Source organism: Mesoplodon mirus (assembly GCF_964341445.2).
Source record: "Mesoplodon mirus genome assembly, chromosome: 2".
NCBI classification, from domain to species: Eukaryota; Metazoa; Chordata; class Mammalia; order Artiodactyla; family Ziphiidae; genus Mesoplodon; species Mesoplodon mirus.
This window is the reverse complement of record NC_138977.1, coordinates 202,360,160-202,504,338: the sequence shown is the minus strand read 5'-3', so window position 1 is coordinate 202,504,338 and position 144,179 is coordinate 202,360,160. Positions and strand designations below refer to the sequence as shown.

The 144,179-nt window shown below is 43.9% G+C and overlaps 4 protein-coding genes across 5 annotated transcripts; 2 read left to right on the top strand and 2 right to left on the bottom strand.

Moving 5' to 3' along the window:
- Positions 1-43,683: 43,683 nt before the first annotated feature.
- Positions 43,684-54,086, bottom strand: HIF1AN (hypoxia inducible factor 1 subunit alpha inhibitor). Its single transcript, XM_082611570.1, has 8 exons — positions 53,867-54,086; positions 53,333-53,583; positions 50,551-50,699; positions 48,116-48,261; positions 47,214-47,320; positions 46,727-46,790; positions 46,390-46,500; positions 43,684-45,537 (listed from the first exon to the last, which is right to left on the bottom strand). Exons 1-8 carry the CDS (start codon positions 54,041-54,043, stop codon positions 45,493-45,495), a joined length of 1,050 nt encoding a protein of 349 aa, XP_082467696.1. The 5' UTR covers positions 54,044-54,086; the 3' UTR covers positions 43,684-45,492.
- A 1,631-nt stretch (positions 54,087-55,717) lies between these two features.
- NDUFB8 (NADH:ubiquinone oxidoreductase subunit B8) lies at positions 55,718-60,893 on the top strand. Of its 2 annotated transcripts, none has more exons than XM_082607064.1 (5): positions 55,718-55,853; positions 56,117-56,243; positions 57,723-57,822; positions 58,259-58,414; positions 60,710-60,893. In XM_082607064.1, exons 1-5 carry the CDS (start codon positions 55,769-55,771, stop codon positions 60,800-60,802), a joined length of 561 nt encoding a protein of 186 aa, XP_082463190.1. In that variant the 5' UTR covers positions 55,718-55,768; the 3' UTR covers positions 60,803-60,893. The 2 variants fall into 2 exon arrangements, with proteins under 2 accessions (XP_082463190.1, XP_082463191.1); XM_082607065.1 differs by lacking the exon at positions 60,710-60,893 and adding an exon at positions 60,007-60,687.
- A 3,462-nt stretch (positions 60,894-64,355) lies between these two features.
- On the top strand, positions 64,356-96,646 carry SEC31B (SEC31 homolog B, COPII coat complex component). The gene is given in 31 exon segments (XM_082641457.1): positions 64,356-64,428; positions 66,944-67,030; positions 67,385-67,508; positions 73,432-73,627; positions 73,830-73,925; position 74,889; positions 74,892-75,035; positions 75,390-75,516; positions 76,372-76,471; positions 76,591-76,752; positions 77,301-77,339; positions 77,345-77,396; positions 77,399-77,433; positions 80,312-80,542; positions 82,479-82,553; positions 82,808-82,906; positions 84,780-84,879; positions 85,396-85,574; positions 85,845-85,971; positions 86,330-86,352; positions 86,356-86,475; positions 87,186-87,359; positions 87,870-88,031; positions 92,727-92,894; positions 93,339-93,636; positions 93,865-93,923; positions 94,212-94,262; positions 94,265-94,359; positions 94,617-94,770; positions 95,225-95,296; positions 95,525-96,646. Coding segments are annotated over 30 exon segments (3,522 nt in total). The 5' UTR covers positions 64,356-64,428; positions 66,944-66,951; the 3' UTR covers positions 95,705-96,646.
- A 3,985-nt stretch (positions 96,647-100,631) lies between these two features.
- WNT8B (Wnt family member 8B) lies at positions 100,632-128,004 on the bottom strand (the record flags this gene model as incomplete). Its single annotated transcript, XM_082641442.1, is given in 7 exon segments — positions 100,632-100,750; positions 100,753-101,242; positions 101,454-101,596; positions 102,354-102,479; positions 103,289-103,427; positions 104,178-104,211; positions 127,937-128,004. Coding segments are annotated over 7 exon segments (1,041 nt in total). The 3' UTR covers positions 100,632-100,709.
- Positions 128,005-144,179: the final 16,175 nt, after the last annotated feature.

The following is a 144,179-nucleotide window of genomic DNA, read 5'->3' as shown; positions in this document are numbered from 1 at the left end:
TGGGCCCTAGAGCACGTGGGTTTTGGTAGTTGCAATGCATGGGCTCAGTAGTTGTGGCTTGTGGGCTCTAGAGCACAGGCCCAGTAGTTGTGGCGCACAGGCTTAGTTGCTCTGCGGTATGTGGGATCTTCCTGGACCAGGGCTCGAACCCATGTCCCGTGCATTGGCAGGCAGATTCTTGCCACCAGGGAAGCCCCTGACAGGAGGATTCTTGACCAGTGCACCACCAGGGAAGTCCTGGGATTTTCATAATAATTGTGTTAAACTTTATATCAATTTGAGGAGAACTGACACCTTTAGTATACTAAGTCTTAGTCTTCCAACTTGTGAATATGACATGCCTCTCCATTTTTCAAAAAGATCTTCTTTGATTTCTTTAATTAGCATTTTGTAGTTTTCAGCATACAAGTTCTGCCCATGTTTTGTTAGATTTACACTTGAGTATTTCACTTTATTTCTGAGCAACTATGAATGATATTTTAAATTTGTGTCCATATATTCATTGCTAGTATATAAAAATACAATTGAGTTTTGTATATTTATCTTGTATCCTGCAACCTTGCTAAATTCACTCATTAATTCTAGGAGATTAAAAAAATTTTTTTATATTCCTACTTAGGGATTTCTTAAGTAGACATAATGTCTTCCTTTGTCATCTATATAGCTTTTCTTTTCTTCTCTTGCCTTACCATCCTGGCTAGAACTTTAAGCACTATGTTGAATTGGAGTGGGGAGACTGGACATCCTTGCTTTGTTCCTGGTCTTAGGCAGAAAATATTCAGTCTTTCACCATTAAGTATAATGTTAGCTCTAGGACTTTTATGGATGCTCTTTATCAAATTGAGGAAGTTCCTCTCTATTCCTATTTTTCAGAGAGTTTTTATCATAAACAGGTATTGAATTTTGTCAAATGATATTTCTGCATCAACTAATATGTTCATGTGATTGTTCTTCTTTAGCCTGTAAATAGGGTAGAATACATTGACTGATTTTTAAATACTGAACCAGCCTTTCATGCCTGGAATAAACTCCAATTGGTTATGGCATATAATTCTTTTTATATATTGCTGGATTTGCTTTGCTAGTATTTTGTTGAAGATTTTTGCATATATTCATGAGGGATATTGGTTTGTTGTTTTCTCTTTTTTGGATACTGTCTTTGGTGATATCCAGGTAATATTAGCTTCATAAAATTAATTGGGAAGTCTTCCTTCCTCTTCTATTTTCTAGAAGAGATTGTGTGGCACTACTTTTCTTCTTTAAACATTTGGTAGAATTCTACAGTAAAACTGTCTGGGCTTAGAGATTTCCTTTATAGAAATTTTAAAATTATTAATCCAATTTCCTTAATAGTTAGAATGCTATTAAAATGATCTATTTCATATTGGATGAGTTGTGGTAGTTTGTGTTTTTCAATGTGTGTAGAATTGTTCATACTATTCCCTTATCCATTTGATGTCTGCAGGGTCTGTAGTAATATCTCCTGTTCATTCCTGATACTGGTAATTTGTGTCTTCTCTCATTTTCTTTGTTGGTCTTGCTAAAGTCTTGTCAATTTTATTGATCTTTTCCAAGAACCAGATCTCTGTTTCACTGATTTCCTCAATTTTACTGTCTTCAATTTCATTGATTTCTGCTCTTGTCTTTATTATTTCCTTCTCTTGCTTATGTTTATTTTGCTTTTCTTCCTCTAGATTCTTGAAGTGGGAGCTTGTAATATTGATTTGAGACTTTTACTCCTTTCTAATGCATGACTTTAGTGTATAAATTTTCCTGTCAGCACTGCTTTAGCTGTGGCCCATAAATTTTTTTATATTGTATTTTCATGTTCATTCAGTTCAATGTATTTTTCAAGTTTCCTTTGAGACTTCCTCTTTGACCAATGGATTATATACAAGTGTGTTGCTTTGTTTCTAAGTGTTTGAAGAGCTTCTTGTTATCTTTATGTTATCATTCCATTCTTTAAAAATTTCACTTGTGGTCAGTGAACACATCATAAATGATTTCAATTCTTTTAAGTCTGTTGAGGTTTGTTTTATGGCCCAGGATATGGTTTGTCTTTGTGTTAAGTCCCACATACACTTGAAAATAATGTGTATTCTGCTGTTGTTGGATAGAGTGTTCTGTAAATGTCAATCAGATTCTGTTGGTTGATGCTGGTGTTGAGTTCTGATTTTCTTCCTAGTTGTTCCATCAGTTATTGAGAGGAGATGTTTATGTTTTCAACCATCATTTTGTATTTGTCTGTTTCTCCTTTCAGTTCTATCAGTTTTTGCCTTAACACATCTTGCAGCTCTATTGCTTGGTGCATATACACTTAGGATTGTACATCTTCTTGATGGATTGACCCTTTTATCACTATATTACATCCCTGTCTCTGGTAATTTTATTTGCTCTGTAATCTACTTTATCTGATATTAATATGGCATATGGACTGATATACATATGAACTCATGTTTTTATTTTTATTATTATTATTATTATTATTATTATTATTTTTGCAGTACACAGGCCTCTCACTGTTGTGGCCTCTCCCGTTGCGGAGCACAGGCTCCAGACGTGCAGGCCCAGCAGCCGTGGCTCACGGGCCCAGCCGCTCTGTGGCACGTGGGATCTTCCCAGACCGGGGCACAAACCCGTATCCCCTGCATCGGCAGGTGGACTCTCAACCACTGCGCCACCAGGGAAGCCCTGATTAATGTTTTTATGATATATCTTTTCCATCCTTCTGCTTTCAATCTACCTCTATACGTAGGAGATACATTTGAAGAGTGGTCCTTGTAGGCAGCATATAATTAGGTCATATTTTTAACCATTCTGCCAATCTGCCTTTTTTTAAAAAAAATATTTATTTATTTATTCGGTTGTGTGGGGTCTTAGTTGCTGCAGGCGGTCTCCCTAGTTGCAACTCGCCAGCTCCTTAGTTGTGGCATTCCAACTCTTAGTTGCGGCATGTGGGATCTAGTTCCCTGACCAGGGATCAAACCCGGGCCCCCCGCATTGGGAGCGCAAAGTCCTATCCACTGCGCCACCAGGGAAGTCCCCAATCTGCCTTTTAATTTGTATATTTATACCATTTACATCTAATGCAATTATTGATATATTAGAGCCCAAGTCTGCCTTTTTATTTTCTGTTTTTTTGTTTGTTCTGTTTTTCTTCTCTGTTTTCATTTCCCTGTCTTTCTGCAGTTCACTTGGACATTTTTTAGAATTGTGCTCTTATTTTTCCATGACATTTTTGAGGATATCTCTTTCTATAGCTTTTTAAAAAAATTTTGTGCCTTTAGGTATTACGTTATAAATGCATAACTTATCACAGTCTACTGGTGTCATCATTTTACTGGTTCAAATGAACTGTAGAAGCTTTACCTCATTTTACATCCCTTTATCCTCTCATTTATAATATCATTGGCTTAAATATTTCCTTTATGTACATCAGTGTTGTAATTTTTTCTTTCTTTTCTTTTCTTTTATTTTTTTTGTGGTATGCGGGCCTCTCACTGTTGTGGCTTCTCCCATTGTGGAGCAGAGGCTCCGGACGCACAGGCTCAGCGGCCATGGCTCATGGGCCCAGCTGCCCCACAGCATGTGGGATCTTCCCAGACCGGGGCACGAACCCATGTCCCCTGCATCGGCAGGCGGACTCTCAACCACTGCGCCACCAGGGAAGCCCAGTGTTGTAATTTTTGCTTCAAAAAACATAATTTAGATAACTCAAGTGGAAAAGCAAAGTCTATTATATCTACCCATATTTTTTGCTTAGCATGTTCTTTCTTCCTTCCTGATGTTCCAAAGTCCCTTCTTTTATCAATTCCTTTTTTTTGGAGAATTTTCTTTAGCCATTTTCTTAGGATAAGTCTGCTAGTGACACATTCTCTTCGTTTTCCTTCATCTGAGAATACCTTGATTTCCCCGTCATTTCTAAAGGATATTTTCACTGGATATTCTAGGTTGACAGTTATTTTCTTTCAGCACTTGAAAAAAATGTTGTGCCACTTCTTTCTCACCTGTATGGTTTCTGATGAGAAATCCACTGCATTTGAATTGGTTTTCCTCTATTAAAGTGTAATTTCTCTCTCCTTTCAAGAGTTTTGTCTTCAGTGTTTAAAAGTTTGACTATGATGTGTCTTGGTGTGGGTTTCTTTAGGTTTATCCTGTTTGGAATTCACTCAGCTTCTTGAATCTGTGGGTTTATATCTTTTGCCAAATTTCAGGGAGTTTCTGCCATTTTTGAGTACTTTTCCAGCCCTGTTCTCTTTCTTTTCTCCTTCCGAAACTCCAATGACAAATATGTTAGAACTTTTGTTATAGTTCTGCAGTCTGTTTTCAGTGTTTTTTCTTTTTGTTGTTCAGATTGGGTAATTTCTACTGTTCTATCTTCCAGTTCATGGATTCTTTCCTCTGTTCTCTCCATTCTGCTTTTGAGCCCATCCACTGAGGTCTTTGGTTCTGTTACTGTATTTTTGAATTCTAAAATTTCCATTTAGTTCTTTATATTTTCTATTTCTTTGCTAAGACTTTCTATACTTTTGCCAAAACTTTCTATTTTTTCATTTGTTTCAAGTGTGTTCATAATTGTCCACTGAGGCATTTTTGTGATGGTTGCTTTAAAATTTTTGTCAAATAATTCAGACATTTTTGTCATCTCAGTGTTGGCATCTAATGTCTTTTTTTCATTGAGTTTGGGATCTTCCTTTTTCTTGGTATTATGAGTGATTTTTTAAAATTGAAACTTGAACATTTTGGGTATTATAAGACTTGATTTTATTTAAATCTTCTGTTTTTGCTGGCTTCCTCTGACGGTCCTCTTGCTGAAGAAGGGGGAGAGCACTGCTTTGTAACTGCAAGGTGGAATAGAAGTCAGGTTCCCCACTTGGCTTGTCTTCTTGTTACTACTGGATGGAGGTGAAGGTTCCAGCTCTCCACTAGGCCTCCTCTGATACCTTCCTGGCTGCAAGGGGGTATGAGTACTTTGTTACTGTTACCCACATGGCTTTCATTGACACCATGGAGGCATGAAAGTCCTAACTCTCTACTAAGCCTCCTCTGATACCACCCCAATGTGGAGGGGAAGGGTTGCTTCATTGCTGCTGGGTGTGGATAAAAGTCCAGGCTCCTCATGTGGTCTCCACTGACACTGTGCAATGGGGGTGTGTTACCACTGGCAGGTATGAACATCCAGGCTCCCTTCTTAGCCTTCTCTGACACCATCCTACAGAGGGCTGGGATGCCTCCTTATGGACTGGTGAGAGTAGAAGTCTAGGCTTAGCACTTGCCCTTCCTGGCATGGGTGGGAGTGGGGTCACAGGTTTTTCTGTGGCATTTGGCTAGAGTTGAGCAGTTGTCTAAAAGCTGTCTTGCTAGGCTGCCCCTTTCCCAGTTCTTTGACTAGAGAGCAGGCTTTCACTGGAACTTTTTTTTGATCTGTACTTATTGGTGTTTCTGGGTTGCTAGCCTCTTTAGCTCTAGGTCTGAGATACATGAGGTGAGACAAAAAGAAAACTTAGGCAACTCACCACTATGTTGTTCCTTGGGTTTCAAGTTCCCTAGCTGCCTTCTTCTCTCCACTTTTCAGAGTTTTCTGATGTTTGCTTTATGTATTATGTCCAGGAGTTTTAGTTGTAATTAATGGAAGAAATTAGGAAAGTATGTCTACTCTACCTTTCTAGGATAGGAACCTCTTTTTGATCATTTTGATACCCATCAGTTGGCTGAGCCTTCTGACATATCAGGCACTGTGTAGTCACTGCAGCGTGGTAAAGATATATAAATTATGGCTCCTATATACCAGGACCTCACCACCTAGTGGAATAGACAGCCATGTCTTGTTTAGTCTGGCACATAGTTAGGAGCATGGTTTGGACTCAGATAGGACTGGGTCTCAATTCCAGCTCTGCCACTTGCAAGTTCTGTGACCCTGAATAGGTGAGTTAACCTCTCTGAACCTCAGTCTCCTCACTTGTAAAATATGGGATAGATTAGGACCAATCTCATAGGCTGTTGGTGGCTTAAAGTAAATGAAATAGTGCATGTAAATCACTTTGCATGGTGTCAGCACATAGCAAGTACTTAGTAAATATTAGTTGGTGTTGTTTTCATTGTTACAAGGCAGGCTGGGCCAAGTGTAATTATTCTCCCTCAGTCTGTCCTCTCCAGACAGAGGAGGTCTTTTGGCTTACTTTGTGTCCACTGCCTCTCTCCCCTCCTTGATCAACTGTGGGAACCTTTTCAACCTTGTGAAGGGATTGAGATGGATGTTGCACAGGATGAGGAGGGAACATAATGTTTACTATCTGTTTTCAGTCACTCATTCCTTTATTTGTTCCTTTTTTAAAAATTTTGATTCAGCCTCAGTTTCTTAATTAATTAATTAATTAATTAATTATTTGGCTGCACCAGGTCTTAGTTGCGGCATGCGGGCTCTTAGCTGCGGCATGCAGACTCTTAGTTGCGGCATGTGGGATCTACTTCCCTGACCAGGGATTGAGCCCGGGCCCCCAGCATTGGGAGTGTGGAGTCTTAACCACTGGACCACCAGGGAAGTCCCACTCATTCCTTTACTCGTTCATGAATTCCTTCAGCAAATCTTTGTTGAACAATAACCCCGTGCTTGGCACCATGCGGGGAGCTTATAATCTAGCAGGATAGGCATCTAAGTAATGATAATATGAGGCAAACTCTAAGTGCCAAGAAGGATACAGTTAGAATACTCTTGAGAGTTCAGAAGAGAGAGAAATCACATTTGGATAGAAGAATCAGGGAGGGATTCATGGAGGAGGGCACATCTGAGCTAGATTTCAATAGGTAGACATGGAGGAAGAGCATGAGATGAGCAAGGAAACAGAGAAAGTAAGGTATAAATTATCCTTAGGAAAAAGAAAATAGTATGGTTTGACTAGAACATGGTGTATTTGTAGGGGGGTAGAATGAGAGGTGACTGGATAGTATGTTGGGGCTAATATTTGGAGAGATTTGAATATCAGGTGTGTCAGTCAGGGTGAGGGTTGACTGCAAGCAGCCAAATTACAGTAGTTTAAACACAGAAGGGTTTATTTTTCTCTAAGTTAAATATAACCTCAGAGTTTGGTGATCTGAGATTGATATGGTAGCTCTACTGCCACCAGCGACCCAGGCTCCTTATATCCTACACAAGTGCTTCCATCTTTAAAGTTGCCTCATGGTCCAAGATGGCTGCTGGAGCTCCAGCATTCCAGAAATGGAGGAAAAAGTAAGGGAAGACAGGGAATCTGTCCAGCTATCTGCCCTCTTTATGGAACCTTCCAGGAAGTGGCACCCAACAATTTGCATTCACATCATATGGTCAGAACTTAGTCACATGACCATTTATTTGCAAGAATACCAAGAAATATAATTTTTAAAACTCTGGGCATATTGCTCTCCTGGATAAGATATGATTTCTATTGCTAAAGGTAAAATGAGAATGAATACCAAGTAGGCAACTGGAAGTCTCTGCAACATCAGAGTAAGGGGGGGTTAGGCTTAATTCATCTGGCAGTGGGAGTCCTGTGGGGGATTATTTAGCAGGAGACTGGCACAGTTCAAGTTGCTGACTACAAAGATTAGTCTGGGAGTGTGGAGAAAAGACTGTAGTAGAAAGAGACTAGAGGCAGAGAGATCATTTAGGAGGTGATTTCACCAGTCAAGGAGGGAAGTGATGAAGATATGAAATGTAAAGTGAAGGGGACAGAGGGGAGACATATTTCAGGAGTTTATTATTAAGGTGGCAGTTGATTGGATGTGAGGGTTAAAATAAGCCACAGATTGATTTTGCAATGGGAACCTCAGACAATTGACCAATGGATATGGAATTGGATGTGGGGCCATTTCTGGAAAGAGGGAAATCAGAAGAAGAACTTAATTGGGGCCAGGTGATGAGCTTGGTTTGGAACAAGAAAGAGGTTCAGGCGGAACACTTATGTCAATGGTTCTCAAAGTGTGGTCCCCAAACAGCATCAACATCATCTGGGAACTTGTTAGAAATGCAAATTCAGACCTACTGAATCAGAAACTGTGGGGTTGAGGCCTAACAATCTGCTTTAACAAACACATACTGTATTTCTATAAACTAGCAATAAAACAATAGGAATAGAAAAATTTAAAACATACCATTTACAATAGCATCAAAAGTATTACTTAGGGATTAAGTTGACCACAGATATGCAAGACCTATACTCTGAAAACTACAAAACATTGCTGAGAGATATTAAAGAAAACCCAAATAAATGGAGAAATATTATGTCCATGAATTGGAAGACTCAATATTGTTAAGATGTCAATACTCACCAAATTGATCTATAGACACAATGCAATCTCAAAATCCCAGCAGGTTTTTTATTTGCAGATATTGACAAATGGATTCTGAAATGCATACGGAAGTACAACGGTCCTAGAATAGCCAAAACAACTATGAAAAGGAACAAAGTTGGAAGGCTTACATTACCTGATTTCAAGGCCTATAAAGATACAGCAATACAGAGTGGTACTAGTATAAAGACAGACAAACAGATCAATGGAGCTGAAGAGTCCAGAAATAAACCCACGCATAAATGCGTAATTGATTTTTGACAAAAGTACCAAGGCAATTCAATGGGGAAAGGAGAATCTTTTCAACAAATGATGCTGGAATATTGGATAGCCATACGCCAAAAAAAAAAAAAAAAAAAAATTAACCTTGACCCTTACCTCACACCACATACAAAAATTAACCTGAAAAGGATCAAAGACCTAATAAAAGAGCTAAAACCATAAACTTCTATAAGAAAATGTAGGAGAAAAACTTAGTGACTCTCGGTTTGGCAAAGATTTCTTAAATATGTCCAAAAAAGGGCAAATAATTTAAAAAATCAGTAAATCAGACTGCATAAAATTAAAAATGTTTGTTCTTCAAAAGATATTGTTTAAAGAATTAAAATGTAAGACATATACTGAGAGAAATTATTTGCAAAATACATATCTAACAAAGCCCGTGTGTTCTAGAATATATAAAGAACACTTACGGCTCAATAGTAAGAAGATAACAATTCAATTTTTTAAATAAGCAAAAGATTTGAACAGACATTTAACCCAAGAAGATAAATGGATAGAAAATAAGCACCTGAAAAGCTGCTCAACATCATTAGTTATTAAGGAAATGAACATTAAAACCACAATGAGATACCACTACATACCACTACATACCACTACATACCTACTGGAATGATTACGATTAAAAAGACTGATCACACCAGACAATGGTAAAGATGTGGAGCAAGTGGAATTCTCATACCCTGCTGATGTCTGTGTAATATGGTGCAACCAACTTGAAAAACAGTCTGGCAGTTCCTTAAAAAGTTAAACATACTCTTACCATCATGACCCAGCCATTTCACTTCCAAGAGAAATAAAAGTACAAAGTTTTTACACAAATGTTCTCAGCAGCTTTATTTGTAATTGCCCCAAACTGGAAAACCAAATGTCCATAAACTAGTGAATGGAGAAACAAACTGCTATATATTCATATAATGGACTACTACTCAGTAATAAAAAGGAATGAGCTCTTGATACATGCAGCAAAATAATTATGCTGAATGAAATAAGCCAGAAACAAGAAAGAGGTACATATTTTATGATTCCATTTACACGAAACTCTAGAAAATGCAAACTCATCTATAGTGACACAAATAGGTTAATGGTTACCTGAGAATGGGAGTGGAGGTTGAGGAGAGAAAAAAGAGGGATTATAACGAGAAACTAGGAGCTTTTTGGGGATATGGATATGTTCATTATCTCGATTGTGGTGCTGGTTTCGTGAGTGTATTCATATGTCAAAACTTATCCAATTATTCACTTTGGATATGTGCAGTTTATTGCATGTCAAGTATACCTTGTATAATGCTGTAAAAAATATTTTCAGGCCCTCCCTAGGCCTACTGAATCAGAAACTGTGGGACTAAGCCCAGCAATCTCTGTTTTAACAAACACTCCAGGTGATCCAGATGCACAGCAAAGTCTGAGACCAATGAGCTAGGTGATAAACTTCCAACAGGTGGCTGAAATAAGGCTCTGGACTGGAGTACAGATTTGAGAGTCACCTGCTTGGAGGTCACAGCTGAAGTTACAGGATGACAGAATTTAGAAAGTAAAGAACAGAAAGCAAGAGGTGGGGACTAAAGAAAACCTATCCTCAGGAAATGGGAGGAACAGGTGACAGAAGCAAGGAAGAAGCCACCTGAGGTTGGGGGAAGAACTAACAGATGCCAAGGAAGTGATATTAAGATAAGGGATGATCAATAATGAGGATATCAATGTGGTATCTTATATTTGCATAAGTGCTATCCAGTTTCCAAATCGTTTTCATGTATGTTAGTGCATTAACCATGCCAGGGCTGGGCAGACAGACATCAATAATATTATACCTGGTAGGTAGCACAGTTTAGATTCTACCTAGGTCTGTCCAACTCCAAATCCTGGGTTCTTCCCAGAATTTGGAATTGGACAGACCTCGGTAGAATCTAGCTCCTTCACTCACTCATTTGACAAGTTTCTTGAACTGAGTCTCCATTGCCCTGTTTTCAAAATGGAGATAATTTTACCCACTAACAGGGTAGAATATTTGTGCTCTGTAAAATACCTGCACCAAATGACTTGCAAAGTTGTTAGTTTCTTTATGGTCTCCACCTACACCTCATGGTTCCTCATCTTACAGATAAAGAAATTGAAGCCCAGAGTGGGTGAGTGATGTACCCCAGGTCATAGGACTCCACATTCTTGACTTGAAACCTATGGGACCACTGGACAGGTCCATAGATGGGCCTCAGTGGGTATGGAACTCTTAAAATCATATGCAGACTGGATATGAGTGTGTGATGTGTGTTTTTCCTGGAGCAAGTGTTCATTATTTACATTGGCATCTCCAAGGGATCCAGGATCTAAAAAGGTTAAGAACTTCTGCTCAAAGGTCAGTTGTACTTATTTTTCCCTAAGTGCCTTGATTCATGCCTCCCCATATTCTTAGCCATCCGTCTTCCCATCACACACCTTCTTCCAGGACATAGTTTCACTATTTCTTTGCTGACTAACCAGTCTGAAAACCAGGAAACTTGCTTCATGGTCTCACCTCAGATCATTCATTCACTCCACAAGCAACTGCTTATTACCTGCAGGTCCAGTCCACACCACATATCTGGTACAGGAAAGGACCCAAACATGGATGAGGATCCCAGCTTGAAGGAGCTTATGGTCAGGTAAAGGAGTAGGCAGGAACAGAGATAACTATGATAGATACAGTCTATGATAGGAAACATGAGAGAAGGGGCGCAAGCAAAGGTCATCTGGAAAGACTGCATTTGGACTGCCTCAGCGTGGACCTTGGTGAAATCTCTCCATCCATATGTCTGTTCATTCAGAGAAGTACAACCCTCAGCTTCATCTTTATTCTTCAAACCACCACAACTTGCCTTCCACCCACCACTTTGATGAAATGCTTTCCTCCAGGTAAACCACCAGGAACCCCTTGCCCTCTTTTACAGACTCTGCCATTTTTATCTTTGATGCTCTGTGACACTGAGCTGTGTTGGCTGGTACTCTGGGGGTCTCCTTCCTCCCTTGGCTTTCCTGACAGCAGCATCTCCTTTTTTCTCCTGCTTCTCTGGGATCTCTTCTCTCTCACTCCCAAGCTCCCGTTAACGATGGTATTTGCCACAGTTCCATCCACAGCCCACAACTCTTCCCTTTCCACATACTCACCCCGATGACCTCATCCAGGCCCATGGCTCCCCTGACCAAATTCACACAGACAATCCCCATACCATTTTTTTTCCATCCAGCCTTTCTCAGAGCTTAGCTCTGAACAACTGACCAGCATCTCCAGCTGGATTCCTTAAGAATCTCAATTTCAACTCATCTACAATGAACTTACCACCCTCCCCGTGAATCCATTTGTGTTCCCAGAATCAGTCACCCAACCAGAAACCTGGGAGTCATTGTGAATGCCATCTTTTTTATCACCTCTTTTCATCCAAGCAATCACTAAGTCCTGTGAATTTTACCTTTCAGAAGCTTTTAAACTGGCTTCTCCTTTTCCATCTCTGCTGCCGTTGTCCTAGTTGTGTCCTTACCACATCTTTCTTGAATACCTGCAGTAGTCATCTCACTGCTCTTTCTACTAGTCTCTGCCCATCCCAATCCAGCCTATAATAGCTATAACAAGTTAATCTTCACCAAGGATTGCTACATGCCAGTTTTACCCATACTATCTCACTGAATTCTTACAACAACTCCAAGAGGCAGGCACTATCATTAACCCCATTCTACAGATGAGGGAATTGAGGCACAGAGAGGTTAGGTCACTTTTTAGTAACACAGCTAGGAAGTGGCATGCCAAGATTATTCTATCCCCTTAATACAAAAACTCAAATTCTTTAGCACAGCAGTGCAGACCTTCAGATCTGAGCCCTGCCTACCTCTCCTGTGTCAACTTTGCCTCTGGGTTTTAGTACATGCTGTTCCTTTTTTAAAAAAATTTTTTTTAATTTATTTTTAAAATTTTTTGATGTGGACCATTTCTAAAGTCTTTATTGAATTTGTTACAATATTGCTTCTGTTTAATGGTTTGTTTTTTTGGCCACGAGGCATGTGGGATCCTAGCTCCCGGACCAGGTATCAAACCCACACCTCCTGCATTGAAAGGTGAAGTCTTGACCACTGGACTTCCAGGGAAGTCCCCATGCTGTTCTTTCAACCAGAAACTCCCCTTTCCCTACATGTTCCCCTTCCTGATTTTTTTTTTTTTTTTTTTTTTTTTTGCCTTGTAACCCCTACTCATTCTTCTCAAAGCTCAGGCATTGTCTCATACACAGAAGCCTTACTTCACTGTGAGTGCCCCGCCCTCCCCAGCTCAGGTAGGTGCCTTGGTGGACACTATAATGTTCTGTCCGATTCCCTTCAATGAAGGACTTACCCCAGTTGCTGGGAGTGCTAGCAGACAGTCTTCAGCTTTCAGCTCCCGTGGGGGAATGGCCTCAGTTGAAGAGAGCTGCCCAGCCTAAGGTCACACCCACTTCTGAGGCTACTTGCATTCCATGACCCACCAACACAGGGGTATGAAACCTCTGGCCCCAACTTGGGGAAAAACTGAAGGGCCATTCTAGCCTCAAGAGTGACCCAAAGAGCTGGGCTCTGCCCAATCCTGATTCCTTCCTCTCCTTCCACAGGTTTTGATCCCAAGAGCTTCCTGATAACACTCTGAGCATTAATTTCTATCTCAGAATCTGCTTCCTGGGGAAGCCCTCAGTACTTATGTCTCCCCAGCTAGGCTCCCTGAGGACTCAGTGATCCAGGGCTAGGGAACTACTGAAGAAAAGCAACAGTCTTCATGAGCCCCAGCCCAAGGGGTGCAGCTCTTTAAATGCAGGGCAATAAGTGACAAAACCCTCTCTCTCCATTGATCCACCTGGTCATGGCTTCTTAACCAGATAATTCACCTCCAGGTGGCCCTGGGCTTCCTGACCCCAGGCAAGTCATTAATTTGGTGACTCTTACTGTCCTCCAGTACTCACCTGACCTTCACCCCCCGGAAACCCCCAAACCATAGTGTGAGTCCAGAGCATGGATTTCAGAAGGCAGAGGGTGGGGATGTATGGCAGTGAGGTTGCACTCCCCTGTCACACACTATAATCACTCTGAAAACAAGTTACTTATACTCCAACTGCTCTCAGTCAAGGTAATGTGGACCCCCAAAGTACCAGCACCCTGAGACCTCATATCCTTGAATTGCTAATTCCAAAGCCTAAACTCTTGATCCTCAAATTAAAGAAACAGCTCAGTGTCGGAAAAGGCACAGCTTTGGAATCAACTAAATCTGAGTTCACCTCCTGAATCTTCCCTGTCTTGGTTGTGAAGCCTCTCGCAAGTCACTTCAGCTACCTAGACCCTCATTTCCTTGTTCGTTAAACAGATGTGGTGACAATCCCATCTCACAAGGTTTTTTTGTTTGTTTTAATTGAGACACCACATGTAAGACACTCAGCACAGAGGGGCTGCTCAGTAGTTTACAGTTCTCTTCCTCTATACTTGAGAATTCTGAATCCCTAGAGTCAGAAGCAGAATAAAATGAGAAGCAGAACTCTCACTGTTATAGTACTATGTGTCAGGAACTGTTCTAAGCACTCTACTCATACCAAATCAATCCTCTCAACAATCCTGTGAGGCAGGTACCATTATTAATCTCATCTTGCAGATGAGGAAATGTGGCACAGAGAAGTTAAGTAATTTGCCTGAGGTCACACAGCTAGGAAGAGGTGGAGGCAGAATTACAACCCAGGCAGTCTGGCTCCAGATCTACACCCTGGGGGGTGGTGGTGGAATGAGCTCACACAGTAGGCTCTCAAGGAAGCTTGTTGATGTGGAGAAGGAAGAGGAGGAGGAAGGGCAGTGGAGGGGAGGAGGAAGAAAGGTCACTCTGGGCAGATAATGAGGAAGGCTGAGGGAACAGGTCAAGGGCCATAACCCAAAAAACATATCAGGGCCTGTCTGGCAAGAGTGGGACCAAGAATATGAAAGGTCTTGGGGGTGGGCCATCCATGAGCCTGGAGGAGCCTGGACTTTGACCAGAGCAGGGTAGAAAGCACAAGACATGGTGGTGAAACGTCTTGATGATGTTGTCAACATTTGTAGTTGGAGGTCAGTGTGCGTGTATACAAGGGTGTATTTGGTGCCTGTGGTCTGAGCTGGAGCCTCTTGCAGGGGGCGATCAGGGAAGGTTTCCTCGAATAGGTGACATCTGAGTGTGGCTTTAAAAGATGTGGAATGTGGCTGGTGGAGAAGCAGGAAACTGCGGGCCTGTCAAGGAAGGTGGCCAGTCCTGAAGGGCTTATGGGGGGTGGGAGTGAGGGTGTTGGAAGGGGTAGGTTGGGGCCCATTGTGAAGAGCTCTGAATGCCGTGCTGAATCGTCTTGGTCAATGGAGCACTTGCTCAGAGTAATGCTTCAGAAAAAATAATTAGGCAGCAGGAGATGAAGGGCAAAGATGAGGAGAAGGAATACCCTGGGGGCCACCCACCCTCTGCATCCCTGTGAAGTCATCTCCCCCCCTCCCCTGGTCCTCTGACAGACTGGTTATCCTGGGAGAAAGGAGAAGCGGGCCACCACAGAGTCATTAATCCCCTGTGTCTTCTGTTTTTGGAAAATGCCTGCTCCACTTGCTGTAGCCAAAGTGGGCACTGGACCCCGAGAGTGCAGGTGGGTGTGGTGTGGAAAGAGGGCAGAGCTAGAGGAGAGAGAGATGGAATGCATGCCAGATAGTGGCTCCTTTATGATTATTTCTTGATCCACTGACTAAGAGAAAGAGACAGACACCCAAAGAGAGATACACATAAAGGGAAGAAGAAAAACAGAAGATGTCTCCAGTAGAGGGACTTACCTTCTTTCCCATTTGTCTCCCACAGCACCGGGCAGCACCTTGTACGCCACAGGAGCTCAAGAATTATTTGTTGAAATAAGAGACTCAAAGGATATTCAGAAAGTGGCCAATGACTGAGATGGACACAAAAGGTGGAGAGAACTGAGGTTTGGATTGAGGAGCTTGGTGGACCTCCCTTCCCTTGTTGCATCTATATTTGCCACCGTTTCCTTGCCCCTTAACAAAAAAGCAAGTCCTGAGTCTGCTCCCTTCCCTCGAGCCTTCAAAGTGAACAGATCTCAGAGGAAGGCTTCAAAGGCCTAACCCCAGGTTCTTGGAATTTCTGGCAGGGAGCAGGGAGGAAGAGGGGAGTGGCGGTCAGGAAAAGAACCCTAGGCCAGGATTTAGCTGCTGCCTGGGGCTGCCGAGGATAGGGTGGGAGTAAAAGGAGGTTCTCTGCCTTCCATGGTTCCCATGCTCCTTCACTGTCCCCAATCCAAGCCTTTCTCAGAGGCAGCCTCTGTCACACAGGTAACATGCCTTCTCATGAGAGGCAGAGAGTCAGCTGTGAGTATGGGGACACTTAAAGACAGAAGCAAGTAAGGCACAGGAAGAAAGCAGAGGGGGAGGACATGGGAAAAAGGGAAGGAGAAGACAGGAAAAGAGGGAGAGAGGGAGAGAAAGAGAGACAGAGGGGAGAGGGAAGAGATGGGAGAGAAGGTCGAGGGAGAGGGAAGGAGGGAGGGGACGGAGAGACAGAGAGAATTTTTACCCAAAATGAATATTACATAGATAATAGAAGCAAGTAGTCATCTAACAGGTGATAAACATAAACACTGGGGTCAGAGTCTGATTGTCTTTCCAACTGTCTGCTGCCCAGTTTGTCTGTTTATCTCTCTGTCCGTCTCTATCTATCCATCTATTCACGTACCCATTTCTTTTTGCTTTTAAATTTGTCTAACTAGCCAGATATCCACATGTCCTAGGTTTGACTACCTGTCTGTCTTTGTCCATCTGCCTATTTGTTTTTCTACCTGTTTTTGATCTGTTTGTCTGCCAATTTGTCAGTTGATTTGGGTAGAATTAGGATGCTTTTGGCTGCAAGTGACAGATGATCCTACCAAAAGTGGCTTAGATACAGAACTGGAACAAAAAATTTCACAATTTGTATGGAAACACAAAAGACCCCAAATAGCCAAAGCAACCTTGAGAATGAAAAATGGAGCTGGAGGCATCAGGCTCCCTGACTTCAGACAATACTACAAAGCTACAGTAATCAAGACAGTATGGTACTGGCACAAAAACAGAAATATAGATCAGTGGAACAGGATAGAAAGCCCAGAGGTAAACCCACGCACATATGGTCACCTTATCTTTGATAAAGGAGGCAAGAATATACAGTGGAGAAAAGACATCCTCTTCAATAAGTGGTGCTGGGGAAACTGGACAGGTACATGTAAAAGTATGAGATTAGAACACTCCCTAACACCATACACAAAAATAAGCTCAAAATGGATTAAAGACCTAAATGTAAGGCCAGACACTATCAAACTCTTAGAGGAAAACATAGGCAGAATACTCTATGACATAAATCACAGCAAGATCCTTTTTGACCCACCTCCTAGAGAAATGGAAATAAAAACAAAAATAAACAAATGGGACCTAATGAAACTTAAAACCTTTTGCACAGCAAAGCAAACCATAAACAAGACCAAAAGACAACCCTCAGAATGGGAGAAAATATTTGCAAATGAAGCAAATGACAAAGGATTAATCTCCAAAATTTACAAGCAGCTCATGCAGCTCAATAACAAAAAAACCAACAACCTAATCCAAAAATGGGCAGAACACCTAAATAGACACTTCTCCAAAGAAGATATACAGACTGCCAACAAACACATGAAAGAATGCTCAACATCATTAATCATTAGAGAAATGCAAATCAAAACTACAATGAAATATCATCTCACACCGGTCAGAATGGCCATCATCAAAAAATCTAGAAACAATAAATGCTGGAGAGGGTGTGGAGAAAAGGGAACACTCTTGCACTGTTGGTGGGAATGTAAATTGATACAGCCTCTATGGAGAACAGTATGGAGGTTCCTTAAAAAACTACAAATAGAACTACCATACGACCCAGGAATCCCACTACTGGGCATATACCCTGAAAAACCATAATTCAAAAAGAGTCATGTACCAAAATATTCATTGCAGCTCTATTTACAATAGCCAGGACATGGAAGCAACCTAAGTGTCCATCGTCGGATGAATGGATAAAGAAGATGTGGCACATATTTACAATGGAATATTACTCAGTCATAAAAAGAAATGAAACTGAGTTATTTGTAGTGAGGTGGATGGACCTAGAGTCTGTCATACAGAGTGAAGTAAGTCAGAAAGAGAGAAACAAATACCATATGCTAACACATATATATGGAATTTAAGAAAAAAAAAAAGGTCATGAAGAACCTAGGGGTAAGATGGGAATAAAGACACAGACCTACTAGAGAATGGACTTGAGGATATGGGTGGGGGGAAGGGTAAGCTGTGACAAAGTGAGAGAGTGGCATGGACATATATACACTACCAAACGTAAAATAGATAGCTAGTGGGAAGTAGCCACATAGCACAGGGAGATCAGCTTGGTGCTTTGTGACCACCTAGAGGGGTGGGATAGGGAGGGTGGGAGGGAGGGAGATGCAAGAGGGAAGAGATATGGGAACATATGTATATGTATAACTGATTCACTTTGTTATAAAGCAGAATCTAACACACCACTGTAAAGCAATTATACTCCAATAAAGATGGAAAAAAAAAGCAATATTGAGAAAGAATAACGGAGCTGGAGGAATCAGGCTCTGGGACTTCAGACTATCCTACAAAGCTACAGTAATAAAGACAGTATGGTACTGGCACAAAAACAGAAATATAGATCAATAGAATAGGATAGAAAGCCCAGAGATAAACCCACACACATATAGTCACCTTATCTTTGATAAAGGAGGCAAGAATATACAATGGAGAAAAGACAGCCTCTTCAATAAGCTGTGCTGGGAAAACTGAACAGCTACATGTAAAAGAATGAAGTTAGAACATTCCTTAACACCATACACAAAAATAAACTCAAAATGGATTAAAGATCTAAATGTAAGGCCAGACTCTATAAAACTCTTAGAGGAAAACATAGGCAGAATACTCTATGACATAAATCACAGCAAGATCATTTGGATCCACCTCCTAGAGAAATGGAAATAAAAACAAAAATAAACAAATGGGACCTAATGAAACTTAAAAGCTCTCGCACAGCAAAGGAAACCATAACAAGACGAAAAGACAACCTTCAGAATGGGAGAAAATATTTGCAGACGAAGCAACTGAATAAAGTTTAATCTCTAAAATTTACATGCAGCTCATGCAGCTCAATATCAAAAAAACAAACAACCCAATCCAAAAATGGGCAGAAGACCTCTATAGACATTTCTCCAAAGAAGATATACAGACTGCCAACAAACGCATGAAAGGATGCTCAACATCACCAATCATTAGAGAAATGCAAATCAAAACTACAAAGAGGGGCTTCCCTGGTGGCACAGTGGTTAAGAGTCTGCCTGCCAATGCAGGGGACACGGGTTCGTGCCCCGGTCTGGGAGGATCCCACATGCTGCGGAGCGGCTGGGCCTGTGAGCCATGGCCACTGAGCCTGTGCGTCCAGAGCCTGTGCTCTGCAACGGGAGGGGCCACATCAGTGAGAGGCCTGTGTACCACAAAAAAAACAAAAACAAAACAAACAAACAAACAAACAAAAACTACAATGAGGTATCACCTCACACCAGTCAGAATGGCCATCATCAAAAAATCTAGAAACAATAAATGCTGGAGAGGGTGTGGAGAAAAGGGAACCCTCTTGCACTGTTGGTGGGAATGTAAATTGATACAGCCACTATGGAGAACAGTATGGAGGTTCCTTAAAAAACTAAAAATAGAACTACCATACAACCCAGGAATCCCACTACTGGGCATATACAGTGAGAAAACCATAATTCAAAAAGAGTCATGTACCACAATGTTCACTGCAGCTCTATTTACAATAGCCAGGACATGGAAGAAATCTAAGTGTCCATCAACAGATGAATGGATAAAGAAGATGTGGCACATATACACAATGGAATAGTACTCAGCCATAAAAAGAAATGAAATTGAGTTATTTGTAGTGAGGTGGATGGACCTAGAGACTGTCATACAGAGTGAAGTCAGAAAGAGAGAAACAAATACCGTATGCTAACACATATATATGGAATCTAAGAAAAAAAAAAAGGTTCTGAAGAACCGAGGAACAGGACACGAATAACGACACAGATGTAGAGAATGGACTTGAGGACACAGGGAGGGGGAAGGGTAAGCTGGGACGAACTGAGAGAGTGGCATGGACGTGTATATACTACCAAATGTAAAACAGATAGTTAGTGGGAGGCAGCCGCATAACACAGGGAGATCAGCTCGGTGCTTTGTGTCTACCTAGAGGGGTGGAATAGGGAAGGTGGGAGGGAGATGCAAGAGCGAGGAGATATGGGGATATAGGTAGATGTGTAGCTGATTCACTTTGTTATATAGTAGAAACTAACACACCACTGTAAAGCAATTATACTACAATAAAGATGTTAAAAAAAAGAATATTGGGACAAATCAAGGTCATGTGCCTCTTGATATAATGCACTGAGAAGAACACAGCATCATTCCTGCCAAAAAATGCATAACATGAGGAAACATCAGATAAACCCCAATTGAGAGATACTCCTAAAAAAAAAACCTGTTCTGTATTCTTGCAGATTAGCCAGGACATGAAAGACAAAGAAAGACTGAAGACCTGTTCCAGATGGGAGGCAACTACAGAAACATGTCAATTAAATGCAACTGTGACTCTGGAGGGGATGCTGAACCAGAAGGGGAAAAAAGGTATCAAGGATATTATAGTACCAATGGGCGAGGTTTGAATGGATCTGTGGATTATGTGGTAGAATTATATCTATGTTAATTTTCTGATCTAGATGATTGCATATGACTATGTAAGACAGCATCCTTATTTTTTTAGGAAATACACATTGAAGTATTTAAACTGGAAAAGAAAAAGTGGCTTAGGTGATAAGAAAAATATTATCTCACATAACAAGAAGTTTGGGGACAGAGAGATTCCTAAATTGGTCAGTGTGGCCCAGGGGCATCATTTGGCACCCAGATTTTCACAGCTATCCTCTACCATCCCTGGCATGTCAGCTTTTGACTCAGGAGGAACCTCAGGGTTTCCAAAAAGCTGCAGCAACTCAGCACATTACATCTTCACATAGGAAAGTTAGAAATCCAGAAGGAGAGAAGAGGGCACATCTCTTCCATCGGTCCTTTTATAAATTTGAGGTAAAATTTCCCCAAAGTCTCCTTAAGAGACTTCCTCCCACATTTCAGTGGTCAGAATTGTACCATATATCCATTTGTAAATCAATCTCCAGCGAGGGGAATGGAATTACCATGATTTTCCTGGACCAACTAAGATTCACCTCTGGGGCAAGGGAGAGGTTCAACCTTCCCCAAAGCACTTGGTCTCCAAACACCAAACAAAAGAATGCGTTCCGCTAGCATGAAGGGAGGACAGAATGTGGGGCGTGGCTATTGGGTAGGCCTATTCTACATGCTGAGCTCTGTGCAATCAGCTGTCCATCTAGCTGTCTATCGATTGGTCTGCCTGTCTGTTGGTCTGTTAGTCACTCCTGGAGACTGTCTGCCTACCTGACTATCCATGTCAGTCTGCGTGTCTATCTGTACACCTATTAATCTGTGTCTCTATTTGTCTTTTGGTCTGTCTATAAATAAATCTATTAATGAGTTTGTGTGTTTACTCAATATGTCTGTCTCTGTCCATCATCCATCTTGAACTTCTGTCCACTTCTGCCCGTCTCTTCCTCACCTATCCCATATTTTTTAAATGGATAGCTCATTTCTTTTTCTTTTTTTTTTTTTTTTTTACCACAGAATAGTCTGAAATAACTCTTGAAACTCATCACTCTGGACAAAGCGCTGACCACAGGGCCCACATCTCCTAACAAGAGAGAGAGCAGCAGGGAGAGACTGCCAGAGTTCCCACCCCACCATCTCATGGTGCACCATCTTCCCTCTTCCCAGGTCCTGCCCAGAGGCTGGCTTGCTCATGGTCTCTACCTGTGACGATCAGGCCGTTCCTAAGCTATCTGAGCTCTCAGAGTGACTTTGTTCATTCATTCGTTCTTGAACAAATATTTACTGAGTACCTACTATGAGCCAGGCCCTTTCTTAGGTGATGGAGATACAGAGAGGATACACGGTTCCTGCTCCTATGGGATTTACAGTCTATGCATAGACACGGCCACACATAGCCACACTTACACAGGCTTATACACCACAATGGATGCTCCCATGTGTGTGCACACACAGGTTCTCAAATATACATTTAAAGACACACACAGCTACATCTGGGCCCTGCCAGCCTCTGTAAACATTTGTTGAGCCTAATATGTATGTGGCACTTAAGTTAATCCTGTACAAAAGCACATCTTACACACACACACACACACACACATGTACACACAGTTATACATTTTACTGCCCTGGGACCCTGATAGTAGGGCACAGGGAAGTGGCACAGGATTCTTATTTCTGTCCCCACATCTAGGCTTGACTCCCTTCATGACCTTGAGTAATTACTTCTTGACCATACAGTATCCCCTTGTACAAAAGAGGCAATGCCTGGCCCAGGGATGATCAACCCCCTCTCATTTCCTTGAACTACTCTACTCATGTTCCTTTATGGCATAAAAGTTGCTTCTGACCTGTCACTGGGAACATGTCTCTTTCTTTCCTCCCGCCTCTGCCTGTCTGTTTCTCTCCATGTCTCCACAGGGTCTCCCCCAACTGTGCTCCTGCTTTTGTGTTTCCTGTCAGAGTGTGACTGTGTCTGGGTCTCTGTCTTTGTGTGGTGTTTGAGTATTAGGATAGTGTTTGAATTCATGTCTGAGTATATGTTTGAGCTGCTGTGTATTCCTATGTGTGTCTGCCGTGGGTCTCTGTGTGTTTTTATCCAAGAGTGTGTGTATGCATACACACACACAGGCACGCGTGCGCGCGAGCACGCGCTCGGCTCCCCTAATATGCTGAATGGGCCATTACGCCTCTTGTATGTGGGGCTGGGGGTGGATGGGGAGGGGGAACAGAGGGAGGCAGCAGGATTCTGTAAGAACATTAAATCCCAAATAAAGTAGAAAATATTTTTTAAAATCACCGACTTCCCGTTTTCTCCGAAATGGAGTGAAACGAGGCTGGTCCCGAGGCAGGGGCTCTGCGGGGCCAGCCACTGGAAAGGGGCAACGCTTTATTTTTTATTTTTGTAATAAGAGGAACTGAATTAGAAAAAACGGGGAAGGAAGAGCAGAGTCAGATTGTTAAAGGATTCAATGAGCTGTGGCCAATGTATTCGAAAGGTGCTTAAGGCAGCAGAGCCGCTCACCAAACACACACTCACATGCACACACGCACGCACACACACTGTCATACACAGCCACACCAAGGCACCACATACCGCCATCACACTCACACAACCGAGACAAAGGCACATTCAACCACACTGGCATTGGGACACACACCCAGAGAAACACAGACACACAAACCCATCCCCACACATCCCCCACATGGCCAGTATACACTCCAAGATGCACGCGTCCATCTCAGGTGCCAGGGCAACTAACTCAGATACACCCTGAGACACAAAATCATCTACTGCAAACAGATATACGCAATGACGCAGACACCCAAAGACAAAAACACACATTCACAGTCACACACAGACACTCACACTCCCCACACTTGGATCCACACAGATATTTTCGTATATTTTATGACAACTACCAAATTCACTTCCAACACCTGTATACTCACTCCCACAACAAACTTATTGCAAATAAACTTCACACATACTATGACGCTTGTTCTCTCACCCATGCACCCACTGTGGCTGATACACAAAGACACTCAGGCCTCCGGACACACCCACATCTTCACACACAGTCACCCAACACACCCCATGTGTAGTTATTAACAATACCAAACGTTTATAGGGAGATTTACAGTTGAACATGTATTTTGGTCTATTTAAGCCCCATAATCATCCTGTGAAACAGATGCCCTTATCCTTACTTTAGAGATGAAGCAACAGAGCTCAGGGAGGTTAAATGACCTGCCCAATACCACACACCAGCAACAGGCCAAGCCAGGACGAGAGCCCCCTGTTTAAAAATTTAAATTGCCAACTGCAGAGAGCTGAACAAACACAAACACATAGGGTCTTGGTCTTGCTCACACGTTCTCATGAACACAGCCTCACGCTCATTTACATAGGCAGGTTCAATTTCACACACACCCCCGACCCTTGCCTGGCCTGACAGTAACCTGCATGTGCTGTGCCCACATTCTCACACACAGTGACCCCCTTCTACCTCCCTTTCTCATTTTCTGTTTCTCCAGCTGCTTCCTAATCCTGCCACCCCTGGATAGCCTGAGCTAAGGTAAGTTTTCAGGGGACAGGGATGGGGCATGAGCCAGGCTCTTCCTCTCAGCTACACCTATGACCGCATTCCTCCCACCCCACCAAAAGCAACCCCACCTCGTGGCTGCCCCAGCCCCCTCCCCCAGGGCCTGGGAAAGGTGAGCTCCAGCTTCCCTCACCCTACTCCTCCCACACACTCTAACCAAGGGGACATTAAAAAGTGCTGACAGGGCAGGGGAGAGGCCACCTGCCTGCTCGCCAGTCGGGCCACTTTCATCTCAGCTGCCTCCTGCTGCAGCCGCCGCCGCCCTGGCCTTCCCTCCCCCGGGTCCCTCTTTATTAATCTGGCCAGTCTGGCTAGCCCAGACCCGCCTAGTCGCCCCCATCACCCCTTTCCCCTCCAGCGCCAGCGGGGGCGGCTCCAGCTCCCCAACATCCCAGGGCCGTGCCAGGTGGAGGCTCCATTCCCTGCATCGATCATCCCAGGGGCCACGGAGAGTGCCTCCAACAGTCCGGGGAAGCTCGTTCTCCTCCAGATTTACAGCAGGAGATGGGGGTCTCCCATGCCCCCTACTGACACACAGACACATCACACACCGAGCCTCACCTGCACAGGACATGCATGCCATACACTGACAGTCCTACATTCACACTGCACAGCAACACACCCACACCCACAACCTCAGCCACACCCACTGTTGTTACACTGAGTTACACATAACACCCACAATGACAGTCACACACAAGGACCCCAAGGGGAGACATACACCAACAGCCATACAATAACATAGCCACCCGTAGTAACCATCATTTAGAGCACACGGTCAACACAATCACACACAAGCACCCACACATGACACAACATCACACACTAGGACACGCTATCACCCAGCTTGTTGTTGCCCATAACGATAATCAAATGGTACCTGGCTCTTAGTGGCACTCAATAACTTAACATTTATTGAATGAATAAATGATACAGTCGCAGTACATTCACACACTACACTGCACACATATACCTTAGAGCCAAAATGCATATGCCATAGAGAGTGGAAACAAGCCCTGCTAAGAACACCCCAAGCAGCATGTGACTGATGTCAGAAAAGCAGACAGAAGAAGGTGATGGAATGAAAGCAACCCAGCTGGGACAGGGTTGGGGACAAGGCGTTCAGTTACCTTTTGCAACTGGAGAATCTTTCTGAAACACAAATCTAATACCAGAATAAAGCCCCAGCACTCCTCAACGGTCTGCACAGCCCCATCTTGTACACACCCGCTGCGTGCCTGCCTGGCCATGGTCCTGCTTCCTATGCTCCAGCCATACTGGCCTCCTCTCATTCCTCATCCCACTCTGCTCCCTCCTGCCGCAGGGCTTTGCATATGCTGCTTCCTCCACCTGCAACACTTTTCTCTCCTCTGTTCTCCCAGTTTACCTTTAGCCCTTGGCTCCAGGTCACTTCCTAACTAGGTTAAATCCCTCATGCTATAGACCGAATGTTTGTGCCCGCCCCCATTCATGTGTTGAAACTTAATCCCCAACGTGATAGTATTTGGAGATGGGGCCTTTGGGAGGCGATTAGTGCCCTTATGAGGGACTCCAGTGAGCTCCCTTGTCTCTTCTGCCGTGTGAGGACCCAGTGAGAAGATGGTGATCTATGAACAAGGAAGCAGGCCCTCACCAGATACTAAATCTGCTGGTGCCTTGATCTTGGACTCGCCAGCCTCTGAAACTATGAGAAATAAATTTCTGTTGTTTATAAGCTACTCAGTCTATGTGTTTTGTTCTAACAGCCCAGAAGGACTTACATCCCACTTATAAGCCCACCTTATCAAACCGCTGATCTCTCCTTTATGGCACTTTTCACGGATGCAGTTTTTCTGTCCCCACGACTATACTGAAGGCCCTATGAGGGCAGACAGTGTCTGCTTTTGCTTCCACCAACTCACAGGACTGCTACCTAATAGTCCTGAGGGCCTACTCTGTACACATCGCATAGTAGGTGCTCAATAAACATCTAAAGGAATGAATGACAGACACGAGGTACATAAAAGAACACTAGAGGGACAGCTTGGCTAGAAGTTAACAAGTCCTAGAATGCTAGAACTGGGAGGGATATGGGGAAACCCTGAGTTTTTGCCCTTGCTGTGTGACTCTGGGCAAGTCTCTTCATCTCTCTGGGCCTCATTTTCCTCACCTGTAACTGAAGGCATCAGAATGTGCTCTGTGGAGCTCTAGGGGCTCAGGAGCATCCAAGTTGCTGTGGGCAATGATAGGAGCAAAGGAGAGCAAGCTTCAGCCACAGCACTTCTGCTTTTATCTCTGTGTGTGTGTATGTGTGTGTGTGTGTGTGTGTGTTCAGAATTGAAGGTTCTAAAGTTTAAAATATTCTTTGAAATCCCTGAACTAGGTGATCTCTAGTTGTCTTCTGGAATGTTACAATGCAACAGAAGCAGAATAGTTCCAAAACAGTAAGATGCCAGAGCATGTGCTACTTTTTATCTGTGAAGTTATCTAAGTGGGCCCTCAAAATCGACAGAGGAAAGGAGCAATAAGAATTGAATGAGCCCAATTGGAGGAGGATTCCTCGAGGAGAGGAGTTTTCAACATCCTCTGCTGATTCCTAACTCTGGTGACAGACTCAAAGAGACCAGGGAGCTGGTGGGGGAGGGATCAGGGAACCACTTCCCAGAAGGGATTGTGATCAAAGCAACAGACTAAAAAAGGTAAGTCCTGCCTGACTATGAGTAGGAGAAGACAATGGGTGGGTGGGGTGGTGGGGGAGAAGGGCACAGGGTGGTCCACAAGCTTTCTGAAAAGCCCACATGCACTGAGGATGGCAAACAGGAAAAAACTCTACAGTCAAGTCACCCTACAGGAACTGAACTTTATCCTGGGAAAGGGAAGGCTGAAGGCACAGGAGTTGACAATCACTGAGTATGGAGGGCAGGGTAGGAAAGCCAGATAAATCAGGATAGTTACAGGACACGGGCTATCTGTTTTTCTCTGTGTTCCTTGATGGGGGCAGAGGAAACAATAGCCTAAACTGGGGGTTAAGAAGGCGGGTGGGGCAGAGAAAGGTCAGAGAATGGAGCCTGGAGAAATCTACTACTTTGTACCTAAGGTGGGGATGGTTCCTTGGGAACCCCTTAGCTAAGAGAAGAACTTCTTCTACTCTATCCCCTCCATCAGCCTCAATGTTTCCTCTCTCTCATATACACCCTTTTCAACCTGCCTTGGGAACCTCAATTGTCTCCCTCTTTCCTAGAACTCCCAAGTTTCTCCAACCCACAAGCCATCTTCACCCACTGCCTCCTTCCTGCAGTGGCTCCCCTGCCTGTCTCTGGCCTCCACCCTGCTGCTGTCCTGAAGTCACTTGTTCTGGAAGCAGCCAACCCCTAGGCCTATTCTCTGGGGTACCTGGCACTGGTGATGCTCTTCTGGAAGCTCTCTGCCCTCTCCTAGTTCTCCAACCTCTCTGATTCTCTCCCAGCAACTCTTCTTATCTGCAGAAGGGGCCCAGGCTCAGTCTGAAGGTTTTCAGTGCTTTCCCCTCCACACTCTCTCCCATGACCAACTTATCTACAAGCAGGACTTCAAATTCAACTAGCAACCCCATAGGAAAGACCCTCAAAGGGGCCCTCTTTTATATGTGTATTGAGTGTACTCAATAGATGTGGATTAATGACTCCCAAATCGGTACTTCAGTCCAACTTCCAACTGGCATCCCCAATTCCTCACCAGATATCTCCTCCCAGATTCCCCATCACTACATTAAATTCACTGTGATCACCTTGAGTCCCAAACCAGCCCACATCTCCCAGAATTTCCTCAGGTCATGTGCCTGCTAGATCAGGCCCAGCCCACTCTCAATTCATGAATCTTCACACTGGGAATTTCCCTTCAAATGTCCCTTAGTATTGCCGCTTATCTGCACATTTTAACCCCAAACCCAGTCCAATTCATGTGCCTTCCCTCCAGGGTTTGGTCCAGATTCTCCCCCTCACCCAATGTCTTCCCTGACTGCATGAGTGGTCTTCCTAAATATGCCATGCCCTCATCCAGAACCCCACAGGTCTCCATTTCTCTGCCCAGTGTCCAGAGCCCTCAGTCTGACCTTCTGGGATGTGCTCCCAGCCTTCTCTGCAGCCCTAAGCCTGCCCTTCCCTCCAGGAACACTTGCTTCCAACAGAGTCTAATTCTTCTCAGCCAGACAGGTCTGCAAGCTCCTCCCGACACTTGCTCAAGCTGCTCCAATCTCTGGGATTGCTACTCTTCTGAGGAGTTAAATCCCAAGCATCCTTTCTAGCTGAGTTTCTCCTGCACATTCTCAACTGGGACATGACTGACCACTGATACCACTCCTGACTCCTGCCGGCCACATCAACAAAAATGTCCCTGGTTGAGAACCACTGGTTGTATACTGTTCTCTCACCTTCCTCCCAACTACTTGATCGTCTCTAAATTACCAGTATGTTCCAAGACCTTCTTTCAACTTCCTCAAAGTCCTTAGCTTCTGGCTGGAGGCAATGAGGATCAATGAGAAATAATAATAATAATAATAATAATAATAATAATAATAATAATAATGGCAGCATCCCCTAAGCAGAACTTTCTATGTACTAGACACTGTTTTAGGTCCTTTACATATATTTATTTAATCCTCACAAAAACCTATGAGCTAGCATTACTATTATCCCCACTTTTCAGATGAGGAAAGTGAGGAAGAAATTAAGTAATTTTTTCAAGGTTACTTACCTAGTAAGTAGTGATAAAAAGGCATAGCAGAAAGCATACGCTTTGGAAACAGAAAAAACATTCAAATACTTAACTCTGATACCAACTGGCTGTGTGACCTCAGCTAAGTTACTTCCCCTCTCTGAACCTTGATCTCATATGTAAAATAATAATAATAGCACCTACGTAACTCACGGACGGTCCTGTGAGGATCAAATCAGTTTATCTAGAACAGTGTTTGGCACAAAGCAATGCTCCCTTTCTGCATCTCCTTATGTTCTTTTCTCCACTCAAATCCTACCTCAGATACTTAAAAAGAGTAACAATGATAACCCCTCACAGTTAAACTCAGGCTCTTGGCCCCCCTACACTGCATGGCCCCGCACTGTTCAATCAAGCCTTCCCAGGCCTGCTCTGGCAGCTGTTCCTCTCTTCCCCAGCAAAGCCCCTCCCTGCCTTCATAGTGTTCTGACCTCTAGGCTCCTGAGACTGTTGTAATCTGGTCGCACCATGGCTTGCTTGCTCCATCCTGCTCCCAGAAGCAGAGTGTCAGACCTGACCCAAGAGAAACCCAAGCCCGAATCTTCTGCCTCCCAGGCCTGCTGGGCAATATGTCAGATGTCCAGACCACTCCTTTGATTCCACCCCTTCCTCTGTATCCCTCCAGCCCAGCCCCACCCTGGCCACCCTTACTTGAAGGAGCCTACTTTAGGAGGTCAAAGTCTGGGTCCAAGCAGAGCTCTACGACTTCAACCCTTTCTTCTCATCTGCGGCTTTGACCTCTTCTAGGCCCTGGCTCCCTTCCCTTACTTTCCTGTCTATAACTTGGCTCTTCCCAGTGTCTGCTCAATCTCTTCCTCTCCAACAGCTCCTTCTCCCCTGTCCTCTGTCCACAGATTTCCTCCTCCCCCAGGCTAACAAAGCTTTGCTGCGGCTTTTTTTTTTGCGGTACGTGGGCCTCTCACTGTTGCGGCCTCTCCGGTTGCGGAGCACAGGCTCCGGACGCGCAGGCTCTGCGGCCGTGGCTCACGGGCCCAGCCGCTCCACGGCATGTGGGATCTTCCTGGACCGGGGCACGAACCCGTGTCCGCTGCATCGGCAGGCGGACTCTCAACCACTGCGCCACCAGGGAAGCCCTGCTGCAGCTTCTTTTTCAAACTGCAACCCATCTCCAGCCCTCTGTGTATTTCTCAAAGGATAACCTACAATGGTCTACACTTGCTGCCTCATTTCTTCTCCACCGACTCACTCTTTAACCCCTACCATTCTGCTGACCTCTTAATCACCAACTCTAATGACCTTCACTGGGTCCTCACCCCCACCTCCTATACCAAACAACTCTTCAGAGTTCGAGCTTGTGACTGCCCCTCCTGTGTTCTCTCCATCTCAATGACCTCCACTCTCTGGGTTCCACTCCTGCTTACTTGGTAAGTGCTTCTCTGGACGTATGTTCACACCTGTCCCTGGAACCCCCTTCTCTCCTGTCTCCTGGGTGCTCTCATCTGCTCAAGCCTCAACCCTCACCGTCCCTACTGTGAGCCCAACCCTGAGCTTCTTTCCTCTGTCTTCCACCTCGCCCCTCCCGCCACAGCCACGCCCCTCTGTCCTTCTCACTTACTCTGTCCTGACAGTGGTCCCAGGCCTCTAACCAAGCTGGTCTCTCTATTGTCCCCCAAACCTCAGATGGATTCAGGCCTCCATAGCTTTGCTCCCCTGCAGACAGACGCAGACGCCTCACTGTCTCATTCCAGTGTTTTTTGTTTCCTTCATTTTCATAAAATCATAGTCAGAACAAAAGTAACTAAAAATAATTCTACCCATTTTAAGGTGCAGCTCCAGCTGCCCTGCTCTAGGGAGCCTTCTGTAGGTGCTCACCTACCTCTGACCTCCTAGGTGTTTACTGGCAGAACCCACAAACCCCTACCTGACTTTACTGAGTCTCCCTTTGCCCTAGGTAATGTGTGAGCCTTGTCTCCCACACCAGGCTCTGGGATCCCCAAAGGCTTAGAAAGCAGGGTGTCCTCACAAGGTCCTCCCCAGAACCAAACTGAGGGAGACTGCATCAGACGGCACCTAAATTCTCTTCCAATTCCAGGGTTCAAGGATTTGAAATTTGAGGTTTCTTTCTAGAATGTTCCTCCAGGAAGGTCTTCAGAGTTTCTGGAAGGTGTTTTCAGTTAGCAGACATCCACATGCTCATGCTCATGAGCTGACAAGAGTGCCCGCTTTTGGAGAGTTGAGCCCCAAGAGAAACCAGGCAGGTCAAACGTTATTTTGTATGTGAAGGTAGGGGAGAGGAGTCCTGGAAACTGACTCCCTCTCCTCAAGTCAGTGAAGAAATCCAGAAAAGGACTTTTTAAAATCTCAGTGCATAAGCTTGCCTTCCCCTCCCCATTCACACACACACACACACTCTCTCTCTCTCTCTCTCTCTCACACACACACACACACACACACTCTTCACCTATACCCTCTGGGACCAGGAAAGTTCCCCCAGAAGCTTAAGGAGCATCCCCCTCCCCTCTTACACCAAAAGAGAATAGTCAGAAGCATGGGCTCAGTGTCTCACAACAAAACACAAAGCATGGCTGCCCCCATGGGGCTTCACTGAGCATCGCAGTCTCCACCACTTCATTTTCATGGCCCCATCATGATATAACAAACCTTCATCTCCAGCCCCTCAAGAAAACGCCAGTGTACTCCAACCCATCCTCTCAGCTCCTTCCCCTCCCAGTACACTCTGCCCCTATTCCCTTCAACAACACATTACACTCAGCGCTCCAATACACCAACATACCCCCATCACCCCACCAGTATCCCCATCCCTGGTGCATACCCCCATCACCCCACCAGTATCCCCATCCCTGGTGCCAGCACCCCAATTCCTTTATGGCCCTCAGTACATCCAACCTCCCCAAGTCTCAAAACATCCATCTTGGGCTTAAGTATTGTGTCCCCATCTCCAGACCCATCGTCCTCCTCTGAACATCTTGGCTACAGTTATCTGGAGAGCAAGCCTGTGTACTCTTGATCGCCCCACTGTCCTTCTTGTGTGCTCTGAGAAACAGAACTGACACATACTAGGTAGTCTTGTATGTCCTAGGTCAGCTTCTCAAAATGTGGTCAGAGAGCCATGGACATCAGAATCACCCGGGGAGCTGGCTAAAAAAGATTCCTGAGCTCCATCCAGAACTACTAAATGACTGGTGGTGGAGCCACAAATCTGCACTTTCTACAAGCTCCTCTGGTGATTCCTGTATCAGTTCAGAATCATTGCCCCAGATGACTCTTTCAATCCTAACAACTCTATGAACTTGGCAGTGTTATTCTACTTCAAACAGTTAAGGAACCCAAGACAAACAGAACTTAGTTTAGGTAAACTGGTGACAGTCATTCAGCCAGCCAGGGGCAGGGGATTCGGGTTGGTCCATGACCCCACAGAAACGGAGCTCTCAGTGCCAGGGAACCCTCCTGCCATAGGAGCAGCCCTCTGCACCCTGGGCTCCGTGCCAGGGCAGACAAGAGGCCACGTGCACAGTAGCTCAGGCAGGAATGCTTGGCTGTTAATAGGAGACACACCTGAATTCCATGTGTGTTTGTGCTGTGAGTCTTCTTGCCACCCAGGAGTCCCAGGCCAGCCGCACCTAAGCCGAGTGGCCCCATGGGCTCCCTGCAGTGGGGAGTGTGAGAAGTGCAGCCGCAGCCTGGCCGTCCACTGGGCTCCTGCTGTTGACTCAGGATCCCCACATGGAGTGAGGGCGCCACGCTGTGACCAAAGTGGGGACTACATGTCCTGGGGAAGGGCGCTGGGGAGGTGGTGCTTGAGGTCCAAATTTGCAGATTCCTTCCTACCACACTGCCCCATTTTTCTACCCACTCCCACACTGATCCCCATCCTAGACCCCTTCTCAGTAACCCCTCATCGCCCGAGTTCAGGAAATCCTGGGATGAAATTCATAGGCCAATGCCTCTGGGTACCACAGGAAGTGAGGAGAAGTAGGTCCCCCTATTTTCTCACGAGTACCAGAAGAGTGCTCCAGATACAACTGTCTTTGCCTGGGGTCACTCCTGCCCTTCATCCCAGAACCTCAGCACCATAGAATTTCTGGAAAGTTTCTGGCAGTATTCCGGCCTAATGCCATGCCGGCTGCTTGTCCAAAATATTTTCTCATTTGTCACTGACCTCCTTAAAAAAATGGACCTCAGAATGGACCCAGTATTCCAGAGGTGGCCTGACAATCTCAGAAAGCAGTGGGGTACCTCCCTCCCTTGATCTGGCTGCTCCTTTTCGGTTCATGCAATTTGTGATTGTATTAGAGGTTTTAGCAGTCGCATCACACAGTGGACTCATATTGAGCTTGCAGTCAACTAAACCCCCAGGTCTTTTCTTCATGAACCGCTGTCAAGCTTGGCCCGCCCCGCCACCCGGTATTTATGTCATTGATTTTGTTTTAACCTAAGTGCAGGACTCTACATTTATCCCTGTTAATTTTAATCTTGTTGGTTCCAGCCCAGTGTTCCAGCCTGTTGAAATCGTTCTGACTCCTGACTCTTTCATGCAGAGTATCAGCTGCCCGTCCCACCTCCATCACCTGCAAACTGGATGAGCCTGCTGCCTCGGTCAGTTGTCAAAAATATCAGACAAGACACTGGCCCAGACCGAACCCTAAAACATACTACTGGAGACCTTCCTCTAGTACAGGCTGACGTGGATCCATTAATCAACTCTCACTGGGTCTAGTTTTCACCAAGCTTCATGACCATTTGGTTCAGATGTTTCTACTGTGTCTACAGATACTGTGAGAGGCTGTTGGCTGCACTGCTGGAAATTTCTCCTGCCCCATGCTGTGGCCCCAACACCACGGCCATGCCCTTTCTACTCTCCAAACCTCCAGCATTTTACTTAACCCTCACTCTAGGGGATTATAGACTTCCAACAGTGCCCACTCCTACATCTCTTGAGGTGTTAAGATGTTTCTGAGCTTCAGAATCTCCCTGGGAGTCACCAACTATTGCTATTTCCTATCCTATCACCCTATGCCTCCTCTGAGGCCTTATTCTCGCACTTGAATTCTCTCTCCTGCTGCCTTCTCCTCTGCCTACAACTATGCTCAGTTGCCTCCCTCACCTAAAAACCCTTCTACTGGTTGCCTCCTTAAACTGTGATTGGCTTCTGCCTCCATGCTTCTCTTGAAAATGCAAACACTTCCAACCTCACCTCCCATGTCTCCTGAACCTTCAACAATCTTCCATCCCTCAGCTGAGTAACCACACTGCCCAGAGAGTGAGCAGTGATGGTGGAGATGGGGTTGGGATTTGGGAGTCTGAGTCAGAAGATCCAAAACCAAGCCTGATAGACCAGGTATAATCAGGTACAGGAGCTTCATAAAGCAGAGCCTGGGAGCCCTCACACACCAGAGTGAGGCTGTGGTCAAATTACGAAGGGAAGCAGGAAGTTCACAGGAACTGAGACATGAGGTCAGAGTCCAGGCGAACTGTCTGGGCAAGAGAATCTCTGGAACCAGTGTGGTTATAGACAAGAGCAGCAAACACAGAGAAGTCTGAGCCTGGGAACGTCTTGCGTATTTCCTCTAGGGGCTGAAACCAGCCCTGGGGCCAGGTGGCTGGGAAAAGACAGCCTGGACAGAGGGGATGATGAGAATAGAGAGGAGGGCAGGGACTGCACTTTTCCTGAGCCCTTCCCCCAGCTATCAATCTGCTGTTAGGAACCTCAGAAAACCTCTAGTTCAGGTCACAGAGGTGAGATAAACCAGGTATTAGGTACCAAAATGAAGAGTGGTGACTGTAGCAAATGGGAAGGACATGCCCAAAGGGGTGGCAGCTACTCAGCTCTGGCCAACTGCTGTCCTATGGGAAACGGGATCTTACTGTTGCCAGATCTTCTAATTTTCCAGAAAAGCCAAAAGCTTTTGTTTTTATCTAGTTTTTAGTTTTTTGGCTGCATTGGGTCTTCGTTGCTGCGTGCAGGCTTTCTATAGTTGCGGCGAGCGGGGGCTACTCTGTTTCAGTGCGTGGGCTTCTCATTGCGGTGACTTCTCTTGTTACAGAGCATGGGCTCTAGGCGCGCGGGCTCAGGAGTTGTGGCACGCGGGCTCAGGAGCTGTGGCTCGCGGGCTCTAGAGCGCAAGCTCAGTAGTTGTGGCGCATGGGCTTAGTTGCTCTGCGACATGCGGGATCTTCCCGGGCCAGGGCTTGAACCCGTGTCCCCTGCACTGGCAGGCCGATTCTTAACCACTGCACCACCAGGGAAGCCCCAAGCTTTTGTTTTTAAAGTTTATCATAAATGTTGCCAACCAATTTTAAAAAGTTTCAAAAACCATGTCTGTAGCTATGATTTGACCCACGGTGGCCATCTTAACTGCTGCCAGTGCCTGGAGAGCGACTGGTACCTAGAGAGGATAAGTGACTGGGTCTCTGGTAATACTATATGCAGAGTTTCCCCGGGAGGTGTTTGATATCCATGAGGCATACTTTTGTGTGTAGAAATAACTATCCAGAAATTACTTTGGTTTTAAGAATTATATTCAGTTTTCGAAGTTACATATTCAAAATCCTAGTTCTTGTCTAAGCTGTGAAGTTCAGCTTACAAACCTTATTATTTTGTTTATAAAACAAAGGAGTAATGTGAGGTTAATATATTTTATTTCTTAAGTACTTCATTTACCTGACTAAAGCAAACTTTCCCAAGTACTTATTATTATATCGCCAATAGATTACGTTCATAAATACAGCAAATCTCAAATCATTTTAAATGTTCCAAAACAATATGGAGACTTGGCGAGATTTCAACTTAAAATTCAAGTCTAAATAAATCATTCAACACTCTTTAGTTGGTATTACAAGGCAAACCTATCACACTGAAAGGCAAATTCTCCTCTGTATGTTAAGGATTTACAAACAAACTGCAGATTCCTTAGAGCAAATATAGTAGTGTTGCAGGTTCCATGTTCTTAAACATGCCTATCCTTCATTCTAAGTTCTCCAGAGCTAAGAGATGCTTACCTATCAAGGAAACAATTGATGCTGCACGTATATTTTGGAGGCTGCCTTCTCAGATGGTGGAGATGGTAAAACAACCAGAAACATTGATTATGCTACTGACTGGATCCTAAGAAGGGACCCATAAATTCCTATTTGTTGTCTCTGAAAGCCCTCTCATGGGGCCTTCATTACCTAAGACCTAAGAAGGTGGTCACCTAGCTCATATCCCTGAGTTTGATGCGCTTCAATACCCAACTGCATTTAGTCAGACATCTTGAACCCCACCTAGGCTGTCAGATACCTTGATTAGGCTGTGCACTTCCTTGGCTCTGAAAACACTTAAAAAGTCTTTCCATCTTGAAGATTTCTGCTTTCTTTTCATATTCTTCCTTTCTGGGAGGACCACAACTCTCAGAGGTATTAAGATGACAGCTGGTTGAAGGCAGGACTTCTCTCACAACTTTGATCTGTAGTCACAATTCCTAAGGTTCCCCTGGCAGGACTCTGATCTCATCCATAGCTCACTGTCCTGTCCTCCACTCCACACAACCCCTAGACTGGCTTTTCCCTCTAGCACTCGGCACCCACCTTCTTTCTTCAAACTCACCTCTCAACATCACGTGTTCTTCACTCACCCCCACACCAACTAGATGACCAAAGGACCCCTACTCCAGCTCCAACATAGTAGAGTCCTGCCGCCTTCTCCCATGATTCTTCCTCACTCACACTCACACTCCTTAGGACAACCAATCTCACCCTAGACAAGAAGGGAATTCTGATATTACTTGTTCACACTAAGTCATGGACAACTGAGTCCCTTTTAAGCTGGGTAAATTAGCTGCTTCCTAAAGGGAAAAGAAATGAAAAAAAGGGAACTAATATTTATTGGGCACTTACTAGGGAGGCACTAGGCACTGAGATGTTTCACTTGAGCTGTCTCATTCATTCCCAATAGCCACTCGAAGGGGCCTGTTAAGAAAGCAAAGTTCAGAGACAGTAAGTAATCTGACCATCTCAGCGTTGGCAATGGTGAAAACAAGATTCAAACCTAATCCATGTGACTCCAAAACTTATGCCCTTTCTCAGCACACTGCTTTTCCTTCTTAAACCAAAACAAAATCCTGACCAAATATTGGCACAGTGAAAGACAGTGTTTTGGTGAGAAATGCTGCTTTACTGTTTCCTGCTGGAAATGTGGGAGGCTCTTATCTGTGAACTCCTGCAATTCTATGACCCACCCACTCTGGGAAAGCTCTCCTAAACCACCACCCAACAAGTATTATATAGCGCTCAATTTAGACAGAATTTTCACGTATGTTGTCCCATCAGCCCTGTAAGGGAGGCGGTGATAGTACTGACCACTTTTAAAGATGAGGGGACTGAAGCATGGAGACAAATGTGCCCAAAGTCACCCAGCCTGAAAAAAGGACATCTAAGATTCACATAGGGGTTCGTGGCCCCTGAACCTTGTGTCCTTTCCACTTAGACGCACCATGTCCCCCATAGACACCCTCCTGCCCTATTTCCTTCATTCTGGGGATCAGATGGTAACCCAGAGCCTAGGTCTCTGCTTCTGCTCCTTAAGACCCCATCCTAGCAAGACCACCTTTGTCCCCATATCTGCCTTTCACAGACTTTCAGTCTCTTCCACGACCTGGTGATCTCTTTCATTTTGCTTCCCCACCCCAAGTCATCTCTTCTGTGATTCCACTTCAAGTGTCATTATCTTGAGTCAGAGTAGGATCAAAAAAGCCCAGCTATCCAAGCACTAACTAGACACTGGGTCTTCATAATAAACCATTTCCTGAGTGCCCATACTGAATTGAGTGTTTTAAAAACATCATCACACACGCTCATAACAATATTGCAAGCCATGCGCTATTTTCCACCCCTCACAGCTGAAGTGGCGGAGGCACAGACTTAACTTAGGTTAAGAGGTCATAGTTAGGAAGCGGCCAATAGGGATTCAAACCCAGGAGTCACATCCGATGTCTCCATTCTTGTCAAAACACCACATAAACCCTTGTAAGAACAATGACTATACTGACTGTAAAATGGGTGTGGTTTTGCTCACAGTCAAAAGCTCGCTATTCAAAAACTTGGAGGGAAACTTCACAGTCCTGTGGCCCTGCCGCCTCTAGACTATTGTGTGGCCTCTGTGCCCATCTCCTTGTCTCCTGTGCCCCTGCCTGCTGTGCCTCCTTCACACCTGTTGTGCCACCAGCTCACACACACTTCCAGTGCTTCTTAAATCCGCGGTGACAGCAGGTCTGATGTCTTCTACTTTCAATGACAGTGTTTCAGGTATTTTTAATATTATAAAAAAGAAATGTTAGATCATTCCTCAGCAATGGCAGCATAGTAGATTAGAGTCCTGTGAGTTGGAGGTCACCGAGAAGGGGTAGGGAATGGTAACATGAGCAAGAAATTTATGCTCCTATCTCTGCTCACGACCTGACAACTAGACTTGCTCTGGGAACAGACACAGGACCTTTGTCAGAAAGCTACATGGACGAGAAGTAAAGGCTTTAAAAGAGACAAGGCTGGGGCCATTAGAAGCCAATGACAATCAAGCCTCTGCTATGGAATAGTCACCCTGCTGAGCCTTTCTTTACATACCTTATTTCACCTAACCCTGACAAGGTAGATAATGTTATCCTCATACATATGAAGTTGAATTTCAGGTAGTCTGTCATTTGCCCAAGGTCACATAAGATGACAGATCTAGGATTCAAAGCCAAATATGCAAAGTCCTCATTTTCAACCACTACTCTATATTGCACCATACACTATACATTCAAGAGCTTGGATATGGAGATAAGCAGCAGAGCTTCCCTGAAGGGCAGGATTGACCTCAATGACCAAGTAAGTTTTAAGTAAACGGAATAAAACACAGCAACATTTTCTGGGCCACAGGGAAGGCTTCCAAGGCCCAGAGCGAAAGAAACCTAGAAGTGGAGAGGTGACTGTGAAGTGACTACAGAATGGCCTGAAGCCGACGGCTTGGCACCAGCTAGAGAGGTCTTCTACATCCATGGGGCTGGAGACCAGGGTCAGACCCAAGAGGATATGAGTGGCTAGAGGGGCAGAGAGGCGTGGCTCAGTGGGGAGGAGGGGAGTGGCTGGGAGTGGGGGAAGAACCTAAGAGATCAGTGGGATATCAGTGTGGAAGAGGCTGAGAATTCCAGGCAGCCAGAGTACCTCTCGGGCTGATGTCTAAGTAACTGGCTCCAGCATCGCTTCCAAGTAGGGTGGCAGGGTGAAACTCCAGAGGCCAGAATGAAGTCTTTTACGGAAGCAGTCAGGGAAAGGGTTACAACTGAGCAAGTCCAATCCATCTGCACTCCAGGACAAACGTGGGCTGACAATCAAAATGATTTTCAAATGTTTCTGTAGCTAACCAAAGGGTTTTCTTCTTTTGGGGGTCCACTGTCTGGCTCTTTCCTACGAGTGATTCTTAAAACCCTTAAACACAGAGGAACAGAGTGCTTGCTTTGGAACTGGAAGAGAGAAGCCAGAAAAGAAACATGCCTTTTACTCCTCCCCAATCCCTGGTTATCTTCCAGATAACACCTTAGACTATGTGACTTCTTGCAAGAAGCCTACTGTGAACAAAGGAGCTTGTCAGGTGCTTCTCCTCTGCAAACCTGCAACACTGCCTGCTTGACGCCCCCGATGAACTGAGAGCACATGGGTAGAGACTAGAACTGGGCCTGAAACAAATGCTCCAGGGGCTCCACAGATGGTAGCTATTAAGACTCCAGTCTTATATTTTTCTGAATTCTCTTCGGAATGCCCCTCTGTCCTAAAATAATCTTAACACATATGTAACTTAAATACATGGAAGAGCATGCAATAAAACTGAAACAAGTGGGCCTGATTTGACTACTGTGGTGTTTCATGGTATGAGGTTGGCAACAGCTTCTCCAGGTGTAATGGGAACTTGCCCAGCTGCCCTCACCCCTCACACAGCGTAAGGAGACCTCACACCTGACAGCTTCTCACACCGGCCCTGGGCCGATGAGAGCGGTAAAGTCTGGCTGACCAAGTAGAAGGCATCAGACTCTTCCCTGTTTCCCTCCCTCTAGGGTGGATTTAGATACCAAGGCTCTTCTATCTGTCCCCATCTCAATATGAGTTTCTCCAGCATAATTTCCTTATTCTTCCTTATGCTCTTCTTGAGAGGGAAGGAATCACTGAAATCAAGTTTCTGAATAAGTCACAAAATAAATATAACAACCACTACCACAGCTATTTATTAAGTGCTTGCCAGGCACTGTAGTAAAGCTTTACAAACATTGTTTCGATCAGTCCATCAGCCCTGAGGTAGATATTTTCAACACCCACCTTGCCCTACACACATACCATTATAGTTCAGGAAACTTGAGGCTCAGAGAGATCAAGTCAATCTACAAGGTCAAGCCCAGCTGATAAGCAGCAAAGCTAGAAATCTGAACCAAATACATCTAACTCCCAAACCCATGTTTTTATACACTATACTAGATTGTTAGGTTGTTTCTCATTGGAAGTTAAAGGACACATGCTCCTTCCCAAAATATCACCTGAAGACTAGATTTCAGGTGGGGAAGAAGGCAAGGCCCAGTTTTTTTTTAAACTTCTTTAATCAGCTATTGTACTAAACACCTGGAGGAGTGAAGTGACAGTCTGGGTATATAAGCTGACCACTGGGCCCGTCTCCTGCTACCCCAGCTTCCAGGGCCTTTCTCATCGAAGACCTCCACTCCTGACACGTGACTACTCAATATGCTGTTTCCCTTCCAGCAAACACTGAAACAAAGAAATCAGACAAATTTGGTGACTCGGAGCATCACCAAAGACACCTGAGAGAAATTAGCAGACATTCCCCAAACACCCACCATTCCTGAACTGCTGGACCCTAAGGCACAGAGATGCATGTATGTGGAAACACAAACTTCAGTTCTTCCCTCCAGGCTTGCCAGGCCCAGCTCCACTCCTGGGGAGTCTCCTGCTCCCCCCTCACTGGTTCTCCACTGTCCATGATTCTCTAGGTTCCCTCCTCTCACCCATCTCCGGAGGCCTCACTAACCACAGACCCCTGGTCCTCAAGGTTGCCAGTGTCTGAGGCTTTGTCCCCCGGAAATGCACCAAAAGTGCTAGCAGGGCTCCGCTGAAGGTTCTAAGTCCTATGAAGGTTAAACAGAACTGGCTGAAGACTAGCAGAAAGGGCTCCCAGAGTGAGAAAAGCTAAACCAGGACGTACAGAAGTGACAAACGAATGGCAAGAGAACAGAGCAGACACAGAACAAATGGACTAACCGTGGGTGAACAGAATTATTGCAGATAAAGGGATCCTAGAGAAAGTCAATCCAAACACCTGCAGCCAGGGAGCTTCTGAGAAAGCAACTGTTTAGGAAAAAGGACCTTGGTGAAGGGGCTGCTGAAGAGCCTAGGCAGGGAGAGTATAAGTAGGAGAAACTGGGGGGACTATGGAAAAGGAAGCTGGAACAGCTCTTTAGAGCAGGCAATTTGAGAGGATACCAGAGAAGTAGGCAGGGACTCGGGGGGCAAGAACTGGACGTTCCGGAAAAAGGGAAGATGACATGGGCAGAAAGGCCAGGGCCTCTGGAAGCCCATGAGTTCTTAGGAGCATCCCAGTAACCACCCTGTTTGGGTAAAACTGGTCCCTGAGGGCCACTCTCTGCAGCCCTACTAAACCCTGCATTGGATTATGAAGGGTAGACAAACCAGAGGTAGGAAAGTTACCAAGGGGAGAGACACAGCCCTACCCATGGGAAGTTCACATTCTGACGAGACAACCAACCACCACCATCAACCCTGCCTCCAATCCTTGAGGGAGCCACGAATCTAAGGAACCCACCAACATATAAGCCACAAAACTGAGAAACAAATAACAACGGGTGCAAATCCTGTCCGTGATGTTTGAAGAGACAGAGAGAGGTGGTGACATGGAGACCTGAGAAGATCCAAGTTGGGACTCTCCACACCTTAACACTCAGCCTGTTAGTTCATCTCATCACCTGCTCACACATCTGGGCAGGGGTCTCAGTGCCTTCCACATAACTACAGCTGCTATGACGTGCGAGGGGGGAGGGACAGAATCAACCTTGCTGGGAGCCTAGGATGAAGAGTCCTCCCTGGGGAGCCCAGGGGCTGGGAGGAGCCTGGAGGTTGAGGTTTGCTCTCTACTGATCTTCCTCCTCTCTCAACAGTCTCTAAGCTTGTCCTCATAGGGTGCACCACACATGGCTTCATAACCTCTGAGTGTTTCATGCGGTTTCCTCTCCAACTAAGCAGAGGCTCCTGGAGGATAAAAGAGCAGGTTTTCTCCACACCCTGCAGTGCAGGAATGTAACAAACGCATGTCACAGGTGGGGTATCTGGAGTGTTGATTACAAAAACATTTTCCACAAACAGCATACACATGTCAAAACCATTCTATTTGCTATTCTTTGCCCTATCACTTGCATTTGACACCCTTTGTGGGCTCATGCCTCTAGATGTCTGTTCCTGTATCCACCTCAGCCTGGGGACTGGGCCCACCTGACTTTGCTAAGAAAATAACAGCTCAGCTTATGGTGGGAACAATGAAAGGGTATGTGGCCCAAGAATCTCTGGGGGGCAGAGGGAGGGTCTCCTCATTTTGGGTTGGCCCACTGATAAGGATCATTCCCCCGTCTCCTAACAGATTCAGATTAATGATCGCTCGTTCCTAATTGTCAAATTTCTTTTCCTTCATCCTGTGTCTAATCACCAGTGACAGAAACCATTACGCAAATGAGAGCAGACGACTTCCCCCAACTGTTCGCGTTGGTAAAAACCTTGTAATTTAGAGCTCTGATTTGTAGGGGAAGCTGGTCTCCCCCAGGCATCCTGGGCATCTGCTCAACTGATGCCCAGAACAGCCCCCCCTCCACTCCCCAAACTTCAACCCCCCAACAAATATTTGACTTCACAAAAGAGTAGTTTCCTCTGTACCTGCTGGTGTAAAAATAGGATCTTGCAACATGGCTGACCCTCATACAGGCCCAAACCCCCAACTTCCTCTCATGTGTCTGCCCTCACACTGCCAGCTAGAAGCAAGCAACAGAGCGGAAACGTTCTACTCTGCTACGAGTAGGATTTGAGCCTGAACAGCCCTAACCTAGGTATGTGAAGGGAAGAGCCTCAGTCTCTTCACTGGGGGAAACGGAGGCAGCAGAACATGAATCAAAGTTCTTAGTGAATATCTAGATCTAGATCTTCAATTCTACAGATGCAGAAGCATGCTGGGAAAAGTTGTGCGACCTATTCAAGGACACACAAGTAACCAATGGGATCTAGAACTCAGTTTCCCTGTAACTTCTTCCAGAACTCTTAACTCATAATATGGCTTCCTGGCAGTTTTCCCAAGAAGTCTTTAGCTGGAGCCCAGAAGAGCTTTCACCCTGAGCTGTATCTTCTGTATCCTTTTGGGCTAAGCCTGTCTGTACTAGACACTGCCTGCTGCCTGTAGTCCAAAGGAGGTACAGTAGGAGAATCAATGTAGTTTGGTGGAAAAGAACAGCAGGGGGTTTGCAGCCAAACAGTACTAGGTTTGAATCCTGATTGCCACTGCTTATTCTTGAACTGTAAAATGGGAATACCTACCTTGCACTAAAAGCACCAGGCACACATTAGGTGTCTAATACTCAGGGATCACTATTGGACATGAACCCAGAGACATTACCCAAGTATCAAGACGCAACCTGTGAAGGTCCCTCCCCCTCGTGCAGACCTGGGTCGGCACAGCACCTAGAGAGGAGCAGCTGAGAGACCACGCCTCCCTGCTGCACATCACCCACACCTTTAAGGAATGAGCCAGGGATGCGGCAGAGCTGCTGAGAAGGAAAATAACGTGCTATATTTCAAAGTGTCTTTGTGGTCAATTTATCTTTTGTCTGCCTTGTTTTCTTTGCTGCGTTCCTCTTTCCCAAAAGAGATGGAGGGATGGAGATCACTGCAATCACATTTTCCAGCATTGGCTATATTTGAAAGAACTACACTTGAGAAGGTACCATGTTTGAACACCCACACTGCATCAGAGAACCCCAGAATGGGGTACTAAAAATAAACGCCCCTCCCCAAAATACACACAAGTGCGCTCATGCACACACACACATATGCATCCTCTCAGTCCATCAGTGCACTGTAACTGTAAACTGAGCTCTGGGGGTGAGAGCCATAGCTCGGACACTGGAAGTAAACCTTTGGCAAAAAAAAAAAAAAAAGGAAAAAATGAACCCAGAGACTTCCAACTCCTTCTTCCTTCCAGAGAGAAGGGGCGTGGAGATGGGAGTGGAGGTGAGCAGACGCAGGGCCATCACACTGCCCAATCCCAGGGGCCCCACTTCCATTATACAGGTGTGAATGATGGCCCTTCGAGTTGTGCAGTGCACAGCTGCCCAGCTGTAAGCTGCAGCCCTGAGAGGGGTTCCCATGAAAAGCTATGAACAGAAAAGGAAATTCCTCTCCATGCTCCACCAGTTGCCCTGACTTCTGAGGGTGTTTGTGGAACATTACAGCGGGGTCTGGCAGAGGCGCTGGCTTTAAGAGGCAAGGCTACATTTTTACCCTTGCCATGAGGTGGATGACATGTGGTGAGTTAGCTGCCTAGGCTTGACCCCATTTTGTCTCCTGAGCCAAGAAGCTCCACAGACACAGAGGACGTGGCCTGGGCAGGGAGGGTCATAGGACCTGGAGGCTCTAGCCAGTCAGCCTCAGGCAGGTTGCAGCGAGGCCTGACCAACATCCAATGGCTAAAAATGAGTTTAAAAGCTTTAGACCAGGTCAGGCAGCACTGCCTTGGGGCTCCCGCTGTATGTCCCACTGGACAAGGTTAAGCCGTAGAAACTTGGTAAGCAGAGAGGCAGGCCAGTGTGGACACACATGCACGCACACAGGCACAGACATCCACACACACATCCACACAGAGGCTTGCACCCCTAGAACCTAGAGAAGCCGTTGCTAGGATGACTCCCCTGGCACCCAGGACAGAGAACAAGAGCTGGTGCTGAAAGAGAGAAGCTGTATGTGTCTGTAATTTGTAAGTTATGCACAATCCTTGGTTTCTGTGTCCCAAGGCTCTTTTCTGTGTATGGCTTGAGCTTGAAGGTTCAAGTTGGAACCCTGTCTAATTTACTCTCCTAGGAAGCTATTTAGGCTCTCAAAGGCAACCCTCCCCACTCTCCCTCTCCCCATTAGAGTCTCAGTAGCCATTCCCAACAGCCTAGAGCCTCACTCTGTGAAAACTGGGAGGGGGCAGACTGACCTCATGGTTAGGTAGCTGTGGCCCTGTAGCCCAGATGCAATGGGCGTCCAAGAACATCTCCTCTCTCTCAGGCTGAGGCACTGAGATTGCAGGAGACAGAGCTGAGAGCCAGAGGTGGCATCCTGACCCAGAAGGAGGGAGCAAGGAACAAATACATACACGCGTGTGCAAGCATACACACGCACACACATCCCAAGGTTGACAGACTAACACACAACATGATGACAACCAGAAGCTGGGGACTCCACACACTGAATGCAGGACTTTAGGGGGCAGAGAGGGAAGGTGCTGGGGCACAGAGGCAAGGGTAAGAAGTCCCTCCGAATGGGAGTGGAGTGCCAACCACCCTGCCTTGCCCCAAACACCTGCCTCCAGGGCCATGGCAAGAGTCCAGTCCATTAAGTGCAGCGTGCAATACTAGCGTTTGGAGTCTCCTGTCCTCATCAATGAAGCGGTGTGGACGGGCTAGCAGTCACCTGGCAGGAGGCCTCGACTCCTGGCAGGCTAGTTGTATCGGCCCTTGATCATTGTGTTCAACAAGGGCCCCACCTGTGAAAAGACATGAGGAGCCAGTCAGAACTGCCTGTCCCCTAGCCCTGGAGCCAGATGAGGTGTGTCTGGAGACATCAATGTCCAGCCAAGGGCAAGGACAAGGCTTCCATTCAATCTTGTAAACCCTCTAACCAACTCTCTTCCTAGCAGTCAACCCAGTATCCTGGAGCATGGCCCTCTCCTCTGGGTCCATCTTGTATTACCTTCCCTCTCACAATACCCTACATTTGTAAGCAGAACCAAACTGAGAGACAGAAGGTCAGAGGAGCTAATAATCCCAGACACCCCGAGTGTTTACGTGCATGCTTTGTAAGTGTGACTTAAGAATCTCAAGTGATTCTACATCCTGAAAAGATCACTTGTAATCGGGGCTGGTGCGACCTCCCAAGCCCACAGGTGCTCTGAATGCTGAGGCTATCCACAGGACAGAGGTAAGAGCATTACAAATACAAACCTCCCCCATTTACCCAATGGGCCACTGGCACACCTGCGTGGGAAGCAGGTCTCAACATTACCTAGAGCAGTCTTGGCACGGCTGGGAGCGTGTGAGTAGATGCTTTACCGCTCGCTTCCCATTCCAAAAGAATCCCCTTGGGGGTCCCCAGCTGGCACACAAGCCCCATGCGGAACATTACTACTAGCATGGAACAGATTATAATTGATCCGCCAGTCAAGCCCAGCTCTCATCAGAAAACAAGGGTTTTCTGAACATACCCATAACCTCTATGAAGAAACAGGACAACAGATACTGAAACAGAAGAGCTACAGAGACTGTGACACCAATCCTGACTTTCCCTGGTCACTCTGCCCACTGAGTCACAGGAGTGCCACCTTGGGGCAGCCACATACCTCTTGTGGGTTCCCCAAGGCCTCTCCAAGCATCTTCTCAATGTTTCTCATTATGGCCACTTTCTGATGGGCTTTGAGAGGATATTCAATTCTCTTAGGGGTGGGGGCCCCCTGCAAAGGAAGCAGCAGCTCAGGAAATGTCTTTAGCAGGCTTCAGTGTCACCCATTGTTCCTCGCACCATCCTCCCTTAAGAAACCCAGTTCAACCCCACCCTCTCCAGCTCCCCCAAAGATCTGGGAATCACTTCCAGAGATAGTCAACCTCTCCACCCTGCCCCTAAATAATTTATTACACCTACCTCACCCCACTCCCATCTAGGAAAAAAACCATATTCACCTTATACCAGAAGTTCACAGTGATGGTAATCCCCCCATTTAGTAATGACTCTATGTGATGCCACCTGCAAGAAAATAAACAGGCTCCTGTTTGCCACCAATACTTCTCAGAGGGAGGGATCCTCTGAAACTAGGTAGAATCCTGCTAAGGGATATAATGAAGACAGTATCTTCACACTCATCCTATCAAACACACCCTGGGGCTAGGGGCAGTGGTGTTCACCCTTCAAATACCAAAGAGTCAAGAACAGTTTCTCTAGCCTCAAGCCTCTGGGATCTCTTTGGACTTGAGGAACTGTCATCTTGTCTAGAAACAGTATTGCCATTTCCCCCATGTTCAGTATGCTCATCATCTGGATATGCCAACCTTCCTGTATATCACGTAAGTCCAATCCTGCCACAACTCAAAAGAAGAGACATGGATAAGGCTTTCCAGGGAATGGGAAAGAACACTCCCTAAAAGCCCCCAGTCCTAGCCCCATCCTCACCAGTACATTGGGATGTAAAGAACATCACCAGGGCCAACCACTGTTTCGTAACCAACCACGTTCTGGAAATTGGGGAACCTCTCGTAGTCAGGATTGTCAAAGTCCACCTGAGAGGTTCAAGAGAAAAAAAAAAAAAATCAGTCAATCACCAAATTTTTATCAGTAACTTTGGTAGTCAAGAAAGATGCCTTAAAAAAGTCTTTAGAATTTATATCCAGCAGAAGACACAACACACATTAAACATACACAAACTCTCTCAGAGAACGACCTAAGAAGATAGGCATTGCTGAATGTTAAATGATAAAGAAAACTAGGCCTCAGTGCTCCTGAGGTCAGAAGCCAATCATCACAGTTTAAAGGTCAGAAAACCCACTCATGGCCTGCAGATCTGAGGAATTAGGACTCATCCTTCACCCAGACCTTCAGAAACTTTTCCCCAAATACATATTCTAACCAGCAAAGATTTCTACACGAGGTAGCTAAACGGTTTTCTCAAGAAAGGAGAGGTGCTCTCTGGTTGGCCACAAAGTCAACCACACACCTCACTGAGATCCAGAAAAGACATTAAGTGACATATCTCAATTCTATTCACCCTTCTCTTTATCAAAAAGCAGCATCCATGACAAAAGTAAACAATTATTAAATCCAGTGGAGACATACACATTTTGTTCCATGAACTTATAATTCAATCAAACAGAATAACCAGAGTCCACCAGCATCAGTGATGGGGTCTGCCCTAAACATCTGGGGACCACCACAGGGACCTGGAATATATAAACTACATTGTGAAATTGTCCTCTGAGTTTGTCCAAACCTGGCATACCTCCACAGAGAAGGGGAAACACATGCCAGCCTTGGATCTCAAAGGAGTTCTACACCCTCCTCAGACCACACGAGCTCACCTGGCTCTGTCTGTCACATGGATGATGAACAGGATAAGGGTAGAGGCACTCAAACTGATCCGGAGGGAACAAAATGCATCGCTTGTAGCCTTTTATCTGAGCAAAGAAGTTCTGTTGCTCATCATAGTGAGCAGGTGTCACATTTCCTGTAGGAAGACAGACATTTTCTTATTCAGAGCAGTAACTCTATTGCACAGGATGGAACATAGGCCCCAGTGCTGGAGAGAAACCCAGCCTGCCCTCTCAGCAAAGGGTTCCAAATCAAAATTTCAGGCAAGATCAGGGAGACTGTAATTACAGCTCTCAGACAATTAGGTGCTACACTTTTAATGGGTGATAAGTCTAGTAGCAAACATTACTGGCTAAGAGTTCACCATCAATTAGCAAAGTAGACTTTCTTAAATGATGACTGCTACCCTTATTGGAAGCAACTGCACATCAAAGTGATACAAGTACGGCAAAATAATATACTCTGCACAGGTACGCCCCGCTTTTCAAAAGTTCGCTTTACGTCATTTTGCTTTTACAAAAGACCTACATTTGTACCTGTTTTTGCTAACCGAAAGAAATCCAAAGAGGATTTTCATTTTTATGAAAAAAAAAGGCAAAAATATCATTCAGTGTTTATTTTGCAGCGAGCCATCATAGAGGCAGCAAGCACAAGCAGTGAGAGTGGCACTGCCAATCTCCTCCCCTGGAAACTACACTCAGCATCTCAGCATCAAGCCACCATAGCTCTGAACTGTGTCTGTGAGCATCTGTGCTTTGTGCATCCATTAGCAAGATGTGTCCTAAAGTAATTGCTTCTTTGTTTTACATCATCTCGGCTTATAGAAGGTTTCACAGGAATGCTCTGCTTTTAGACAGCTGAGGGGAACCTGTACTCGTACTCTTCTTGACTATGGCACGAATTCAAGGGCAGCAAAAAAACGAGAGTTAGAAACAACTGAAATGACTGGTATCAGCAATGCATGCATGATCTTCTTTGATGGAGTTAATCAGTCATTTGAAGTTGTACGAATATGTACTTGCTTTGGGTAACTCTTTTGGAGCTCAAAGATTCTCAATCTCTGCTCCCACTTCATCACACCTGTGGGATTGCAACACTTCTTTAGATCAACACTGGAGCTGCTGATTCTCATCGAGGGAAGCATATCAGATTCCTAAAGAGAGTTGTATACTTTGAATAAGGCAAATTATTTAAAATGCCATCCTGAATTAGTTCTGCCCTAGCGTATGTATGCTCCATCTACTCTTTTTAAGTGGGGCTGCATCTGATGTTTATCCTTTGCACAATCCTTGAGAGATCAAGGGACCTCTGCAGGGAATGGAGTTTAGAAAACATTCCCCAGGTCTGCCTGGGTGGGCCAAGACAGCTGCTTTCCTAAGTGCAGAGATCCATATACATCCTCAGAGGAGACTTGCTCTTTCATCTCTACCTGAGGGATCTGTTTCCCTGCTCTCTACACCACAGGATAGGAAGGCAACATAAAAATTCAGAGTCAGGTAAACAAGAACTGGCTCCTGGCAGGTCAACCAAGAGTTTGTTTCAAAGGGTCAGGTTAAGGGTCAATTCATAAGTTGCACTGCTGGAAACTTTTATTAACACTGGCACCAAAGGACCCAAATCTGAAGAAAGGACAATTAAAGGGGAAGAAGAGACTTCAGAGCCTAGTGGTGAATGACAATGAGTAATTACTCTGCTTCCTTGTTCAACCCAATATACTCACCATTTACTAAGTATCTACTAGGGGCCTGGCACTGAGCAAGTGACAGAAATAAAAATAAGAATAAGTCAATGACCCTGGCTGGTAAGTAGCTCTCTTTCTCCTGATTGGAGTTTAAAGGTTCCTCTTTTTATTTAAAAAAAAGTATTCATGTATTAGCTTATGTACGTGTAAAATCCACTAGCAGGATACACAAGCAACTAATAACATATGGTGCCTCCAGGGAGGGAAGGAAACTGAGAAGCTGGGAAATAGAAATGGAAGAGAGATTTATCACTACATACCTATTTACACCTTTTGAATTTAACCCCATTAATGTATTATCTGTTCAAACGATAAGGTTCAATTTACATTGGAAAAATGTTTCCCTCTACTACTGGGATAAAAATCTTCTGAATATAGACAGATCCAATAGAAAGCAGCAGAATTTGAGAGATCCCTAATATGTGAATATATATACTCACACAGCAGCTGAGGAAGGGAACAGGGAACTTGCTTTTTAGAGTACCTGACATAACATATGTTATCTCATTGAATCTTCATAGTTAATTATAAGATTTTACTGTGTTCATTTTACAAATTAGGAGACTGAGACTTAAGAAAGTTACGCGACTTGTTGAAAGTCATGGAGTGAACAAGTGGTGGGGAAAGGTTTAGAAATCACTTCATATGACCCCAAGCCATGCTGCTTTCTGAAAGATTTCTTACCTTCCATGCCAATAAGCAGCAGGTTAGAGGTCAGCTGCCCCCAGCCACGCTTTCCCTGTTGCTTATTAATCCAGTTCCAGTTAAAACCCAAGAAGTCCATGACAATCTTCCTGCCCACAGTGTCATTGAGTGTTTGCTGCAGATACAACCTATGTTCCCCAAGAAGAAAATCCCATTAGTGCATGTACACGCTGTCCCTGGTATGGCCTCTCATACCTGGAAATCCAAACCCAAGGCCATACCAACATCTCCCACAAAGAACAGGTGAAGTCATGGGACTCTCACAGAACTGAATCCTTACCTATCCTTCTCTGAGCTCTGTTCAACACCAAATTTTATATTTTAGAGAAGTGATTCTTAACTTTTTCTGGGTCACAGTATGAATCCTTTAAGAATCCAAGAAAAAAAAAGAATCCAAGCAAGGTTCCCCATAAAAATGCACACATTGCACTTTAATATAATCCCACAGATTTCCTCGAAGCCTACCCACAGACCCTAGAATGATGACTCAGCCTTGTTCCAGAAACTCTCGGGGCGCCAGACATCCCCTTTGGCCCTTGATGGGCATTTTGGCAGCTCGTATTATTGTTCACCAAGAACTAGTTCCCTCCCTGTGAAAGGGTTATTCTTCCTCACCTCCTTGAAGCAAGGCTTGCTTATATAACTTGCTTTGGCCAATGAGATGTCCACAGAAGTGACTGGTGCTGCTTCCAAACTGTAATTTTAAGAACCAGTACACACTACCACATCACCTTCCCTCTGCCACAGCAATTGCAAAGTTTCCAATGGCAACTGCTGGAGCAATCTGTGTCCCAAAGTGCAAAAGATGATGTAAGCAGAGTATCCAGGTGACCTGAGATGGACGTGTAGCATGAGTGAAAAATAAACCTTTGTTGCTTCAAGTCGCTGAGCCCTGGACTGAAGCCTAGTTTATCTTAACTGATTCAGCCACCTATCTGTAGCAGCCATCTATAGCTGAAGAAAAATACCTCACTAAGCTTTCTGCAGATCCAGGGCCCCTAACATGCCTGAGGAAGGTAAGAAGTTACTTAATAGATATGAAAAGCCAAACACACTTGATCAAGCCCCAGAAGAAACACTATTTAGGGGGCAAACGTGAAGAAAAAGAAGTAATGGTCCTGCGAGCATTACTTCAAAAGCTCAAAGGTATCCCAGTGCCTGGAATCACAATGTTTAAGGCAACATTAATTAAAAATCTTGATAAGTTGGAAACAACTACCTGTTTGGGGACGTGGAACCCTCAAGACTCCAATGCAACCTTGGAATGTTCCCCGGAGATTATGATGTACATATGTTCATACAAATATTTCTCAAGTAACTCTGAAAGAGTCAGGAACACTCCCCAAACAGGAATCTAAGCAATTCCTGTGAAACCTTAACAGTAAATCCTCAAAAGAGCTCAAAGAGGATCCTAACACCCTTCACCCCAGAATCATAACAAGCTGTACAATTATACAATAGAGTTGGTTGGTGCTAAAGTCAGCTGATAGGGCAAATCTTACAAATAGTAAAAAACTTTCCTTAAATCACCCATAAAGTACAGACTACACTCATAGTTCAGACTTAGGCAAAATGCTTTCACTACAGGAAGCAAGAAACTTAAAGTGACTGAGGAACCAGAGGACTCATGTGTCTTATCTCACGCTCATTCCATGCATATGTTCAATCAATAGCTTTACACTCCACCAGCATCATTTAAATCAATCTCTCTTCTCAACACTGGGTGCATGTGCGCGTGTGCGCACACGCGCGCACGCACTGTGGTAAATTTGAGGACATCACGCATGAGATGATTCAACTGAACCAGTCTCTATAAGACATAAAGAACAAATCAACCACAGTTCAGATTCAGGAAACTCTTCCGGTCAAAGTTCCATCATTATGACAATAGCTAAGAGTCAAGAAGCCAAAAAAAAAAATTAAAAAGTATGTTTCAAATCCTTTCACTCTGCCACATACTGCTAACAGAGTCAGGAAGAGAACTGAGGCTGGAGAGTGAAGAAAAGCCCAGGGTTGGGCACCAAATGTGAGACGGAGATAGTCATTCACCATCAAGTACTCAGTGACAGCAATGCCCCAGAGGCAATGTTATTCTGTAGGACTGAATGTTGTCTGGGACCTACATAAGAGGCTGCCCTCATAAAGAGAGATAAAGGTAAAGAGAGTCACTCCTGTGTGTGTGTATGTCTTGTGTTTGCTATCATCAATACAACGCAACACATCAATATTCTCCCCACCCTCACCTATACAACTTTTCAGCCTGCACTGCCCCCATTCAAAAATTTTAGGACAAAGGCTCCAAACCCATAATCTCAGGAAATCTACTGACAGATATTTTTAATTGGCCTCTTGCAGCATTTTAAAAAATGCAAATTAGCTGCCCACATTTAAAACTCAAAAAGATTTTAAATAACAATACTGATTTCTGGTTTCTCTTGAAAAAAATCAGACTATCTGGCAACCCTGGGACTGCACTCCAAAATGCAAACAAGAGTCAAGTAATGACTTCGCACTTTGAATAAGGCATATGCCTTCAGCTTCATCACAGCTTTCACCCAAACAACTTCACTCACTTCATTCACCTACCTGACTCTGCTAGGCAAGGGTGACTCTCCCTTTATGAAGACAACAAACTTGAGAATCACAGTTCAAGTCTAGTCATTCCATCATCCCTCAAGCTAGAAAACTCATCCTCAGATAAGTAAAGGAAAGGAAAATAGATGCCCTAGATCCAATGGAAAACCACGACCTGGGAATTTACCTCTCTTCACCTCCTCGCTCCTGTATATCCTGCAGTTTCTCAACAAACTCATGAAATTTCATTTCTTCCCTATTGGACCTCGGCTTAAAGTTCTGGAAATTAGCCATCTTCTTCTCATCATAGTACAAAAACTTGTGGGTGCTGGCACTGTACACAGAGAAGTCTCCGTTGCCAATATTTTCTTGCAGGTATTCAAGGTCCCATTTTAGGGCAGGATACACAAGATTTGTGTCTGTCAGCACCACAGGCTCCTAAGTGGAAAAAACAAATGAAGTCGTCCCAAGGAGCTAGTGGGTTCTTGTCCCAAGATTCCAATACTTCCCAACTTCAAAATTACTTCTCCTGTTAACCAGCACGAACCCCGCAAGTCCCATTTTTCCTCGCTTCCCTCTCCATCTCCCCTTAGGCCCTAGTCCACAACCCGGCCTAGTCCACAACCCCTCCCTTCCATCACCACTCGCCTTTGACCTCTCCTCCCAACCTGGTCCCTTCCCCCATCCCCCACCCCCTCTTCGACGCGGCCCCGCCCCCTACCTCATTCTCGATAAGCTCCTCCGCCCGGGGGTCGCTCTGACTCAGACGCGGGATGGGCCGGGTCGGGAAGGTATAACTGCGCAGCTGGGACTCATCCCAGGCGGGGCCGGGGGCTTCAGCCTCTTCTCGGGATTCTCCAGAGCCCGAGGCCGAAGCCTCCGCCGCAGCCGCCGCCATCTCCGCCGCTAGGGACGGCCCCACCGGAAGCGGAAGCTCCGCCTATTCCGGGGAAAACACAACGGAAACCATAGTGCTAGGCTGCGAGAGAGAGGGTTCCAGACACTAAGAACGCGGGGCCGAGCCCTGGGCGAGCGCCTCCTAATGGTAACCTATAGTTCTACACCCTACGCTCCGCCCCCGAAGACCCGGGACTAGACGTTAGTCCCACTGAATAAGGGTGATCATCGGGTTAACCAATTCACAAATTATTGCTGCCTCAGTGTGCCCAGGCCTACACAACAGGCAAAGAAGGAGGCAAGTTTAGTGGGGCATTAAATTTTACACTGATGGATGGGGAGAAACGCAAACTTGACCCACCTAAGGAAGTCAGAAGGAAAAGCAACTGTCCGATAGATAGATGTTGGGTAAAGGTTGCTCCGAAAGCCTCGGCAAAAGATATATGGCAACTTGAATTCTTTCGAAATCAAAGACGGTTTTCTCTTGCTTGGCACCATTTGATTTTTCTGCCTGTGTCACCATCTCACCTACTTAAAGGCATTTTTGTCTATCTTGACCGAATTAGATCAGTGTTTGCTATTGATTGAATGCAGATGTCCAACCATTCTGAACATCCATTCGATTCTCATTTACAAGAGGGCAAGTTGCTGTAAAGTAGTTCTCCCCCAAATTCATATACTAAATAGTATATATCAGTTTTTATTGCTCTGATATATATTGGGGAATGTCTATAATAATGGATTCTACTCCAAAACAGTGATCACCCTAAAACTTCCTGGAAATATGTGCATATTTGTACTGTAAATTATTCAAATCATACTTGTGTAAATAAAATTAACACATATTCATATGCGAACAATAATGCCCCCCCCCAATTCTTTTGTTAGGCTAGTGTTCGGCTAATTGTGGTTCGGCTTGAAATGTATTTATCCAAGTCCTAGTAAATCTGAGCGAATTCTAGCAAATCTGAGGTGGGTTCAGATGATAGGATTGGTTTTACACTTGTTGGGTTGAGGTGACTGGGACATTCGGATGTAAACACGAGACTGAAACTGAAGAACCAGTTTGGGGGAATTCCCTGGGTCCAGTGGTTGGGACTCAGCGCTTTCACCGCCAAGGGCGCGGATTCAATCCCTGGTCGAGGAACCGGGATCCCGCAAGCCGCGCGGCCAAAATAAAACAACAAAAAAAGAACCAGTTCGGGGCCAATTTGTGTGTTGCACCGTGCATCTAACTGAAGTAGATAACTAATTTGGAAAACAAAACAAGAACAAACAAGACGAAGGGCTGAATTTGAAGAATGATCACGTTTGGGGATGGAAGGAGGAACTGCCAGTGAAGGAGAGGAAAAAGGCAAGCAGTCAGAAAAGAGACTGACAGGCTCCTTTTACTTGTACCGGTCCTGGGGTAGGTGAGTCAGCTGTCTACCTGAGATGCTCAGGTTCTGAGTGCCCGTTATCCCTGGATGCGTCTAAGTCAGCTGAGGTAGAAAAGGGACATAACAATCTGAAATGTCAAAGCAGTGACCTGCTTGTTTTCCTCTCCTTCCTGCTTTCCCTTTCTGCCTCTATCCAACCGCTCATTTTCCCTCTGGCTTCCTAGCACCGTTTAAGCCCCGCCCTTTTTGAACCCTTAAGACTTTTCTCCCTTGTCGCGTTTGGCCCGGCTCAGCCGCCGTGACAAGGTCTTTGCGCATGTGCGGGGTGAAACGAGAAGAAGGTGAAGATGGCGGCGGCCAGGGCGGGGGTCCTGGGAGTCCAATGGCTGCAAAGGGCATCCCGAAACGTGGTGCCGATGGGTGCACGGACAGGTCCGCGAGAACGGGCGAGGCCTCAGTGTGGGAGAGGGGTGCCTGAGGTTTGGTGCGTCGGACGGAGGGTGGGTATTGTGGATACCGCGGCGGGCGAGTCCGGGCAAGGGCGGAGGTGGAGTTGGTGTATTCAGAAAAACAGGTGGAGGGTCTGCTGGTCCCTCGAAGCCTCGGGCTCCGGTCTCTGCAGCCACCGCAGCTTGAAGCCTTCAGAGTGCAGGAGGAATGGGGTCAATTCTGACGTGCCCTCATCTGCTCTCCAGCCTCCCACATTACCAAGGACATGCTCCCGGGACCCTATCCCAGGACCCCAGAAGAACGGGCTGCCGCAGCCAAGAAGTATAATATGCGGGTGGAAGACTACGAGCCGTACCCAGATGATGGCATGGGGTGAGATAGGGTCTGCTCGCACCTGGGTAGTGATGGGAGAAGTTCGGCTGGGTTGGGTAGCTCTACTCTGACCCTTTTCCCCGAACCTTTTCGTGACCCCTCAGAGTCAACGGTGTGGGCGCTTTTCTCCGTGGAGGGAGGTGGGAGGGGATGGGTGAGCAGCTGCAGCCGAGAGGACTTCAATTTTCTCCTTGGCTCAGGCTGTTTCCTCAAATGAGGAAGCTGAGGTTTTAATAGCTCCCTTGAGGACCCCTGAATAGCAGGAACCTTCTTTGGCTCCATCCAGAGCGCAAAGTTTCATTTAGATTGAGCATCTGCTGGGCTCAGGTGCTGTCATCCAGGCACGTGACCAGGTTGGAGCTGGATTCCTGTCATGAGAACCGTATTTGTAGATGGAGTACTCTATATCATGTATATCTCTCTTTTAAGAAATATTTTGCAGTTAGCGCTGTGGAAGTCATAGCAACTTTAAAGCAGATTAACTAGCCAACTCCCTTACTCCAGTTGATGGTTTTGCCCCCGCACCCCCGTAACATCCCTGTGGTTAATTGTCTGAGTTGATTACCATCACGCTCATTTTCTGTCCTAGCATCACTCTTTCAGCCGTGGTTTCAGCAGCTCCTATTCGTCTTGTTGTTTTCCAATCACTTTCTGTGACACATGTCTAGTTGTCATCATTTCCTATGTCTTTTATTGTGTTGTGGACAAGAGCAGCCTTGGTAGCAGTCTGTATAAGTTAAACCTGGTTTTGTTGGGGAAAAATCCAGCTTATCATGAAGACCCATGAGGTGTTTGAGACTTGGAGTTGTTATGTCAACTCTGTGGTTGAGAAACACAGTTGCTATGAAGAGTGCTTTTCTAATCTGTACCCTTTTGTTTTTATTCCAATTAACTGGGCGATCTTAGGTTCAGACTCTAAACTTCAGTTTCTTTTTCTGTCTAATGGGGGAAACAGAGTGATTGATTGTTAAATTCCCTTTCAGCACTAACATTATGACATTGCATGAGTTTTCTCCTTTCTGTTGAAAGAAGATAAGAAAAGCTTACATATGTTAAAATGTTTCAGAGTTTGACATAAATTTTTAATGACAATTTGGACTTCTTCGGTTATTCTGTGCTTAGTGAGTAAAAATTGAGATTTTTTTTCACTTATCCAATAACATTTTATTAATGATAAATTTGGTATTGGAAGGCATTCAGGAAAATGGATCTCTTTTATACCGTTTGTAGGAATGTAAACTGGCCCAGTCTTTTTGGGGGGAAATTTGGGATATTTACCAGTGGCCCTTTAACTCAGCATTTCTCAATATGTACACCTCAGGGAGAAAATTGAGATCTTGATTTGAAGGTCAGTTCCTCTGTCCTTAGGGGAGGCAGTTACCTCTGTCACTTGGTTTTTCATCTCTGAGATGAGGAGACTGTGAATTGTCTGAGTGAGGCTGCTCAGAGCCCTGTCCAGAAGTTCTTGCTGTCTCTCAGGTATGGTGACTACCCAAAGCTCCCTGACCGCTCACAGCAGGAGAGGGATCCATGGTATGACTGGGACCACCCAGACCTGCGGTTGAACTGGGGTGAACCGGTGAGAGAACCATATCCCATTTCACCTTCCTTCCTATTCCCTATGTCTTCTGTAGCTCAAATGGCACTTTTCTGCCCAAGTAGCACTAAAGTTTTTCTGCCCAAGGAAGCGAGGTCCAGCAATCTGAGATCTGATGTTGCCTGTGTGGTGTGTGGAATGGGATGTCTGGGAGTAATCAAAGCTCTGTATCGTAAGAGTCAAAGCTCTGTATTGTAAGAGTTGTGAACTTCTATGATTGAGCCGTCTCTGGTCAGCGGAACCTAGACATAAGCCAGCATCCAGTCCTGTGGGCCACAGTATCTCAGATGTGGCTCTCAGAATATTGCCCAGGGCAGTAGAATGCCTTTCAAGCCTTCTGTGAGGCTCTAATCACTCTGGACTGCATGCCTTTTGCAGGAAGAGCAATATGTGACAGTGATCTGCCTTTTTGTCTCAGATGCACTGGGACCTAGACATGTATATCAGGAACCGTGTGGACACGTCCCCCACTCCTGTTTCTTGGAATCTCATGTGTAAGCACCTCTTCGGCTTCGTGGCCTTCATGCTGTTCATGTTTTGGGTGGGGGAGACTTACCCCACCTACCAGCCTGTGGTGAGTATCTGAGAAGTGCTCCCTCAGCCACACTTACTTAGCCTTGTTTCCTGAGGGAATGAAGTCTCTGGAGTAGGGATCCAGCCAATACCAAGTTTGACTTCCTGGTAAGGCCTATAGAGGGTCCTACCCACTGGCCTGGTACAAGTACCAGAGCATTGCTCCTGCCTGCATCTTGGATCAGTCTGAGTGAGAAGAAACTGTAGGACTAGGTGAGGAATGAGAATGGAGAAGCCAGCTAGTCTTTCGAGTTGCCATTTTGGGAACTGTACTTAACAATAATATTTCAGCAAGTGATCTTTTAAGGTAGAGTCAGGGAATCTTGAGTTGAAAGCTTATCCTTTGTTGGTGTGAAGAGCACTTCCTATAGGGTACTGGAAGCAATTAAATGTTTACTGCAAGCATGGACAGTTAGATTTTAGAGAATGTAAAGGACATAGAAAATATACTGTCTGTAGAGAACAGACTTGTGGTTGCTAAGGCGGGTAGGGGAGGTATGGATTGGGAGTTTGGGATTAGCAGATGCAAACTAGTATAAATAGAATGGATAAACAACAAGGTCCTACTGTACAGCACAGGGAACTATATTCAGTATCCTGTGATAAACCATAATTGAAAAGAATATGAAAAATAATGTATATATATGTATAACTGAATCACTTTGCTGTACAGCAGAAATTAACAAACAATGTAACTCAACTATACGTAAATAAATTTAAAAAAAGAAAATATACTGTCTAGCTTTAAGGACGTTTAATTTGGATAAGAAGAAAATTTAGATACATAACATGAGCAACATTGGAACGTATATATAGGAATTTGGCACAGTTTTTGTGTATATATGTGTGTAGTGAATGTGTATGCTGGGGGTATCAGGTGCTGTTAAGGAGAAGGATTATGCTAGATGCTAAAATATATATTTTTTAGATGGTGGGGAGAAGTTGAAGAGAACATTGGGGCAAGAGAAAATAGAATAAAGGAAGAGGACAGTGAGTTAGCTGGAGTGGAATAGGCTTATAAATAGTTCCTAGATAACCAGCTGCACTGGTTACCTGGAGAGCTACTAAAAATTCAGATTCCTGAGCTCCACTGCCTGGAGAGCCTAATTCAGTAATTCCAGAATGGGGTTCTAGAATCAATATTTAACAAGTTCCTAGGTAATTCTGATGTCCTGGGAAATCAGTTGTCGAAACTGCTGTGTTAAAAAAAATACTGTGAAGTGAGTTTGATCAGTTAGGTTGCATGGCTAAGGGATCTGGACTTGATGGTATAGTAATGCACTAATTCAGTAAATATTTATGAAGCCCCTATCACGCACCAGGTACAGAAGGTGCTAAGGGTTGGGGGTACAGGGATGACTTGGTCTGCCTCTAGGCAGCAGGGAGCCATGTTGGGTTTCTGAACAGAAGAATGCCATAATGAAGCCTAGGTTTTTAGGAAGATTAATTTGGGAGTAGTCTACAGGGTAGATTGTGAGGAAAGGAACTGAAAGCAGGAGGCTGCCGTGTTTGCAGTTGGCTGCACAGTGCTACCTGTTCTGAGATAATCAATGTCCTAACGGTAGCGTGTGTGTCTGTGTGCACTGACACAAGGCTTCCTACCGAGCCCCAGGGGCCCCAGGCTGGAGAGTGCACATAGGGCTGGTGTGAGCGCCAACTTCACTTCAGGAGAGCAAGAAACACAGTGTGGCTCTTCCATTTTTCAGTTCTGTAAGCACATCACCCTTTTCTCCTCCCCTTGAGCTGTGTTCTCTGACAGCTGTTTGTTGGTAAAGCCAGCAGCCCCTAAAGCACGTCCGAGCCGTGTCTCCTCTCTGCTTTCCCCCACTGCTGCTCCTGCACGCCTCATTTGCTAGGCCACTTTAGTGGTGGAACCATTAGAGGCTGAGTGACTTAAAGGAGATTGAGTCTGTCTCGACCCTGAGAGAGAGTGGGATGGATGGATGCATCGTCTCATTTAGAAAGCTCTCCCTCACACTCTCCCTTTCTCCCTCTCTTTCTCCTTTCTCCCTCTCTTTCTCCTTTCTCCCTCTCCCTCCCTCCCTCTCTCTCTCACTCTCACTCACACACACACAAACAGTGTAGGCACCACTTCTCTTACAATCTAGGCTTTCTTTCTGCCTTGGGCTGAGCGGGGAAGAGGAGTGCTGTCCCTGCTGTTCTAGCCCAGCTGGGTCTGACCAAAGGCTACCATGTACCCATTTACTGTGTGTGATTCTTCACTCAGAGTGGGGTGTAGCCAGGTATTGGCTACATAGATATATGTTGTTCTTGCTGACCTGTGTTTTTTTCTTAGGGACCAAAGCAGTATCCTTACAATAATCTGTACCTGGAACGAGGTGGCGATCCCAACAAAGAACCTGAGCCGGTGGTTCACTATGAGATCTGAGGAGGCTTCGTGGGCTTTGTGCCCCCTAACTGACTCCCTCAATCCTACAGATTTTACCTTAATGAAATCGCTAATAAAACTTAGTACTGTGGTATCTGTGCCTCATTTCCCCAGGAGTAGCCATTGCTTAAGCACAAGAAGATGTTGATTTGCTAATTTCACTGGGAAAAGTAGTTGAGGATGTTGATTTGCTAATTTCACTGGGAAAAGTAGTTGAGGGTTCCAGTTGTACAGCAGGTGGTAAGGGTAGCTCCTTTCCCCATCTACAGGGTTGCGGAAGAAGGAAGATACGTCCTGACTTCACAAGTTGGAACAAGATTTATTTCCCATAAAAAACCTTTTTAATAATAAGTGGTTAGCTAAAAAACAATACTCTAACATGTTTCAAGTATATTATAGGATAAATAGGTGTTTTGGGACTGGCTTAGGGCTGTGATTGCCTCTAGTCTTATATCTCTTACAAGAATATGTATTTGGGACTTCCTTGGTGGCGCAGTGGTTAAGAATCCGCTTGCCAGTGCACGCGCGGGACACGGGTTTGAGCCCTGGTCCGGGAAGATCCCACATACCATGGAGCAACTAAGCCTGTGTGCCACAACTACTTCATTCATGGTATGGGAAACACCAGGGCGCTATTAGCCGGTTGGGCCCTTTCCTCCTCGCTGGGAGTTCACCCATCTTCTTGAAGCCCCAACATATGACACCTGTCTCATCCCTGAAACCTTCCAGAAAGCCCCTGGTACCTCGCCCCCCGCCCATCTATAGCTTTTAATTAGTTCAACCAACGGTTGGGGGCACCAGTTGTTGCTGGGCTGCAGAAAGTCACCGCTCCTTATGGCCTAGAGCCTGCACTCTAGAGCCCGTGAGCCACAACTACTGAGACTGTGTGCCACAACTACGGAAGCCCTTGCACCTAGAGTCCGTGCTTTGCAACAAGAGAAGCCACCGTGATGACAAGCCCACACACCACGACGAAGAATAGCCCCTGCTCGCCGCAACTAGAGAAAGCCCGCGTGCAGCAACGAAGACCCAGCGTAGCCAAAAATAATTAATTTTTTTAAAGTATGTATTTATTAAAAACAACGTTGTAAATCAACTATACTTCAATTTAAAAAAAGAAAGAATATGTATTTATTCCAAAGCAACTTCTGAATCCTAGACTCTTATAAATGGATAAATTGACATTACCTATGTTTATTAATTAGAGGATAGTCATTGACTTATTACTGAACCTATACATGGCTTTCACTACCTTAATGATTCATCCAAGCTCCTATAATAGCCTTAGAAAGAGAAAAACCATGTTTCTGAGGGTCTGTTTTTTTTTTAATGACTTTTTTTTTTTTTAATTTATTTTTGGCTGTGTTGGGTCTGCGTTGCTGTGCATGGGCTTTCTCTAGTTCTGGTGAGTGGGGGCTACTCTTTGTTGCGGTGCGTGGGCTTCTCATTGTGGTGGCTTCTGTTGCGGAGCACGGGCTCTAGGCGCGCAGGCTTCAGTAGTTGTGGCACGTGGGCTCAGTAGTTGTGGCTCGTGGGCTCTAGAGCGCAGGCTCAGTAGTTGTGGTGCACAGGCTTAGTTGCTCTGCAGCATGTGGGATCTTACTGGACCAGGGCTGAAACCCGTGTCCCCTGCATTGGCAGGCTGATTCTTAACCACTGGGCCACCAGGGAGGCCCTGAGCGTCTATTTCAATGCATCTGTTTAAAAGAGAACCAATTTATGTTCTTTTCTTCCCTTTAGGGACATTTTCTTAAATTACAATGATATTGCCTGAAAACCTGTCTCATAAAAAAGCATACATTCAACATGATCTGTAGAAGCAAGTCCATTTATGCTAGATAAGGGGTCCTTTAGTGGTATTCAGTCAGTGAAAGACCTTTATGAGATCAGGGAGTGGGTGCTTTTACTGAAATGCCTCTCTTTGAAGGTCTCCACTGCTTCTTATATGTTTTCATTCTCTGTCCTTTAGAGCATTTGATAAGTATTTAACAAACGTCTGTCTGCCTAATATATATCAGACACTGATAGGTCCTGGGGATATAAAGTTGAACAAGAAAATAATTGCCTTCAAGAAGTTACCTAGAAGAGGAGACTGGCATTTGTAAAACGAGGTGAAAAGAATTTCTAAGGTTTCTGAGTTGAGAGAAGGGTGCACTTTTTTTACTTTACTTTTTTTTTTTTTTGAATCATGTCCTACTTGAAACTGTGACCTTATGCCTTTGGTTCAGATTTCTTTCAGAGCACTCCAGTGACACCTCGGCCTCATTCCCTACTTCGAGGTGTTGCCTGAGGTTCAGTTTTCAACCCTATTTCTCATCCACTGTTGTGCTAAGAAGTTCAAGAAATACTTAGTACGTAGAGTGGGCAGGCACCACCAATGCCCTAAATTGTTTTCTGTCCTGAGTTCAAAACTCCCATGTCCACGTGAAAGGGAAATCTAGAGCTGTGTCACAATGACTTGGGGCCACGTCATAAGTCTTAAGATAACCAGCTCACCATCTTTGGGGGTATATCAGGCTGGAATATGGTGGTAGAATTCATGCATTAAATTAAAAATTTAAATCATATAACTTAGGTCTAAGATCTTCAGCTGCCTACAGAACATTTTATTTGGAAATGCCATAATTCCCTCAATCAATATAAAAAATATATATGATCACCCCCCCCTCCAACTTTTTATCGGTCACAAGAGCCTGTCCAGCTTTTACAATCATTGCCACTATGTTAATCCAGTCTTTCATCACCTGGTACCTGGATTGTTCTATTAGTCTCCTAATTTGATTCCCTGCCTCCAGCTCTGTTCTCTCTGCATGCTGATCCATATTGCTAGCCTGATAGAATCTTATTGCATATCTGCCCATAATTTTCAGTAACTCCCAATTACCTGCAGAGTTGAATTGGTATTCCACAATCTGAATCCAGCCCACGCCCCCAACTGTAGTCCCTTTCATTCATGGTATGGGAAACACCAGGGCGCTATTAGCCGGTTGGGCCCTTTCCTCCTCGCTGGGAGTTCACCCATCTTCTTGAAGCCCCAACATATGACACCTGTCTCGTCCCTGAAACCTTCCAGAAAGCCCCTGGTACCTCGCCCCCCCCCCCATCTATAGCTTTTAATTAGTTCAACCAACGGTTGGGGGCACCAGTTGTTGCTGGGCTGCAGAAAGTCACCGCTCCTTATGGCCTAGATTGCTTTTTACCTTTTCAACTAAGTGGATTCCACTGAGAGCCCCTGGAGCTAGGGCCGGGTCTTCTCCGCTTCAATAAGTAAATAATGAGTTATTTTCCCTTTTCAGAGGCTGCCCTCAGAGCCTGACTCAAATTGAATAGACCAGAACTTACTGGTCGCGGGATCTGACCCACTGAGCAATCACAGGACAGGTGAGGGAGGCCCGATTAAAAGCTATAATCCTATTAGGGAACGTTCTCCGTGGGTCAGCGGGGTGCTGGGCCTGGCCCCTGGCGGCGCGTGTGGGAGGTGGGGCCTGCGGGCCAGGACTACTTTTGGCCCTCCGCAGCCGCCATCCACAGCTCTCTGCTGAGCTCCGTAGCACAGAGAGACCACCGGCTCCGGCTCCGGCTCCGGCTCCGCTGCACCAGACCCCTGGCCTGGGCTTTCCGCGCAGGTTGGTTTTCCCCGCCTGTACGGGGCCGCTGAGAGGGGAGGCCGTGCAGGGGACCCCGAGCGCCGCCCACCTCTCGGGAGGGTGCCGGGGCGCGCTCGCTCTCCGCTGGCACTCCGGCCCGCCCCGCTCCCGGGCCTCCTGCCGGTGTGACTCTCAGGGGACCCCACGACGCCTGCCCTGCTCTCGGCCGCACTCGGCTCGTTCTCCTTGCCGCGCCTGGGTGCCTCAGCCCGAAGACGGCCTCTCTCCAGCGCTGCCCTGGCGCCTCCCCCAACAATCCTGGGCCCTGACCTGGCCTGGGCCCAGTGTCGGCAACGGGTCTCTGCGTCTGGCCTGGGCGGGAAGGCCTGTCAGTGCTGACGCCGGCGCGCCGCGGGGGAGGCCGACCATCCTCCGGAGGGACTGGACAGCCAAGGGTAGCTGGCGTCCTCTTTCACTGCACGAGCGTGTCCAGCTCTTGGTTGAGTGGTCATAGCTCTCCCACTTTTAACGCCCCCGGCCGCCGGCATTCTGACCGCAGCGGGGACCTTTTTTGTGAACAGATGTCTTTGAACAAAGTGGATTAAAAGCCCATCTTCCCAATTTGTAGGCTGGGGTTTAAACACTTAATGGAGTTTAGTTTAGACTGGTATAATGGTTGAAAGCACTGGGCTCTGGAGGCTGTTGGGGTGCACAGCTTGGCCTAGCCAGTTTTCTTCTCTGTAAAATGCGGATAGTGTCAGTACTGACCGCCCAGAACCATTGTGAGAATTAAATGAGATATGCAGGTCAAGTGCACACGGCTAATTTCAGCTCCCGCTTAAGAGACCTTTCTCCAGAAACGTGAAAATGGTATTGACCAGCAGGTGGCACTGGTGACCGTGTAGTATGATGTACAATCTTGTCCGAATATTCCTCAAGTGTTTAGAGGTCCCTGGGAAACCTCGGCTGAGTTGGCAGCCTTAAACTTTCTTCAAGCTGGAGAGTACATTTGATATTATTAAGTAATAAAACTTTTGTTTTGGTAGGTCAAGACTAACCTGGCTGTGGCTTGCTCAAGCAGGTCATGGTGGGTCCCAAGTTTACTCCATCAAGTTCAGTGTTAGCTTTTTTTTTTTTTTAACTTCCCTGCTGCTTTAGCCTGTTGGGATGGCACCTTGAGTATGTGTTAGAATTGGTTTGGAAACTACCGGGTTAAAATAGATGTCTGCATTCATTCATAAAATATTATCGAGCACTTACTATGTGCCAGACATTGTTCTGACGCTAGTTATAACATGGAGAACAAAGCAGACACAGTGCTAGCTCTCATGGAGTTAACTTATTAGTGGACAATACCAACAATGTAGATGTAAATAAATATATAATTATAGATTGCTAAGAAGAAAAAAAGGAGTCTGTTTTTGATTGGGTGGATCACCTCATTGAGGAGGTGAGAAGCTGAGCCCTGAAAGATGTGATAAGGAACCAGTCATGCAGAGAATGAAACAAAAAGCTGTCAAATTCTGCAAACAGAATTTACAAAGCTCTAAAGTGGGGAAAAGCCAGGAAATGAAAAAAGGCTAATGCAGCTGTAGCACAATAAGTAAGGGGGAGAGTAGGAAGAGATGAAGTGGAAGTGGTAGGCTAGAGCCTTTGAGCAGGGATCAAAGGGGTTCGCATTTTATTCTGAGTGTGATAGAAGCCACTGAAAAATTTTAAGTGTGGAATGCCAAAATCCAATTTTTGATTTTAAAAGTTTACTCCTGCTGCTATGCAGAGAATGAATTGGGTGACAGGGATGAGTAGCAGGGAGAAGACCAGTAATCTAGGTGATAGATGATAGTATCTTCAAATAGAGCAGTGGTGAAGATGGAGAAAAATAGACAGATTAAGATATATTTTGGAGGCAAAATTTGGAAGACTTAATGATGGATTAGAAGGGAATAAGGGCGAAGGAGGGATCTATGGTGATTTTCAGGTTTGGGGGTTAAGCAGTTGGCTGGGTGGTGGTACCATTTGCTGAAATGAAGAAAACTGAAGGAAGAACAGATGGGTGGGTGAGATGGTGGAATAGAGAATTCCATTTTAGACAGATTAACTTTTAGGTATCTTTACTATATCCAAGTAGAAATATTTGATTAGCAGTTGTATATAAGAACTTGTAGCTCAGAGGAGAGATTTGTGTTGCCGATGTAAATTTGGGAGTCATCGACATATGGATGATGTTTAAAACCAAGGGATTGGATAGGGTCACTGAGAGATTATTTGGTTTGATGGTTATCATCACCCTTGGGCCTGTGGCAGCCAGTGTATTTGAATATCTTTTACGGTTTAAAGCATTAGATTTCAGTAACTGGGAAAATGAACTGTCATTACAGATCTGCAGACGGTCATGTATTTGTTACCCTGTGTTGCCCCAAAATGCCCCATTCTCTGGTGGTGAGAGAGAAACAAGCTCTCATGTCCACAGGTGTTCCCCTTGATCTGGCCCTTAAACTTGCTGGTTTCTATTTTCAGTAGGCTGAGGGCCATGTCACTTTTCTGCCACCTACAGGACAGAACATGAAGCTGAAGGAACTTGAGCGGCCAGCTGTCCAAGTGTGGAGCCCAGCTAGCCACTACCCTGTGTATCTGGCCACAGGTATGGTGATACTGTGGATAAGGATCCACTGGAGTATATAGGTTGAAGGGAAGCCTAGTATCCAGGGTTCTTTATTGTGCTTCAGAGAAAGTTTTAGAGTCATGGAAATCTGGGGTTGGCTAACAGCATATGCAAAGGGATATTAGGAGTTCCTGGTACCTGGGGGTAACCTTGGACTCTGGCTTAAGGCTAAGCACCTCGTGCTTTCTTGCTTTCTTTGGAGCTACCATTTGAAAAAGGGTATTCCAGTCCTCTCCTGTTCCTCCTCTTCTCTACTGCTTAACCATTTATACCCCAAATCCATGCATATATTGTTGCTCATTGCTGCCTCTTCCTGACTTTTCTTGTGCCTAGGAACATCTGCCCAGCAGCTAGATGCCTCCTTTAGTCCAGATGGCACATTGGAAATCTTTGAGGTTGATTTCAGGGACCCCTCTCTGGACTTGAAACGCAAGGGAGTCCTTTCTCCCTCCAGCAGGTACTATGTCTGAACTTTTGATGGGTATGCAGGGCAGATCCTGCTGTAGACCCTGATGGGGAATCCCAGGAGTAGTATGTGCTTCTCAGGGCTCATGAGGAGACAAGTGAGGGGAGAATGATCTTTAAGTAGGAGAGAAGTTAACTCTGGGTTTATTTTGCAAGAGGATTTTGAAAACACCCACTCCAACCTTTGTGGTCAGCAGCAGCAGCATCATGCAGAATCATGTGATAGAGACGCCTCACAGAAGCCTGGAGCCACAAGTACCTGATCTGTCTCTGAATGCAGAGGAATTGGCTCCTTTCTCCCTTGGTTCTTGTGACGATAACAGCCTTACACAGTATTTCCTTGTCTGCCAGTGGGAGGCGAAAGAATGATCCTCTCCTCATTGCTGTCAGGCACCGATAGGGCACTCATGGATTTCATGGCTCTGGCAGGCTTACAGGGCTGGGTACTAGCATTCACCAAGCACATGTATACATGCCAGGCACTATGCTAGGGGCTCTGTATAATACCTTATTCATTCCTCAAAATGAGCCTAACCAATAAATACCATTATTCCCATTTTACATAGGAGAGAACCAAAACTCTGAGAAGCTAGGATTTAAGTCTAGGCCGGTCTTACTCCAAAACCTACCTTCTTTCTATTATTCAACTGTTCTTTTACAGGTTGTGTAAAGATGAGGCTTACAGTCTGAATCAATGATTTCTAAATTTTTGTACAATCAGGAAAAATGTGAATATTCACTGTACTCAAGTATATATTCAGTATAAATAGTATACATGTATTACTGTACTACTTTTTAATATTAAAAATATAAATCTTTTTCTTACAGCCCAGAGGATTATCTTGCCCATCCCACTTTAGAGATTGCTGGTCTAGAATGCAACTCTCCATCTTCTTGTGCATTTTTTGGTCCATCTGAGTGATTAGATTAAGTTATTTATACAGAAGTACCCTCTTCTTTCTTTTCATGGTTTAACCTAATAATGAAAGTTAGTTTTTGTTCTCCTTCTCTTGAGCTCCTATATCACTTTGTTACAGTATCCCTTATTTTGCAGTTTTTAACATTTCTTTGTATTTCCAGTACCTTTACCTTTTGAAGAGCAGGCCTTGGCAGGTTTACCAGTAATGATGAGATATTCTTAGCCTCTAAGCAAGCATTTCGGAAAGGGCTGCTGAAAGGGGTGAGCTAACTTAATAATGTTTATACTCCTGAAGATAAGAAAAGGGGCAGTGAGCGCAAGGACTCTTTTCTTTGACCAGCCAAGCAGCAGCTTCAGCACAGTAGTGGCTCCTTAGGGCTAGGAGTTCCTAAGAAAGAGGCAATGTAATTGCTTAAGAAACCTTGAAACTGAATCCTGAGATCCATGTAGGCAGAGATTTTTGTCTGTTTTATTCACTGCTATATCTTTAGCATCTAGAACAGTGCCTGTCATTAGGTGGTTAAAAAATATCTGTGGAATAAATGAATGATATTAGAACCTTCTGGATTACCAAATGGAGCATTCATGTCCACCAGTTCAGTTTGTTATAGTTAGCCTTCAGTTAGTCTTAGTGCCTTAAGAGCTTTCCAAGGGTAACAATCTGTTTGTTTGGCAGCCAACTAGGTTGAAGGGACCCTTTTTGAAATGTTGGTACTGTATTCAGGAATCATGAAGCATCACCTCACACCCTGCTCTACCCTGCAGGAATTTGGGGACTATAACCAAAACAAATGGTACAGTTAGCTTCCTTTTTCCACCTCTATAATTGTGTCTAAAGATTGATTCTCATTCTCAAAGACCTAAGGGATTACCTTTGACACAGTTCGGTTGGGGCCTTACTGAAGAAATCATCTTAGACCCTCCAGGGTTTAAGACACCCACTTCTTTCCATTCCAGCCTGGGTTAGGTCACTTACTCAAAAGTCAGCACCACAGACAATTGACCAAGATGATCAGGGTAGACAAAGGGCAACCCATCCTTTGCTTTATGCTTTCCTCTTTTCTGTGTCGTCTTCTGTTTGGTTTAATGGAAAACACAGTTGTGTTGGGTTGCTACCTTGGCTAAAACTATGTGACTTTGGGCAAATTGAATTCCATCAGTGATCTTAGGTTTCCTCGCTTATATGTAAAGAAGAGGTTGTACAAGATGACTTCTAAGAATCTACTGAACTCCAAATTTAAGTCTTATCTTCAATCTCTCCTTCCCTTTTTCTAGCTTAGTCTCCTTCCTTTTTTCCTTTTTTTTAACAAATGCCTCTCTGTATCTCTTTATTATTAACTATACATACTCTTCAAAGTCTTCCCCCTTCCATTGCCTGCCCTTTTTACCAGACCCATGCCTCAACCACATTTGAATCCTGAAGATCCCCTTATCCTCAACCCATGGTGTATCAGAGAAATATCTATTTAGAAATACCTGACTGAAAGAGAAATGTTCTGAAACACTGGTATGGGTGAAGATAAGGGACAGCTTTAAGCTATAAATAGAGTGAAGAGAGTGTGTGGATTAATGCCACTGGATGCAATCAGAGTCAATATGGATTAGCATGTGCACTGAAGCAAGAGATGTTTGGTTTGTTAGATGAATCTCACTCAAGAAGAAAGCTATCTGGGAGAATAATACATTGTTTATGTATTGACTTTTGAGTTGAGGACATAGCTGCTGTGGCTGAATGAGTTCAGGGCTCAGTGGGTGATTTGCTGCACTCTACCTCTGTCTACACTGAGGTTCTAGATCTCTGAGTGGCCTCTGTAACCTATGTCTGACCCATCCTCTAGTAACATGGAGAAAGTAGGTGATCTATCTTACAACACCTTTATCTCAGTTCTAGCTACTTGGGGAGCACTGTGACCCCTCTTTAGGTGCCTTTGTAAGGGACAACACTAAGCAGTAAAAGATCGTTTTGGTACTACTCCTAGTTTTCTTGTTTCTAAGACTTGCCTTCTCTCTAGAGACATCAAGATCACAGAGGAGAGAGAGCATGGGCTTTGTTGTTGGACAGACTTGGGTTCAAATCCCAGCTTTGCCATCTACTGTCCTATCAGACACATTATTTAACTTCTCTGACCCTGTTTTCTCTACTGTAAATTTGAGTAACATAGTTGGCACATAGTAGCCTGGTGCATACTAGGCATTCAGAAAAGTAGTTCTCCTCTCAGACAGCCATCGCTCAACCCCAGTGTCTTTATTCTCCAGCTTGGAGCACTGCCCTCATCTGTCTGACTTTTAAGGAAACTTGGATTTCCTCAGTTATTTTGGCCAGGATGTGGACAAACTCATTTTCACTTTAATCCACTAACATGAGGTTGGGATTTTTCTTAAGGAACTTCACTAAGCAAATAAAATCAAAATCCAAAACAAAGAAGTACAGAAATTATGGGAGCAAGAATTTATACAGCACATACTCCTAATCATAAGGTAGCTGAAGCTTGGCCTCAGATGAGCTTAGCTGGTGTGACGTTCTGATCTCACAGGTCTCAGTTTATTCTCTCCAGCCTTGTCTTTCTCTTTTTGCCAGGAGCATAGCCATGAGTTGATTGTTGGGGCTGGTTCTATCTTTATGCATTCAACTTCTTCCCATTGTTCTATGCTGGTGTGCAGTCTGATGTATCTAGTACAGAGGTTCTTAACCTCGGCAGCTTATTAGAATCAGCTGGGGGGCTCTTATTAGAAATGTAGAGGGCCTGTCTCTGGAAATTCTGCTTCACAAGGTCTGGGTGGGAATCAAGGAACCTGTATTTTCTTTAGGTGCCACCCCTCATTCTGTGATGCCATATGGTCTCCATCATTGCCATCATTATCCTGAGAAGCTCTTTAGCAGAGAATTCCACCTGTATTCTCATGTTTTCAAAGTTCCCACCTTCCTATACAAACTCGTCTCCCTATACCTTCTACTTAAATCTCTTAGTTCCTATTTGCAGGCCAAAGGCCATCTTTTTTGTTTTATAACTTTTTATTTTTAAAATATTCAAACACAGAAAAGTTGCACAATAGTACAAGGAACAATCATATACCTTCATTTAGACTCATCAGTTGTTAATGTTTTGTCACATTTGCTCACATGCTTGTGTGCTCTCTCTTTGTACACACACACACACAGACACACACACACAGACACACACACACACACACGGCTGTCCACTTGCAGGGCAGAGATGATTGATCGAGTCTCCTTCCTTGCCTGACTCGTCCCAGGTGTTCCCCCTCTCCCAGGTGTTGTCTATCACAGCTATTCGGGCTCCAGTTTCACCCTTACTAGTGAAGTGTTAACAATAGGAATGTACTTTCTGCATGCTTACACAAAGAAAAATCATTTTGTCACACCCCATATTCTGCATTTCAGCCACTCTAAAGTAACTGGGCCCTCTTCTCTGACCCTTTGATGACTCCCATGTGGTCTCAGGTACCTTTTACCCTGATTTTGTATGTCATGTTGTAGGTCACTGCATTCCTGTGTGAATTTCCATGGCCATACCTACCTCTGCTTCCTGTGTGACCTATTAGAGGCTTCTCTGGCTAACCTATTGACTTGCCCTCTGCCCACCCTGTTGACTTGCCCTCTGCCCATGCTGAGCTCTAGCCCCTGGATGACATGGCAGCCTCTGGAGCCAGCATGGAACACATTCTTCTGTCCTGTTAAGGTCAGCGCAACCTTAGAAAATATAGCCTTTCTGACAGTAGCTTTAGACCCACCGTTTGTTCAGCTCTGCTGTTTTTGTTCAGATGCTGACCTGGTCTGAACTAGTGCTCAGCTCTTCACTTTTGACAGGTTGTCTCTGCAATAATGACTGGCCAAACAGGTTCCTGCCTGGTCGCCCCATTCAATTTCTTTGCTGATTGTTCCCAGGGTGTGGGAACATTTGATTTCAGTTAGAGATCTTATGACATCATTCAATGTGAAATCTGGCTTCTCGGAAGGCTGCGGAAATATCCTTGTCTAGTAGGATAGCCAAGTGAAATGGAGGACAGACCACCTGTGAGGCTTTGGGGATTTCACATGCCTTCCCTAGGGGCTTTGCAGGGGACCCATACTTGTGTGCAGGGAGCCCAGGGTCCATCTCTTTCTTGTGTGAAAGATGCTCAGAAAGCCAGAAAAGTATTTCCCAAATGGTGCATTTATTCTTTGTGCCTCTGTGTCTCTAGGGCTGGCCCACTGAATCCACATGGTGGTTCCAGTGGACTAGACACATGGGAGAGGCATGGGATGGGAAAGTCCTTAGATCTTTTCTCACTTCCAGTTTAAGAGGGAAGAGGGGACAGCAACTGTTGGCCTAAGGAACCTGCTTCTATTCAGGTGTAGAAGAGTTTGGATCTTGCTCTAAATAGAAGACAGTATTTTATGATGGTTAAGAGCTCAGGCTTTGGCATAAGATGGGCCTAACTTTGAACCTTGACACTGTCACTTCCTAGGTGTCAAATGGGAGTAAAATTACTAACTGTATATACAGAAGTTTCGCAACTTCTCTGTGCCTCGTTTCCTCAACTGAAAATGGAGTTAATACCTCATGGAGTTGTTGATCAGCTAATACATGTAAAGCACTTAAAACAGTGCCTAGTACATAGGAAGTTATCAAAATAAATGTTAGTTGTTATTTGAGTTGGGAGGATTAAAAAGTAATTTATTTGAAGTGTTAATCACTGGGTTTATATTAAACCCAATAATATTAACAAAAACAAAAAAAGCACCCCTCCCCCAGCCCCATGGCAGTGGCCTCCTGGCTTCTAGTGTAACATAGATGGAACATTTTTTCAGCCAAAGGGAAGGAGGACCAGGCAGAGGAGACCTCTGTTCTGTGACTGGGAAATGAGGGAGACAGGCAGGCCCTGACTGAGGGTGGGGATGCCTGCATAATGTCAGAGGCTGACAAAGATGCCCATTCTCTACTTATTGACATGGACCTGAGTTGGTGCTGATGCCATTTCCTCCTCTTTGTAGGTTTCACAGGCTGATCTGGGGGAGCTTTGGCAACAGGCTTCTGGAAGGCTCCGGGGTTATTGCAGGCGGCGGGGATGATGGCATGCTTACTCTATACAATGTGACCCACATCCTGTCTTCAGGAAAGGAGCCTGTGATTACCCAGATACAGAAGCACATGGGGACTGTCAGAGCCCTTGACTTTAATCCTTTCCAGGTACTACATTTCAGTTAATCAGACACGGCTGACAGATCTGAAGGGAAGCGTTTGCTTGTGACCTGTGGTCTCTAACTCTGAGCCCTTCCCAGGTTGTTGTGGGGGTGGCTTTGGAAGCCCCTCATGTGGGTCTCCTTCCCCCTTTTCTGCTCTCATCTCTTCCTGGGAAGGCGGGTCTCCAAAGGCCTGTTCCTTCATACAGGGCAACCTCCTGGCCTCAGGGGCCAGTGATTCAGAAATCTTCATTTGGGATTTGAATAACCTGAGTGTGCCAATGACCCCAGGATCCAAGTCACAGGTGAGGAGCCTTCTGGTGCTGCTGCTTAAGAGTGTGCACCTGATTTTACCGGGGAGCGTTGAATTCTGGAGGCAGCCAGCGCACAGGAGATTTCCATCTTCACCACTGGAGGGCACTAAAGCTCCACAGACTAATGTGCTGCCTACCAGCCAGATAATAGAGAGTTGGAGTCGGGTGGGGACAGGTTGGGGGTGGCTTGTGGTCATTAACTGACCTAGGGGTTTCTGGAAGGCAAATGAAGAAGGGTGAGGGGAATAAAAGACATTGAGAGAAGGCGTGAGCCTACCGTTTATCGTAGTATAGCTTAGGCAAGCTTGGGCCCTGAGCTTAGCTGACCAGGGGCAAGAGTAGGACACCCAGATACACCCATGTCCTTTTTGTGAGAGGATCAGCATTGTCTTTGTATCTGGTTCCCCCATGCGGTTGGGGGACTCGTGTGTATCTGTCTCTGAGTGTACCTATCTTGTCAGTCTGTAACTGGGCCCATCTTTTTCTTCCTCGCTTTTGTTTCTTATGCTTACAGTATCGTGAGGTAAGTTCAGTATGAATATGATAGCACCTTGTGCCCTAAAAGTATCAATGGCTTTTCTCTCTGCCTCATTCTCTCTGGGGGTCTTGGGTGTCTATATTTCCCTCCCTCCCTCCCTCACCTTTTTCCTCCCCCTCTCTCTCTTGTCAGAGACAAGAGGGCTGTTTTAAAATCTTGACTCTATCCTCTCAGGAGCACTTTGGGATAGGAGTAAAACCCAAGTGCATCTGTCCGTCTGAGCTTCTACACCAGTTTCCTAAAGCATCCTCTCTGGAAAACTACCCTCCCAGCTTCCCAAGACTGGCTTGGTTTGGATAGCCCCATGTCTACTCTTGGCCTTTCTGTGGGTGGTTGGGAGCAGTGGAAGAGCAGCTGTCTCTTGGTCCAGGGGTGACAGGTTGTCCTCAACCTGCCCCACCCCCATCCTGCCTCAGCAGCCCCTGAAGACATCAAGGCACTCTCTTGGAACCGTCAAGTTCAACACGTTCTGTCTTCTGCTCACCCCAGCGGCAAGGCAGTCTTGTGGGATCTCAGGAAGAATGAACCTATCATCAAAGTCAGTGATCACAGCAACAGGGTGAGTTGAATACAGGCAGAATATAGGCTCGGGCTCTGCTATCTCTCTCAGGCCTAGTTTTGGAGCTGCTCTCCCCCAGGCCAGGGTTCTGCTTTCGGCTGTTACACCTGTGGATTCAGCCTCATAGCAGATTTCCATTGAGAGTGAAAGCTTAGGGAAGCTAAACTGATCTGATCTGGAGGCTTCTGGTGCTCCTTGCTTATGGTCATCACTTATTCCCCGATGGCTGTGGTGTTCCCAGTCACATAGGAGAGACAAAAAACCTGCCCTCAGAGAGGTCCCATTTCAGCTGGACAAAAAAGGTTCATAACCAGAAGAGTCAGGTTACATTGCCCATTGGGGTCTGTTTTGTTCACAGATGCATGGCACCCAGACATAGCCACCCAGTTGGTGCTATGTTCAGAAGATGATCGTCTTCCAGTAATTCATCTGTGGGACTTGCGCTTTGCCTCCTCACCCCTGAAGGTGCTGGAGAGTCACAGCAGGTAGCATCTCAAACCCCATCCACATCCTTGTTGGAGGGTGGGGGCATAAATGACCTGGGTAGAAGGCAATGCATGCCTCACTTTGGCTACCAGACATTCTCCCTGGCTTCAAAGCTATCCCAGTGAACACATAGTTACCCAGTTCTAGTTCCAGCTCCAATCAAGAAGAGTTCCTTTAGACCCAGAGGTTATGGAAAAAGCCTGAGTTTCCATCTAACTTCCAGAGATGAGAATGGGGATAGGGTCATGAGAAATACTGGAGCCAATGTTTAGTCCCCCTGGGAGAGTCCCCAAGCTCTGATCTGAGGATGGTACTCATTTCTTTAGGTGATTAGGTTGCCTCCTTCAAGAGTTCTTAATAAGAGAACCTTGGCTCCTGTCTTTTCTGTGAACAGGCCTGCCTCTGAAGCTGTAGCTCTTGGGCCTACAGCAGAGAAAGCAGCCCCATAGTCTGTTCTTTCTAACTCAAGGGCCATGCCCCTTGGGGACTTTTGAGCGTTAGGTCCTCACTGCCCTCTTGGGCTAAAAGCACCCATAAGGATGGGTGCTTGCCTGATTCATGTTGATTCATAATTCCTACCCTACAATCAGGGAAGAGAAGCAGGCCATCCTTCAGTGACCTGTAGGAGGCAGAGTGGTATAGTGCATCGTGCACAGGCTCTGGGATTTGACTTGGGTTCTGGCTGCTTGACTGCTGAAAGTTCCTTAATTTCCTCCAAAGCCTCATTTTCCTCATTTGTAAAATGAAGTCAGACTGCTCATTTTGGGGGGATGAGATTTATCCAAGATACATAAGGCACCCTACTCACAGTAGGCATTCAGCAAATGTTAGTTCCTCTTTCCTTTCCTTTTTAGGGGGAACCTGTCAGTGTCATGGAGTCAGGCTGATGCTGAGCTACTGCTCAGTAGTGCCAAGGACAACCAGATCTTGTGCTGGAACCTGGGGAGCAGCGAGGTAGGCTGGCCCTTCTGTGGGCATGCTGGGATGGTAGGGGAGTCCCGGCTGCACCTGTGTGTTCTGGGTTTCCTTACCTAAGTCAAGGTTTCCTTAATGGTTGTGTTCCCTCATATTAGGTGGTGTATGAGCTACCCACACTGAGCAGCTGGTGCCTGGATGTGCAGTGGTGCCCTCGGGACCCTCCAGTGTTCTCTGCTGCCTCCTTCGACGGCTGGATCAGTTTATACTCTGTGATGGGTAGGAGCTGGGAAGTCCAGCAGATGAGACAGGCTGACAAGGTTTGAAGGGCTTGGTGGAGAATGCTGGAGGGAAGGGACTGTCTCTGTTTGGCGGGAGAGGGAAGGACATAAGCCTGGAAAGAAGTGGGGACTATTGGAGACTTGGGAGACCAGAGCCCTGGGTTTGGGAAGGCTGAACCTTTGCTCCAGTGCCCATCTTCCCAGAAGGATGTCAGTTCCTGCCCAATACAAAGGAGGCCTTTACCTTGACTCTTGTTCTTGGATGTTCCTGGCGGTATTTTGAGGAAATTGGACCTCCATGCTAGGACCCTTCACTATTTTGGAAGTATGAACTGTCTTTCCTCCCTGCCTCCTATAGATCCATTTTGTGCCACACTCCACTGTAGACATTGGATGCAGTAGGCTTTCCAAGAGCCTTATTGCATGGGAGTCCCATCCTCACTACCAGTCCCCTGGAATATGAGAGTCCTGCCTTTGTGGGCCAAATTGGGTGTCTCAAGGATCCCTCCCAAAATGGAGTTCGTAGGTAGAGTTCCTGGCTAAGCCACCACTCCACACTGGTGATGCAGGTGTCCTTTTGCCCTCAGATCTCTTCTTCCTTTAGCAAAGTCCAGCGTCTCCCACCATTGAGGTGCCAGAGCAAGTGGCCCAAGCATCACTGATGCCTCCCCTGAAAAATCCCCCAAATGGATGAGAAGGCCAGCGGGTGTTTCATTTGCTGTAAGTGTAGTGTGTGTGTGTGAAGCCTACTGTGTGCCCAGCATGGAACTGTGTTCTGTAAGAGGTTTATTCTCACTGCCTGTGTCTCAGGTCAGGTCCCACCTTACTGCTCAAGCAGAGTTGCTGTAGCTTCCCTCTCTACTCCTTCACCCTGCTTGCTGTGCCAGTCCTGTCTAAAAGGAATTGATTGCTTTAGAGCTCTCATGTATGGAGAACTGCCTGAGATTCCATCTGACTTTTCTCCACATCTACATACCTGGACTGGTAGTGAGTCCAGGCATGGTTAGAATACAAAAAGAACAGGTTGAATACAAAGCAGGAAAGAAAAAAAAATGTACATTTCATCCTCTCCCTCCTCTGCTCAAAACCTTTGACTCCCCTGCCATTGCCTTATAGACTCAAGGCCAAATGTACACAGAGCACCACTTACCTCCAGTTTCTTGGGGGGGTGGGAGCACTGCCCTAAACATCAAGTTTATTGTGCCGTTCTCACATTCCAAACCCAATCCCCCCTCTCCCAGTGGGGGACGGCAGAGGGAAGGATTTTCACAGTGCCTGCAGGCCTCCCCAGCAACGTTCCCCTCCTAACCCTCAGTCCATCTATCCGTGGTCCACTGAGACACAGCTAGGACAAGAGCTGAGGAGCAATGGGAATCTCTCCTTGGGACAACAGGAGGAAGAGGCTAGAGAACTTGGTACCCACCACCTCCCATGCCCCAGGAGAACAGAGGTCAGCAAACCGTCCATGCCATCCAGCCCAGTGGAGTGGGGGAGAGGAAGATGATGGTGACTCCAGCACAGCCGGGCTTGCTGCTTAGGCGCCAGAGGTGTAGGGAAGAGGCTGGGGCAGCAACACAGGAAAGGCTTTCTCTGCAGATCCAAGAGAGGAAACTATCTTTGGAGCCAGAAAGAAAAGACCTTGGGATACTTTCCTCTTCCCCCAGGTCCTTTGTAGCAGCGGGCAGCTTCTTCACACTGTCTGTTCAGGAGGCCACTTAGTGGCTGGGGGGATGGGCCTTGTGGAACAGTTACACAGGACACTGGAAGTCTTTGAAGGTGTTGTGGGGTGTGGCCACAAGCTCCTAGCTGGAGGAGCCCACCTCTGGGGATGTCAGATAGGAAGTGAACTGCTCTGGCTTCAGCTGACTTCGATGGTAGTTCTTGTAGATTGTTTCCATGAGAGTCTTTCTCTTGCCGTAGGATGACCAAGGCTGGGGCTCCAGGACCAGGATGCCCCTAGGATGTAGGTGCCGGTAGATCTGGCAAAACACGCACTTCCCCTCGTCTCTCCAGTTGAGACGCACCCACCTGTGGAGGTGGAGGCAGAGCGCCACGTCTTAGGTGAGTGTTTGGACCTGCACCAGCCCATCTCGATCCAGCGCAAAGTTACCTGCCCTGGGGAATTCTCTGCTGAACTAAAAAAAAAAAAAAAAGGCACTAAAGCAGGCGATGTTGTCCAACTTCCACTTCCCCCGAAATGGCCAAGTCCTGCTCCAGTTACATATGTCTACTTTCTGTTCTAGGAATAACTCAACTCTGCTGCCTTCACCTGTACCTTACCCTTCAGCTTCTCTCCTGAACATTGAATCCTACTGCAACCTTTCAAGGTCGCTTGCTTAAATACCACCCCCTTCCATGATGCCCATCTTTAACCCCATCAGAGGTGAAGAACTCTGAGGTCCAGGGGCCTGAATTCTTATCATAGCTGTGTCTCTTACCAGCTGGGTAACCTTGGGCAAGTCACTTAACTCAGGACTTCAGTGTTCTTATCTGTAAAACAGGGATAGTAGTACCTGCTGAGCTTCTATTTGTGAATTGACATGAAACTCAAATAAGAATATATGTAAGCACTTTGTAAAACTATCGAGTATTATACAAATCAAAAGTTAAGATGGTTCTGTTTAGCACAATCTGTAATGTAGATTTTGTGCTGTAAGAGTGGAGAATTCTGGCTGGGAACATTCATAAAGGAGGGGGTAGTAGTGAATGGTTGGGGACTAGAGCAGTAGTTGTCAAGCATGGCTGTAGTTGGAATAACCTGAAGAACTTAAAAGAAATACTGACGCCCAGTACCACCCCCAGAACTTCTGATTTTTTTGTCTAGGGTACAGCCTGGTGACTTCGGATAGCTCCCCAGGTGGTTTTAATGTGCAGCCAAGGTGAAGAACTGCTGGAGTAAAGGAACTTCCCTGGGCTCTGCTTTTGTGCCAGGTGCTTTATATAAAGTACCTCATTTGGAGAGAAGGATGCTCAGGTGGGGTTGTTGTGGTGGTTGAAGGCACAGAAGCAGGAATGAACTGGGCACTTCGGAGATGCGGAGTGATCACATGAATGAACAGAGAGAGAGGTGCTGGAGAGGTAGGTCTGGCCCTGATTTTGAAAGATTTTGTGCACTCTAGGCAGAGGAGCATAAGCTCTCTCCGGGGCCTTGTGAAACCAGTACAGGCTCCTGAATGGCAGCAGGGATAGGGTTGTAGTCTAAGGCTTGGAATGGAGGAGGAAAAGACCAGTGCTAGCACTGGGCATGGGAGACATTGAACAGGAAGAGGGAAGACTTTGTCGTTGCTCAGCTATTGTGGGTAAAAAGACTGTGATAATGCCAAGGAGTTAAGTCCAGGTGACTGGGAGAAAGATGGTACCAGGACAGGTGAGGAAAAGATGAGTATCATGTACTGAAGTTTTAAGTTGATGGTGCTGAAAGTGCAGGGGTGGTTCTGGGGTGGGGGTACATTCACTACTGAATTCCTGATCCTATTCTACCCCCAGGAGTTCTCTTATTATTGCTTTCCTATCCTAGGGTCGACCAATAGATAGCCTTCCCTGTGATCCTGACTTGGTGTTAATTTTTGCCTTAACCCTTCTTGTTTTTCCTCACCAGTTTGGGGGGAAGCTGGTTACCTTTGGCCTCCCCAGCACCCCTGCCCATCAGGTGCCACAGCCTTGCCTCCGCCTAGTCTTCATCAGTCAGGTCACCACAGAACCTGAATTCCTCATGCGGTCAGCTGAGCTGCAGAAGGGCCTGGGATCAGGAAATCTCCTGAATTACTGTCAGAACAAGATCCAGCAAGCATCACTGCAAAGCGAAACGATGCTCTGGCAGTTCCTGAAGGTAGGAAGCCTGAAGGCTGGCTGCTCAGAAGTGTTTCTCCAAAGCCGGGCACCCCAGCCTCTGTCAACAACCACCACATGGCCCAGATTACAGAGGGCCTAACCCCGCTGGGATTTTTCCTACATGGCACCCACCCTGGGCACAAAATCTTCACCCTTTACCCAAGGCTCAGAGACCGTTTATGGCTAGGGAAACTGAAGAGTACAAGCAGCATTTGCCTTTTTTCTACTGTTGCTGATGTCCTGGATACTTTACCATAGCCAAGGTGAAGGCTTTCACAGTGCCATGCCACAGGGTAGTTAAGGTGATGGGAATGGAGAAGAAAGAAAGGGAAAGGAAGGGAAGAAGATCAGCTGGAAGGCTTTGAGTTGTTTCAGGTAACCCAAGGCAAGTCACTGTGGTGGGACTCAGGGCTCAAGTCCCACTCTACTCTGGAGGCATGGCTTCAGTTGCAGCATCAGTTTAATTTCAGGTTGCTTATGACACCATGATGAGTGCTTTACGTGTCAAAGGAAGTGAGCATGTGAGAGGAGAGAGCTGAAGAAAGAAAGAAATAACTGGACAGGCAGTGAGAGGATTTGTCATATCTTTGGGATTATAGAGTAGAATGCAAAAAGAAGGATAGGGCCTGTCCTGGGGGGTCTGAGAAGAACTTGGAGTCTGTGCTTCAGATATACTAGAACTTTATGAAGGTCGACACCAGGAATCTGAGAAGGAGAAAAGGATCTGAGGAAGATCATCAACCGTAGAATGAAGCTAGAAAAAGATGTGGGAAGAAAATAGTAAGAAATAATGCTATTGTTATAAGCAGGATACAGGTAGTAGCCCCAGGAATGGTGGGGTGGGAAAGAGTAGAGGGAATAATCGGGAGTTCAGCCTTTACTCTGCTGAACAAAGGAGGCATTGGTGCCCATAGGACAGAGGGGAGTCTGATTTAAAAGCTACACAAGAGCTGTCCATGATGATGGTCCTGAAGCTGAGTATGGATGAACATTTCCAGGAGAAGAAGATAGAAGAAGAAGGGGGCCCTGAGAAATTATGAGAAAGATCATAGTAAGAATTCATGGTTCAGTGTAGGATAAATGAAGGGCCCAGGCCAGCTAGCCCATTAGGGTAGGGCTTCAGGAAGCCTTGGCCCTTAGTATCTGAGTGGGTAAGCTGACTTCATTTACTATATCCATGCAACTTCACTTAGGAGTCTTCTCACCTAGCCGTTTAGACTCATAAGACTACTGAAGGCTCACTTGGCATCAGTCTCCTCAGAAGGATAGGGGACAGGAACCACAGCTTGTCAGCAGGGCAGCATCAGGGAGCATCAGGTGGTTCTCTTCTGTGGGAGTCCTTGTTACAGTCCATGAGGCAGCTTAGAGTTCTCTCCTTCAGCTCCCCAGGTGCAAGAAGATGAGATATACATCAGGCTGGTGTGCTAGCTGCCCTGGCTTGGAAGCCCTAGGCCCACAAGAGCCAATATCTCTCGTACAAACTCCAAAAGCATAGCTTCTAGGGTCCCTGCAAGGGATCTGTTTAGTACAGGAGTCCTTGCTATCAGGGAAGCCCATAGCATGGTGTCCACATCAATTATTTATAGTTTACATAGTTCCGGTCCAGATGCAATTTACCAGTCACAAGCTGTGTTGCCTAGAAACATAGCTGACATTTTACTCTTATCAGGCTACCAGGGCAATAGATCTAGGAAGTCAACTGAAGGTCCAGTTCTCATTGCAGAAGGGGGAAGGGTTTGTTAACACATCTGCCAACACCCCAACAGGAATCAAGTCTGGGGAGAAATAGGGAGAGATGGTGTTGGCCTCAGTGGGCACTTCTGGTAGTACAGAGAACTACATTTGAGGGTGCACTGGCACAGATGTCCAGCTGGTGCAGGAGAGCGGCTTTCACATTCATTTAATGGAGATTTCTATGTTCTGTGGTTCCTTAGGTGACCTTAGAGAAGGACTCCAGAATGAAATTCCTAAAACTATTAGGATACAATAAAGAAGAACTTCAGAAGAAGGTAAGCTGCTTTCACATCAGAAACGTGCTTGATGCAGAAAAGAGAATCCTGCCAGTGGAAACCATCTCAGAATACCTCTTCCATTGATACATATACGAGCATTTTACCTCCTGAAGGTAGTCTCTTTCTTTCCCAGGAAAATACCTCAAGGATCTTAGCGAGTCCAGTTGGTGGGGTATGGAGGTGGGAAGAAAGCATAATGCTTATTTGACCTCGTGCTGGGAAGAGTGGTACTCATAAGTCTCTCCCTGCAGGTGGCCACATGGTTGAAGAGTGATTTGGGGCTGGGTGAGAGCCCTCAGCCCAAGGGAGTTGACCTCAACAGTAACAGACAACAGGCCTTTTGCATCCAGGTGCGGTAGGAGCCCAGCCAGCCTAACCTAGGGTAGCATAGAAGATCTACCTTTAGGGTATCTTCCCCTTCCTAGCCCTAAGCTTTGCTCTCAGTAAGTGCTCAGCTTCTATGGAAGTCTTCAAACTCCTCACTCATTTAAAACCAGAGTGAGACACAGAGACCTAGGCTTTTAGGCTAGGAGTAGACTTGTGTTTTAACCATGAAGTAGAGCGCTTCCCAGACCATTCCTGGTTATTCTTTCAGCTTTTTACCCATTAAGGGCCAACTCTTTTCTTTTTAATTGAAATGTAGTTGATTTACAATGTTGTGTTAATTTCTGCTGTATAGCAAAGTGATTCAGATATACATACATTCTTTTTAATATTCTTTCCCAGTATGGTTTATTACAGGATATTGAATATAGTTCCCTGTGCTATACAGTAGGACCTTGTTGTTTATCCATTCTATTTATACTAGTTGGCATCAGCTAATCCCAAACTCCCACTCCATCCCTCCCCCACCCCGTCCTCCTTGGCAACCACAAGTCTGTTCTCTATGTCTGTGAGTCTGTTTTGTATTGATAGATAACTTCATTTGTGTCATATTTGAGATTCCACATATAAGGGATATCATATGGTATTTGTCTTTCTCTTTCTGACTTACTTCACTTAGTATGATCATTTCTAGGTCCATCCATGTTGTTGCAAATGGCATTATTTCATTTTTTTATGGCTGAGTAGTATTCCACTGTATATATGTACCACATCTTCTTTATCCATTCATTTGTGGGTGGACATTTAGGTTGTTTCCACGTCTTGGCTATTGTGAGTAGTGCTGCTGTGAACATAGGGGTGCATGTATCTTTTGAATTATAGTTTTGTCTGGATATATGCCCAGGAGTGGAATTGCTGGATCATATGGCAACTCTATTTTTAGTTTTTTGAGGAACCTCCATACTGTTTTCCACAGTGGCTGCACCAGCTTACATTCCTACCAACAGTGTAGGAGGGTTCCCTTTTCTCCACACCTTCTCCAGCATTTGTTATTTGTAGACTTTTTTAAAAAATAAATTTATTTATTTTATTTATTTATTTGTGGCTGCGTTGGGTCTTTGTTGCGGCGCGTGGGCTTTCTCTAGTTGCAGTGAGCGGGGGCTACTCTTCGTTGCTGTGCGCGGACTTCTCATTGTGGTGGCTTCTCTTGTTGTGGAGCACGAGCTCTAGGTGCGCGGGCTTCAGTAGTTGTGGCACATGGGCTCAGTAGTTGTGGCTTGTAGGCTCTAGAGTGCAGGCTCAGTAGTTGTGGCACACAGGATTAGTTGCTCCTCAGCATGTGGGGTCTTCCTGGACCAGGGCTCGAACCTGTGTCCCCTGCATTGGCAGGCGGATTCTTAACGGCTGCGCCACCAGGGAGGTCCCTGTAGACTTTTTAATGATGGCCATTCTGACCGGTGTGAGGTGGTATCTCATTGTAGTTCTGATGTGCATTTCTCTAATGATTAGCAGTGTTGAGCATCTTTTCATGTGCGTGTTGGCTATTTGTATGTCGTCTTTGGAGAAATGTCTATTTAGGTCTTCTGCCCATTTTTCGTTTGGGTTGCATTTTTGTTGTTGAGTTGTATGAGCTTTTTGTATATTTTGGAAATTAAGCCCTTTCCGGTCGCATCGTTTGCAAATATTTTCTCCCATTCCATGCATTGTCGTTTTGTTTTGTCTATGTTTTCCTTTGCTGTGCAAAAGCTTGCAAGTTTAATTAGGTCCCACTTGTTTATTTTTGCTTTTATTTCTATCGAAGGGCCAACTCTTAATAGCACTCCCAGAGAGAGCTACTAAGCCAGCTCTCTGTTCCTAGGCTCATCTCCCAAGAAGCCACCTCTGTCCTTCTTTGTACAGACCTCCAAACATACCACCAAGGAAGCCTCTGCCTGCTCAACCTTCTTTGATGAGCTGGTCCCTCAGGACATGACTCCGTGGGAGATCCCCATCACAGAAGGTACCCTGACCCTGAGGGAGAGGAGCCCTCTGTGTGGGAGTGGGTGGGCTTAGCGTTCTCGGGACTTGAGGACGTTCCCTTCTTGTCCCCGGCCTCCTGCTTCCCCCTGTGGTCACAAATGCTGGGTGGTTCTGTACCAGTTAGAGCTCTCTGGCTGACGATTTTCATGGATGGGTCCTTTGTATGGAAGGCCTTCCATCACGGTATTTTCTTCTGTCCTTCTGTCTTTTGCTTCCAGAACTGGGACCTCTTCTCGTTGAGCAGGCACACGTCACACCTGTGATGCTGCCCCCCGAGTCCCTGCCTTGTCTTGGGTCCTGTCCTTAGAGAGTCACCACGGGACCTGGGCACCCAGTACACCCCACTACACTTTGTCGCGAGGGAATGAACTTTGGGAGTTTGGGGCAAGGGAGACTGAGGGACGCAGAGTATAGGAGGTGGGCTGGGGGCCCTGCTGGGGACAGGAAGCTAGGCTCTGAGGGCAGGCTGATGCAGAGGGCATGCCTCTACCGACAGACACAGACGGACTCCTGAGCCAGGCTCTCCTGCTTGGAGAACTGGGCCCCGCTGGGGAGCTGTGTCTGAAGGAAGAGTGCTTTGCTGATGCCATCATCCTGGCCCAGGCTGGGGGCGCAGATCTGCTGAAGCAAACACAGGAGCACTACTTGGCCAAGAAGAAAACCAGAATTGCCCCGGTAACTGCCCACCATGCAGGAGAGGAGGAGAGGGGATTACTTGGGCCTTGTCAAGTGGATGTCCATACCTTGGGACTGGTGTTTAGACGATCTGCCTATCTCTCTCTCTCCCTACTCTTAACCACCCCTACCTTACCACTAGCCCCTAGTCAGTGGTCTAACAGGAAGGCTGCTTATGAGGGGCTTTTCTCAGCACATCTGTGTGTGTGACTCCTGCTGCCTACACTGGATGGACGGCTGATGGCCTCCTTCCCTCTCTGCCCATTACAGCTGCTAGCCTGTGTTATACAGAAGAATTGGAAAGATATGGTATGTGCCTGTAGCCTGAAGAACTGGAGAGAGGCTCTGGCCTTGCTACTGACATACTCAGGGCCAGAGAAATTCCCCGAGCTCTGTGGTAGGTGGCCCTCAGCTCCAGGATGGAGTGGTGTGACTCTAGCATGGAGTCAGTGGATACACTGAGGGAGGAGACAGAGGAGCGGCCTGAACTCTGGGAGGTCAAGCCATGTTGTCAGGGACTAGAGTGCATCCCTCTACGTTTAGCAGAGGGCATTTATGGTCCTCTTTTACTTTTTCTTATCACATCTCAGTGCAAGAGTTTTGCCCTTCACTGCAGAGCAGGATTAGCCTCACTGTTGTCTTAAAGCCACTGAGGCTCCTTGTCCCATAGCTCATGGTCCCCCACCTGTTTTCAAACAGGAGGAGGAGGAGCACAGGGAAGCTGTGCCATTTAAGAAGTTTCTGTCTCTCTACAGACATGCTGGGGACTCGCATGGAGTAGGAGGGTGGCAGGACGCTAACCTCTGAAGCCAGACTCTGTTACGTGTGCTCAGGAAGTGTGGAGCGGCTGGCGGAGTGCTGGGCAAAATGCCCCATGGCTTCATCCCCCATGGCTCTACAGGTACCCCTTCTCTGCAGGGCCCTGGTCCCCCACACCAGGCCTTTAGGAGGGGCTAGCAGTGGAGATTGCAGGGACATCAGAGATGAGTCTTCTGAGTGACCAGGCTGGAATCAGGGTATTAGGGAAGAGATTAGGGCCCCTAAAGTCTGGGACCTTTTCCATGGATAAACTGTCATCTTCCTTCTTTCTCAGTCAAGGGAGACTGAGCAGCAGCTGCTTAGATATTAACCTTCGTAATTTTTTCCCACTTCAGGTTTGGGTGTATAAGTTTACTCTATATTTGAGTAATTGTGAGCTTGGGCCTTCTATTAGCTTCTGTGAAAAGTCCTGTATCTAAATTGTACCAGATACTTACTCTGTGGGTACCCAGAGAAGGTGGGGGTCACAGACTCATGCGGAGACAAAGTCACACATGAAATAAGAGTATAACAGAATCTGAAGTTGATGATGTATTAGCATAAAAGATAAAAAATCCAAAAAGAGGAGGCAGAAATGTACAAGAGTGTAAGACTCAAACGGCTTGGGAAGTGAAGCCAAGTGGCCCTTCTCTGACTGTCATGTCTCTTATATATCATCACCTGCTACCTGTACCTGGCTATGGCCAGGTGCTCTCATACCCATAGCAGGGAAGTCCTTGGTTGAGCTGCCTGGGCTTGGAGAGCAGGATGTGCTTTGAAGAGGGCTGACTGCCCTTATCCTTGTCCCTATAGGACCTGATGGAGAAGGTGATGGTCCTTAACAGGAGCTTGAAGCTACTGCGGGGTCCTGATGGGGTGAGCCCAGGCCCTGCCACAACCTACAGAATCACTCAGTATGCCAACCTCCTGGCAGCCCAGGGCAGTCTGGTCACTGCCATGAGCTACCTACCCAGTGACAGTGCTCAGGTGAGGGGGGCATGTGGAGAGAGCAAACCATTTCATTCAGTCATCTAACACTGGCTGAGCACTTCCATGTTCCAGGCACTATGCTAAATGCTGAAGCTCCCAGGATAAATAAGATCTAGTCCCTCAGGAGGTTCACAGTCTCTTGGGGGAAAATCAGATATCACTAATTTATCCTGCTATAACAGAGGCTTATACTAAGCACTGTGGGACTTCACAGGCAAGGGGCTGGCTTTGTCTGGAGAAGTCAAAGAAGGCTTCCCAGTGGTTAAAACATTTGAGCTGGACCTTCAAAGAGAAAATAGCTTACCAGAAGATGTCAGGCATTCTAGGCAGAAAGAACAGCAAGAAGGAAGGTTTGGCAGGAATTAGAGACCTTTTGAGTCCTCTAATGGCTGAAATGTAGAGGGTCTGCTGAAGTTTGAATGCTATGTGGGGCCAGGCTTGTAAGAGGGGATGTTTGCTTGTTTTAACTTTACTTAACACAGTTCTTCATGATTATAACTTTTACAGCCACCAATTCAGCAGCTGAGAGATCGGCTTTTTCATGCCCAGGGTTCTGGTGTCTTGGGCCAGCAGTCTCCCCCTTTCCCCTTTCCCCGGGTTATTGTGGGAGCTGCTCCCCACTCTCAAGAGACATCATCTCCCAGACTGGGATTCCAGTCTTCTCACCAGGTAAGATATTGCTTGTTCATTCATTCAAAAATACCTGTTAAGTGTCTACCAAGTGCCAGGCATGATTCTAGGCACTTGGAATATATTAGTGAAAAAAATGATGAAAATTCCTGTCTTCATAAAGTATGGATTCAGTTATTTTTCTAATAACTGTTTATTGAACAACTACTAGGCACTTAGAACAGAAAGGTACACAAACCATGATCCTTGCCCTTAATCAGCTCATAGTCTAGTCTAGGAAAGATAGGTAAAAATTAACTACAGTAAAATTCATAAATGCCATGATTGGGATATGATTAAAGAGCCATGAGATCACACAGAAGAAAGCAATTTACTGGGGGATGGGGGAAGTTCAGGGAATGTTTCAGAACGAGTATGATGTTTGATCTGAGTCTTGAAGGTTAAAAGTTATTTAGGCAAAGGAAGAGGTAAGGAAGGCTATTTCAGGCAGAGGAATGGCATCTACAAAGGCAGTGAAGGGAAAGTAAGCAGAGCCCATTTGAGGAATGACTAACATTTTAATGGGGCTACAAAACAGGTGTTTGTGGCAGTGGACTGAGTTAGATGAAGCTGGGGTAACAAGTGGTAGTTAGATCAGGAGAGACCTGGCATTCTGTGTTTGAGTTTAGATTTGAGGGACTTCCATGGTGGCGCAATGGTTAAGAATCCTCCTGCCAATGCAGGCAACATGGGTTCGAGCCCTGGTCCGGGAAGATCCTACATGCCACAGAGCAACTAAGCCTGTGTGCCACAACTACTGAGCCCACGTGCCACAACTGCTGAAGCCCACGCACCTAGAGCGTGTGCTCCGCAACAAGAGAAGCCACTGCAGTGAGAAGCCCATGCACTGCAATGAAGAATAGCCCCCCGCTCTCCACAGCTAGAGAAAGCCGGCGTACAGCAACGAAGACCTGACACGGCCATTAATTAATTAATTAATTAATTTTAAAAAGAGTTTAGACTTGATCCTGAAGGCAGGCAGGCGCTATTGAATGGTCTTATGCAGGGGAAGGACTAGCTATGTGTCTAGGAAGGGCAAGGCTATAGGTGGTTAGGAAGCTAAAGCAAGAGTTGATGAGGGAATGAAAGACCTGAAACTAGAGAGTGAGGTTGGATTTGAGATATTTAGTAGGTAGAATTGACAGAAACTGGTGATGGTTAAGAGGAGTGTGCTAAATGGGGGGACTGACCACAGTGCCCAGATGGATAGGATGCTGTTAATTTATGAGACCAGGAGCCTACTAGAGGGGAATAAAATGCAGGGAGATTGTAGATAAAGGTATCAGGTAGAAAAGTTCTGATGATTCATCCTGTCCCACCTTTAATTCCCACCCTAATTTTCTTCCCTCCCTCACCTTCCCCCTCCCTCCTCCTCCTTATCCTTCCCTACTTGCTGGCTCTCTCTCCCTCCCTCCCCTCCCCCTTTCCTCTCACTCTCTCTTTTCTATCTTGAAATAATTACAGATTCACAGGAAGATACAATGAAATGTATTGGGAAGTCTCATGCATCCCAAGCCCACCACATCCCATGCCAGTGTCCCACACAACCACAATACCATATCAAGGCTGAGATACTGACATTAGTATAATCCACAGATTCAGATTTCACTGGTTTTACATGTACTTATTTGTGTGTGTGTATGTGTGGTGTGTGTAACCATGTAAGAATTTTACTCTTCATCTTTTTAACAGAGTCCTCACAGAGCAAAAAAATTTAATTTTATAAGGGCCAGTTTATGAAGTTTTCCTTCTATGGATCATGCTTTTCATGTCAAGTCTAAGAGCTCTTAGCCTAGTCCAAGGTCCCCCAAATTTACTACTGTGTTTTTTCTAGAAGTTTCATAGTTTTTATGTTTTACATTTAAGTCCATGTTCCACTTTGAGTTAATTTTTGTGGAAGTGTGAAGTTTGGGTCAGGTTTCATTTTTTTTTTTTTTTTTTTTGCCAATGGATGTCTAGAATCATTTATTGAAAAGGCTGTTCCTCTTCCATTGAACTGATTTTGCTCCTTCGTCAAAAATTAGTCAGACATATTCGTATGGACTTATTTCTCAGTTCCCTGTTCTGTTCCACTGATCTGTGTGTCTGTCCTTCTGCCAGTACCATTCTGTCTTGATTACTACCTCTATATCAGTAAGTCTTGACATGGGGAATAGTAATTTCTCCTACTTTATTTTTCTGTTTCAAAATTGCTTTGGATATTCTAAGGCTGTGTCTTTTCACATAAATTTTAGAGAAAGTTTGCCTATATCTAAAAAGAAACTTGCAGAAATGGACAGGAATTGCATTAAAACTATAGATTAATGTAGGGATAGTTGACATCTTTACTATATTGAGTCTTCCCATACATGAACATGGTATGTCTCTCCAATACTGTCTCCATCAGCACTTTATAATTTTCATCATACAGCTCCTGACATGTTTTGTTCATTTCAAACATAAGTATTTAATTTTCTCTTGAGCAATTTGAAATCAGATGGCATTGCATTTTTAATGTTGGTTTCCACTTGTTTATTGTCAGTGTATAGAAATGTAATTGGTGTTTATGTGTTAATCTTGTATCACGTGACTTTTCAGTGCTCATAAATGAGATTCCTGGACTCATTTATTTGCTTTAGGAGTGTTTTGTGGATTCCTTGGGAATTTCTATGTAGTTAGTTATGTCATCTGTGAATAGAGACAGTTTTATTTCTTTTTTTCCAGATTGTATGCCTTTAATTTCTCTTGCCTTATTGTAGTACTAAAATAAGAATGGTGAGTGTGAACACCCTAAACTTGTTTCCAGTCTTAGAGGGAAAACATTCGGTCTTTCACCACTAAGTATGATGGTAGCTCTAGGTTTTTTGTAGATGCTCTTTATAAGGCTAAGGAAGTTTTTCCATCTATTACTGGGGTACTGAATCATGAATCAGTGTTGAACTTTGTCAGATGTTTTTTTCTGCATCATTTTATATGATCAAATGATTTTCCTTCTTTAACCTGTTGATATGTGGATTACGTTGATTGATTTTTAAATATATCATAATATGCATTGAATGACCTGGGGTAAATCTCATTTGGTTGTGGTATATTATTTTTATATACATTGTTGGATTTGATTTGCTAAAATTTTGCTGAGGCTTTTTTAAAATTTTATTTTATTTTATTTATTAGTTTCTGCTTTGTAACAAAGTGAATCAGTCATACATATACATCTGTTCCCACATCCCTTCCCTCATGCATCTCCCTCCCTCCCACCCTCCCCATCCCACCCCTCCAGGCGGTCACAAAGCACCGAGCTGATCTCCCTGTGCTCTGTGGCTGCTTCCCACTATCTATCTACCTTACGTTTGGTAGTGTATATATGTCCATGCCTCTCTTTCGCTTTGTCACAGCTTACCCTTCCCCCTCCCCATATCCTCAAGTCCATTCTCAAGTAGGTCTGTGTCTTTATTCCCGTTTTACCCCTAGGTTCTTCATGACATTTTTTTTTAATTCCATATATATGTGTTAGCATACGGTATTTGTCTTTCTCTTTCTGACTTACTTCACTCTGTATGACAGACTCTAGGTCTATCCACCTCATTACAAATAGCTCAGTTTCGTTTCTTTTTATGGCTGAGTAATATTCCATTGTATATATATGTGCCACATCTTCTTTATCCATTCATCCGATGATGGACACTTAGGTTGTTTCCATCTCCGGGCTATTGTGAATAGAGCTGCAATGAACATTTTGGTACATGTCTCTTTTTGAATTATGGTTTTCTCAGGGTATATGCCTAGTAGTGGGATTGCTGGGTCATATGGTAGTTCTATTTGTAGTTTTTTAAGGAACCTCCATACTGTTCTCCATAGTGGCTGTACCAATTCACATTCCCACCTTTGCTGAGGCTTTTTGTGTCTAAGTTTATGAGAAATATTGGTCTGTAGTTTTATTTTGTAGTGTTAGTATCAGGGTAGTGCTGACCTCATAAAGTGAGTTAGGAAATGTTCCTTCTTCTATATTCTGGAAGAGATTATGTAAACTTTGTGTTAATTCTCTGAATGTTTGGTAAAATTCTCCAGTGAAACTATCTAGGCCTCGAGATTTTTTTTTGGGGGGGGGAGCTTTTGAATTACAAATTTAATTCCTTTAATAGTTATAGAAATATTCAGGTTTTCTATTTACTTTTGGCTGAGTTTTGGTAGTCTGTGGTTCTTGAGGAATTGGTCTGTTTTTTCTGCGTTGTCAAGTTTATGAATGCAAAGTTATTTGTCGTACTCCTTGCTATCTCTTTAATGGCTGCGGGGTCTGTTGTGCTGTTCCCTGCTTCATCCTTGCTCTTGATGAATCGTCTCTTCTCTCTTTATCTTCGTCAGCCGTTAGAAAGGTGTATCGGTTTTGTTGTTGTTGTTGTTGTTCTTTTGCAGTACAGGCCTCTCACTGCTGTGGCCTCTCCCGTTGCGGAGCACAGGCTCCGGACGTGCAGGCTCAGCGGCAATGGCTCACGGGCCTAGCCGCTCTGCGCCATGTGGGATCTTCCCGGACTGGGGCACGAACCCGTGTCCCCTGCATCGGCAGGCGGACTCTCAGCCACTGTGCCACCAGGGAAGCCCTTGTTGGTTTTTTTTAAGAATTAGTATTTTGTTTCATTTTCTTTGTTGTTTTTCTGTTTTCAGTTACTTACCTTTCTTTTTCTTTCCAAGTGCTGACCCTTTTTTCTCTTCCATCAGGTTCTGGCTCCATCTCCAAGGCCAAGGATTTTTACACCTCCGTCATCACTTGTGATGCCCTTGACACCTTCCCGTCCTAGCCCTTATCAGGGCTCCAGAATGCAGAATACAAGTGACTACAGGCCATCTGGGTTCCAGGAAGCCCAGTCTCTGCCTGTGGTCCCTGGGGTAAGGCCTGGTGAGTGACTGAGTGAAGACCTGTCTAGGCAGAGCACAGAGGAAAACATCTGGCATGGCCAGAATGGATTTGGGAGGCAGTATGTCTATCTAGTGAGAGGAGCTTAGAGTTTGAATTCTGAATTCTCAGTACTGTCAGTTACTGACTTTGTACCTGTGGGCAATATACCTAGCCACTTTGTTTCTTTTGAAAATTGAGAGTGGTTGTTATGTTGGTCATTTCAACCCCACAGGATTGTTCTGAGGGTCAAATAAGGAATATAGTTAAAAGTACTTCGTAAATGGTAGATCTCCATACACATGTATTAGTTATTTATTATTATTATAGTTTTCTTTTTATTGCTGCTTTATTCCTCCTGATGTGCTCTGAGTCTCTCCCAAATTGAAATTTGGTGGCAAATGACCTGTTTCTATCCCATTTCAACTTTATCTCAGCCGCAGCTGTCAGGAGGGCAAAGGGTGCAAGCTCCTAACCCCGTGGGATTCCTTGGAACATGGCCTCTTCCTGGTCCACCCACAGCACCCCCAGACATTATGCAGGCTGGTTCTGCCTCCCTGCCTGAGACTCCTCAACGGCTCCCTCTGCTTCCTGTGAGAGCACCAGGCTTCAACCCTATGAGCTCCCAGCCACCAGCCCCTCCTGTCACCTTCTCTGCAGCACACCCTCCAGGAGGGCCAGGTGCTCCATGCACCGATGCCTTCCCAACCACTGGCATCTTGACTCCTCAGCCAGGTCAGTCTTCTCCCATGGCCTCCCTCTCCTCCCCTCCCCGCTACCACCTTGGGAGTCTCTTTCCTCAAGCCAATGAATTGGGGTTGGAGAATGTCAACTCAGAGTGTGGCTGGTCTGTGGAGGGAGGTGTGGCAGACTCCAACTAAAATAATTTTCCTGGTCTTCAGACCAAAAATTCCAGTGTTTTTGATCATGCCCCTAAAATACCTCTATATTTATACTATTCAGGACCTCAAGATTCCTTGGAAAATGCTCCAGTGCCCAGGGGAAACCTCCAGAGGAAAGAGGTCAACACATCTCCCCCCACTCAACCCCTTATACATTCACCGACGACCCACACTCTAGTTCCGTACAGAAAGCAGCCTGGTCCTTCCCGTTCTGCTTTCCCCACTCACTCTTCTCCCCTCAGCTTCCTCCTCTTTCCTTCTTATACACATTCACCATCTTCTCACTTCCAGGTTCCCCACTTACTATTCTGTGCCCTCGTTCATTCATGATTTCTGCCACTCCCTCAAAGTAGGGCCGAAGGAATCTTTCAGCTTAGACTCACGTGCCTTTCTTTTCTCTCTCTTTAGTTGCCAGAGACATTTATGCCCCCAGCACCAATTACTGCTCCAGTTATGTGCCTCACCTCACCCCTGAGCCACGAGGGGTCCTTTCCTCACAGCCTGCTGTCCCCAGTGTGAGTCATGCTCCCCCTGGAGCCCCAGGAGAACTTAGCCTGTAGGTGACAGGAATGATGTGTTTCCCTCCTCTTGGAAACCTTTTCTTGGGTATAGAAAAGCAGGGAGCATGGTAGATGGCTTCATTCCTCAAGTTGGAGGCAGACTCTGGGCTGAAGGAGATGGGGTGGGGGGCAGATACCAAGTGTCCCTACTGCAGACAAGAGAGGATGCCCCTCCTCAGCTCTGCTCTAGTGGGAGCAGTGTGACCCCCAAGTCACTGAGGACTAGTCCTGAGGGGAGCAATGAGCAGGACAGCTTGCCTCTCTCTCCTGTGTCCCTGCTCCCTCCTCAGCAACTTCAGCGGCCACATGCGAAGATGGACAGGAAGGAGCTGCCCCCTGAACATCAGTCCTTGAATATCAGCTTTGAGGCGCTTCTGCAGCGCTGCTCCCTGTCTGCCACTGACGTAGTGAGTCTGAACCTTCCCCACGTTGCTCCCCTCCTACCCTAGCTGGTCCCAGGATCCCTTAGCTGTAGACCAGTGCCTGTGTGACTCTTCTTACTGTCCCTGGACATGCTGCCTGTATCTTATACTTGTTTGATGTCCATGTGGAGTTGGGGAGGACTTGTCTGGTCTGGAGGTTATCTCCTTGGTAGCAAGACCAAACAACACTGAGACCTAGCTCTTGGAAAGGCCGCAGGGAGTACTGCAAGGAGGGTGAGACCAGGAGTGAGGAGACCTGCCATTCATTCCTGGCTGTGTCAGCTTGAGCGAGTCACTTGGCCTCTTCAGGTCTCCTTTTTGTCCTCCGTGAAATGAAAGAGCATTAAGCCATTCTAGCTCTAAGGTACCGTGATTCTTCATGGTTCTGTGTAGTGTTAGGCATAGTAGCTGAAATCAGAATCCACTTCCCTCCCTGCAGAAGACAAAACGGAAGCTGGATGACGCAGCCCAACGTCTGGAATGTCTGTATGAGAAGCTCTGCGAAGGGGCAGTAAGTACAGTCAGTGGTGCTCCTCTGCCTCCTGCTCTTCCACCTTCCCCCGTGGCCAAAAGGTGCCCAGTGGCCCTTCCTATGGGCCTCACCGACCCTGAGTTCCTTACAGAATATAGACATCTTGCCTGGACTGGGCTCTAGAACTTAAGTCCTCTCTTCTCCCTTCCATGCCTCCAGAGTAGGGGTGGGGTTGGGCTTACTGACTGTGGGCTAATTCTTCCACAGCTCTCGCCTCCTGTCCTGGCTGGGCTCCACGAGGTTGCCCGGTGTGTGGATGCAGGAAGCTTTGAGCGGGGCCTCGCTGTGTATGCTCAGGTGGTGAGCTGCAGCAGCTTCAGCGAGGTCTCCAGCTTCATGCCTGTCCTGAAGTCTGTCCTCACCATCGCTCTTAAGCTACACATCTAGACCAGGCAGCTCCTCTTGCCAGGAGGCCACTTCTACTGTTACTTAACTCCTTCCTGCAGGAAAGGGGAATTTCGGAACAGATTCCGTTTGTTTTTCCTAGCCCTCTTCCCTTGCTGCCAGGTATATGATGCTGTAGGCTTGGCTCCCAACCAGCAGAGTGCCTGCTCTCCACCCCTTTATGCGTGGCCCTCTGGGATCTGCTCAGGGCTCTCTCAGCCTGTTCTTCTTCACTTTCCCTAAAACTGTACTCCAACAGGGCCTGGTGCAGTGTGTCTTCTCCCCCAGGGATATTCTAAGTGGCTTCTGAGAGGGTGAGCAGGATCGTTATTTCCAAGTCTACCTCGACTGTACCCATCTTGTGGGTCTTTTGTGTTTCCCGTTCTGTGGGTTATGAGCCTGACTTTACCTTTTCCTTGCCTCTGACTTCATATTTCCAGGTTCATACTTCTCTGAGCCACAGAGGCTGGGGTAGAGTTGACTGCGGTTCACCCTTTGAACAAGTCATACACATGAGGGATGGGTGCTGAGCACAGTGAAAAGAAGGAACTCAGACCCTTTTAAGAAGGGACCTCTCAACTGCCAGCATTGTTAAGGATGGGCTAGGTGAGGTGGAGGGTGGATGGGATACCTTTTGCTGAGAGCTGTCTTAGGCTATGGGATAGGAACAGAGGGACCACTACCTGTGGGGAGTGGCCCCTGACTCAGCCTGCCTGATCCCTGGCCCAAGGCCTAGACCACTCATTCTGTGATTAGAAGCCAGGTTCTGGAATAGGAGCCATATTAATGAAAGAGTCTTCTAGCACTGTTCTTCAAGGCTTGGAGGCCCTCTTCCCCCGGCCCCACACTTCTCAGGGCTGCCTTCTCTGGCTGCGCTTTCATGGTTGGACTCTGCATTTGAAGCACTGATGTACTTTATGTGCAATAAAGCGGCTTTAGTTTGGTTTCCTCTGTCATCTCCCAATTATTATCTCCTCTAGGTCCTATTTTGCTCTTATCTGTCTTCCCAGTCTTCTTTGTTCTTGTTCCCTATACCCTAATAAGACAGAGGAGAGGCTTGTGGACAGATAGGAAGTCAGGAGAGTTGAAGAAAGGAGGTGGCACTGAATTAGGCTCTCCTTGCAGCGTTTATGGTCACTCTGGTGTGTGTGTGTGTGTGTGTGTGTGTGTGTGTGTGTGTGTGTGTGTGTGTGTGTGTGTGTGTGTGTGTGTGTGTGTGTGTGTGTGTGTGTGTGTGTGTGTGTGTGTGTGTGTGTGTGTGTGTGTGTGTGTGTGTGTGTGTGTGTGTGTCTCCATCCGTGCCTGACATTCAGCTTCAGGGTTTTCCCCACACCACTTCAGGGCTGAGCTCAGCTACACAAAAGGGGCTGGGTGTGAAGCCAGGGTTACGATCTCTAATCCTGTTGTAGATCGCATCATGTCTGCGGGCTAGATGTGTGTGTTTGGGAGGAAAGGATTGTTAGGCAGTATTTGTTTGTAAAGCCACTTGCTCTTCAGATAATACTTGCACTAACTTCTATTGATGAAGCAGTGTGAGCCCCAGCAAAGTCCTTTCCCAAAGTGTCTTTGAAGCCAAGAGCCCATTGAAGGGAAGAAAGGCCGGGAGAGGGGATTAGTTTGTTCAGCAGCTGTGAATTTCAGTGGGAGGTTGATGAACTCCGAAGTCTTTGTTTAAATTAAAGGTGGGGAGAAAAAAGCCGCTGCTGGAGCGAGAGCCTCACTTGGGGCCCTGAACTAACACAAGGAGAAGTCTGAGCTGCGGGGAGCTGTGTACTGACTGCGAAGACTTTTCCCAAACACTTTTCGGGAAAGGTGTTATGAGAAGAGAAGGGGGCGGAGTGGGGGATTAGCATGTGAAATGAAGTTTTCATTGACTCCGGTGGGGGTAGAAGGCTATTTTAATGGCATTTTGTTCTCTTATTTTCTCTTCTTGAGCTCTTTAGAGATATTGTTTTGCTAAGGCAGGCTTTCTTCCCCCTTCTTTCCAGTCTGCGGATTGCCTCTATGGGAGCCAACATAAATATTTCTCCTCCAGGAATGCGGGTTAATTAAAAGGAAATGAATGAGTGGAAGCATCCAATCCAGACCCACAATAGGCGAGTGCCCTGGCCTGCCCTTCCCTCCCACCACCACCAGCAACGCCAGCGCTGAGCACGACCCTGTCTCTGTCTTTGCCCTAACCTGCTGCTAAGGCCAGTTGAGGCTGCGATTCTTTTCAAGAAAAGAAAGCCCTGCCTGTGTGTAGGCTCACAGGCTAGGGACAGGAAGGAGACAGTGTTTTGTCCCCTCCACCCAGCGTCCTTGTCACTTCTCAGGACCTCCCTCTGCTTCTGTCCCCTGGCTGAGACAGATGGACTCCTAAAGAGCACACAAGAGGAGGGAAGGGGCCTGGGTTCCAGGACTCACCCCACGGTACCTTACTAGTTGGTGGAACAAGCCACACATCTTTCTCAGCATCAGTTTAAATCTGTAAAACAGAAGGTTTCACTAGCTGACCTCGAAGGTGTCTTCCCAAGCGACCGGTCTGGTTGTCCACATTTATAAAGGGGAACACAGCACTGGTGACAGATTATAAGAGAGAACCTAACACTCCATGAATGCAGGAGGTCAGTGTGCTGTTCACCACTGTATTTCCACTCTGGTGTTCGTTGAATGAATAAATGAATGAAGAGGTAACGCAAGAGGGGGAAAAAGGCAATCCAGATCTAAGGTAGCTCAGTTTTGTTTTCTTTATAGATGCAAATGAATGTGGTACCAATCATATCCATTTGGGAATACAAAACAATAACGTATGAAGGAACTTTCTGGCAGCATGACATGTTTCAAGTACTGACCTGGAGTTATCAAATGTGGAGCACAATAGTTCTCCTACTTGTATGCAGAGAGACCTCCTGGAGAATGTAGCTTTCCTTTGCAACATTGTACTTTTATATCTTCTAGCTGCCTTGCCAGCTTTTCTTACTGTACACTATCAAGTAATTCTGCCAAGTGAGACAGCCAAGTTAGTACATGCTGCTGCTTGATTAGGGACGAAGGGCGAGTTGGGAGAGATTCAAGAGGCCCAGATCAAAGCTGAGGGAAGGAGCAAAAGGCCTTTTGCTGATGGAACTGGAAATGAAGCACTAGGAGACCCTGAGGGAATCATGTCCCCTGTAAGGAGGGAAGGGGAACCTCTCTCCTCAGTAAGTGTTAGTGGGACCAGAAGATGTGTAGGGATGAGGCCAGGGATTTGAGGTCTGACCTGGCCATTGTGTCAATTTGGAATATGGGAGCCTTTCCACTGTCACTGGTCAGCCTTTAGAGCCTCCACCCATTTTACCCACTTGGAGCCACACCTCCTCTGTGCTTTCTCCTCCTCTACAAGAGGTGAGATGAAGTTGTCTAGCATTTGACCAGTTCTGCTCCGGAAGGGCTGCGGGGCTACCTGGTGCCTATGACCCAGGACCAGCCTAGGGGAAGGGAGATGACCGGCAAGCTCCTTGGGCTGCAGAGGGTCTGTCAGGGATTAGTTCTTCCCTTCCCAGAGCCCTGTTTCACTAAGTCCCTGTTGTACTGCTGCTTTCTGAGAAGAGAACCAGAAGACTCAAGCACAAGCAGCAGCAAGGTCTTAGCTAAGTGAATGTATTAGTGGAAGATTTATGGGGATGATTTACTAATCGTTGGCAGATTAACCTCTGTCAGGCCAGGATAACTACTTAGGCCATCAGGGAAGTGAGGCTCACAGGAGGATAGTATCCTGGCAAGGTGGGAGGGAGGAGAGGACCTAGAGGTTATATCTTATACACGCTCTTCCCCATATCCCCAAGAATAAGTTCAATACCTGAAAAAAAGGCACATGTCACAGTGACTGCAATAAATTAAGGTTCAAGGTGCTGAACTTCCTATTAACAGTTTCATTGCAGGAAGTTTATGTATTGAAGGCAAGTATCCAGTGCCTGAATCCTGCCTGTTTGAGAACCAGGTTAGTGAAAAGGAAGGGTCCCAGCTTCTCCTTCCTCATGACCTGTCTTCAGAGGTGCAAACCAGGGTCTGAATGGGAAATTAGCTTTATTTATCTCAGTCTTGGCTCAGGGGAATAAGATCCTTTGGGGAAAGAGAAGAGGTAAAGTTGGTTGCTAGGAGGCTATAGGTTAGGAGCAGGCAGGAGGTTACTTTAAAGTGTAGGAAATGACTGGCAGTCTGCCCTTACATCATTCCTAGATGTCGTGGGTATGTGTCTGGAGCACCTTGGGTGATTGTCTAGGAAGGTCATTGCCCCACTGGCAAAGTCCATTAGAGACATGGTATCACAAGGATGAGTGGCATCCTTGGTTTTCAGCAAGTCAGCGTTCTAGGGTTCCCATTTCCTCCATCTTCAACCCCTGCTTCTAGGAAGCAACCTCCAAAGACATGCTTTTTCCTGGGTCAGTTTCCTCAGTGTCCCTTCAGGGAAGGAAAGAAGGAGAAGGGGGAGAGAAAGCAGAGATTCCTGGGGAGTCTATGCTAGCAGTTAGGGAATCAGAAGCACAGGAGGGCCTCTGCAGAAGGAAGATATGGCTATGACAGAGCTGGCAGCAGAAAATGGAGGGGGAGGGGTGGGGATGGGGGGAGGGGGGAGACGGGTAAAAGAAAAAAGCCGTGTTTTCCCTGGGCCCTGCCTATCTCTGAAGGGCTCTTCCAGTTCCTAAGCTCTCCACAGGCTAGGCCAGGCGTTAGGGCAGCTGGGACCGGGAGGAGGAACGCCTATTCTCTTCCTACTCCAAGGAAGATCAGTAGCTCAGAATCTCAGAACAGAGGGTTCTCAGACCTAGGTGTGGTGAGCAGACGATGCAGACAGTGCGAGGAGACAGCAGAGGAATTGTGGAAACAGGTTGGAAAGTGGCAAGCACAGGAGAGATGACAGCGTCTCTCTCTCTCTCGGGATCCCTGGCCTTGGTAGTGTGGGGTCCCTATTCCCTAGATTCCTCTACTACTGGGGTCTCTAAAAGAAGCCAAGGACATTGGGAAAGGAGAGTGGGGAAGGGGACCCTTAGGGTTTTCTCCCGGGTTTGTGCGCCGCGCCGCCGCGCGACTGCAGAAGTACTTGGTGACCCGGCGGCGGCACTGCTCGCAGCGGACCGCGCAGCACCAGTGGAACTTGCAGTTGCAGCTGGACACGGTCTCGGCGCGGCGCTCCTCCACCGCTAGCCCACAGTCCCCACAGAGCCGGCGGCAGCTTCGGCGCTCCCAGCGGCCCAGGGCCCGGCCGCGCCGCAGGCACTCTCTGCCTTCGGTGCCCAGCAGTCCTAGAGTTTTGTTCTCCAGGCAGTAGTCTGGGGAGTCCTCCAGGTGCACCAGCTCCCTCGTGGAGATGGAGCGAAAGGTGTCTGCGATGGCGCCGCGGCCCGCCGCGCTGTTGCCAGCACCCTGCAGCAGGTCCACCTTGAGAGCTGCGTGGTACTTCTCTTTCAGGTGCGCGCCCACCTCTCGGAACTCAGGCAGCTGCAGCCAGCAGGTCTGCGTGGTGCAGCTGCCAGACACGCCGTGGCACTTACACGTGCGTTTCATGGTGCCCTTCACCGCCTGGGAAGAGAGCTAGGAGTGAGTGGGCCAGGGATTAAGCGCCTGGGGAGTGTCACCCTCTGGCGGGTTGCGAGGATTCTAGCTAGTCTACGTGGCCAGCCGCCTGGATGCCGCGATTCCCCAATCTGATGAATGAATTGAAGAGCCGTCCGCACCTAGGGCTGGTAGTGGATGGAGCCAGCTGCCTGACCCCAGGGGCTGCAGGACTCACCTTGCGGCCAGCCTCGTTGTTGTGCAGGTTCATGGCTGCCCGAGCATCCTGTCCTGTCTCCAGGGCATCGACGAACTGCTTGGATATTGCCTCTCCGAAGCCAACGTTGTCGCTGCAGCCTCCCCACAGCCAGCCTTGGCCCCCTGGAAAAAAGGCAGTGGGAAGAAAGGACGGCCCGGAGCCTCCTGGGCTGCTGGTTCTAAGTGGGTTTGGGGGATCTGAGGTGGGGAAGGGTTCAGGTGGGGCGAGTGCCCTGTCTCCAAATTAGTTTCACCCTAGATTTGTTTTTGCCACCCTTGTGCTCCTACTTCCAGCTTCAGCCAATCCCGTGCCCAGGACTCCAGGACATGAGTAGCTGCCAAGTGAGACAGGTGCCTGCTCACCCTGTTACTATGTTTCTGGCCTTTGGGCAGAGTGTGCAGACCTCCGCCAGCGACGCCTGGAAGGGACATAATGGTGCAAAAAAGGTGAGGAAAGCACAGCATTGAGGGGGAGAGAGAAGGGCAATTCAGATATGGAACAGCAGTTGGCAGTTGAGCTGCAGGGCAGGGGGTTGGAAAGGATAGTGGAGGTAAACAGTGGAAAGGAGATAGGGATAGGCAGCATGGAAGGGTGTTCCCCCTATGTTTGAGACAGTAATAGGAATGATTCTGAAGGCAGGGTTCTTCCTTTATCATTATTGTGTTTAAATTAAGGAAACCACCCAGTCAGAGAAGGGTCCCCAGCTACATTTAGCCTGGTTTGTCACTGTAGGGTTTGGGCTTAAACTGGTTCGCCCTGATTTTCCTCAGATTTAGAAGAACACAACTCTTCTTCACCCCACCAAGTACCCACCAAGCTTCTCATTATTTAAGTGAACTTCATTGGGCTGCCCTACCCACCCTCAAGATCACTACTCACCCAGTTGCCCATTGCGGGAGTCATCACAGCCACAGTTGTCAAAATCCCCAAGGCTGCAGTTTCTAGTCAGAGTGTACATAACCCCGGCAGAACTGATGGCATGTACAAATGCTGTCTCCCGATTAGCTGGCAGGAACCAAAAATTGAGTGAGTTAGAGGGAGGAGTTACAGCCCAAAGACATACCTTTAATACCATCATTATACCCTCCTCTCCCTGCTCCATTCTATTTCCCCACCTTTATAATGTACCTTATTCTCTTCCAGGGTCTGCTCCAGCCCTGGTCTCAGCCCTGCTCTTCTTCCTTCCCATCTTTTCAGGTCACACATTTTATGACTGAGTGGCTAGATTATTGTTGATATGGGTGCGATTTAGGTGGGAAAGAGCCCAAGAAAGGAATGGGGGAGAATCTGAAGGTTAGGTTGTAAAGAACCCATCCCCACTTCCTCCTGGAACATTGAAGTCTGAGAGGCAGGTGCTAGCTAGTCCTGAAAAGAACCACTGATTGGCAGCTCTTTCATTTCCTTGCATGGCCGCTTTTTATCTTCTCCATGGGAATCTGGGCTCCAAGTCAGTTCCCACTTGCCCTGTACCTCTCTGCTAAGCCTGCTGAAGGAAGGGGCTAAGAGGCATGAAGATTTACGACCCCTACCTACCTTATTTATAGTTTGAGGAAGCCTTTAGCCAGCCGGGAGACTGAGGGTGGTATAGGTCCATTTGTTGAGCATTGAGGGTGTTGGGGAAGAAAGAAAAAAGCTCTATAGGTAGGAAAGAGGAGCTGGAGAAGGAACAGAGAAGATGCTGGAGAGGGCAATGACCTGAGAGCAGAGACCAGCTGAGAACAAGGGTGTAGAGGAGGCAGGGGGCCACCCCTGGAGAGTGGGGCTCTAACCTATGGCCAGGGGGTCCAGGGAGCTGTGGCCAAGGCTTTCCTTACCACTGCGAAGGCCGCCATGGCTGGACAGCTGCAGGGCTCTCTCAGGGCAGTTCCAGCGGTCCCAGGCAAACTGGTATTTGCATTCTTCAATACCACTCTGGGCACCAGCTGCCACGCTGCTGGAGTAGATCAAGTAAGCCTGCAGGGACACAGGGGTCAAACTTCAGACTCACAGCAACTGAACTTGGGAGGCATTTGCCCTTAAGTGGCCAAGCACCTCTTTTCCTGTGCACTCCCATCCCTCCAAAATAATGACAGAGTAAGCACTTTAAATATGCTTTTAACATCACAAATAACATCACAAATTTAGGTAGAAACCTAAGGCTCAGAGAGGTGATGGAAAACAGTTTGCCCAAGGTCCCACCACTAACAAATGTTTAAAGTAGGAATGAAAATCGGTTTCATTAGACTCTAGACCTCACTGCCTCTACTCATTATACTATTCTGTCACTCCAAAATGAGCCTCAGTTACATAATTCATGAATTTTCAGCTGTTTTCATCCTACTACTAGCTTAGAAGAGAACATTTTGTGAGCTGGAAATGTCCTTAGAGGTCATGTAGTACAATGCCAGCACTTTAGAGATGGAAGACCGCCTCCCACCCTGCGCTGAGGATGGGTGACTGTAGCCTGACGCTGCGAAAGAAAACTTTTCTGGCTCTGGAAATTCTGGCCATAAATTCAGAGTTAATATTCCTGAGTTCTTGTCCTGGCTCTGACACTAGTTTGCTGTGCGGTTTGGGGTGTGTCCCTAACCCTTTCTGTGCCAGTTTTTCTGCCTATAATATATATAGCATAATAAAAGATTTAATAAGAGATATTGACATGTGTAGTCTTCAGTCAAGAAGCTGAGTGAAATCCAAATAAATCAAAGGAATTTCTTTTCTTACCTTTGGACCAGTCATCAGGAAATTGTTCACTGACCTGGAAGAGAGAAAAACCACAGAACATAATAGAGATACACCAATTCATTTCTGCTGCCAAGAGTTGTGAGAATTACTTCAGCAAATATGCAGGCACACCTCAGAGATATTACTGGTTTGGTTTCAGACCACTGCAGTAAAGTGAATATCACAATAAAGCCAGTTACGTGAATGTTTTGGTTTCCCAGTGCATATAAAAGTTATGTTTACACTATACTGTAGTCTGTTAAGTATGCAATAGCATCATGTCTAAAAAAATACAATGTAAGTGCCTTAATTAAAAAATAGTTTATTATTAAAAGTGCTAATCGTCACCTGAGCCTTCAGCGAGTCGTAATCTCTTTGCTGACAGAGAGTTTTGCATCGATGTTATGCTGCTGACTGACCAGGGAGGTGGTTGCTGAAGGTTGGGGTGGCTGTGGCAATTTCTTAAACTAAGAGTAAATTTTGCCGAATTGATTGGCTCTTCCTTTCATGAATGATTCCTCTGTAGTAGGCAATGCTGTTTGATAGCATTTTGCCCACAGTAGAACTTCCTTCAAAACTGGAGCCGATCCTCTCAAACAGTGCCACTGCTTTATCAGCCAGTTTATGTAATAGTCTTAAGTCCTTTGTTGTCATATCAACAATATTTACAGCCTCTTTACTACGGGTAGATTTCATCTCAAGAAACCACTTGCTTTGCTCATCCATAAGAAGCTACTTCTCATCCGTTCAAGTTTTATCATGAGATTGCAGCAATTCAGTCACATCTTCAGGCTCCACTTCTAATGCTAGTTCTCTTGCTCTTTCCACTACATCTGCAGTTACTTCCTCCACTGAAGTCTTGAACTCTACAAAGTCATCCATGAAGATTGGAATCAACTTCTTCCAAACCACTGTTAACGTTGATCTTTTGACCTCTTCCCATGAATCATGAATGTTCTTAATTATCTAGAATGGTGAGTCCTTTTCGGAAGGTTCTCAATTAACTTTGCACAGATCCATCAGAGGAATCTATCTATGGCAACTATAGCCTTATAAGATGTATTTCTTAAATAATAAGACTTGAAAGTGAAAATTACTCCTTGATTTATGGGCTGCAGAATGGATGTTGTGTTAGCAGATGTGAAAACAACATTAATCTCACTGTACATCTCCATCAGAGCTCTCAGGTAACCAGGTGCATTATCAATGAGCAGTCATATTTTGAAAGGAATCTTTTTTTTCCCTGAGCAGTAGGTCTCAACAGTGGGCTTAAAATATTCAGTAAACCATGTTGTAAACAGATGTGCTGTCATACGGGCTTTGTTATTCCATTTATAGAGCACAGGCAGAGGAGATTTAACATAATTCTTAAGGGCCCTAGGATTTTCAAAATGGTAAATGAACATTTGCTCCAATCTAAAGTCACTCGCTGACTTAGTCCCTAAAAGAGAGTCAGCCTGTCCTTTGAAGCTTTGAAGCCAGGCATTGACTTCTCCTCTCTAGGTATGAAAGTCCTAGATGTCATCTTCTTCCAGTAGAAGGATGTTTCATCTACATTGAAAATCTGTTGTTTAGTTTCACCTCCTTCATTAATTATCTTGGCTAGATCTGGAATCTAGATAACTTGCTGCAGCTTTTATATCAGCATTTGCTGTTTCCCCTTGCATTTTTATGTTATGGAGATGGCTTCTTTCCTTAAACCTCATGAACCAACCTCTGCTAGCTTCAAACTTTTCTTCAGCTTTCTCACCTCTCTCAGGCTTCATAGAATTAAAGAGAGTTAGGGCCTTGCTCTGGGTTAGGCTTTGGCTTAAGGGAACGTTGTGGTTGGTTTGATCTTCTATCCAGACCACTAAAACTTTCTCCGTATCAGCAATAAGGCTGTTTCACTTATCATTCTTGTGTTCGCTGGAGTAGCACTTTAAATTTCCTTCAAGAACTTTTCCTTTGCATTCACAATGCAGCTAACTGTTTGGGGAAGAGGGCTAGCTTCCGGCCTATCTTGGCTTTTGACATACTTTCCTCACTAAGCTTAATAATTTCTTGCTTTTGATTGAAAGTAAGTGACTCTTGTTTTCATTTGAACACTTAGAGATCATGGTGGGGTTATTAATTGGCCTAATTCCAATATTGTTGTGTCTCAGAGAATAGGGAGGCCCAAGGAGAGGGAGAGAGATGGGAGTGGCTGGTGGGTGGAGCAGTCAGAACCCACACATTTGTTGATTAAGTTTGCCATCTTATATGGGCATTGTTTGTGGTGCCCCCAAATAATTACAATAGTAACATCAATTTTTTTTTTTTTTTTTGGCTGCGCTGCACAGCTTGCAGTATCTTAGGCCCCCGACCAGGGATTGAACCCAGGCCCATGGCATTGGAAGCTATGAGTCCTAATCACTGGACTGCTAGGGAATTCCCACAGCAAAGATCACCATGACAAATATAAAAGTAGTGAAAAAGTTTGAAATATTGGAAGAATTACCAAAATGTGACACAGAAACACTAAGTGAGCAACTGCAGTTGGAAAAATGGCACCAATAGATTTGCTCAATCCAGGGTTGTCATAAACCTTCAATTTGTAAAAAATACAAGATCTGTGAAGCACAATAAAGCAAGTCTGTAATTGAGAGGAAGAAAGGGAAAATGGTTTTTCCAAGGAAAAATTTTGCATAAGGAATCTACTTAATTTAGTGGGGAAAAAAAGAACATGTACAAAAGGAGCTAGTATTATGCTTTGCTTGGATTTTTAAAATTTCAGATACCAAAAATGTTGGGAGTAATGTTTGATCGTTATTTTGCCGTGGAGTGGGAAGAGAGCTACCATTAACTTGCTACTGTCTACCAGACACTCTACTCTCAGTATTTTACATGTTGATGTTGTTAAATCCTTACTATCTTGGGCATTGTTATCCCTAGTTTTCAAATAGGGAATCTGAGAGACTCAAAAAAGTTAAATATATTGTTCAAGCTCACCCAGTTAATTAGTGATTGAAGCAAGATCTGAATCCAGGTCCATCTGACTCCACAGGACTCTTAGAAGGATAGTTCTCTAATCAGAAAGAGGTAAACAGTGGAATAACTTTCTAGGGATTGAGTCATAATTAAATTCCAAAAATAAATAATCTGACTCTGGCAAATAGTTTGGCTGTTTCTTTCAAAACTAAAAATGGACTTGCCACACTACTTAGCAGTTCCACTGTTGGGCATTTATCCAAGAGAAATGAAGACTTATTTTTACTCAGGAACTTGTATTCAGATGCTCATAGCAACTTTACTCAGAATAACCAAAAATTGGAAACTACCCAGATGTCCTTCAAAAGGTGACTGGTTAAAAAAATTGTGGTACATCCATACCATGGAGTGCTACTCAGCAACAAAAAGGTATGAACTCTTGATACACACAAAAACTTGGATGAACCTCAAGGAAATTAAACTGAGTGATCAAAGCCAATCTCAAAATGATACATACTGCATGATTTCATTTATGTAGCAATGGTTAAATATGTAATTATGGAGCTAAAGACTAGATTAATGGTTACCAGGGGTTAGGGATAGGGGATGGATACCACTATAAAGTGATAACACCAGACAGTCTTGCGGTTATGGTAAAGTGTCTTGATTGTGGTATGGTTTTGCAAAGCTATACATGTGGCAAAATTGCATCGAGCTATACACATACATACATATATACATACACACACACAAATAAGTGTATGTAAAACTGGTTGAAGTCTGAATAAGCTTCATGGATATTGTACTATAGCTGTAAGATGTTAACACTGGGGGAGGCTGGGGAAAGGGTGTGTGGGACTTCCCTGCATGTTTCTTTGCAACCTTCTGCAAATCTATAATTATACAAAAATTAAAAATATACATACATAATCTAGAGTGCCAGAGATTTGGCAAATGGACTTCAGTATAGGCATGTGAAAATTAATGCATATATATTACCTATTATCTTTCTTTTTCCATTATATTGGGAGAAAGTAACATGGGAATCGTTATGTATTATTCCATGAAAGTTGTTGTAACCTGCATTTCCAAAGGCCAGTAAGATGCTGGCCATCACAGAAAGTGGGTTGGAAATGAAAAAGGCTAAGAAAGTTCAGTTTCCCATCAGAGGCCAAAATAGCTTGACTGGCGTCATACAGAACACACACAACACCTAAAATACGGGTAGTTTTTGACAAACAGTATCAATAAACTGAGATGCGGCCATATGAGAGAAGATGGAAAAGGTTCAGAAAGAAATGTAACAGAATTTTAGAAAATCATAAAAGACTACAGAGTCTAGCAAAACCAAGGCCTACTTTTTAATGCTTGGCAAGCAAAATTAAAGAAGCAATAAATACAAAGAAGCAGTACCCTCTTGGGGGCAGTAGTACCATCAAAGCAGGAAAATAAATTCAAAATGATGTGAATGAACTCATAATTGCCAAAGCCATTATGGGTTTGGAGATAAATTTCTGATCCTTAAAGACTAGTGTCAGACAAGTCAGCCAGTTCCTGTGCCTCAGATAAAGAAGCCTGAGCTTGCTGTGTCTCAGAAGGGCAATCTTTATGTGAGGGATAACTTTTGAAGATTTTTGTACATTACCAGGCCAGACAGAGGCTAGTTCCCATTCCACAAGACAGACAGACAGTATCAGGAAAGAAAACAAAAGCAACAAAATGAAGACTGGGTGGCAGCCAAAGGAGAAAGCTTAGTGGTGAGCCTGGGTCAAGAGACTTCCTTTGAGAGGACACTGAGTTGAAGTCACAGAGAGTGATGAGCAGAGATGCTAGAAGATTCTTCTTTCCTCGAAGATCCTACAGTATGTAAAGATTTGTATGATATGCTGGTATAGCCTAGTTGATTAATCAATCAGATGTAATTGAGCACTTGCCATATGACACAACTGTAGGCCTTATTTGGACAAAATTCCCGTAAGTTGACTTGGGTTGTTAACCCCGAGGTATTTGCAGATATATTTGAACCACATGGAAGGGGTTACTTGTATCCAGTATGAAGAAAAGACTCCAGTATGTCCTTGCGCTGAGCACCAAAGGAGGAGGGTCTTGTTCTTGATTAATGAGATGATGGCAAGGTGTCCTTTTGAGGAGTAAAATAGAATATGGATTACAGAAAGCATAGTGAGTGTGTAATGTGAGGAGAGCAAAAGAGGAAAGAATTTAAGTGTTTGTATGGGTGCCACCTAGGGACAGTAATATGATTAAAGGAAAGATGCTAACGAACAGTGGAAGATGGAGACAGCTCTACAGAGCATGATCCAAGCAGCATACTACTAGATGAAGGTGCAAGCTTCCCGTTCCCTATACGTACAATTGCTGATGACACTACCCAGGTTGGGTGTCAGTCAAAGGGTTTATGTCTTTCTGGACCCTCCCAACTCTTCTCAGACCTTTTGTTAAACTCCAGACTTGCATATCCAACTATATTCCTTTTTTTAAAAGAACTAGTGTTTGAGTCCTAATTTTTTTTTTTTTTTTTTTTTTTTTTTTTGGCCATGCTGCACCACACGGCTTGCAGGATCTCAGTTCCCTGAGCAGGGACTGAACCAGGGCCCCCTGCAGTGGAAGCACGGAGTCCTAACCACTGGACCACCAGGGAATTCCCCCAACTATATTCTTGACATCTCCACTTCGATCTTTCATAGGCAGCTCAAACTTAACACGTCCAAAACTGAACTCTTGATCTTCACTGCCACCATTTCAAACCTGCTCCTCCCATTGTCTTCCCTATCTAAGGAATGGACAGTTCTTTCTTCCATTGGCCAGACAAAAATCTTGGAGTCATCTTTGACCTTTCTTTCTCTCACATCCTGTATTCAGTCTGTCATCAACTCCTGCCAGCTCCAGCTCAAATTATATCCAGACTCTAACTGGTTCCCAGTACCTTCACTGCTGTCACCCTGGTCCAAGCTGTCATTATCTCATGCCTAGATTATCATTAAGGCCTGCAAACTGATCCCCTTGCTTCCACCCTTATTCTCCCATAATCTATGCTCAAAATGATTGGTCCCTTTAAAAAGTGATCCATTTAAAATATAAATCAAATTTTGCCACTCTCTGCTCAAAATCCTCTAGTGGTTTTTTATCTCACATAGAGTGATAGCCAAATTCTTATTGTGGTTTATAAGATCCTATACAATCTGACACCCAGTTAGGCCTCTGGCCTAATCTCCTACTACTCTCCCCTCACTTACTCTGGTCCAGCCGCACTGGTCCCCTTGTTGTTCCTCCAACACACCAGGCACTCTCCAGCCTCTGGGTCATTGCACTTGCTGTCTTTTCTGCCTGGAATGGTTTTTACTCAGATAGTCACACAGCTTGTTTCTTCACCTGCACTGGCCTTTTAATCAAATGTGTCATTCTCCCTGAGGTTTTCCTGGATCATCTATTTAAAAATTGAAACTTCCCCCACCCCTTTCTCTGCTCCATTTTTCTCTACAGCACTTTTCATCATCTGAACACTAGGTTTTACATCTTTATTTGTATATTCTCCTTCCACTAGACTGTAAGCTTCATTAGGCAGGTTTTTTTTTTTGGTCTGTTTTGTTCACCAAGTATTATCAGTGCCTTGAACAGTGCCTGAAGATAGTAAGCATTTAATAAGTATTTGTTGAATGAAAGAACAAAGGAACTCACATTTAGGGGTGGGAGCAGGAAGAAGTATCATCTGAGGAAACTCAGAAGGAACAGCAATCTAGAGAGATGGGGGAAAGGAGAGAATCCTTCATTTATGCCCAAGGTCTTACCACCATGATTATGCAATATCTCCCAAATCTTTACCTCTAACCCTGACTTCCATCTTGAGATCCAGAGCTGCATTTCCAAATGAATGCTAGACTTCTCTCCTGGGAATATATCTAATTGTGAGGACAGTATGTTTATTTTTTAAAATTTTAACTATTTAATATTAAAACACACACTTTTCAAATAACTCCAATGCCTATTCCAAAATATTAACAATGATAATATCATATGAACACTTATGGGATATGGTTAAAACTTGAGTTTTTTCTTACAAGGGAAACACACAGCTATTAGAAAGCACTCTCAATAACAGTATAATCCTCAAAGGTTGGGGTGGGGTGGGCAATTGGTGCAAGAGACAAGAAAATAGTAGATTATCTGTGAAAAAGTCTTCCTGGAGATTATAATTACCCTCCCTCCCCACTCTCATGGTGGTTGAAAATCACTATTATATTGAGAGAAAAACTCTCCTTTTTTTTTAAGAATTAAAAAAAAATTTACTGTGTGTTCTTTTGAAATCAGCAAAGTGAACCTAAGAAAAATAGGTAACGTAATCAAAAAGATAAAAGCAAAAGTTAAAGAATTAGAAGACAGAAAAACAGTAGTTTTATAGAGCTGTCTTTGAAAGATAATAAAACAGCAAATCTCTAGCTAGAGTCACCAAGAAAAAGAGAAACACAAATACATACAATTAAGTTGATTCATGCAAAGAAAATACTATAAAAGGTTTCAAGGGACTTCCCTGGTGGTGCAGTGGTTAAGAATCTGCCTGCCAGTGCAGGGGACACAGTTTCGAGCCCTGGTCCGGGAAGATCCCACATGCCACGGAGCAACTAAGCCCGTGCGCCACAACTACTGAGCTTGTGCTCTAGAGCCCGCAAGCCACAACTACTGAGCCTGCATGCCACAACTACTGAAGCCTGCGCACCTAGAGCCCATGCTCCACAACAAGAGAAGCCACCGCCAATGAGAAGCCCGTGCACTGTAACAAAGAGTAGCTCCCGCTCGCTGCAACTAGAGAAAGCCCGCGCACAGCAATGAAGACCCAATGCAGCCAAAAATAAATAAATAAATTTATTTTTTAAAAAATTTCAATATATCCTTCTATTTTCTTTAAAAAATTTTTAAACTACGGATGATTTTCTAGGAAACTATTACTAAATTTGCCTTATTATTAGGCAGAAAACCTGAGAGAGGGAGTTCTAGAGCCAGAGGGTTGGTGTCCCAGCTCTGCCACTACTAGCTATGTGACCCTGGGAAGAGACTAGTCTGTGCTCAGTCACCTGAACCGTAACTAATGTGGGGATGGTGTGGTAACCTCAGAGGGTTGTTGAGAGGGTCAGATGAGATAATACTTGTATAGGACAAGTGACAAACTGGGGGAGATGCTTACAATATATGACACATGAAGAGCTCTTACATATTAATAAGAACAAAACAAACACAGAACTTAAAAAAAAATAAAGGACACAAACAACACAAATCCCAAAAGAAATAAAAATGGCCAGTAAACAATGGAGGAGAGTATGTTTAAAAGTTAACTCATCTTCCCTGCCAAACTAGCCACTTCTTCTGACTTTACTAGTTTTTTTCCCCAGTCTCTCTCAATCCATTCTCAACATCCAATCAGTTTTTACGACCTGTGTGTTTTTTACCTTTATAATATTTTTCACATACCAGTTCCCTCTTTTCTTTCTCACTACCTCAGTGACTCTCATTGTCGCAGCCTTAGTTGTGGCCTCCGACCTAGACCACTGTAGAAGCTCCACTAATAGACTTCTCTACATAACATTTTTTATCCCATTCAATTCAGGTAGAGTCTGCAGCTAGATCAATCTTCTGAAAGCCTGATTCCACTGTCATCCTACTCAAGAATCTTTTGTAGTTCTCCAACTCTGGACACTCAAGGTCCTCCATAATCTGACCCTACATACCTTTCCAACCTCATTTCCCATTAAATATCCCTACTTGTCCAATCCTCTAGTCAAGCTGAACCACTTGCTATTCGTGGAAGTCCATGCATTCATGCCTCTATACCTTTGCTCATGCTGTTCTGTTAAATCTTACCTATTCTTAGTATTTCCAACCAGTAGTGCTGAGACAACTGGATATCCACATACAAAAGAATGAGGTTGGATCTCTACCTCACACCATATAAAAATTAACTAAAAATGGATCATAGACCTAAATATAAGAGCTAAAACTATAAAACTCTTAGAAGAAAATACAGGTGTAATTTTTCATGACTTGGAGTCAGGCAATGGTTTTTTAGATATACCAAAAGTACACATAACCAAAGAAAACAGATAAATTGGACTGAATCAAAATTAAAAACTTTTATGCTTCAAAAGACACAGTCAGGAAAGTAAAATGACAACCGACAGAATGGGAGAAAATGTTTACAAGTCATATATCTGGTTAGACACTTGTATCCAGAACATATAAAGAGCACTTACAACTAAAGAGTAAAAAGGCAAATAACCCAATTTGAAAACAGACAAAGGATCTGGATAGACATTTCTCCAAAGAAGATATACAAATGGCCACTAAGTACATGATAAGATGCTCAACACTGTTAGTCATCATGGAAATACAAATAAAAAACACAAGAGGGCTTCCCTGGTGGCACAGTGGTTGAAAGTCCACCTGCCAATGCAGGGGACACGGGTTCGTGCCCCAGTCCGGGAGGATCCCACATGCTGCGGAGCGGCTGGGCCCGTGAGCCATGGCCACTGAGCCTGCGTGTCCGGAGCCTGTGCTCCGCAACGGGAGAGGCCACAACAGTGAGAGGCCCGCATACCGCAAAAAAAAAAACACCAAAAAATAAAACAAGAATTTTCACCCACTAAACTAAAATTAAAAAGACTATAACAAGTGTCAAGGATGTGGAGAAATCAGAACCTTCATACATTTCTGGTGGGATTAAAAAATGGTGCAGCTACTTGGAGAATAGTCTGGCAATTCCTTAAAAGTTTAAACAAGGAGTTACCATATGACCCAGCAATTCCACTCCTAGATATTTACTCAAGAGAATTAAAAACATGTGTCCAACAAAAACTTGTACATGAGTGTTCATAGCAGCATTATTCATTATAGCCTAGAAGTAAAAACAACCCAAATGTCTATCAAATGATGAATGGATGAATAAATTGTGGTCTATTCATACAATGGAATATTATTCAGCTGTAAAAAGTAATGAAGTACTGACAAATGCTACAACATGGATGAACCTTGAAAATATAATTCTAAGTGAAAGAAACTAGACACAAAAGGCCATAAATTATATGATTCCATTTATACAAAGTGTCCAGAACAAGCAATTCCATAGAAACTGCAAGTAGATTAGCAGTTGCCAGGGACTGAGGGATGGAAGAATGGGACATGACTGCTAATGGATAAGGGGTTTCTTTTTAGGGTGGTGAAAATGTTCTAAAATTGATTGTGGTGAGGGTTGCACAAATTTGTGAATATACTAAAACCTATTGATTTGTACACTTTAAGAGGGTAAATTTTATAATATATGAATTATATCTCAATAAATATGTTATTTAAACACCTTACTTATTCTTAAATTAGTATCTAGCTCAAAAGCCACAGCCAGAATTTTTGAAGATTCACAGCATCTTTTTTCTTCTTCACATAAAGGTTTTCCTTTATTCCCTTGTAATCAACTATAAGTGGAGCCTGCCTTAATTATCATTGTATCCCTTCCAGCTCCTAATATAGTTCCTTGAACATAGCAAGTACTCTATAAAAGCAAATTAAAGGGTTTTGAAAAAATAATCGGAGGGTCATCAGAATCAACATAAAATTCTAGGATTAAAGGGACTGAAAAAGGATTTGGGGGACTATGAGAACAAAGTTTATGGCAAGCCTGTGTTCCCACTAATTTTCTAGCATTGTGAGCAGATGAGCGTGCTACATTTGCAGAAGATTATTCCACAAGAGCAACAGACAATGAACACTGAGCAGATGTATACAGAGGTTGATGTTATAATCAAAACTTTTAGCAAAGTCAATCTGACACGCTTAATGCTATATGTAATTGTTATTGTGCTTCATAGTAATTAGGCATAAGTAGTAAGCAATTTACATAAATAACTGTAGTTAGTTTTGCTTTTACACTGCCAAATAAAAATTTTATAATTGTTTCCTCTCCTTTGGTTAGTTTTCCAGTCTATATACTGGTAACATATAAAATTTAATTTCTATCACACAAATAATAGTTAACGTTTATCGAGTATGTAAGGAACTCTCTGAGTGCTTTACCTGTAACATCGTTTTCAATTTTTATAACAACCCCATGAGGTAGGTACTGGACTACTTATTGAGTGTTTATTCTGTGAACACAAAATACTATTTTTACTGCCTTACATGTTTTAAGCTCACATAATTATTACAATTATATGAGGTAGAAACTAGTATGTCTTCCATTTTACAGACACAGAAACTGAAACAGAGTGGTTAGCCAGTGTCACACAGCTAGTTAAATGGTAAAGACAGGGTTGGAACCTAGTCAGTCTGGTTCTGGAGCATGTACTCCCTTACTGCTGTGCTTTTCTGTAACCCATATTTCTCTTGCTCTTATTCCCACATACTAATCCAGGACTCCTGATCCCAAAAAGTTCTTGATAAGTATTTCCTGGAGGTCTCAGGGATGTTTTGCACACAGTCAGAAAAATCTCGGTTAACTATCACATTGTCTCTGCTGCTTTTCTATTATTCCATTGCTCCAGCTCTTCCTTCTGCTTCATGCCTACCAGGCACCCATATCTACCAGGCTCGGCTTTATCTACCACCACATCCCCTGGGCACATTTTGGGGGTACTGTTGCTGCTCACATTGGGTTCAATGCATAAAAAAGTAGGGACAAACAAATGTACCACACTAATGCAAGATGTTAATAATGGGGGGAATCTGTGCAGGGGAGAAGGGCAGGGGATATATGGGAACTCTGTACTTTCTGCTCTAGTTTTCTATAAACCTAAAACTTCTCCTTTAAAAAGTCTATTTTTTTAAAATGTAGGGGCAAATGTCTTTTAACCCCTTTTAGAGTTTTACTTTTCCACTTGGGTATCAAAACTGCCATTTGTGTATAAGTTCTTACAGGGTTTTAGCAAAATAGTTCTTTTGTTTTTGCTCATAACAACCCCTGGGAAAGAGACTCCTAGTCACCCTCCAACCTCCTTCATTGAACTGAAACTGAGGGGCTTGCTAACAAATTCCAGTGACAAGCTTTATAGCTGGATCTTCTCAATTCCCTTCCTTTAGAGAGAATCCTCTCCTGGGAAGACTCCATAGTCACTCATTTAGATAAACCTCTGGGGCCTGAGCCTTACCAATTTTCCTGATCTGCCTATATATGCTGAATCCAAGTGGTGGGCCCAGCCTGGAGCCCCTTCAAAAGGTGGCCCTTTCAAAGGGTGCCATCCTTGCAAGGAAATGAGCAATTTTAAAAAGTGTTAACTAGAGACTCTGTAGTGTTCTGTTCATACCTTTCTTGGGATCGGCTTTCAGGGACCTCATGCAAAAAGTGCCTTTGCCCACCCAAGAGCAGTGTGCTTAGTCTTGACACCCTGGCCATTATTGGTTCACCCACCCTGGACCTCTTCCACTCCTATAATGACTCTGAAGAATAAGCACCAGTGAACTTTCTGATTTTAGGGAAGACTGTTTATTGCCTTGGAAGCTGACAGTTTCCAATGGCTCAAAAGCAAACACATGGAGACTAGGGTCTGACCAGATAAGCAGGATAATTTCTCAGTAAGACTCTGACTGAAGCTCTAGCCCTGCCCCGTCCCCAGATGCCTGAAGAGGGTTACTTTGGTGTCAGCATCTCCCCAGTGGAGGAGGGTGTAAGCAACAACCACACTCCGCCGATCCCCTTTAATTGTCAGGTGGCCATAGTCCCTGGCCTGGACAGGACTGGATTCTTTCCCTACTTCCTGTCTCCTACCATCTGTCTTGCTTTGGCATTCTTTTAGAGGTGTTCCATTAGTCTGGGACAGTGAAGTGCAGACTTGGACTATGTAAAACTGGTGAAGTCTGAATGTGCTTTATGGATATTGTACTACAGTTGTAAGATGTTAACACGGGGGGAGGCTGGGGAAAGGGTGCATAGGACTTCCCTGCATGTTTCTTTGCAAGCTTCTGCAAATCTATAATTATGTAAAAATAAGAATGTAACATACATACATGTATACATAATCTGGAGTGCTGGAGATTTGGAGAAAGGACTTCATTACAGGCATTTGAAAAACAATCCAGATGTATTATTTGTAAAGCGCATGAGAATCTTCTGGGGTTTATTAAACATGAAGACCCTCAGCTCCAGAGACTCTTGTTGGGCGGTGGTGATGGGGGAGTGGGTCAGAATCTGCATGTACACATTCCCGAGACGGTTGTATTGCAGATAAGCCTGAGAGTCCGCTTTGAGAAGCACTGGTCAGTGGGAGAACACGGAGGTGCTTACAAGCATCTGATACCTAGGTATAATTTGAGGGCCTGGGAGACTCAAATTATTGCCTCAGTCTTCTGGAAAATGGCTGCTCCAACTGCAACAGTAACAAATAGGTGGACATTCTCTTTGGTTGTGTCTGGATGGAGCACCTTCTGGTTTCAGTAGTTCCCAAAGCTCTCACTGGTCACTGCCTTGAGGCGCTGAGTCTCTGATTGCACTGAGTGTTAAAACCGTGGATCTCATTCCTTCCTTGCAGTTTTTTCTTTTTTTCTTTCTTTTTTTTTTTTTTTTGTGGTACGCGGGCCTCTCACTGTTGTGGCCTCTCCCGTTGTGGAGCACAGGCTCCAGACGCGCAGGCCCAGCAGCCATGGGCTCCGGACGCGCAGGCCCAGCAGCCATGACTCATGGGCCCAGCCGCTCCGCGGCACGTGGGATCGTCCCGGACCGGGGCACGAACCTGCGTCCCCTGCATCGGCAGGCGGACTCTCAACCACTGCGCCACCAGGGAAGCCCTGCAGTTTTTTCTTGGTATTAGTGTTTTCCTGGTGATTACAGCTGCCCTGTTTATGCCCACCTTCCGCATTCCAAGGCTAAAATATCTGGGGGGAATGGAATATGCTCACAAGGATTCTGAATCTTTATATAGGGGCCCTCTGTCCTCTAAGAAACAAGCTAACTACTTTCACTCATGGAAGTCTTTAATGCCATAACTATGATTTTATATTCTTAGACGACCTCCACACTCTTGTCATCAACCTTGAAATGAGTCTTTACTCATTTTTTGGCCTATGCTTTTTCCTACAAGCTTCTAATGCTGTTTCATTCTTCTCCCAAGTTAATTTACCAACAGTAAGAACTTGAGAGAGCAATCAGATCTCTCTCTCTCCTTCTCTTTATCCATCAGTCATCCTGAGCTCTCACAGTAATGTTTCACTCAAAGTAACCTCTGCTGATACTTGCTCCCATCTGGGCTGGTTGGCCAAACTGTGTCCTTTTGCTTGTCTTTACTAACTTTTGCCATGACTTCTCTAATATCAACATTAACAAGTTCCTTCCTCTTCCTTTTAACATGAGTTTAAGTCCTTGCTATTCTCTTCGTTACTAAGTATCTTTTCAACACTTGTTAAGCAGCCGTCCACACATACAGATGCATTAGTAGTTTTGAGGTTGTGGGTAACTGCTAAAGCAGAGCCCTGTGGACTTTCTGTCATTTCCCCATTGCTTCTCTGCTCTAGGGACCTTCTAAACTTGCAGCACCTCAGTGGCTGTAATCTGGCCATAATCTAACCACAATTCAAAATTCTTTGATCTAGGGCACAAACACCCACACCTTTCAACATTACATATCTTTTCTTGTGGCCTATATGGCCTCCTGAATTGCCTATTCCATAATCAACCTGATCACCAGCAAAAAGTTTCCCAGGGATCTGGGGCAGGAGGGGAGGGACTTTAGATCCACCCAAATACAAATGCCACAGCTTCTCTTTTAGCTCTTGGAAAGTCTCCAAGTTTCTTTAGTTTGTTTGTTTGTCTTTTCTTACCTAACATTTGTTATCCATAGATCCATACACTCAAATTTTTAAAGCTCTCTTCACCTGATACCATTTGAAGAAATTTATTTTACCCCCTTAGGAAGTTCTAGAAAATTACAAGTTCCCATTCTCTGTTAGCTATTTCTCATTGTGGACAGGCGGTTGCAGCCATTATCCAATTAGTTGTACCCATTTCTCCCTATTTGCGGGCTTTCTCCAAACTAGGGTAGCCCATGAGGCAGTCTGTAGCATATCACCTTGTACCATGAGTGGTGCAGCCGCCCTGGTGAGGACACATACCTGGTTCTGTATAGTTCCATGGCACAGGAACAGGAGCACCCAGCACTATGCTATCTGCAGACTTGCTTCTCCCTTTGCCTGACCATGACCTTGTTACTGGGCTAAGTTTGTGCACATGATTCCCTCTCCCCTCAGTATGAGAGTTCCCTCCCAGGAAAGAACTCAGTCTCACGCAGAAAGCCTTGCAGGCCAGCCTCACTGGTTTCCCAAGTGTGCCCAGATACATTTGAATCCCAGTGGTTGATATGACTTTGATTTAAGTTAGGATTCCCTTTTTCCCTTCTGCACACATGTTTTTAAAAAACAAAGGTTCTAAATATAATTATAATTCTCCAGAATTTGGTGTTTTTCTCTCAATGCTAAGGACTTTCATCTCAATGCTCTCTCATCCCTTCATTTCTTCTGCCTCCTTTTACTTTCCCCACAAGTCCTTGAATAACAGGTTTGGTTTCTCCCTGCCCTTTGAGGTCCATAGAAACTCTTTGGGTCATGAAGCTCTAGTTGGCCTACTTCAGGAGAGACCATCGGTTTATAATAACTTTGGGTGATGGCCCAGGGAAAAGAAGAAGTGGTTGTAAATGAATGCAGATACAGATCTCCATCTGGTGATTTGGCACAGAGAGAGTACAGGGGAAAGGTTAAGGGGAGGGTCCAGAGTAGGGGAGCTGCTAGAAGATGCCCCAGTGAAACAACTTTCTCTTAGAATGAATGTCTGAAGGCCAGGTTTTTCACCTCATAGCGCTCATGAGATGCACTGGGCTGGGGAAAGCCCAGAGACAGCTCTTTCTGAGCAAAATTCTTCGTGACTCTAGCCTCTACAACATCAGTCCCACAGAGCACACACGCACCAGCACACACACAGAAACGTACGTACATACACAATTACGTATATAGAAGGTGAGCCTTACTAGTGACTGTGACATAATATCTCGTTGGTCCAAACACTTTCACTACGTTTGCTGACAATACCTAAGGATATTTAAGCTAGAAATAATTCACTGTACAATTAGAGTTAAGTTTAAAATGCAGCTTTTTCTAAGAGTGACCAGCATGACTAATTCTTATCCACTGTAAAGTAGAAATAATTGAAATCAGGCTCTTTCCTATTTAGTTATGGGGAGGGATTAAGGAAGTAGAAGGCACAAGATAGCTGAAGTCTTCAAGGGAAGAGAAGGATTCAGAATTTCAAAGGCAAGTTTCCTCCTACTTAAAAATTTGTATTTCAGTAGATTGAACAGAACAGAGGCCAGATTACAGTGAGTAAACAGTTATGAAATGAAAGTAGCTAGTATAGATTCATTGAAGGAGTACGGATATGAAAGGAAAGAGAGAAAGAAATGATTGCAGTGAAGATTGGGGCCAAGTGAAGGTTTTTTTCAAGATATGTATAAAAGGAAAAATTAACAAATGTGTAGTTTTGGCCATATCCCCATATCTATTTCACGGATTTAAACTCCCTCTCTTTCTTCAAGGGGAATTCAGCCCTATAAATAATTCTCAAACTGTTTTATATAAATGTGAATTTTCTATATTATAATGCAGTGCCCTAAAATATTAGGGGAAAAAAAGTCTTGTAAACCACTTGGCAAGGAGGAAAGAAAGAAAGAAAGAAGAAAGAAAAAGGAAGGAAGAAAGGAAGAAAGAAAAGTTAAACAGATGCCTCAGTTTTAGCAGTTGTCCTTAATATTTATATTAAAATCCCACATTATCTCAGATCTAGCCCTTGCCAAGTAAGTACTGGAAAAGATAATATAATAGCCCACAGACAGCTGTGTATCATGGGTCTCTGCAAAACAGTCTCAGGTTCCTTCCCAAGCAAATCATAGATTTTCAAGGGATAATCTTTTCCCTTGAAACTGAAAAGTCATTTGTATTTCAGGATATTTTATAGAGTGATAGGCTCTCTTTCCTTGTCCTCATTTCCTTCCTTCTTTATGTATTGTAGCAAACTCTGCTGAGAAACACTGAGCTACAAAAAACACTTCAGCATTCAGCATGTAAATGAGGACTGTAGCTGGGAATAAGCTGTACTCATTCTCCATTCTGTGGTCCCTAAGCAAAAGCTGCTAAGGTACAGCTCAAACCACTGTTCCCAGAAAGCCTGGGATTGCAGGAACCTCTTCCAGGATTGTTATGAAGGCAAAGAGTTTTGTTTTGTTTTATGATCTTGTAACGTTGGTCCCTGTAGTGCAGACTTTAGAAAATATTCATGTTCTCAGTTGCATTGATGGATCAGTCAATCAGTTTATATCAGGATCAAGAAGGGAGGTATGCATGGTAACTATAAAAATTATCCTACAACACAACTAGGTGACCAGTTCAAGGCAGGAATATTGACAGGCATTGGCACTTTGGTACCATTTTCATTACTTAATGGAACAAAATCCAAATGGATGGTAAAATTTTCTTTCCTCAATCTGACCCAGTTATCAATTTCTGTTGCCTTTGCTGACCAGCCACAGCTCAAATAGAAATAAATTCAAATATTTTTTGAATAAATTTTCTCTTTTTACTCATTTGTATTCTTGGTTTTTCCCCCAAGGGCAGTCATATCTGTATGATGTTCCCCAAGATTCACTCTAATTACTGGCTCAAGATCTCTCAGACACAAGATTCCTTTTCCTATCATTCTTTTTCCTATTTTGAACCATGGTAGTATTTGGAAGATTTAAACAAAGAGAAATATATGCAGTTGACAATGTTACAAGAAAGTATAGATGAAGCAAGAGGAGCTTGCAGTTGATAACTGTTGAAGCTGAGCTATGGGGGTTCATTATATATGCTGTTCTCGCTAGCTTTGTAAGAAAATGAAAATGTTCATAATATAAAATTAAACAACAGAGTGAATAATCCAAACAGAACCAATCATCTGTGCAGTCTAGGCTCTACCAGATGCCTTGGATTCACATGAAGAAATGCCAGACACGATAAAATGTTTCACTATCACTATTTATTATCTTGGGTAGTATGGAAAGGAACCTTCAAAGTCTGATATAGAGAGCCTGAGTAAAGCAAAAGGACTGTGATTTATCGTAGCAAGAGAGAATTACAGTCTTGAATGAAGGAGAATTTTTCCTCATGCAGGATGGTTTAAGCTTGACCTAGTAAACATAAGAATTTCATCTATGGAGTTGCATAGAAAGATTGAACTATTGGCCCACTTACAGGGTCTTATTGAAACTACTGGCACATAGCCTCGTACTGTGCTGGTACTGCAGGATGCTGAAGTTGGAAAAACATCCTATTAAGAAGAGGGAGTTTGAACTGGTCAGATAAAGGTAAGTTTAAGCGATACCCCTATGGTCTGATTTCTCTTGGCCTGGAGAAAACTCTGACCTTAGAAGCATACAGTGAAATGATATGATCAATAACAAGAGCCGACAATAAAGATTGAGAAAAACAAACCATAAAAGTTTGGCTTATAATGAGGCTAGAGGGTCTGTCCAAAGTGGATGGTAGTTTCTTTCAAGAGGCCCTCCGAGTGTAGGTATATTTCAGATGGGAGGCAGTGGGAAACGTTATTTATGTGAACCAAGCTCAGAGTTCCCCCAACTGTTAACTGAGCATGATCTTTTACCTAGGAAGAAAAATCTGCTTTCTGAAAAATGAGGGTTTATCCTAAGAAAAATTGTACGGACCTCTCTCTCTAAGCCCTATGAATTCTCCTCTGCCTTTCTGATGGAAATAGGAAAGAGGTTTTTTTTCTGTTTGGGTTTTTTTTTTTTTTTGAAGATCAACACTATACATTTATTCTACACATCTCCCCATCATGTGCTTGAATTAGGGATATTGGGAAATTTGTTTTTACCATTGGCTAGTTACTTTGATAATCAAAAGGCGAAAGACCTCTAAAGATTCCAAGTGTTTATTTAAAAGCTGTTATGAAATGAAATGAAATTAAAAATGATGAAATGAAGGACACCCACAATAATTCTTGAACTCCTGGAAATCCTAACAGATGCTGCAAATATAGGTCTTTATTCTTAGGAAAATATAGTCAGAGCTAGCTTCCTTATGCTATACATAAACTTTTAACATCAGAGGCAGTACAGATAGTACAGAAGTTTTTGAACTGATCTCCAAACAAACACAAACCCACTATGTTGAAAAGAACAAGTAATTTGAGGTTTAGGGCAAAAGCCAGTACTTCACACATCTAATCCAAATCAAAGAGACTGCAGATAGTTTTTGGTGGGATGAAAGGAGTGAAATAAAAATAAATTCTATGGGTAAATAAATGTAAGAGACAATTTAAATAAGCTAACAGAAGAAATACATTAAAAAATAAAAATACTAGCCAGGTACAAGCTTTTGTTTCTCAATGCCAGGCTTCTGCATCTTTGTCAGACTAAACTGTTAATATCATTAAAAACTCCCAGAAGAACTGGAGTGCCAGACAGAGAAAGAAGTCTGGCCACAGAATGAAGGAGCATGGTCCACTATTCTAGCTACTGAGCTACAAATCATGGGCAGAGGAAACAAACCAGAGTCTTGTCTGACACAGGATAGTTTAGTGGCTCAGAGTAGCAAGTGGTGTAGAGTCAAATTCCTGTCTCACTACTGACAAGCTGTGTGTCTTTGGCCAAGTTACATAGTGAACGCTCACTAAATGTTGGTTCACAATATTATTATTCCTGAGTATAGATTGTGTCCCAGGATATGGGGCGGAGCCAAAGCTAATCATAAGTTACCCTTTCTCAGGAGTCTATAGCTATATAGCAGTTAAGAACTTCAGTAAACCAGGCAACTTTCTACTTTTAAACTACAAAATGTGAAAAAGGGGAGCAGAGAACAGAGGTAGCTAATTTAACCTGGGAAGACTTCGTGGAGGAGGGACTACCTGAACTAAGTCTTTAAGGATGAGCAGATGGCAAAGTTCTGGTGGAATCTTTGGACTCTTTTAGCCAAAAAGCCATTTCACCCAAATGTGAGCAAATAAAATCCTTTGCAAATGTCCTGATTTATAATAATAATAATAATAATAATAATAAAATCAGCCAGCAGATTAAGAGAATTTGATCATATCAATTGGATAAAAAGAGAAAAGAATAAATGAAGCCCAGGAAAAAGGGATTTTATTAATAGTCCCAGAGAGAATTAGCATTACCCAATATAGAGCAGCATTAAACCAATTGTCCCAGCTGGGAAAAAGAAAAAAAAAAAGTAAATTCTTTCCATGGAAGAGAGAGGATTTGGAATGAAACTCCTTTTCTTCTAGCCTTTTAAAAAATACCCCCATTTTTCTCTATATAATATCACAAAAAGGAGATCTTTCTTTGTGTCATATTATCTTCTACGCACACAGAAATGAAGATGCACCACGGAGCATCCTCCTCATCGTTTATACAAACTGGTTTTGTAAGAAAAGCTGTAATGAAGTGTCTCCTCCCAGACCTCACAGCCTTTGTAAATGATAATAATTATTATTATATTAATACTATCTATGGCAAGAGATACAGAGATACTGAAAGGAAAAACGCAGGGCTCCGCTATTGAGAAATCAATGACAAAATGGGAATTAAATTTCAGTGATCATGTCTCAAGCCCTTAGAAGGACTTCCTACAGTGCAGCTGCCAACCTAATCCACCTCCGAGTTACTCCACGAATACCAAGCCTTTTTTTATGGACTATAAACTTTTTTTTATTGAGAAGGGAAGCTATTAGGTATGTGAATCTTTTATATTGGCATATTATTTTCCTAATTTCAAAGCAATTCCACACACCTTACTTTTTATTTCCCCAACTTTGCAGATTCCCAACCTCTGTGAGGATGAGAATCCCTATTTAATCTGACAAAGTTTAGTGGATTCTCACCTGTTCTTTTTTTATCTGTCAGTGGGAAGAACTCAACAAAAACTTAATATAACAACAAATTACCATGAATTCAATAATTTTTAAATGAGTGTGTATTTTATTGTTCATATATATGTGAAAAATAGTTTCACATATATGCAGACAATAATAAACTATAGATGATGCTTGGTGAGAACATGGACTCAACGCCCCCCCCCACACACACACACATGGTAATTGAAGTGCTTGCTAATCAGGGGTTCTGCATGTCATTATCAGATGAAATTTCAAGAGCCATAGAAAGGTTACCCTAAAAATGTACCTGGAGAGAACCAAGGAATTATGTATATCAAAAGCTGCCTTAAAACCCAGAGATTTCAGATAAATTCTTGCTCTACTGCAGAAAAGAGAATGACCCTATTTAACTCCTTTGGAAAGAAGGAGAGGCAGTGATCTCTGTTAAAGAATGAGAGCAGAGCCAGCGTTAACCTCTATGTCTCAGTGCATCTTTCTGATTTGGTGATTGAGTGGAGCAGAGAGAGAGAGAAATGGATAGAACTGAGCAAGACCCAGTATCATTGTGAGAGATCATTGGGAGTAAAATAAAGGTAAGAGTTAAGGAAAAACATGTTCTAGGCCTGTTCATGCCAGATAAGTAAGTATATTGGAAGTGAAAAGTCAAATTGGTTTATCTCTGGCCACCATTACAACTGTCTCCATCTGCTTGGATGTATCATGCATTCATGCGTTCCCATTCTCTCTCTCTTTTTTTTTGTTATTGTTTTTTGTTTTGTTTGTTTGTTGGAGCCATTAGGATTAAGAAAAACAAATTCAGAGAAAAGATTTTTCTCAAGTTACTAAAGGAAATTATCCTCAGAAGTGTCCCAACAAGAAGAAACTGTGGAGAATGCTTCCCCCCCACCAACTCCCACCCAATTATCTTGCACTGAGATACCTAGTAAAACTGCATGTTGTAGGTGAATGTCATCTTTATTCTCTCCTTTTCAAGCCCAGGAATTTCTGCTGATGGACTCTTTTAGACAGTAATTTCAGGAAAGCCTACAATTGAACAGCCAAGCAGAAATTGTGGTTCTATATTTGTTAAATGCTTTTGAGGTCCTCACATAAAAGGTTGATAATGAAGTATTAAGAGAAACTCTGAAAGGCTGCGGTTGGTCAAATTTCTCTGCATGGCACAAAGGGGAGGATGACCTTATGCAAAACCCTGATAGTTCCATTATAAGAATAACCAAGATTTAATGTGAAGTTTAAAAATCACTTTCAAATGCTACCCAAACCAGACTCTTGGCAAAGTATAAATGTTTCATTCAAATTGGGGCTTATAGGGGAAAAGCAATTAAAATCTAATTGCATTATACAGGAGATTTATACATTTTCTCCTCAAAGTCAGGCAAGGAGAGAAGGGGTTCTTAAACCCTGTTTTTAAATTAGAACTTTCTTTCACATCTCTTTTTTTCTTGTCTCCTTTTGAATCCAGACACTTGAATTTGGACAGACAAGCAACCCAGCCACCTTTCAGTGTGGCTGTGTCAGTATCGGAATGAAATGAACATGACCCCCTCCAGCAGGGAAGGAACACACAGTAAAGGTATTTTTTATAGAACAATTCTTCACACTGCCCTGGTGACTGGGGAAAGGAATCTCGTGTTTCTCTTTTGCTGATACTGAATCAGCTGAAGAATACCATGAACGTCAGTAGAAATGCTCTGAAATAGTCTGCTCTCCCTTTTGTCTTTTTGTTCTCATGAAGGAGAGAGAAGACAGATTTTTTTAACATGAAATATTTAATTAAAATGCCACTTAAAAATCGACCAGTTATTCGGTGGTTCAGTTTATAATCGGCGATGTTGCAAATTATTGCGTTAACTTGCAAACTGTATTAATTTGGCATACTTCTGTTCGACTCTCTAATAAAGATGGCTATACTCACTAAAGATAAGAATACATTCTTAACTAGCATAGGAAGCTGATTTCAGCAAAGAAATTCCTATTCTTGTTTTCTCAATAGTTAATGTAACAATTGGATTTATATCTTGGTTACACAGATGGGCAAAATTAGAACTGATAGAGAAACTGAGTTTATATCTTAATTGGAGAGAAATTCCAAACACCTTAGCAACATGCATCTCCCAGGTCTTACTTCTGTATGTTATTGCATACTTGCTTATTAACATTTCCATATATAGATCCTTATACGGTTTCCAAGAGCTAAATGAAAATGATGATAATATCATCTATCATTTGTACAATGGTTTATAGCTTACAAAGAACTTTCACATACATTTTCTCAGCAATTTAGAAATTTGTGTAAATGGAATAAATTAAATACATTTGTAGAGAAGTTTAGATTTCTAAAGCAGTTTATTTCAAACACGTTTATTAACCCACTAGCAACTCGGTAGCTCGAGCAAATTTTTAGTCTCTAGGAAGTGTCAATATGGACAGTTAATTAGAATATTATGAAAAAAATTAAAGTCAGAAAGTGCAAAATAAGATCCCATTGAATTTTGTCTCCAGCCTTCACCTCAAAGATCAGATTCAGCAGACGGTAGAACTTGCTTTGAACCACCTTCTTCTTCTCCACAATGCGGACATCAGGATTTGGTAAAAAGGGGTACTGTCCATTTCCCCCAAAAAGACTTCGAATATTTGTGGTCCAGCAACTTATAAAAGTAAGAATCCCTCCCCCCATCTGATCATCCATTCCTTTATTACCTGGGGTCCTAAAGATTTACTAAAACCGGCCATAAATTAGGAAGAGCCCTACTCCACGGAACAATTTTTTTCCTAGGAGAGATCCCAAGGCTTCCAACAACTCTGGAAATGAAAATAAGCTCTCTCCAATAGATTACATACATTTACCTATTCCCAGTTCCAGGTAAGAGTCCAGGTTACTTACCAGGTGTGGCTGAGTTGGAGGACACAGGTGAAAAGAAAGATGCACACAGAAGGCTTCATAAGCAACATAATCCTCTGGAGTGACAAGGATAGAAAATTCTAAAAACTTGGGAGGCTGAGAGGTAAGATGGGAAAGTATTCTCCTCAGTGGTAGTGGGGTGGAATTCTCCTCAAACCCCAACTTCCTTGGTGTGTAAGCGATCCCAAACAGAGTTAAGGGGAGGTGAAATGGAGCTGCCAAACTTCCAAAGAAGAGATTATCTACTTAATTAAAGTTTTTTTCCCCCCTCTAAGTCCTTCAGCCAATCAGAACTCAAGTGCCAGAGAAAGATTGAGTCGATCAAAAGAACACTCCAGGATCCTCCCAGACAAATGCAGAAGAAGGGGACGAGGAAAAGGGGACAAAGAGAGGAACACGGAGAAAGAGGACAAAGAAAGAAGGTGGGGGGAGGAAGAAAGGGACATAGCAAATCCCCTCCACATAATCACTGCATGGAGTCTCTCTCCTCCCTCCCGCCTCTGCCCTCCCCCCCCACCCAGCCTCCCTCACCCATGCACACTCACCACAGACACAGACACACCGAGAGGGAAGCCTGGTCCCCAAGGGGATTTAGAAGGGACTGTGCTTTCCCGGTTGTCCTTTGTAGGGCTTTGAGGCTTAATTTGCATTCAGGGTAGCTTTCTTCAGAGAAAAATATACCATGTGCTGGGTGAACCTCAGCCCTCTAATCTGAGAATGCAGGGATATGACCCAACCATCTCCAGTATTCTTTAAGTTAGAAAGAAGCTTAGGAAACTTTAGGGAGCCTGATGGTTTCTTCCTTTCAACTTTTCCATTGAATGCTTACTTGTCGAACACCTATTACATTCTCAACCCTACACTAGACATTGTGGACATTTTTTAAAACCAAAACAGGATTTCTGCCCTAGAGACATTTACAACCTAGTAAGGTGATAATACAAGAATGTAATTTAGTAAGGTATTAAATTGCTACAAACTGACTATAACTCATATAGGCTTATTTGGGGAAGGTTTTCTGAAGAAGGTAGAATTTGAGCTTCGAAGAAGGGATGAAATTTCAATAGGCAGCCACCTCCCTACGGTGAAGCCAGGAGGGTGCCCAAGTTTCTTGCTCTCACATCTCGGAGCTGCTGTCCCTTCTGTTCTACTAAGAAGGAAGGGTCACCTGAGTCACAATGCAGGAACCCAAAGGGCCCCCAACATACTTCCACATGGTCACATCTGCTTTAGCATCTGCATCACCTTTCCTCAGGGCTCCCCAGAGACAATGGTCTGTCTTCATTTCCTTCCCTTTATCTTTATTTCTCTTGCTTCAGAACCCTCTCTGGCCAGATCTACACTGGCAAAGGGAACTGGAAAACAAAGAATTATTAGATTCATTACTGGATTATTTAGGCCAGAAGATTTAGGGCTCTTGACTTGAATATTTTGACCGTTAACCTTATTGTCCATTTTGAATCTTCCAGATCTTTATTTGAGATTCCTTAGTGTGAGATGAGCTCAGTCAGTTTTGACCCCCATACAAACAACTTTAGGTCCTTTACTCACTCTTTGTTTCTCCTCAGCTTTGAGGTGTAATTAACAAATGAAAATTGTATATATTTTAGGTGTCCAATGTGACGGTTTGACATATATCTCTATTGTGAAATGATTACCACAATTAAGTTAATTCATACATTCATCACCTCACATGGTAATGGTGTGTGTATGTGTGTGTGTGTGTGTGTGTGTGTGTATATGGTGAGAACACTTAAGATCTACTCTCTTAGCAAATTTCAAGTGTCCAATACAGTATTGTTAATTACAGTCAACATGCTGTACATTAGAATTCGTTCATCTTATAACTGAAACTTTGTACCCTTTGCAGATCCTTCTCTCTTTTGTCATTCAGAAAGGGAGCTGCAGAGTCTATTTAAGACCCAGAGTCAAGTCCTAGGAAACCAAGGCATGATGACTCATGTATTTCAATCTTGACTTCTTCCCTGAGATGAGGACAGGGTTCTCTCCATTTACTTGACTAGGGAATTCTGAGGGGATGGAAAACTTGTAGGAGGTAGAACAGACTTGGGTGATTTTTCTGTGAAAAGGGAGAGCTAATTTAAAACAAGTTTCTTGATGCACTTTCCCACGCCCTCAGAATTTTTTCCCACAAAGGAAATATTTAATACCCTCATTGTTTTGTATAAGGTTAATGCCTTCTCATTGTGAAAACTTAAACATGACAGAAATATATGAAGTAGAGAGCTCACGTCCCCTTGATGACCCACCTCCTTCTCCCCACTCCAGGAGAACAACTAAGTTTTGGATGGTCTTTTGGGTTTTTAACTGTACATATAGAAATATAAATATGTATATTAACATTTTTCACAAAAATGAGGTTATATAGATTATATTTTGCAAGTTGCTTTTCTCATTTAATAATATGTTGTACTGCTTTCTATGTTAGGGCCTAAAGATCTCTCTCTTCTTTTAAGAGTGTGATAGTATAAATTGTCAGGTGTATAAATTGTCAGCACTTTGCTGAATATTTGGGTTGTTTTCAGTCTAGCAAAGGAATTGGAAACTTTTAAATTTATTTCAATTTGGAGTTAAGTATTGCTGTTTTAATCACTTTGATACTGGAGAATAGAGTTATCTCAATGTCTGAGGTACAAAGGATTATACATAAAGTTATGATTTCCACAGTACTTTTGTGTTTGTTCTTAAATTATTGATAATCTTTTTCTAATTGAAATATTATTGCCATACAACATTGTGTAAGTTTAAGGTATACAATGTGTTGATTTGATACATTGCAATATGGTTGCCATTGTAGTGTTAGTTAACACTTTTATCATGTCACATAATTATCATTTCTTTTTTATTGTGAGAACAGATCTTGGTTTCTTAGCAACTTTGAAGTTTATATAACCTTCTTAATCTCCTCCCATCTTCTCCAAATCCTAGGTCAGGAGTTTCCTCTTAGTGTCCTCAAATCAAGGGTCCCATGTAAAAATGAACTACATTTACACTATTCCTCTAAAAATGAACTGTATTACATTATTCAATAACTTTCAATTTATAGATATTTGAAAATAAGATGCTCTTAGGTTTTCTGGAATTTTATACCAGCATCTAATATATCAAAGTATTTTATAACCAGATTTCTTAGTCTTCTTCTATCCTAGTTTATCTTCTGAAGATGTTTGCTTGATAGTATTCTTTTAGACCTAAAAATGTAGAAATTAAGGCACAGGGCAGAAAAGCAATCTACTGAATATTCTAAATGATACCACCTTTTAAAATGATTGCTATTAATGTCCTGACATTCTGCTATATATGTCCTGACATTCTGCTATATTGTTTAATCCCTGTTTAAGACTTCGACAGTGGCATATTTGCTTTGGGTAAGACCCTGCATTATGGTGAGAGAGGAGGCTGTTACTACATTTATAGGCTTCCGGGAGAAACGGACTAGCAAACGCTCAAAAGTGCTTAAGGGAGAGATAGGCATGGAATGCTGTGGAAGCATAGAGGCCGTCTACCTAAAGGAACAGAGGAGAGAGGCTGAAAGGCTTCCTAGAGCATACAAAGACTTGGTTGAGTCTTAAAACAGTGAATAAGAGTTAATCAATAGTGACCGAGAGGAAGAGGGTTCCATGTAGACAGAATAACAGAAGGTATTACAGATCTGTGAAGCAAGAGGGTATATTTGGAGAACTGTAATTAGTCCATTGTGGCTGGATTGACTGTGACATGAAGATAGAAGGAAGGCCAGAGAAATTCGGTAGGACGCAGGTGAAGAAGGACCTTGTGCTAAGAGTTTGGATTTTATCATGAAGGCAATTGGAACCAATCAAAGGGGGTTAAGCAGATGTGTGATATAAAATGTGTATATCAGAGGGATTATTTTGGGGCAGTGATAAAAGATGGCTTTGATGAGATTAGAGGCAGAGACAATTTAGGGCCAGTTACAGAAATCCAGGTGAGAAGAGACAAGGGCTGAACTATTGTAGTGAATAAAAGAGGATGGTGGCTATTAATATAACAGAGGCTGCTATGACTGCATAATTGCTTGGCACTTCATACTCATTAAGTATTCAAGATTCATTTGTTAATATTTAATCTATTGGTCTCCATAGTATTTTTTTTTAAATCTATTATTAAAGTTGATCTGCAGACAATTCATATTTAGGTAAAAGCACCTTTTTAGACTTAACCAGGCATCCAAAAAAAAAAAAAACCACTCTATAAGCAAAATAAAAATACTAATAGAAATAGAAATATTTTCAACATAGATCTTAAAAAGTAAGTTTCTTACATATGTAAAGAGCTATAATGAGCCATTAGGATGAAAAAAAATAGCCCTATTTAAAATTGGCTAATTCATATGATTAGACTCTTCAAAAACACAGAAGTAAAAATATCCAAAAAGCAGATTAAAATATTGAGCTTTCTTGATTATAAGAGAAAAGACAGATAAAAATGAGACATTACCTTCATTTATCACATTGTCAAAGGTTAAAAAAATGAGACCTAGTATTGACAAAGGAATTGTGTTTTATCAAATGGTCATTTATATACTTCTGGTAGGAGTGTGAATTAATCCAATGCTTTGGAAAGCAATTTGGTAACATGAATTTAAAACTTTAATCATATTAATACACTTGACCCAATAATTCCCCCTTTAGGAATTTATCATAAGGAAGTAATCAGATAATGTTTATCAGGATATATCTACAAGGATATTTATTGAATTATTATAAATAATAGTTTTAGTAGAAAACTTTTGGACTGTCTACCTAGCTCATAGTGACTGATTTTATGGATTGTCTTACTTCCAACGGAGGGGCCTCCAGCAGTGATTTTGTACCACGTGGCAACCTTCCTCCACCCCCACCACAGTGGTCATAACTAAGTTGGTACTCACCCCAGCTGAGCCAGTCAGGTTTCCTTCCCTGGGAATTTAGACGACAGAGAGAATGACAGAGAGGAAATAGTACCTCTGTCAAATTGAACTTCTCAGTGTCTCCTGAATAGTCCGTGTATTCTTTTTTCAAAAGGAGAAGAATGCTGAGAACAGAAAGGAGAAGCATGGGATAGCAAAATGCTTTCTAAAGTAGATGACTTAAGGAATCTATACAGTAATAGCTTGTAGACGCATCACTCCAGTCTCTGCCTCTGTCCTCCTATGGTGCTCTCCCTGTGTGTCTGTGTGTCTGTGTCTCTTTTCCTCTTCTTATAAGGACACCAGCCATTAGATTAAGAGCCCACTCTACCCCAGTATGACCTCATCTTAATTAACTACATCAGCAATGACCTTATTTCCAAATAAGGTCACATTCTGAGGTACTGGGGGTTATGACTTCAAAATATCTTTTAGGGATCACAGTTGAGCCTATTACACATGACCCCAACAAACCTTGAACTCTTATTCAGATGTTGTATGATCTCATATTTAACTCTCTGGACCCTTTCGCTTAGGTGGTCAAATCCCACACATCAGATGTTGGAAAGTTCTGTGACTCTAGAGCCTGCATTTTTCATAATGATCCCTTTCTCATTGTGCCATTATTTTTACTTTGAGAACTCTTTTATTTATTTGCCAGAGGGATAGATGCTTGGCTGATGGAGGGAGAGTGGAGTTGATGACTTGTCTGTTGTGTAAATAGACTTTTAATTAATAAACATCACATCCCACTTATTCCCTCTGTTGTACCTGGCGTTTCCCAGCTAAAAGCTTCTCCGGGATTCTGAGGAACTGATTAGTGCCCTTGGCTGTATCACTCACCATGTTCTCTGGGCAGTAGCTTCCTCTTACTGGCTTCATTCATTACCCTTTCTTTATCCATTCTCTAACTTCCAAATATTGGTTGAAATCTTTCATTTCCTTATGGGCTCCCTCATTATTTTCACCATCTTAAGTTTTATTTATGTGGATGTTATTTCTCTGTCATCATTTTAACGGGAGGTGGTTCCAATAGGGAATGGGGAAAACTATGTGTTCATAGCCATCTAAAAATGTGTATTACCAAATTAGTTTTCCTTTTATATTTCTCAATTCTTTTTCTTAGTTCTTGCATTGAAACTTGAATATAATGTTGTTAGTGGTCATCCTTATCTTATCCTATTTAGGTGGAAATGCTGCTAATATTTCATCATTAAATATGATTTTTGTTGTAGATTAGTATCCTTCATGAGACTGAGAAATTTTCTAATATTTCTCCTGAGTTTTAAAAAATCTGTGATGGGTTTTGATCTTATTCAGTTATCTTGGTGGTATCTGTTGAGCTAATGGAGCTTCCTCCTTTAATATGTTAATGTAGTGAATTATATTAACATAGTTACTAATTCAGAATCATTCATGGATTCCTGGGATGAACGTTTCTTGCTCAAGATGTATTGTTATTGTACTGCATTGCTGGATTAATTTGCTAACATGTCATTTCAGATATTTCATCTGTGAGCATAAGTAAATTTGGCCTACCCTCCCCCCTTTTTTTAAGATACCAAATGCCATCCTAGTTTGGTATTGGTAGCAGGATTATGCTAGATTTTTGGAACAAACTGGAGGACTTTCGTCCTTTTCTAAACCCTGATACAAATTATATAGCATAAAAATGATCATTTCTTTAAGATTTGTTAGGACTCAGATAAAATTATCTGAATCAGATGCTGTTGTTTTGAGGAATAGAACTTTTCCATTTCTTTTGTAAATATCAGTCTCTTCAGGTTTTCTACATATTCTTGAGTCATTTAAAAGTATTTAAAATATTATAAAATATATCATTCAGAACTAAAACATAACGAATATATGTATCCATCCTACCTCCATCAAGTCCAAACCTTTTTTTACTTGCTTAATTTTTTAAAAAGAAATAAGGGATTAGAGATGTACTTGAAATCCCTAACATTCTTCCAATTCTATTCCTTTCATTCTCTCCCTACACATATCATTATTCTGAATTTGGTGTTTATAATTCCCATGCACATTTTATACTTTACATACATATGTATTCTTTTTTTTTTTTTTGCTGTACGTGGGCCTCTCACTGTTGTGGCCTCTCCCGTTGCGGAGCACAGTCTCCAGACGTGCAGGCTCAGCGGCCATGGCTCACGGGCCCAGCCGCTCCGCGGCATGTGGGATCTTCCCGGACCGGGGCACGAACCCATGTCCCCTGCATCGGCAGGCGGACTCTCAACCACTGCGCCACCAGGGGAGCCCCAGATATGTATTCTTAAATAACATATAGCATTGTTTTGAATGTTTTCAAAATTTATACAAATACAATTATATGCCATGTGTTGTTCTGTATCTTCCTTGTTTTCCTCGTCTTTAGTATTAACCTAGTTTCTTTATTTAAACCACCATCTAACATATCTTTCATGAATGTACCAAATTTTTTTTATCCATTCTTTCTTGGTGAATATTTAGGAATTTTTTACACAGATATTCATGTCTCCTGGAACTCCTGGCACAGATATTCATGTCTCTTGGCACTCTTATATCAGAGTTTCTATAAAATATGTGACTATAAATGTAATTGTTGGTCTCTCAAAAAAGTGCTCTTCAGCTTTGCCAGATTCTGCCAAAAATTTTTCCACAGTATTTATACAAATTTATATTCCCTTAAGCAATATGAAGTTTCTTGTTTCTTCACATCTTTATCCACATTTGGTATTTTCACATTTTTTTCTTTTTTTATTGAATGGAAGATTCTTTAGATTCTATAAAGGTTATTTTCACATTTTTAATTTTTTCAATCTAGTGAATGTGAAATGGTATCACATTTTAATTTGCATTTTATTGATCACCAGTTATTCAGATTGTTATTCTATGAGTTACTTCTTCCCATCATTTATTTTCTATTTCAGTTTGGCTTTTATCTTTACTAATTTCATCTACTTCAATTGGATTTATTTAATAAATTTATTTATTTGTTTTTTAAATTAATTAATTAATTATTTTTGGCTGTGTTGGGTCTTTGTTGCTGCGCATGGGCTTTCTCCAGCTGCGGCGAGTGGGGGCTGCTCTTCGGTGCGGTGCACGGGCTTCTCATTGCAGTGGCTTCTCTTGTTGCGGAGCATGGGCTCTAGGTGCATGGGCTTCAGTAGTTGTGGCACGTGGGCTTCAGTAGTTGTGGCACACGGGCTCAGTAGTTGTGGCTTGTGGGCTCTAGAGCGCAGGATCAGCAGTTGTGGTGCACGGGCTTAGCTGCTCCACAGCATGTAGGATCTTCCTGGACCAGGGCTCGAACCCATGTGCCCTGCATTGGCAGGCAGATTCTTAACCACTGTGCCACCAGGGAAGCCCCTATTTTATTTTTTAGAGTTTCTTGCATAATACACTTTATTTATTTTCAATCATTGTTAATTTCCAATGTATACATTTAAATTTTTTCCTGAGAACTGTTTTAGCCCCATCCCACATTTAAAATTTTCCATTTTGATTTCAGCTCTAATCTGAGTTATTTATCCAGGCATTTAAAATTTTGTAAATGTATAAATTTTTAAAAAATTATTAGTCTCTGGACTTCCCTGGTGGCGCAGTGGTTAAGAATCCGCCTGCCAATGCAGGGGACACAAATTTGAGCCCTGGTCTGGGAAGATCCCAAATGCCACAGAGCAACTAAGCCCATGCACCACAACTACTGAGCCTGCGCTCTAGAGTCCCTGAGCCACAACTACCAAAGCCTGTGTATCTAGAGTCTGTGCTCTGCAACAGAGAAGCCACTGCAATGAGAAGCCCGCACACCACAACAAATAGCAGCCCCCGCTCTCTGAAACTAGAGAAAGCCCCCACGCAGCAATGAAAACCCAATGCAGCCAAAAATAAATAAATAAATTTATTTTTAAAAAATTGTTAGTCTTTAATTTTATTACATTGTGATTAGGAAAAATCATTACTTTTTGAAACTCCTTGGGATTTTCTTTCAATATATATGACTGTTTCATTTGTGTTTGAAAAGTAGGTATAAATCTTACATGTATTATTATATCTAGCTTTTAAAAATTGCTTTGATATTAATTAATTTGAAAATAAATTTTATAAATATACATTAAAAATAAAGAAACAAGATACACTGAGCACCTATGTAGCTTAATATAAGTAATAGAATAATTCTATTATGTTTGAAATACACTTTATACCTCATCTCAATCTCATCTCCTTTACTCCCCCTTCAAAAATAAATAATACCTTGAATTTTTTTCTTTAGCATGCCTTTGCCATTCACATGTTTTATTCCTAAACAATGTTGGTTTTGTGTTTTTGGACTTATACTAGTGAAATCATACTGTATATATTCTTCTGCAGTTTGCTTTCTTTTCACTTAACATTACATTCCTGAGATTATCCATGCAGCTATTCATAGCTGTAATGAATTTATTTTCACTGTGATAGAGTATTTAATTGTATAAATAGTTTACAATTTATCCATGTTACTGTTGATAGTATTTGGATTGTGTCAGATCTTTTGCTAGTCCATAACAGTGGTGCTGTGAATGTTCTTTTTTGTTTGTTTGTTTGTTTGTTTTTGTTTGTTTGTTTGCGGTACGCGGGCCTCTCACTGTTGTGGCCTCTCCCGTTGCAGAGCACAGGCTACGGTCGCGCAGGCTCAGCAGCCATGGCTCACGGGCCCAGCCGCTCCGCAGCATGTGGGATCTTCCCGGACCGGGGCAAGAACCCGTGTCCCCTGCATTGGCAGGCGGACACTCAACCACTGTGCCACCAGGGAAGCCCCTGTGAATGTTCTTATACATGTCTTTTGGTACACATGCACAGTGGTTTCTTTAGAATATATACCTAAAGTGGAATTCCATGATCATAGGGTTAGTGCATCTTTCACTTTCCAAGATGATGTTAAATCGTTTTCCAAAACAATTATAATAATTTACACTCCAACTAGCATTTTATACTCTACTGGGCACTTTATGATGTGTACCTTCAAGCCTTCACCTATTTTTTCTATTGGTTTATTTGTCTTTCCTCTTTTAATGAAATATATAAATTCTTTATATATATTGGATTTTAAACTTTTTTCAATTATATGCATGGCAATACCTTCTCCAAGTTTGTGGTATGTTTATTTCTCTTTCTTTGTAGTATCTTTTGATTAATAGAAATTCTTAATTATAATATAATTAATAAAATATAACTTAGTATTATTACTGATAGTAATTTATTCATATTACTATTATCATCATCACTAATGGCTTGTGCCTTTTATATCTTATTTAAGAATTTCTTCCCGGGCTTCCCTGGTGGCGCAGTGGTTGGGAGTCTGCCTACCGATGCAGGGGACGCGGGTTCGTGCCCCAGTCTGGGAAGATCCCACATGCCGTAGAGCGGCTGGGCTTGTGAGCCATGGCTGCTGGGCCTGCGCGTCTGGAGCCTGTGCTCCGCAACGGGAGAGGCCACAACAGTGAGAGGCCCACATAACGCAAAAAAAAAAAAAAAAAAAGAATCTCTTCCCTAACCCTAGGTGGTAAAGATAGTCTTTTATATGTGTTGAATTTAACAAATAAGTAAGTATATGTGAAGCTCATAGAACAGTACCTGTCATATTAAAGTGTTCCATAAATTAGCTATATTAATATTATCAATTTTATCTTATTTTGTCAATTCTTAGATGCACATTTTTGCATCTGGGGTAGGCTGAATAGTGCTCCCCCCACACCCCTGCAAAGATATACAGGTCCTAACCTGGAACTAAGGTTACTTTGCAAATATGATTAAATTAAGGATTTTGAGATGGTGAGATTACCCTGGGTTATCTGGGTGGGCCCTAAGTTAGCAAGTGTCTTTATAAGAGAGAGGCAGAGGGAGGTTTGACTGCAGTGACAGAAGGGAGAAGGCAATGTGACAATGGAAGTAGACAGAAATTTGAAAATGCTATGCTGTTGGTTTTGAAGATGAAGGAAAAGGCCACGAGCTAAGGAATACAGCTCTAGAAGATGAAAAAGGCAAGGAAATGTATTCTCCCCTAGAACCTCTGGAGGGAACATGGCCCTGACCACGCTTTGGTTTTGGCCCATTGAAACTGATTTCAGGCTTCTAGCCTCCAGAAATATAAGAGGATAAATGCGTGTTGTTTTAAGCACCATGTTTGTGGTAATTTGTTACAGCAGCCATAGGAAATTAATACAGCCTTATAATTGACAGATTTTATAATCCCTGCCAGCCAGGCCACAAGTCATGATATAGTTATTACCTTTGAATACAGGGTCTTGGTTGTTATTCCTGATCTCATTACTGGACAGCTGCAATCCTTTGACATTTCCAACAATAGACTATTTAAGAACTATATGGAAAATGACTATAAATCCTGGGTATTGTCTGAAATATTCTGTTGACCCTTTCTTATAACTCAAGGAAATGTTAACATCAAAATTTGCAAAATGGATGCCAGTGGCTTGGGAGTTATACTGATAACATGGAGTACTACCTAAGAAATGCTTTGATCATCAATGTTCCTGATGGCAGAGGTGCTACTGTGCAGACAATAGGGATGGAGTTCAAGGATGAAGCCAAAAACTCTTTGTAAGATTCAGGCTCTGAATATGAAAACATTTTAGGAATATTTTAATCAGCTTATTTCTCTCAAAGTTTCCTTCTTATGCATGAACATGAAATCTGTGTTTAAGTAAGTTTATAATAGTATAAGATTAAAAACCCTAATTAGTAAGAAAACATTGTCCTATAGTTTAATTGGCATGTTTTTCCTGTCTTAAGGTAGTGGTGCATCATAGAATTGTTGGCACCTGAGATTCTCTGAAATTTAGTGTTGTTGTTATTATTAATAACTTGTACCTTTTATGTCTTGTTTAAGGAATTCTTTCCTACCCATAGGTTATAAAGATAATCTCTGGGACTTCCCTGGTGGCACAGTGGTTAAGAATCCGCCTGCTGATGCAGGGGACACGGGTTCAATCCCTGATCCAGGAAGATCCCACATGCCGTGGAGCAACTAAGCCTGTGAGCCACAACTACTGAGCCCACGTGCCGCATCTCCTGAAGCCCACATGCTCTAGAGCCCATGCTCCACAACAAGAGAAGCCACCACAGTGAGAAGCCCGCACACTGCAACAAAGGTTAGCCCCTGTTTGCCACAACTAGAGAAAGCCTGCGCACCGCAATGAAGACCCAACACAGCCAAAAAAAAATTTTTTTAATCATTAAAAAAAGATAATCTCTGATATTGTGTTCTAAAAATATTATAGTTTGCCCTTTATATTTAGATTCTGAATTCACTAAGAATTGATTTTTGTAAGGTAGGGGTCCAATTTAGTTACTTTTCATATGGATAACAAAGTACCATTTATCAGAAAAAGCTATCTATCCTTTTTTCACTGCTCCTTTTTACCAGCTCTACTGTAGGTCAAGTTTTCACTTATTCATGGGTCTGTTTCTGGGCTATTTTATTTCATTGGCTACATTTTTTGTCTCTACGTTAGTAAGATACATTTTAATTATTAGGGATTTATAATAATTATTTATATTTTGTATGGCAAGTCCTCCCATCTAGTTCTTCAGAGTCACCTTGTCAATTTTCCCCTCCTCCCAAAACACTTTTAGGATTTTGATTGGAATTTATCAGATCTACAGATTAATTTGGGGAGAACTGGCATCTTCACAGCACTGAGTCCATGACTGTAATACAGCCCTCCATTTATTCAGTTATTCTATAATGTTACTCAGTGAAGTTTAATAATATTCTCCTCCAAGGTCTTAGATGTATTTTGCTAAATTTATTCCTAAATACTTCATATTTTTCATGCTACTGTGAGATCATTTTTTAAATTGCATTTTTTAACACTGTTGCTGACGTGTAAAAATTCAACTGATTTTTCTACATTGGCTTTGTATCCAGAAACATAATATTATTCACCTTAATTGTAATATTTTGTGGTATATTCTTTTGCCTTTTCTATGTTAACACATCATATGAACTGAAAATAGTGACTGTTTCTTCCTTCTCTTTCTTGTTTTTCTGTGTCAGCTAAGACTTCTAGTTCCATATCGAATAGAAGTGATGATAGTGGCAACCTTAGTCTTGTTCATAAAATTGGAGGGAATACTTTGAATGCTTCACCATAAAACAAAATTTTAAAAAATTAATTATTTATTTTTGGCTGCGTTGGGTCTTCATTGCTTCTAAAGTTATGTGGGGTTTTTTAACATCTTTATTGGAGTAGAATTACTTTACAATGGTGTGTTAGTTTCTGCTTTATAACAAAGTGAGTCAGCTATGCATATACATATATACCCATATCTCCTCCCTCTTGCGTCTCCCTCCCACCCTCCCTATCCCACCCCTCTAGGTGGACACAAAGCACGGAGCAGATCTCCCTGTGCTATGTGGCTGCTTCCCACTAGCTATCTGTTTTACATTTGGTAGTATGTATAAGTCCATGCCACACTCTCACTTCGCCCCAGCTTACCCTTCCCCCTCCCCGTGTCCTCAAGTCCATTCTCTACATCTGCGTCTTTATTCCTGTCCTGCCCCTAGGTTCTTCATAACCACTTTTTTTAGATTCCATATATATGTGTTAGCATATGGTATTTGTTTTTCTCTTTCTGACTTACTTCACTCTGTATGACAGACTCTAGGTCCATCCACCTCACTACAAATAACTCAGTTTTGTTTCTTTTCATGGCTGAGTAATATTCCACTGTATATATGTGCCACATCTTCTCCATCCGTTCGTCTGTTGATGGACACTTGTCCTGGCTTCCTTGTCCTGGCTATTGTAAATAGAGCTGCAATGAACATTGTGGTACATGACTCTTTTTGAATTATGGTTTTTCAGGGTATATGCCCAGTAGTGGGATTGCTGGGTCGTATGATAGTTCTATTTTTAGTTTTTTAAGGAAACTCCATACTGTTCTAGATAGTGGCTGCATCAATTTACATTCCCACCAACAGTGCAAGAGTGTTCCCTTTTCTCCACACCCTCTCCAGCATTTATTGTTTGTAGATTTTTTTTTTTTTTTCTTTTTGCGGTATGCGGGCCTCTCACTGTTGTGGCTTCTCCCGTTGCGGAGCACAGGCTCCGGATGCGCAGGCCCAGCGGCCATGGCTCACGGGCCCAGCCGCTCCGCGGCATATGGGATCCTCCCAGACCGGGGCACGAACCCGTATCCCCTGCATCGGCAGGCGGACTCTCAACCACTGCGCCACCAGGGAGGCCCTGTTTGTAGATTTTTTGATGATGGCCATTCTGACTGGTGTGAGGTGATACCTCATTGTAGTTTTGATTTGCATTTCTCTAATGATTAGTGATGTTGAGCATTCTTTTATGTGTTTGTTGGCAATCTGTATATCTTCTTTGGAGAAATGTCTACTTAGATCATCTGCCCACTTTTGGATTGGGTTGTTTGTTTTTTTGATATTGAACTGCATGAGCTGCTTGTAAATTTTGGAAATTAATCCTTTGTCAGTTGCTTCATTTGCAAATATTTTCTCCCATTCTGAGGGTCGTCTTTTGGTCTTGTTTATGGTTTCCTTAGCTGTGCAAAAGCTTTGAAGTTTCATTAGGTCCCATTTGTTTATTTTTATTTCCATTTTTTCTAGGAGGTGGGTCAAAAAGGATCTTGCTGTAATTTATGTCATAGAGTGTTCTGCCTATGTTTTCCTTTAAGAGTTTGATAGTTTCTGGCCTTACATTTAGGTCTTTAATCCATTTTGAGTTTATTTTTGTGTATGGTGTTAGGGAGTGTTCCAATTTCATTCTTTTACATGTAGCTGTCCAGTTTTCCCAGCACCATTTATTGAAGAGGCTGTCTTTTCTCCATTGTATATTCTTGCCTCCTTTATCAAAAATAAAGTGACCATATGTGCATGGGTTTATCTCTGGGCTTTCTATCCTGTTCTGTTGATCTGTATTTCTGTTTTTGTGCCAGTACCATACTGCCTTAATTACTGTAGCTTTGTATTATAGTCTGAAGTCCAGGAGCCTGATTCCTCCAGCTCTGTATTTCTTTCTCAAGATTGCTTTGGCTATTCGGGGTCTTTTGTGTTTCCATACAAATTGTGAAATATTTTGTTCTAGTTCTGTGAAAAATGCCATTGGTATTTTGATAGGGATTGCATTGAATCTGTAGTTTGCTTTGGGTAGTATAGTCATTTTCACTATGTTGATTCTTCCAATCCAAGACATGGTATATCTCTCTGTCTGTTTGTATCATCTTTAATTTCTTTCATCAGTGTCTTATAGTTTTCTGCATACAGGTCTTTTGTCTCCTTAGGTAGGTTTATTCCTAGGTATTTTATTCTTTTTGTTGCAATGGTAAATGGGAGTGTTTTCTTAATTTCTCTTTCAGATTTTTCATCATTAGTGTATAGGAATGCAAGAGATTTCTGTGCATTAATTTTGTGTCATGCTACTTTACCAAATTCATTGATTAGCTCTAGTAGTTTTCTGGTAGCATCTTTACGGTTATCTATGTATAGTATCATGTCATCTGCAAACAGTGACAGCTTTACTTCTTCTTTTCCGATTTGGATTCCTTTTATTTCTTTTTCTTCTCTGATTGCTGTGGCTAAAACTTCCAAAACTATGTTGAATAATAGTGGTGAGAGTGGACAACCTTGTGTTGTTCCTGATCTTAGAGGAAATGGTTTCAGTTTTTCACTGTTGAGAATGATGTTGGCTGTGGGTTTGTCTTATAGAATGGAATGTCCTATAAATATCAATTAAGTCCATCTTGTTTAATGTATCATTTAAAGCTTGTGTTTCCTTATTTATTTTCATTTTGGATGATCTGTCCATTGGTGAAAGTGGGGTGTTAAAGTCCCCTACCATGACTGTGTTACTGTCGATTTCTCTTTTTATGGCTGTTAGCATTTGCCTTATGTATTGAGGTGCTCCTATGTTGGGCGCATAAATATTTACAATTGTTATATCTTCTTTTTGGATTGATCCCTTGATCATTATGTAGTGTCCTTCTTTGTCTCTTGTAATAGTCTTTATTTTAAAGTCTATTTTGTCTGATATGAGAATTGCTACTCCAGGTTTCTTTTGATTTCCAGTTGCATGGAATATCTTTTTCCATCCCCTCACTTTCAGTCTGTATGTGTCCCTAGGTCTGAAGTGGGTCTCTTGTAGACAGCATATATACAGGTCTTGTTTTTGTATCCATTCAACCAGTCTATGTCTTTTGGTTGGAGCATTTAATCCATTTACATTTAAGGTAGTTATCGATATGTATGTTCCTGTTACCATTTTCTTAATTGTTTTG

Excerpts from the sequence above, each read along its gene's own strand:
- NDUFB8 (XM_082607064.1), top strand. The coding sequence starts at position 55,769 with ATGGCGGCGGCCAGGGCGGGGGTCCTGGGAGTCCAATGGCTGCAAAGG. Across the intron at positions 55,854-56,116 it reads GCCGATGGGTGCACGGACAG|CCTCCCACATTACCAAGGAC; the intron begins GTCCGCGAGAAC and ends TCTGCTCTCCAG. Across the intron at positions 56,244-57,722 it reads TACCCAGATGATGGCATGGG|GTATGGTGACTACCCAAAGC; the intron begins GTGAGATAGGGT and ends GCTGTCTCTCAG.
- HIF1AN (XM_082611570.1), bottom strand. The coding sequence starts at position 54,043 with ATGGCGGCGGCTGCGGCGGAGGCTTCGGCCTCGGGCTCTGGAGAATCC. Across the intron at positions 47,321-48,115 it reads CATGTGACAGACAGAGCCAG|GTGGACTTTGACAATCCTGA; the intron begins GTGAGCTCGTGT and ends TGAACCTCTCAG. Across the intron at positions 46,791-47,213 it reads CTTTACATCCCAATGTACTG|GTGGCATCACATAGAGTCAT; the intron begins GTGAGGATGGGG and ends ATTTTCTTGCAG.